Source organism: Oryx dammah, unplaced genomic scaffold (assembly GCF_014754425.2).
Source record: "Oryx dammah isolate SB20612 unplaced genomic scaffold, SCBI_Odam_1.1 HiC_scaffold_13, whole genome shotgun sequence".
Classification (NCBI taxonomy): Eukaryota; Metazoa; Chordata; class Mammalia; order Artiodactyla; family Bovidae; genus Oryx; species Oryx dammah.
Window position 1 is genome coordinate 18,735,798 of NW_024070197.1, and position 135,426 is coordinate 18,871,223.

Sequence of the window (135,426 nt, forward strand, 5' to 3'; positions counted from 1 at the left end):
GAAGCCCCTGTGCTCTAGAGCTTGCTCTCAGCAACAAGAGAAGCCCCCACAATGAGAAGACTGCACACCCCAGCTAGAGAGTGGCCCCTACTCGACACAAGTAGAGGAAAGCCTGCACAGCAATGAGGACCCAGCACAGCCATAAATAAGTAAATAAATAATTTTAATTATTTAAAAAACAGGTGGAAATTATATCATCTTTTCTAATCCAATTTAGAAATTTAAAGTAAAATTGCTTCCTTTGCATTCTGTGGAGGCAGTCACAAAGTTCTACCCAGTGTCAAGAAGGAACATGGACCCTATTTTTTGATAGGAAATATGCCAAAGAATTCAAAGACAAAACAATAGGTTTTTCAATAGTCCAGAGAGATGATGATAGTCTAGACTAGGGCCAAGGGAGGGGTTAAATTCTGGAGAGTTTTTTTTTTTTTTTTTTTAAGTGATGGTAACTCTTACAGTTTCTCGTCACAGCTTTTATTTATTTAATTTTTTTGGTTGCGCTGGGTCTACTTTGCTGCACTCTGGCTTTCTCTAGTTATGGCAAGTGGGGGCTAGTTTTTGTTGTAGTGCTCAGGCTTCTTATTGCGGTGACTTCTCTTGTTGCAGAGCACAGGCTGTAAGCACACAGGCTGCAGTAGTTGCAGCAGGCAGGCTAGTAGTTGTGGCACAAAGGCTTATCGCTCTGCTGCCTGTGGAATCTTCCCTAACCAGGGATTGAACCCAAGTCCCCTGCATCTGCAGGTGGATTCCTATCCACTGTACCACCAGGGAAGTCTCTGGAGAGATTTTAAAGGTAGAGATGATATGACTTGCTCGTCAACTGATTGTGAGAATCAACGACAGCTATGAGGCTTCTGACTTGAGCAGGTGGAAGGATGGAGCTGAGAGCCAGGGAGGAGCAGGTTTAGGGCAAGGATTAAGACCTATGGACTTTGAGGTATTTCTTAGAACTTTTTGGGTGGACGATGAGCAAGTCATGGGATATAGGAACCTGAGGTTCTAGGCTGAAGATAGGAATTTGTTGTAGTACTCGGGGTTCACAATTTGTACGACTTTGTACAGTTCAAATTTGTCTGTCAGAACAGAGATGAGGTTCAGAACCATGAAGCCAGATGAGAGCACCTGGGACTGATTGTAGATAGAAAAGTCAAGGCCCGGGACACCACAGTGACAGGTGTGAGGCGCAATGAGGCACAACCAGATTGGTGAGGAGAAGGCTGGGGTTCTGGAAGCTAGGCAAGGAAGTGCTTCAAAGAGTGAGTGGGGATCAGCACACCTAATGCTGCTGCTGGGTCATGCAGGACGCGGAGGCCTGACCATTGTCTAACCCTCTAATGACTACAAGCTTCACACCCAGAGAATAGCTCCTTTGGTCTCATCTGAGACAGGAGGACCCACTTGCCCAGAACCCCTCTCCTGCCCTCAAAGATGAAAGCAGAAGAGACTTGGCTTCAGTGGTCAGAAACAAGAGTTAAGCGGTGCAGGGCAGAGCTAGTGTGGGGGAGGGGAAGGGGGCACAGGGAGCTATTTCCCTAAATTAGCAAGACCCTTGACCTTTTCAAACAACTTATTTTTCAGAGACAACCAATAATCTGAAAAAAAGTTTTTATTAAGAAAAATAGAATCTATACAACTCAAAGTCGTCTGGCCTCAAGACAGGCTCCTTCCCTCCTCGGCCGCAGCCTTGGGGACCCGGGGGGGGCGACTTGGTTGGAGGAGACCGAGACTCTGGGTCTTCAGGGTGGCCCAACAGGTGGGCTATTTGGGCATCCACTTTCCTGGAAAAAGGACAGTGGGTAGAGGCTGAGGTATTTGCTTAGGATTAGGGTCTGGGGCTATCTATGTTCTGGAAAAGGGGTTCAGAAGAGGTGGGCACCACATGGCAATCTCAGAATTCAGGGGCCGGGTGTGTTAAATCCTGGCGATGGTCACCTTTTCTGCTGCCGCAGCGCCATCCTTTGAATCCTTAGCACCTGCAGTATAGGGTCGTCCTGGAACTCGCTCCCATCGGAGTCTAAGGGGGAAAGGAGCAAGATTCAAGGGGCCGGACTCATAGCGTAATGGACTGCCATTCAGAACACAGCAGCCACGCGCGGCGTGCACGCCTGCTCACCTTCCGCAGCCTGCAGAAGTCTGGCAGCCTGGGAGAGCAGGTCTTCTGAGGGGGCGTGGCCAGCAGCGGGTGGGGGCGTGGCTACCACCTCAAGAGACCCCGCCTCGAATGGAGGGGGCGGGGCCTTAACACAAGTGGCCACCACCTCAGCTGGAGGAGGCAGGATCTTGGGCTGCAGACACTTGACTTCAGCCAAGGGAGTGTCTTTGTCTTTCCTAGGCACTGATCCCGCTAGGGGGAGCATGGTCTTGGCATTCTGAGACACCGCCTTAGACCTATCCGGCGATTCAGATAGATGAGCCGTGACCTCTGAGCGAGGGGTCATAGGGTGTGTGGCCTTGGCTTTCCGAGGTTCAGCCTCGTGTGGAGGCGGGCCCTCAAACCGGGGGGGCGTGTCCTCCAGGCTGTCCGGAAACAGCCGAGCCATCACCACCTGGCCCAGCGCGCCTCTGAGCTGTGGGCCAGGGCCCTCGTGCTCATCTGCGGCAATGACTCGCCCTGAAGACTCCCGGCGTTGGGCTCTGCTTCTCCGAGGCTTGGAGCTCTGCTTCTCGAGCTCCTCTGCGCTGCTTGGTGCAGGGGTGGGGGGACCCTGGGGGGCTGCAGGGGTCATGGGTGTGGAGGCAGGGGGCGCGGGGGTTGAGGCTGGAGGGGCAGGAGTGGAGGCCAGGGGCGCTGGGGCGGAGGCCGGGGGCGCTGCGGTGGAGGCCGGGAGTGTTGGAGGGATGACTCCAAGAGATATCCAGGGACTGGGCTGTGGGGCCCAGAAGAATCCAGGGGGACTGGGACCCCAAAAGATGTGTGGAGAGAATCCTGGGGGAATAGGAGGCCTTTCCATGCGGAAAGCTTCCTGGGGTCCAGGTGGAACCACACTGCCCCAAAGTGGGATGGAGTTAGACTGGGTTCCCAGGGAACCAAGGGTCTCCACAGTGGGAGGAGATGGCTGTGGACAGATGGGGGAAGGGACCTGAGAGGGAGAGAAAAGGTAGAGAGTCCTCAGTCCCTCTCAGCCTCCCCCTTCCTCCAACTTCCCTTAGGATCCTCCCTCCACCCCCCCCTCAGGCTCCTCCCTCCTCCATCTCACCGAGGTGGTGAGGGCAGTAGTCTGCGGCAGCACCCAGGTTCCGTCACCCTGGCTTCTTCGAGCCTGTTCAAGTTTCCGCCGCTGCCGCCACTGGTACAGAATGTCATCCTCTGGCCGCAGGGGTGCCTGGGAGGAGGCTGGGGCAGGAGTAGGGATGGGGGCAGGTGCTGGGGTTGCTGTGGAGGAAGTAGAGGGAAGAGGGGTAAGGCAGGGCCTGGGGTGATGAGCAAGGATAGGCTAGCACACACCTTTTGAGTACCAGGTTATTCAGACAGGCTCTCCAGATATTGTCCCAAGTCCCCTGCAGATTGGGAAATGGGGAAAGGGGCAGAGTCAGAGAAGAGAGCCCTCATGGGCTTCAACCTGTCATCATTTGATTCTTCATCATCAACAAATATTACTGAGCCTTTACTACATGCCAGGCACTGTTCTGGACACGGTGGTCACAGCAGGGACCAGGGCAGATCTTCCAGAATCTGGCCACATCTCCCCACTTTACCACCTTCACTTGCCAACCCCATAACAACTTTCTCCGTGGCTTCCCTTCTCTCCCATCCTCTGAAACGGCCTCCATCCGCAGTCCAGGGAGCCTGTGAACACCTCAGTCAGGTCAAGGCCCTCCTGATTTAGAATTTCCTTGGGCTGTACCTCTCTCCTGGTAAAAAGCACGTCTTTGCACTTGTGGTTCCCTTTGCCTGGAAGGCTCTTCACTTATGCATCCACGGGGTTAACTCCAAGTCCTTCAGGTATTTGCCCAAGTACCACCTTCTTCATGAGGCCATCCCTGGCTGCCCTATTCAAAATTGCAATAGCCCAGCCCTACCACCCTCCATCCTCTTTCCTGTTCCATTTTTCTCCTTAGCACCTATCACCTTCTAACTACTAAAGATCACACTTCTTTGCTTATTCATTGTTCATCTCTCCCTCCACAATGCCGGCTACACAAGGACAGCAGTTTTTATCTGCCAGGCTGTTACCAGATCCCCAGTGTCAAGAATAGGGCCTGGTGTCAGTATATGTGGCATAAGGGCAAAACAGAAAATAAATATATGCAAAATTGTGCTCCATCCCAGTGTCCAGCACTGTACTGGGGATACAGGAGTGACTAAGGGCAGGGTCACCACCTATCCTCAGGCCTGTGGAACAAAGGGACATCATTTCCCATCACCCAGGTTATCATTTCATGAGTCATGATTAGTATGGCTATCACTATCTTTCAGAAGCCCTACCTATTAATGCTGCACAGAGAAGGGGAAGCGGGGTAAGGGGCAGCATCCGGGACCTCTCCTCCCCTCCCCTCTATATCCTGTGATTCTATTTCCAGACCTGGTCACTTCCCTCTACTCTGCTCCTAGCAGAGTAGCAGCCACAGGGAGTTTGCTAACACCCGGTAAAGATCTTGTCCCTGCCTTGCCACCGTCCTGTGGCTCCCCAGTAGATCATGACCAAATGCCTCACATGGCTACACAGTCCCATGTAATCTGACCCCTCCCAATATCTTCCACCTTATCTCACACTACCCTTACCCCTGGTTCTTGCCTTTTCTTGTTCATTATCTGCTTTGTGCTCCCTCCCATCTCAGGTCCTTTGTACAGGCTACAGGGCTATAGTCCTCACCTTCATCATTCGGGTTTCCACCTCTTCCAGGAAGGCCTTCTCTGACATCCCAGTATCACAAGTCTCCCCTGCATGACCCTCATTTCTGCTTATATTTGTTTGTGGAGTTATGCAGCTATTCCATGCCCCACACTCACTATTCTGTGAGCACCATGAAGGTGAAACCATGTATGGTTGGTTCACTAAGGAATCCCCAATCTCGAACACAGGCTTCACAGGCAACATGTATTCAATGTGTGTTGCATAAAGAATACATATATTTACTCTGCAAAAAACTTATGAAGTAGTAGGTTTATCCCTATTTTACAGATGAGGAAACAGGATCAGGAAGGAGAAGTGAATAAAAAGAGAAGCTTGGAAGGATCAAAGAATCAGGGGATGGCTTGGGCAAGATCACTCAACATGCACAAACAGCACTCTGTACTCTCTGCTTGCCTGTCCCCACTCATGGGAGTCCCATGAGATATGGAGAGAATCTTTCCTGGCTACCACTGCATCCCAGGAACTGGGGCACAGAGTAATAGTAACAACAGTGATGACAAAATAGTAAGCCACCTCTTTAACCCAACCTCTGAAATCTTGGGGGCAGAAATTTGAGAGTTCAACACTTTGCATGTTTTAGTCAAGTTGCTAGGTATGTACAGGATTGACAGGGATCTGGGTCAGAACATCAGACTCAAACACACTGCTATATAGTTGAACGTGTGAAATTGCCATTATTCAACCATTTTTTTACTTACAAAGACAAAAATTTCATAAGATTCATAGTAGTATGAATATTTACTCCCTGACTTCAGACTATACTACAAAGCCACAGTAATCAAAACAGTATGGTACTGGCACAAAAACAGGCACAGATGAATAGAATAGATCAAAGCACCCAGAAATGAACCTGTTGGGAGCCAGCGTGAGGAACTCCACCCATGGCAAAGGTCATGAGGAAGGAAGCTTGGCATACACAAAGGCGTTATCAAGCCTCAAGAAACCCCCTGTTCCCGAGCATCTACCCCCAAAACCAGAGTACCTTATGGGGAGCTCTCCCCCATAACCATTTCTCTCAGAGAAGGAGTTAACTTGCAGCTCCAGTTAATAAAAATTCCTGGGCGTGACAAGAGTGTTTCAACTTACGAACTCTGAAGGTTCTCTGGCCTGCCTGATCAGGCTCATCCGGCCACATGTGATTGTTTACAGCCTCCCAACTGTGAGAGGCACGGGATGTTTTAAAACTTTCTAAATACAGACTCTTTTGAGAAGTTAGAAGATCATTAGTATAGTATAGTGGGTTGATTAGAAATTATATTGGTGAAGGGTTTTTTTCATTTGTCGTGGCAATAATCACTGCTAATTCCCTGCCCTGGGTGTGACAAGGATGTCTCAGGTCAAACCTCTCTGCTGACAGACTAGCTCCTGTGACAACCTCTCAACCATAAACAGCACAGAGAGTTTGGAGTATTAGCATAGGGCTTTTTTCATTGATAAGTCAATGATTGCCATCAGGCCTCCATATCCTTAGGCACCTGGGAATATATTAATCAATGTATTTGGAATATAGAAAAGGAAATATAGTTTTTTGATGTTAGCAATACTAGACTTTTTGAGTTAATGAATTTTCTCTTTTGTTATAGATCACTGTACTTTGTTATAAATCACTATAAATCACTATGCTATGTAAAAATGTAACTTTATCACTATCTTAAGACAAAATAGATCTTAAGGGGAACATTGGTGAAGGGTTTACATTTGTTGAGCCAATATTTGCTGCTAAATCTCCATATTCCTGCCCTTATAATGAATATAACTAGCATATAGGAGAAATAAGTATTAACCTTTAAGATTAATCATGTTAAACCTTAGGTTAAGTAAATTCCTTTCTTGACTGTAACTCACTACACTCTCACCCTATAGGAATGCAACTTTATTTGGAGGGTGGCGCCTGATTTAAGAAAAAATCACCCCTGGAAAAATAAGTTTTCTGGTTAACTGACCAGTATCAGAAAGGGCCATAAAATGTCAGCAGACCTCATGGCCAGAAGATGATGAAACTCATAAGACCTTTGTATAATTTTATATGAAGCACCTGATTGTGACTTAGGGTCAGGTCTGCTGACCCCCACGTGACTCTGTATTCATCCCTACGTATAACAAAAAGGTATATAAACAAACCTGAAAAATAAAGAAATCAGATCAGTTTCTGGAAAGACTGACTCCCCCGTGTCGTTTCTTTCTTGCTCCCCGCTTTCCTGGCTGAATTCCCATCTGAAATGTGGGGACTCACCAAGCCTGCTAATTCTGCCTGGGCTTCTGAGGGGAGGCCTCAGTGCCTCCTCTCCTTTGGGAGAATGGAAAGACTCCTGTGGCCTACGTAGGTGGTGATTGGTATTCCATGTAAACCAGTTATTCAGCCTCTTTTCTCCACTAATTCTCCTACTACACTATCTGTTTCTAATCTCCCTCTATATCTGTAATTAAAAATGTATTTTTCCAAGGACGCCGACTCCGTCCCCACCTTCGAATCACCCTGGATCCACCAGGGCTGGACCCGGCATGAACCCACACACTTATGGTCAATTAATCTACAACAAAGGAGGCAAAATTATACAATGGGGAAAAGACAGTTTCTTCAATAAGTGCTGCTAGGAAAACTGGACTGCTGCTGCTGCTAAGTCCCTTCAGTCGTGTCCGACTCTGTGCGACCCTATAGACAGAAGCCTACCAGATTCCCCCGTCCCTGGGATTCTCCAGGCAAGAACACTGGAGTGGGTTGCCATTTCCTTCTCCAGTGCATGAAAGTGAAAAGTGAAAGGGAAGTCACTCAGTCGTGTCTGACTCTTCACGACCCCATGGACTGCAGCCTACCAGGCTCCTCCGTCTGTGGGGTTTTCCAGGCAAGAGTACTGGAGTGGGGTGCCATTGCCTTCTCCGGGAAAACTGGACAGCTACATGTAAAAGAATATTAGAACATTTTCTCCCACCATATACAAAAATAAACTCAAGATGGATTAAAGACCTAAATGTAAGATCTGAGCCATAAAACTCCTAGAAGAAAACATAGCCATGGCATAGCAATATTTTTGTAGATCTATCTCCTAAGGCAAAGGAAACAAAAACAAAAATAAATGAATGGGACCCAATTAAACTTAAAAGTTTTTGTACAGCAAAGGAAACAATCAACAAAACAAAAAGACAACCTATTGAATGGGAGAAAACATTTGCAAGTGATACGACCAACAAGGGATTAATAGCTCATACAACTTAACATAAAAAAAAAAAACTTAATTAAAAGATGGGTAGAATCTGCCTGAGGACAACTGAGGCCACTTCCTGGGTGCCTGGCCTTGCTGCCCAGCAGCCCCAAGTGGCGGGCGGCCCTGCCCACGGTCCCTTGCTTTCCATGGGGCTTGTGGCGGAGTCGGGGGGGGGGGGGGCGGGGGCGGGTGGAGGCAGGTTCACATCTGGAGAAGCACTAGACAACCCCCACCCCTGCCCCACTTTATATTATTCCTCCTCTTCCTCTGAGCTGTGAGTAATTGTAACCCTGTATATATGGCAGCTCTTCTGATGCAGAGACTATTTTATCAATGTCAGTGCCATCCCCATAGGATGACTCCATGGGTGTTTCCAGACTCAGGCTTTGACAAACGAAATAAAACTATTTTGTTTTTTTTTTAAAAAAAGAGATGGGCAGAAGACCTGAACAGACACTTTTCCAAATAAGACAGATGGCCAACAGACACAGTAAAAGATGCTCAACATTACTACTCATCAGAGAAATGCAAATCAAAACCACAATGAGATAATCACCTCAAATCTTTCAAAATGGTTATCATCCAAAAGACCACAAATAACAAATGTTGGCAAAGATGTGGAGAAAAGGGAACCCTTGTAGTACAGTGTTTATGGGAATGTGTTTAAATTGGTACAGCTACAGTGGAAAACAGCATGGAGATTCCTCAAAAAACTGAAAATAGAACTATCATACATTCCAGCGATTCCACTCCTGGGCATATATCTAAAGAAAATGATAACAGTGATTTGAAAAGATACACGCACCCCAAAAGCAGCATTATTTACAAGAGCCAAATACAGAAGCAACTTTGGTATTCATCAACAGATGAATGGATAAAGAAGATGTGGTGTATATATGCAATGGAAGATTACTCATCCATTAAAAAAGAATGAAATTCTACCATTTGCAACAACACAATGGTTCTTTTCTGGGGCTGGGGGAAGATACTATGCTTAGCGAAATAAGTCAGACAGGGAAAGATGAATACCATATTTTATCACTTATATGTAGAACTGAAAGAATAAAACAAATGAATATAAAAAAACAGAAACTGACTCACAGATATAGGGAACAAACTAGTGGTTAGGATAGAGGGAAGCAGGGGAAGGGTGGGATAGGGACAGGGGATAAGAGGTAAAAACTACTGTGTATAAAATAAATAGGCTACAAAGATAAATTGTGGAGCACAAGAAAGATAGGCAATATTTTAGAATATAGGGTTGGCCAAAAAATTTATTTGGTTTTAAGTGAAAATAAAAGACATATTCTTCATTCTCACCAAGAACTTTACTGAATAATGTATTCACTAACCAAATGAACTTTTTGGCTAACCTAATAATGTTAAGAGCTTCCCTGGTGGCCAAGTGACAAAGAATCTGCCTGCAATGCAGGAGACATGGATTCTATTCCTGAGTCGGGAAGATCCCCTGGAGAAGGAAATAGCAACCCACTCCAGTATTCTTGCCTGGAGAATTCCATGGGCAGAGGAGCCTGGTGGGCTACAGTTGGGACACTAAATCACCATCTCCGCAAATAACTTCAAATGGAGTATAATCTATAAACATTTGAATTACTAGGTCGTCCACCTTAAACTAATAGAATATTGTCAATCAACTATGCCTCAATAAAAAAGGATGACTTCATCCTAAATGAGATGGATATATAAATACTCTTCATACTGTTTAGGTCAAATTTTGCTGCCAAATCAGCTGTGGTGCCAAATTTGCAACAAGCCTTCTGATTTTGGAGCTTCGTGCTCAGAACTGCAGATGGAATGCAGAGAGAGAAATTGCATACTCATGGGAGCTACTATGTATGCTTTCTTAATTTTTTTGGCCCCGGCTCATAGCATGCGGGATCTCAGTTCCCCGATCAGGGATTGAAACTGCACCCCCTGCATTGGCAGTGTGGAGTCTTAACCACTGGACCACCAGGTAAGTCCTCCCATGACAGGTACTGTTAACAGAGCCATGCTGTGTGCTCCATGTATTCACCAGCTCTTTCAATCCTCACGACACCTACAGCAGGGGAATACAGTTATTATCCCTGTTTTACAGCTGGGTAAACAAAGCGCAGAGAAGCCCAAGGTCACAGAGCTATAAGTCGAAAAGTTGGAATTTGCATCCAGACTGCCCTCATCCTCGCCTCCCAGCACTTACCTTGTGCCATCAGGTCAGGGTCCTTGATGGAGTCAGGAGTGAAGGTCATGGAGAAGGGAGAGAGGCCATCAGAGCTGACGGGGAATGAGGAGCTGCCACCATCGCTGGGGCTGAGGGAGGAGGTGGAGGAGACGGAGGCCTTGCTGGAGGGAGAAGGCAGAAGTGAGGCCACCGGGGTCTCAGAGACAGCAGCCTGGGCCCGGAGAGGAAGGACTGGGGAGCGTGATGCGGGCGGGGGAGGCACCTGCGTTTGAGCAGCCTGGCAGCTCTGCTTTGCAAGCTCAGTGTCTCCAAGTCCAGCAGGGATGAGTTCCATGTGTTGAGACTCTGTGAGGTGAGAGGGGGTCAGAGGCCAGCCCTCATCGCAAAGGCTTCTGGGAAAGGGGCTCTGGACAGAGGGCCTGAATGCAGGTCTACATTTCACCTGGCATCCTCACATGCTGGCTGACAATCTGCTCCTCCTCCTTAGGGAAGACAGACCAGGTTTCCCTCTGTGGATCCATAACCCTCAGTGTAGTCATGGTTATAGTAGAAGGGTTGACCCTACCTTCCTGATCAGGCCTGGCTGGTCACAGTGTTCTGTCCTCCAGTTCACAGTGACTGGCTCACAAGGATGAGTGAACGAGAGTAGGTCCTGGGGCTTTGGATGGAGCTATTGGAAAAGCTTTTTCTTTTCACTAGAGTAATCAAGTATATCAGACACCTACAGCTACTGGAGACATCTTAGCTATTTTGAGGGGAAAGCCTACCTGAGATTGAGCCAAACAAGGAGGAACCGAAAGCCATGAGAGTTGAGTTCCTCCCAGTACTGTTCAATCACCTGGATTCAGCTATGCTCAAAAGCATCTAGTTTTGGATTTCTTGATTACACTAGCTAACAAAGCCTCCCTTTTTCGTTTAGGCTTCCCTGAACTGGGGGTTGACTCTAATGCTAACTACATGTTTATTTGGTTTTTTTCCTTCTTCTTTTCTGGCTGAGCCGTGCAGTGGCGTATAGAATCTAATTTCCTGACCAAGGGTCGAACCTGCGCACCCTGCATTGGAAGTGGAGAGTCTTAACCGCTAGATCACCAGGGAATTTCTGACTCTAGTTCTATCTCAGGGCTGGTGCTATCAGTCCAGGCATGGAGGGAAAGAAGTGGGTGGCAGTGTCACCTGCTTTATTTCCTGAAGGGGTGCCATAGCCTTAGCCTTTGATGCACTGGCCATCTTAGTGTGAGTCCGGGCTGCTGTGTAGGGTCTTCCTTCTGGTTCACTGGCTCCTGCTGAGATGCCCCAATTGATTTAGTTGGGGGCAGGTAGAGGAGCTGCTGGGGGTATCGCTCAGGAGGAGATGAGACTGAAGCAGGTACCTGCTGCAAGTTGACTGCCAGGGTCTGAAGATTCAGGCCGCAGCCACCAAAAGTCAGCTGGGGTTGGGCCTGCAGACTGGCGTTCTTCTCGGCTTGTGGGCTGAGCCTGTCGGAACCGGTTTATGTACCTGTGAGCATCAGAGAATTGGGAGGTGGGTGGGATGAGGAGCACCCAATAATAATAACAATAATAATCACCATAGTCAATGTATATATAGCACCATAGCAACACTTGGTAGTTGATCCTCAGCATCTGTTCTTTCTTATACAGTAATGCAATATTATGTAAGACGATATAACTCCGGGGACATAGCCATTCTTCTATAAATACATTTTCTAGATACCCTTGCAGATTTATGGCCATGTATATTCCTGACCACAAGATGCAATTCTGGAAAGTGGATACGGCTGGGAGCCATTATGGGCCATGAAGGAAAGGATAACAGCCTAGGGAAGGGAGAGCAACAAGAGAGAAGGAAACTGTGTCTCTGACACCTCAGTTAGTGGCCGCCATATCAGCCCTGGAGAAGGCAGTGGCACCCCACTCCAGTACTCTTGCCTGGAAAACCCCACAGACAGAGGAGCCTGGTAGGCTGCAGTCCATGGGGTCGTGAAGAGTCAGACACGACTGAGTGACTTCCCTTTCACTTTTCACTTTCATGCACTGGAGAAGGAAATGGCAACCCACTCCAGTGTTCTTGCCTGGAGAATCCCAGGGATGGGGGAGCCTGGTGGGCTGCCCTCTATGGGGTCGCACAGAGTCGGACATGACTGAAGCGACTTAGCAGCAGCAGCAGCTTAGCAGCGTATCAGCCCTGGTTGCTTCTGCCTGGACTGTTACGTGAGGGAGACATATTGATAAACACTCTTGTTTAAGGCACGATTCATTTGGGGCTCCTTCTCATAGCAGCTGAACTTGGATCCTACAAATCCAAGTGCTCACTATGTGGCTCACTATTGTTTGTTACAGATGCAGTACTGATGGTAATTCATTGAAAACTTAAAACAGACCCAGAATATATGTGCTATTAATATCCTCAATTTACAGATGAAGAAACTGAGGCCAGGATTGTACAGTGATAAAGCGTGGATTTGAATCTAGCTCCAGAGCGCTTGGTAACATGAATGAAGCATGATCCTATAAAGTGCAGCTCTGGCTAGGATGATTATTATGGATGTCTGCCCCTTCACACTGATCCAAACCCTTCTTTTCCCTGAGAGCTACTGGAACTTACTTGGCCACCACGGAGTCCCCACTGTCAGTCACGATGGGTAGTGGGGAGGTTCTCATCTGGCCCTCAGCGGTGCTGGGTGGGGAAGGGGTCCCTGAGCTGGATGGCCAGGACTCCTCAAGCAGCTCAGGAGAGCTGAGGCCTGTGGCCAGAGCCTTGGAAGCTTCTGAAAGTCTGGATCTCTGGGATGTGGATGGGCTCAGGGTCTAATACAGAGGAGGTGAAGAGAAGAAAAAGTGAGGGTGAGGAATCATCCCTGTAGGGAAACGAAGACACATATGAAATCTCAGTCCACGGGGGAGGAAACACATCCCACAATGGCAACAACTCAGAGTGATTGGGGAGGTGACGAGGGATTTAGGTGGTGCAGGACAAGGGCAAGGCCATGGGGAAGAGAGGAGAGGCTTTCTTTTAATCTCTCACCCCCATCACTCATCACGTCTTCCTTCCCTCTAGTCGTCACTCCCTTGTTACTGGTTGGCACACAGCACTCTCTGTGGGGTGTCCTCACCTGGGGGTGCCAGGTTTGGCTTCAGGATGGCCAGTAGTGGCTTCAAACCACACTACGGTTCCCACGGAATCCTGGAAGAGACGAACTATAATTTCCATGAAGCACCATGTACATTCATGATAATGACACTGGTGGCACGATTCCCACGTCCTTGGAGCAGTCTCAAAAGAGAACCCGGGAACTGTTGGTTGGTGATTCGTAACCCTGGACCCAGTCTAAGAGGAGTCTTTTAAAAATAGAGAGGCGTGATCCTCACCCAAGATCAAAAGAATCAGAATATCTGGAAGGGGGCTGGGCATCTACATACATTTGTTTCGCAGTGTTTCTGGTGATTCTGAAGTTGGAAGTCAGGAGAAGAGCCAAGGCTACACCCTATCACTGTATATTTCCCATAAGTCCTTGGGACATTAAGGAGACGGGTAGATGGATTACAATTCCTATAGTCACTGGGCTCCGCCTAAGCAAGACACCCGTGGCAGTCTTGGAGCAAATTCAAAATTACTAATCTTAATTCCCAAGGTGCCGCCGGACACTTTTAGAGAAAAAAAAAAAAAAAGCCCTTAGGGCCACTTAGCGGAACGTAAAACGCTTTGGAACCCCCGCAGTGGTAAAGTCCAAGGTCGGAGCCGCTTAAGGCTGTGGAGCATCTTGGGAGTTGTAGTTCCAGTAAGGTTGAGCACCCTTGACTCCGGAACGTAGCAAACCTGATCTTAGGCTGTGTTACTCTCTCCCTTGATCCTCCCCAGGCCTCCTGTAATCCATCACCTGAAGTCCATCCTGCAGCTACCTTGCAGACTCCGCCTGCTCTGCTCGGTCACCGGACTCACCAGGAGCGCGTCTTTGTCGCTTAGCAATACCCTATAACCCCGCCCCTCTATGGGACTGCCGGCGCGGGAAGACAGCGGTCTCTAAGGCGACCAATGATAGAGAGGAAAATAAAAGTAATTGGACAATGGCCAAAGGGAGATGTCTCACAATTGGCTGTAACGGGAATGAGAGGGAATGTTTGATTGGGGAACGGTAGCGAGATGCAGTAATTGGCAAGCCCGTGGACCAATGGAAAGGATCCGAGGCTGGGCTCGCGGTTAGGAGGAGGTCCCAATGTACTCTCTTTGCTGTAGTCGTGTATTCTAACCACTCCCCCTCTTGCTGTCTAAATCTCATCCAGATTCCAGTCTAACTACGGATTTTTCCGTTGCAGGGGCCTTCAGGGAGCCTACCCCCTCTCTAGCCGCCGTCCCTTCATCAGTCCAGAAGTCTACCAGTCCCTCCCGCTCTTCTAACCACTTCCGTCTTGCTCCAGGAGCAGCTGGTTGCTCCAATTGCCAAGCCTGGGCTCCCGGCCGAGGTGGCTGGATCATAACGAGCTATTTCGGGCCCCAGCGTGCGGCCCCCGTGGGGCCAGCCTGAACTGTTCCTGCCCGCGCCCCCTGGCTGCTGCTCACCTGGCAGATCCCGCTGTCCTGCTCACCCGACGCTGAGTCAGACGCACAGAATTAGGCCCGGCTTGCCGGGGGTTGGGTCCAGGGCTCTGCTCAAATGGGAATAGGGTCTGTTCTGTGTCGTCCTGACAGCCTGGCCCAGCTACCGCATTCCCTCTACCCAGGAATCTGCTCCCAAGACCGGCATCTGCGTCATCCTCAGAGCACCTTCGGGGCGGGGGTGGATTAAAGGGACTGGCAATTCTTTGGTGGGTTTCTCAGGCTGTAGGTCTCAAACGCCACGCTTGCACCCCACTTTGGCAAGGCTCCGCCTCCTCAGCCTTAGTTTTTCTTTCGGGAAATTAGGGAATGATACCTTGCTGGCATCCAGCTGGCGCTTAATAAATGGCCAAGTCATTGTTGGGCTGTCTAAATAAGGCTCTATTAATGGCCGGCTCTGGCCGCGGTCCCAATGTCCCCGGGCGGCCCGCCGAGGGGCGGACACAGGGCTACTATAAAGCAGCGGCGGCGCTCGCTGGAGCACTGCGGAGCCTAGGGCGACGGCGGAGCAGGATGGAGATCCCGGTGCCTGTGCAGCCGTCTTGGCTGCGCCGCGCCTCGGCCCCTTTCCCTGGGCTGTCGGCTCCCGGGCGCCTCTTCGACCAGCGCTTCGGCGAGGGGCTGCTGGAGGCCGAGTTGGCTGCGCTCTGCCCTGCCGCGCTGGCCCCCTACTACCTGCGCGCACCCAGCGTGGCGCTGCCTACCGCCCAGGTGCAGACCTGGGGGAGGGGCGGTAACCCGACTACTTCCAAGGCTGGGGTCCTCGGTCACCTTGAGGGGGGTTAAGGAAAGTCCCTTGACTTTGAGCGGGGTGGAGAGTCCGGCCACTCAGAGGGGCTTCCGGAGTTCCCGGAGTATGGATTCTCAAAGGTCGTTTCCCTGAATCGGGTGGGAGGGCCCAGTCGGTGTGAGGAGGGTCTCCCGTCCCAGAGTGTAAGGGCGGGGTCGCTAATAGGGTGGGGATGCTCACTCTGAAGGGGTGTCTTGGTGATTCTGAAGGAGGCTGGGGACCCACGGAATCTGGGGAAAAGGGGGAGCCTAGTCATTCTGAAGGGCGTGGGGCTCCCAGTGACTCCCGGGGCGGGGGGAGGGAATTTTCTGTTATTCTTGAGGAAGAGAGTTTGGAGACTGTGGGTGGTGACTGTGTGTGTCTCATGGAGAGGCAGAGGGGAAGGAGGGTCCTGCAACTCGAGAAAGGGGGGTCTGGACACTCAGAAGTGGGGGAGTAGTACTAATAACTGCTGAGGGCTCAAGCAATCTCGTAACTCGAGCGGGAGGGTAGAAAGAGGATTGTGGAGAATCGGGGAGGAGGCTTCTTGGCGATTTCTGGCGGAGGTGGAGCAGTAAGGGCTCCAAGGGGTTCTGAGGGGAATGGGGCTGAGGAGTCAGTGCCCAGGAGGATACACGGACTACGAGGTTGTTGACTCTGGGGGAGCCGACAGGCCTCACCGCGTGAGGGCAGCGGTCCCTGACCTTGGAGGGCAAGGGATGGACCCTCATCACCCTGGATGAGGGGGAAATCCCCGGTGGCTACAGGGGAGGGATGATGCCAGTTATTCTGGGTAAAGAGGTCCTGGGTGGCTAAGAGCAGGAAAGGGGACGTCCCAGTTCCAGAGGCCTGGATAGGCTGCAGCACCGGAACCAAAGGGGAACCGAGGGGAGGGGCCTTGCTGGGCCCCAGGAGCCGTGCCCCGCCCGATGACCATCAGGTTGTACGTAGGTATCGACCGACCCCGGGCATTTCTCGGTGCTGCTGGATGTGAAACACTTCTCACCCGAGGAAATTGCCGTCAAGGTGGTTGGTGACCACGTGGAAGTTCATGCGCGCCACGAGGAGCGCCCGGTGAGCCCGCTGGCGGGGGCGGGGCCAGAACGAGTAGGCGGGATCCGCAGGCGGGAGGGGCAGGGCACCTACGGGAACCTGGCGGAATCTCTCAAGCCTCTCTCCCTCCAGGATGAGCACGGATACATTGCGCGCGAGTTTCACCGCCGCTACCGCTTGCCGCCTGGCGTGGACCCTGCGGCCGTGACGTCTGCGCTGTCCCCTGAGGGCGTCCTTTCCATCCAGGCCGCACCTGCGCCGGCCCAGGCCCCACCGCAGTCGCCGCCCGGGGCGGCTGCCAAGTAGGGGTCAGGGCACACCTGAACCCTGGGAGCCGCCTCAGCTCCCCCGCCTTTTTAAAGCCGACCTGACTCCGCCCAACCAGATGTCCCCAGCGCGCGCCAAGACTACCCGCCCACCCAGTCTGGGATGTGCCTTGAACCTTCCAACCTACTCATCCCTGATAACTTACTTTCCACTGACACTCCGGCTCTCACACCCTCTCGTGCTTTCAAATCTCCAGACACCTAACTTCCAGACCCTACAACCACAATCCCTCAGCTAGTCTCTCATCTCCACCAACCCCACTTAGCATATAACCCCACTTCAAACTCCCTATTTCCTTTTGACTTTTCTAGAAAAACATCCCCTCACCCCATTTCAATCCGACCCGCCACCAAAGATCATGGTGTAGACAGACCTGCCCCCACCCTAGGCCAGTCAAGCATAATCCCCCCTTCTCAAATGTCCAAGACTCTGCACAGACCTCCCACCCCAGACCATCCTGGCCTGGTCCCCAAGACTCTGGATCCTTCCCCTCATTCCAACCAGGTACACCACTTCTCACCCTCTCCCTCCAACCCATCTTCTAACCTGAAACCTCAGCCAGCCACTCCCAGATCCTTGAACGCCTTTTCTGACCCTACCCTTGTACCCCTATTCTAAGCCAACCAGAACCCTCAACCTCAAACTGTACGGATACCTACCCCTCCTCCCCAGTCTGCACAGATAGCTCACGCTATCCAGAACTCCTCAGTCACTTTGTCTTGACCCCCCAAATCTCCAACCACAACCCTCCCCTTACTCTCCAAGACCTAAGCAGCCACTTTCTTTAATTCCCTACAATCTTTCTCCCTCCTCAAATTCCCTGATGCCCCATCCCCTACCTAGGCCCACTCCCCCAATAAATGTGCTAGAGCTGTGCCAACTGTTTTATGTCTGATCCAGGAAGGATAGGCTGTAGCAAATGGAGACCAGTGTGGAGGAGGGGAATGTTTATTGGGATGGGGGTGGGGACAGGGGAACATCACTGTCGCTCGTACATCTCCCTTAGGATCTTCATGCTCTCTGAGTAACGAAGCTGGTTCCGATGAGATGCCTCCTTCCACCTGCAGTGGGGGTGGGGGGAAAGCAGAGGGAGGACTCAGCAGCTGGAGCAGAGGCCATAGAGAACAAGCTGGCGGGGGGATGCTCACCTCTGGCGGATACGCTTCCAGCGCTGCATGTTACGGTAGATAAGCGTGGAGGGTGAGGGCTCAGGTTCGGAGGGCTGCATGACAGAGAGGCCAGGCTGGGTGACCACACTCATACCCCACAACACCTGCCCCATGGCCCTGAGCCAGCCCAGCATACTCACCTCATCATCAGGGGTACCCTGGGTCTCAGGCTGCAGCGGGGATGGAATTCGGGATCTGCAGGCGTCTCCAGGTGGCCCAGGAGCTGTGGGTGGAGGCAGCTTATACACGTCACGACTCTTGCTGTTGGTGACTTCAGAACCCTGGGGATACAAGGACCCCACACCAGGCCCAAGAGAGTCAGAGAAGAGGGTCAGGGACATCATTTCACACCTTCCCCAGCAACAAAAGACATGAAGGTTTCTCCAGGGACTTGTACTTAGGAGTCATGTGTCTACTCCAAGGACCCCTGTCCAACCCAGGGACCCCTGATCACTCCTGCCCAGCATAGAGACCTCCATCTATGGAGACCTCCATTCCTAGCTCAGGGGGTTGCCATCTGCTCCCCTAGACCAGGTGGCTATACCTGGTTGCCCTAAGGACCCCTGCCTAGTCTCTCAGCTCTTGGTGACTTCTGATCTTGGAGGGCACATCTATTTACCCAGGGACCCTGTCTCCTCTGCCTCTCAGACCAGAAAGCCATGTCTGTCTGCTCTAGGGCACTCCAACCTTTACCCTGGCCTAAGGGTTCCTATCTGTGTGCCTCACCAGATTCAGGAGTCACTGTTGTTCTTGTCTGCCAGGGAGGGTGCCTTGTGACTGCCTACCCATTGCACTCCCGGGCTGCTGGGGGGGAACCCACCACCCATCTCACCTCCTCATCCTCAGGCAGGGGAGGCAGCGGCGAGCTGGGTGAGCGTTCACGCTCACGCACTGTGGGGCTGTTGCGCATCCAGGCTCGGCAGATGGGGTACAGTGGCGTGTTTTCACTGAACTGAGCCAAGTCCACACTCCGGTCAAACAGCTTGATCACATAGGTGTCTAGAGTAGGGCAAGTAGGAAGGGTATAAACATCCTTGCCTAGCCCCCCCAGTCACTGCCTGCCCTCGAGGGCCACCGCCTACTCACTGGATCGCTGTGGCCCTCCCTCAGCCAGCCCCTCATCCATCTCCCTCCTCTTCTTCCTCCGCTGGTGGGGGAATCGGGCAGATGGCCTGTGTGGGGAGGGAGTACATCAGGACCGGGGTGGGGACTACGGACCTCTCATCAGCTGGTGGGGCCCCTGCCACCTTACCGTTTGCCAGTGGCCGTGATGGAGCAATCCCTGTGGGGAGAGACAGGGTGTCATGTCAGCAGGCTTGCTCTTAAACGAATGCCTGCTCACAACCCCTCAAAGAGCACCCTGGGGGTACTGTGAATGAGCTCAGAGATCCCACCAAACCCTGCAGCCCTGGGTCCCACCCCTTGCAAGCTGACGTGCCATCATCAGGGGACCTAAGTTTCTGCTGCTCCATGGCTTTTGTACATGAAGAATGGTTAAGACTGTGATGGAGAAAGCACGGGGCATGGGGGTCAGGGCTCAGATGAGGAAAGAAGTTATCTACCACAAACCCTCAGACACAGATCCCATCAATAAAACTTACTTGTTGTGGGTGTCTGAGGAGGTCTTCCCAGGTTCTTCATCCAGACGCTCCCTGGTAGCAGAAGAGAACTGCATGCTCAGGGTTCCCAGGGCCCAGGGTGGGAAGGTACCCAGTGGCCTCATCCATTGGGCCCCTTCCTTCCTAAGTCAGTCTCTGGGGTCCCACCCACAACCAGAGGGTCTCACCCGCTAGGGCCCCCAACTTCCCGTGACCCTGTTCTGGGTCAGATCCCAACCTGTCCATGTGACTCTTCTCTAGCAGACACTGCAGAACAGCATCCAGTTGGTTCCGGGCCTTGGCCATCTCCAACTCTAGGGAAGAGGGAGGGTACCAAGCAGGAGTCACTTCCCAGGCCCAAGCCAGGTGGGCAGCCACTGGACCAGGAAAGGGCCTGCAGATCCAATCGTTTGGCTGGGCCAGGCGTGCTGGGAGGGTATAGTGGGCAGAGCCTACTAAAGAGCAAGAGCTCTGGCTTCCAGGGCTGACCCATACACTCATGTGTGATCTAAGGTGAATCACCTTACCTCACTGAGCCTGTTTCCTCATCTTGAAAATGGGTCTCCAAATGATATCTATTGCTAGGACTGTTTTGAGGTTTAAATAAACCTATGCTGTATATGAAAGCTTATTATGTGCCAAGCATTGTTCCAGGCACGTCACGTATATCAACCCATTGAGTTTTTTACAACAACCCTGGCAGGTGGATAGGATTTTTATCCCCATTTCAGAGATGATGAAACTGAGGCACAGAGAGGATAGGCTACTTGCCCAAAGTTATACAGCTAGAAAATTGAAAGGCTGAAGATATACACCAGGTCATTTGGCTCCAGACTGGACATTATAAGGCAGGGGCTCAAACTGGGTGCAGAATCTAGCCCCAAGATGCACTTTGTTTGGCTAAGGTAGTGGGGTTATTTCAAATCTGTTAAATCTGAATGAGATGAATAGTTTCATTTGAATAGTTGGGAGATTTCACCTAAAATACCCATTTTGGGCTTTCCCCCCAACCAGGAAATGAGATATCTGGGCCCACCTTCCTGCATGCCACAGACCCAGCCTGGCCCTAAAAACCTATGTGTTTGCCTCTCTTCATCACAGAACTTATGGAGGTGATAATGTTATAAATCTCCTTACATTTCTTGTGCGGTGTTCATTCTTCTCTTCCAACTAATAGGAGCTCTGACCCAGCGCTCAGAGCCCAGGACACTCGGGGACATGACTAGCCAGCGCTGAGACTTCCTGAAGAGGCCAGGAGACATTACTCAGAGCAGACAGGGTGGGGATGTGGGGCTGGGAGCAGCTGAGATTCTCTAGCAAAGAGCCTTGGGTAGGAGCCAAGGTGTGAATAATGCCCAATGTCTTTCCTCAGTCCCTGCTTCTCTCCTGGACCTCAGATCTTGGGATCCCATGGACTCCCGGATGCTTCCCCCTGGACATTCCCCAGACTCCTTCCACAGACTGGGTCCCACACTGGCCTCAGTGTCTCTAAACGTATCCTTTTTTCCTGGACCGCCATCTCAGGGATATCCCTATTGTCACCCAGTCCTTTTCTCAGTCTCAACATGGTCATTGCTCTCCCTTCCCCGCCCACCCCACAACCTGTCTACTTGTCTCCTGAGGTTCTCTCCCCTCTCCCACCTCCCTGGTCTATCTGTCATGTCCCTTCCTTCCCCTGGGCCCCCAGCCTCAGTCTCCCCTTCTGATTCACCCTCCACAAGGTTGCCAGGGGAATCTTCCTAAAGCCAAACCTGATCCTGATCTTTCCCTGCTTAGAATGCTCCAGAACTCTGCAGTGCTCCCTGAGGCAGAGTCCTAGTGGTCACCCTGGTGTTCACAGGCTTCCATGACCCTGCCTACTCCTTCCTCAACACCCTCATTTGTGGTCAGACCCCCTTCACTCTTCCACCCAGGACTTTTGGGGCATTTTTTGGCAGTTGGAGGGGGCATCTTGTAAAGACTTTCTCTGTGGTTCAAAACCCTCCCTTGGCTCCCCATTGCCCTTGGAGCAAAAGCCAAAGTCATAACCTGGGCCCACAAGATCTGCCCCCTTCCTTCACCTCTTTGCTCTCATCTCCTCACCTTTCTACTTCACTTGCTCTGCTCCAGCCACTCTGGCCTCCCTGCAGGCCCTTGAACATGCCAGAGAAATCTTTCACTTCTCTGCCATTTCAAAGCTATTTCCTTTGTCAGATTTGCTGTTCCCTCACTTATCACTCTCTCCCTCACCTTGCCTCACTCCTGATCTCCTTAGCTTCTCTTGTTTTTTTTTTTTTTTCTTTTTGACCACTTATAGAATTTACTACGGAGAAGGCAATGGCACCCCACTCCAGTAGTTTTGCCTGGAAAATCCCATGGATGGAGGAGCCTGGAAGGCTGCAGTCCATGGGGTCACTGAGCGTGGGACACGACTGAGCAACTTCCCTTTCACTTTCCACTTTCATGCATTGGAGAAGGAAATGGCAACCCACTCCAGTATTCTTGCCTGGAGAATCTCAGGGACGGGGGAGCCTGGTGGGCTGCTGTCTATGGGGTCACACAGAGTCGGACACGACTGAAGCGACTTAGCAGCAGCAGCGTTTACCATCTCATGTCATTTTACTTGGTCTGGATTCCAGGTCTCTCCCACCACCCTTAACATGCTAGCCCTGGGTTCCCATCAGCTTGGCCCAAACCCAGAATGACTTCCTCTCTCAGCTTCAGTTTCCCCATCTATATTTCCTACTTCCTAGGAAATAGGAATTATTAATCCCCTAGGATTATTGGGATACAGTGACTGCAAAGATTAAAAGCTTTCCTGTACTTCAGGTGATCAGCATAATGCTTGACTCAAGACCACTGCTAGAAAGGGGGAAATGGAGGCAGAGCCAAGAAAAGAGTCCTTCTTGGAGTCACACGATTCGGGTTCCCCATGTGGGACTACACCCCACTGCCAGGCCACCACCATTCAGCCTCGAAGCTATCCTGAACACAGTTCGGGAGGGTATCAAGGTGGCTGGAATCGCTCGATCGATGCCTGACAGCGGTAGTCATATGGGTTGCAGGGAGAAGTCACGCAGTCCACCTTATCGCGATAATTCTGTTTAATGGGGCTCCCTTACCCTGATCAGTCCGCTGCTCCCTTACCTGCCCCCAACCTCGGGATCCTCACCTGATTTCTCCACTTTCACCTTCACCGGGAACATGGTTGGGGTCTGGGATCTGGGTAGCTGGGCCAGAGGAGCCCAAAAGAGCCTAATGTCACAAGTCAAGGCCGGAGGCAGACGGGGAGAGGTCAAAGGTAAGCTTCATGTGTAGGCAGTCCGCCGCCCTGAGCAGTGTCCGCCCGCGACGGACGCAGATACCGCCACCTCCTCCTGTTCCTTCTGTGGGCGGGCCCTCTCGGCAGTTCCTTGTTCCCATTAGTCAATGCAACCGTCAATCTCATATCGTGGCCAATTAATAGCTGCCGCTGTCGGCTCCCAGCTCTCAGTCCCACCTTCCTAGAGCCTGGTTTCCGGAAACAAACCAACGACATCCCAGGGCTCTTCCTGGGACGTGGTTCTAACTTCCGAGACTCGGTAGAAGTAGCGCACGGTGGGAAACGAAGGATCAGAGCATCGCGAGGCTGCTGCTTAGAACTTGGAGAGTTAGAAGCTTTGAGTAACATCAGTTTAGCTATTGAACAGGAGTTATCTAACCGTGGAAGTCTCTTTATCCCTAAGAGGAAAACAAATTTGGGGTTAGGCGGGGCTCCCTCTTACTGAGCACTCGCTAGGTGCCAGCTGCTGCTGCTGCTAAGTCGCTTCAGTCGTGTCCGACTCTCTGTGACCCCCTAGACGGCAGCCTACCGGGTAGCTCCCTGTTAATCTCTTTTCAAGTTTAGCCTCATTCACCTAGCAAATATTAGCGTGCCAGGTACTTCTCTAGGTACTGGAGACACCGCAGTGAACAAAACGATAAAAATCTTTGCCCAAATAAGCTTATAGAGAATGGAAGATAAACAATAAACAAGTAGAACATTTTAAATGCAATGTAATGGGAAAAAGAATATAACCTGAAAGGGACATGGGGAGTACCCAGGAGGGGGACTGAAACTTTAAATAGGATGGTCAAGGAAGCCTTCTCTAATAAAGCAATTGAATACTTTTCTATAGCTACGGACAGTCTCCTTCAGAAAATGGGGAACTTACATTTACCACATGTGCCTTGGCCCAGATAAATTCTAGGGGGTAGTGTTGTGATCCACATTTCTGATGAGAATAATGAAGCCCAGTGGAAAAGTAAATATTTTCAAATTCATATACTACCAGTACAGGATAACAGCCCCTACTAATGGAAGTACTATTCCTTTCTGGTTCCAAATCTGTAAAACAGTGTTCCCAAGCAAGTTTTCTATTTTTGAGAGTTATGAGTAGTATACAGTAAACTAAGGCACATCATGTTTGAAGCACTAAGCCTAATACAAAGTAAGCAACCAATAAATGTTCCTGAATATTAATAATTATTTTATGGAATTCCCTGGCCAGTCCAGTGGTTGGGACTCCATGCTCTCACTGTCAAGGGCCCAGAGGGCCTGGGTTCAATCTCTAGTTGGAAAAATAAAACTTCACAAGGTGTGTGCATGGCAGGCGAAAAAAAAAAAAACACAACCCCAAATCATCTTATCTTTCAATCTCCAAAAGATCCCAGGAAGTCAATATTGAGAATTAGGGTCCTTTATTGGGGGATGTCGGCAGAGAACATAGGAGACAGGAACAAGTCTTAAGGGCTTGAGAGTGGGCTTGGAGTAGAGAAGCCCATCCTGGTCCTCAGGCCTGTACAGAAGCTGTCAGGGGGTACCCAGGGGTATGGTGAAGGAGAGGTAGTCCCCAAGGGCGCCCCAACGTGGCCGGTAGATCTGGAAGATAGAGATCCAGGTGGAGAGTACAATCACCCATAAGAAGAAGCCCACAGCTGAGCGCCAGACATCTGTAAGAGGGAACAGGAAGGGAAAGGTTGTCCTCCACCTGCTCTGTGGTCTCCCTGAGACCGGCCCTCTCTTCTCTTCCAGAGGTCCAGGATTCTTGACTCTCCGTCATCCCCTCCCACCAAGGCTTCTTGAGTCCCCCTCCTTACACTTGATGGCCTCCCTTCATCTGTGCCCTGGACTCACAGCCTTTGATTTGGCTCTGCTCCGTGTATGCCGGGACAATGAAGGCCTCTCGGAAGAACCAGAAAATGTTGACCAACCAGAGAAAAGGCAGGAAGGCAAACCCACCTAAAGAGAAGAAAAAAGACTGGGACATGAAGAAATGAGGATCCTCCCAAAACCCACCTGTTGAAAGGTCCAGTAGGAAGATCCTCTCCCACAACCTAAGTGAAATGGATATCTCTGCTATCAGGGACTCAGAAATCCTGGCTCCTCCCTAGGAGTCAAGAATCCTAGTCCTCAACCACGTCTTTGTCAGAACCAGGAGTCCAGCCCCCGCAACATTTCTCTTTTGGGACCCAGAAATTGAGGTCCCAGTCTCCTCCTTCAGCAAGACTCAGGCCCTTCCTCTCTTGGGACCAAAGAATCGGCGTCCCCAACCACTTCATCCTCTGGACCCAAGAACCCAGGCCCCCAGACCCTCTTCCATCAGGCGCTCTAGTCCCGCCCCGTCTCTTCGGGTACTCTAGGATACCGGCCCTTACCCAGGTAGTACTTCCGGCAGAGGTTCAACTTCTCCTCGTTGGACACCCGCTCCAAGTTCATAGTTGCGCTGGGGCCGGGTCTTCGAGGGTCTGGGGCAAGATCCAAGTCCTGACCCTAAGTGACAGATCCAAGGATCACAAACAACCACGCCCCTATTAGGACAAAAGGGAGAGAAACTGAAGGGTGGATTTTCTGGAAGAAGGGCACCCCTGCCCCCACCAGCAAGCTGACTGGGGTGAGACGCTCTTACGTTTATTTGGGTGCGGAAACGACCCCCGACTCACCAGTGGAGTCTTAACTTCCTCCGGTCTGGGCCCCTTTGCCACTTTCAACCACGGACTTTTGCGCGAGATGCCCCAAGTTTCTCTGGAGATTGTAGTTTTTTCGATGAGGCAACGCCGCGCGCATGCCCCTTCAGGCAACTCCACTGGGTGAACCTGTGCGGAGAGTGCGAGCCTGCATCACGCAAGCGCACTAGGGAGTTTCCAGTGCGGAGGCAGCGAACTACACTTCCCAATGCTTTTAAGCAACGGAAATGACGTAAATAGCAGACAGAGTTGGAGGGTTTGGGTAAAAATGGCTGAATATTTAGCATCGATATTCGGGACTGAGAAGGACAAGTGAGAATGGGTGCAGGGAGTGGCCCCTTCGGGGGGCCGGGGACGGGGCACTTGGCCACCTGGTGGCTGGGCGGCGTGGATCGGTGTTTCTGGGGTGTCCAGCTCCCTGGCCCTCGGTTCACCTCTGTCTTTGCACCTCTTCCAGGGTTAACTGCTCTTTTTACTTTAAGATCGGGGCCTGCCGGCACGGGGACCGGTGCTCCCGGCTTCACAATAAACCGACTTTCAGCCAGGTGAGACCGGGCGCGGATCCTGGGGGGTTAACGCCTCCTGGCCATTCCTCTTCTGTTGTCCATCATCACGAGGTCCCGCCTTTTCCGGATTTCTAGGGCCCACCCTATAGCCCGGTTTTTCCCTTGTCGGACCTCTACAGGTTCCTCCCCCAACCTTCAGGCTCTTCTCCCAGGGACTTGGCCACGCCCTCGTACGTACAGACCACACCCCTGGGCTATCCCTCACTGCTAGATACCCTCTCTTCTGGTTCTCTGAGGGGCAAGCGTTGCTGAGACACGCAAGATGTTTATGCTTTTTTCCTCTGTTGCGAGGTCTCACCCGCAACCTTCATATCCCACCCCTTAGCATATAACCCCGCCCTCTGAACTCAGGCCCTGCCCCTTTTAAATTCTGTTCAGACCATAGTGCTGCTCAACCTGTATCGGAATCCACAGAACACCGCCCAAACCGCAGACGGATCGCACTGTGAGTAAGCGGCCAGTGTTGGGGGCAGGGCGGACAGCCCCCAGCAGGCCGCCCCCTGATTCCACCCTGCCCCCTCCTCCAGGTCACGTGAGCGACGTGGAGGTGCAAGAACACTATGATAACTTCTTCGAGGTGAGGGTTGGCGGGGGTGGGTTGAGTTTCCCGTGGGCCGGGAGCTCAGCTGATTTCCTCCTAATCTTCCACAGGAAGTGTTCACCGAACTGCAGGAGAAGTACGGGGAGATTGAAGAGATGAATGTGTGCGACAACCTGGGGGACCACCTCGTGGGCAATGTTTATGTCAAGGTGCCTGCTGTCCCCCCAGAGCCCAGAGGTGAAGGCATTTCAGTGCCTGAAAGTCACCAATGAAGCCTCACAGCTTGAGGTCCATCACTAAAAGCGGTCCAGCCCTTGAGCTGCTAGCTAATCCTCTGAAGATTTCTGAGTTTGATTGTTCACCCTGACTGACTTTTCCTCAGTTTCGGCGTGAGGAAGATGCAGAGCGGGCAGTGGTTGAGCTCAATAACCGCTGGTTCAACGGGCAAGCTGTGCATGCTGAGCTGTCTCCCGTCACCGATTTCCGGGAGTCGTGCTGTCGGCAGTATGAGATGGGGTATGGTAGTACAGCAGTGGGATGGGCACCTGGAGTCCCAGGCTTCTGTTGTGTGTTAACGGGGCTGTCAGTGACAGTGGCCTCATCCATCCATTCATCCATGTATTTATCCTTTACCCAGGGAATGTACCCGCGGTGGTTTCTGCAACTTCATGCACCTGCGACCCATTTCCCGCGACCTCAGGCGGCAGCTCTACGGGCGGGGACCCAGGCGCAGGTATTTCAGGACCAACCTGCCAAGACTTCTCATACCCCAAGCCCCCTGAACCCTGATGAATCTGATCCTATGCCCCAATAAGTGTCTCAGCCTTTTGTGCCCTAAGACTAGCCCTCAGCCCTATCTGAAGGTCAGCATCTAAGTCTCAACCCCTAAACCAGCCTGAACCCCAAACCCAAGTCCATCCTGGCTCTCCAGTCCTGAGATTAGTCCCTATGCACCTATCCTGAGGCCACCCCCAGGAACTATTTACTTCATCAACTGCCATGATTTGTCCCTGAGCAGGGAGGCTGAACTGGAAGATCTGCACATCATTCGCTATGGCTCTAACCCTCCTCTCTATGTCCCCAGGTCACCCCCAAGGTCCCATACTGGCCACCGTCCCCGAGAAAGAAATCGACGACGGTCTCCAGACCACCGGCATGGCCGTTTCTGAGACCCTGACCCCCTTGCCCTCCACCCTTGGCAGGCACAGATGTTCCTGGCCAGGACACCTCCTCAAAGTTCCCATAACTTCCCAGTGACATCTTCTCCAGACTCTGGGTCTCCATGATGTAACACCTTCAACACAGGGAACTTCTATTGCCCCTCCCCTAATAAAATTCTGTACTGAGGGTTTAGAGCTTTGTTGTTAGCTTAAGCCTGGCTGTAGGCTGGTTTCCTTCCACCCCCACATTTGGTGAAAAGGGGAAGTGGGGCTGGGCTCTGGCCACAACCTCAGCCAAGGAACTTCCAACAACAGGTGCAAAAGCAGAACACCCAGGGTCCCAGAAATCCCCAAGTGGGACTGGATAGGTGGGGCTGCCTTTGTGCTGGAAACTTCACATCTGGCTGATGACTCTCGAGGGAGATGCTTGGTTGCAGCAGGTTGGAGGACTCCTAATCTGGAGGAGATTGTGGTTAGGAGCTAAGGTAAGGTTGCTGGGCATTGGGTGGGAGTGTGTAGTGGGTGAGGATTGGGTCCCCCATGCCCACTGCCCAGCGATTGAAGTAGGTATTCTATGCCAGATACTGTTCTAAATGCTTTACTTTCAGTCATAGTTTTACTTCTCCAGTTACCCTATGAGACAGGTTACTATTATTATCCCATTTTACAGATGGGAAAACAGGGCAGGAAGATGGCAGAGACAGGTTATAAATCCAGGCAATCTGGCTGTAGAGTCCTCGCTCTAGTGATCTCAAGGCCTTATGGCTTCTCTGATAACCGGCCAGGAGTTGGACTAGGGGCTGGGGGATAGATTCTTGGCTTCTGAAGGGGACTGAGGATCCTATGCCTCCACATCCACTGCTTCCTTCTTCTGCCCCGGTTTCCTGGCAAGTGCGGCAGAAGCGCTGTGGCAGGAAGTCGTGTGGTCAGGGGCCCCCAGATTGCAGGCTCCGCCCGGATGGGGCCCCTACGCCTCCTCCGGACTGCTGTGCTGCTTCTGGCCCAGGCGGCGCCTTGGGAGGCCTCTCAGCACTGCGGCCGCCTGGAGTACTGGAACCCTGACAACCGGTGCTGCGGCAGCTGCCTGCAGCGCTTCGGGCCGCCCCCTTGCTCGGGTGAGGAGCGGGGAACTGGGCGTTTGTGTATGTTAGGGCGGAGTTAAAGGGTGATGGGGGCAGGGGGAGGGGCGAGGTCTGTGTGCTATGGCCTGTGAGACTTGCTTCGGGGTAGGGGCGGTGGGTTGTGCATAGATGAGTGAGGGAGCTAAGCCCTCGAAGAAAGGAGCCGTGTGGGTTAAGAGGGTCAAGGTGAAGGTGTGTTACCCATTAGGCGGGAACCGAGCAGTGAGGAAGAAGTGGGCGGGACAATTTAAGGGGCGGTGCCTGGGTAGAGAGGGTTGGGAGGCTGCTTGAGATAGTGTGGGGCGGGGTTAGAGGTGATAGGTCCGCTGATAGGTTGGGTGAGTACCATATAAGGGGCGGGGCCTGCAAGGATAGGGCATAGATGAAAGCGGGTAGCTAGCGCAGAGAAGGCCGGCTTGACAACAGCATGTGAGACTCTCTCCCACCAGACCTGGAGTTTTCGGAAAACTGCGGGCTGGATGATGCTGGCAATCACGTAATGCACCCCTTCCAAGAGTGTCCTCCTGGACAGTGCAATAGCAACAGCGCGGAGCTATGTAGCCTTTGTGGTGGCGGAGCAACGGCACCCATTCCCTCGGGGAGCCGCGGCGGAACTGGGCGGCTCTGCCGAGAGGTACTGCTTAGGTTTCAGAGCGCCTGGGCAGGGGTGCAGCTTAAGGGAGCGGGGCGAGAACTGGAGGCCTGACTTGGGATCGGATGGGTGGGGTCTTATTAAGGGAAGGGGAGTAGCTTAACTGAAGAGGGTAGGGGTGGGGCCATGGTATCTGGAGATGACTTGCCTGGGTTAAAGGAGTTGGGGGTTGCGGGGGGCGGGGGCTGGATCAGGCGGGGATGTGGACCCATTGAGGGAGGTAAGGATGAGAGGTTTGTGCTGAGGATTCACAAGTTGGGCATGCCTCGCACTTTATTCCAACCTCTTGTTTTCCAGAAGCCTGTCCCTAACAAGGAGCCCTGCCCACTGACTCCTGGAAAATCGAGCATCCTTAGCTCCCAGGAGCCCAGCTCACCTGCGATTCCCAGTGTTTCGTGGACTTCTGAGCACAAAGCCCCTCAGCAAGCTTGGCCGAGTTTGAGTTTTGCCCTATTCCTAGTGCTGGTTCTGCTCGTGACCTCAGCCGTAATCCTGCTTGCCCTGCAAAGGCACCACCGTCGCCTCAACCAAGGGAAAGCAGTCCAACACCCGTATCCTAGCTTGGTTTGCAGCGACCTTGACACCCACACCTGCTTCTTGCACTCGTCCTCTCCAGCCTCCCTGGAGACTTCAGAGGCAAGGGACTCATGGAAGGAGGTCTCTCTGTCTCCACTCCTAGGCAAGGGTTAGTTGAGGATACACCCAAGGATGGGGAGGTGGACTGGAAGCTTGTACTCCCCCTGCCTCACCCCTCACTTTGTCTCCCAGAGATGCCAAGCCTGGAGTCACAGCCCCTCTCTCGCCTCCTGGATGAGCTGGAGGTGCTGGAGGAGCTGATCCTGTTGCTGGATCCTGAGCCTGGGCCAGGTGGAAGGATGGCCTGTGGCACCACTCGACACCTGGCTGCAAGATACGGACTGCCTGCAGCCTGGTCCACTTTTGCCTACTCACTGCGGCCCAGTCGCTCACCTCTGAGGGCTCTGATTGAGACGGTGGTGGCACGGGAGCCCTCTGCCTCTCTGGGCCAGCTTGGCACACACCTGGCCCAGATAGGGAGGGCAGATGCACTGCAGGTGCTGTCCAAACTTGGCTCATCAGGGGCTTGCCTGGCCTAGTATTCAATAAAGTTTCTATTGAAGTGCTGCTGTCTCTGGGCCTCATTAAGAGCCCTCTTAAAACAGTATGAATTAGGAATTCCTGGCAGCACAGTAGTTCCAACTCTGCATTTCCACTACAAGGGGACTGGGTTTGATTTCCCATCAGGAAACTAGGATCTTGCATGCCGCTCCCCACCCCCAAAGCCTTAATTGGGCAAAATCCCAACAGACATCCTGATTCCCCTTCTAATCCCACCCCCACGGAATGGGCCAATCCCACCTTACAAGACCAGCTGTGGGTTACCTCTGGGCAACCAGGGTCCCCTCAGAAAAGGTCCTGCTCCCCCTGGGAGAGTTCATCTACAAGGACTTAGTTCAATTCTAACCCAGAACAGGTATTATATTTAGCTCTGAGCCTTTAAAGACCCCACAATTCTAGTTCTGAACCATGCCCTCTTACCTACCTGTTCAGGCTGACGGGTTTCCCTGGCTCAGGATAGGTGTGGGGCACAGAGAAACAAGAGGTCCTACCTGTCCCCTGCACCATACAAATGGAAGACCACCTCTCCAAACATTGACAGACTTTATTGTGGGGGGGTTCCCACCTGGATCCCACCCCCTTAAATAAAAAAGTGCATAGAAAAGAAGGGATTTAGAAACTTTTGTACAATATCTACATCCTGGGCCCCCAGGGCAAGAAGGGGGCGATTGCTGGGTGGGCTGGAGGGGTGGAGGCAGGGCCCTCGCCACCTGCATGCCCACATCCACCCTGAACAGGAGGGTGGAGGTGAGATGCTCTGGGAGGGACGAGGGAGCCCCCAAGCTAGGGGCAAGATGGCAGCAGGGGGCGTGGCAGGCAGCCACTGCTTCAGTTAAGGAAGCGACGGCAGCGCTTGGCGCCACAGTTGCAGGGCAGCTTGTTGCTGGCATCCTCGATGGGGAACTTGTAGTCATAGGTGAGCTCCTCACCCCGCAGGATGCGGCGCAGGGCGAAGATGACGATGTGCTTCTGGCCCTCCACGTGGATGACGCGAGAGAAGCAGTTGGGCTCACACGAGTGGTTGATGAAGCGGGCGGCATTGCCGTGCATGGTGGCGTCCACCACGTCAAAGTCATCCATGCGGAACATGTAGCACCCAATGCCCTACAGGGACGGGGGGGCGTCAGAGGCTCTGTTCCCACGGGCCGCCCTGTTTCAGCTGCCTCATTCCCGTGGCCCGGCAGAGCCTACCTTCCCATCATAGAACTTCTCCCGCTTGTCAGTCAGCACAGAGCGAATGACAATACCAGAGTACTCAATGACCATCTCGCCAGCATCGATGTTGCGCTTACAGAACAGGCCCCGCCCGTGGATGGCAGATCTGCAGGGTAAGATGGGCAAGGGGGAGGTCAGGGGGACAGAACCAAAGCAGCCCCTGACCCGGGCACCTGCCTGTCCACCCAACGGGCATCCTCCCCACAACCCCACAAACCTGTAGACACCCACAGCCTCTTTGGATGTCTTCTTGAGGTGGCGAAAACGCATGGCCATGGGCAGCTCCAGACTGGTGGCACGTCTGGTGGGGAATGGCAGTGTCACACAGGCTGGCACCCAGAAATGACTTCTCTTGCCCTGATTACCCTCTTTTGGGCCCTTCCAGACCACTCCCAGCACCCTGGCCTGCCCCCCATACCTGGTTGACCTGAGCTGCACCTCATCCTCTTCCTCATCACAGGTGGCCCCCTCAGGAAGCACCCGGTGCTGGGAGGCCAGGAAGTTGAACATGTCAAAGGTGCACTTGCTGCAGGTGGAAGGGAGGAAAGGAGGGAGGTTCGTAGCCATTCTCTCAGGAAGATGCTACCCATCTATTCTTTGGCCTGGGCCTGCTGCTGGTGGGGCAGGAAGAATACTGCTACTACTGAAGACACAGCAAAAGGGAAGAGACGGGGTTCATTCTTCTGATGTGGTCTCCAGAAACAACTTCTGGAGTAGCCTAGTGTCTTCTCAGACTTCAGTTTCCAATCTGTGCAGACTAAATTTCCACCCTTGAGAACTCCTCTAGGGCTACCCGGACCCAGGCACCACACCCCAGACCTCTCACCGGAGATAGACCTCAGCGCGGGCTGCCCCATGGGGGTTCAGGGGTGGCTCCTCCTGGCCCTCTCCCTGCTGGTGGTAGCGGAACTTGTAGTGCTGGCAGCGCTGAGCCCCGGGCAGCTGCTCTGCCAGGAAGATGACAGCATCGTGGTGGATGCCCAGGAGCCTTGCCCCACTCATTCCTGGGGAAGAGTCGACGGTGAGGACACACTGGTCATGTCGGAGGCCCATCCTGTCTACTGGGAGTCATCCCAGCTCCCAGCATCCCTGTGGACCCCCCTCAGTTACCACTGAAGGAGAGATGTCTGAGCCGGGCATGCCCTCGGGCCTCTTGCACCTTCTCAATCAGAGTTCTCCATGCCCCTGGGGAGAGGGCAGGGCCAGAGCTGTCAGGATAATGTTCTATGGAACATCTCCCCTCCCTGTCAACACTATCCCCAACTCACCTTCCAAGCTCTCTGCCTCCACGCTGAACCCATCCTCACTGCTGATCTCGAAACGCAGGTGTGGGCCAGCCCGTTTAGGGGCCTGGTTCTCTTTGTCCTCTGGGGATGGAGGCTCTTCCTCGGAGCTTGAAGCCTCACCTGGTCCCAGGGAGCAGATGAGAGTTGGGGAGGGTCACCCTTCCTTGACTCAAACGTCCCTGGCTCCCCTCTGCCTTCCCTTCCTCCTCGGGTACAAGCACAGTTACTAGATTTAATGGCCTTCCTCTTGCAATATTTGCCCAATAATCCTACAGAATGGACATTATTTCTTCTAAAGGGCCTACAGTCCCTTTTCTGTAGAATGTGTTCACAGCTCACTCAAACTCAGTCTATCACAAATGCCCATCTACTCCTCATTCTTCTGAATCTTACACAAAACTTAAAATACTGGAGAACTATTTTTGCACGTGTGTTTTTTAAAGTGGGCCTCCCTGGTGGCTGTGGTAAAGAACTGCCTGCCAAGCAGGAGACACGTGTTCGATCCCTGGGTTGGGATGATCCTCTGGAGAAGAAAACGGCAACCCACTCCAGTATTCTTGTCTGGAAAATCCCATGGACACAGGAGCCTGCTGGAGTACAGTCCATGGGGTCACAAAAGAGGTAGACATGACTTATTGACTAAACAACAATTTTTTTACGTGCACCGCATTTCTGTAAAGATTACCAATATAGTATTATAAAAAGCCCATACTCACAGAATCAAGTATATGTACACTATGAGGGACTTCTCAAGGGCTAAAGAATTTAAAGCTAGAACAGAGAGGCCTAGCTAACATAGGTGATGTGGATGTGAGAAAGAGGAGAGTCAAGGACAACTCCAGGTGTGGAGTCTAAACAACTGGAAGGATACAATGGCCACTGACTGAGGCAGTAAAGGTAAGGGAGAAACAAGTTTGTAGTGAAAGTCAAGAACTCAGTTTAGGACACACTGAGTCAGAGATCCCTCTTTGAAAACCTCCCCTTTCAACTTGTGGCAGAGATGGCAGGCGGGCAGCAGGACACAGGAGCCTGGCTAGCGATTTGGGAGCTATCAGAATTAGAGATGGGATTTAGAGCCAGGAAGATAGACAAGAGCACTCAGGAGTAAGTGGAGATAGAGAAGTCAAGGCCAGGGTGCTGGGACACACCAAAGTTGACAGGCTAGAACAAAGAGGCACAACCAGAGGTGAGGAGAGGGCTGGAAGCCAGGAAAGGACACACTTCAAGGAGGGAGGGATCCATGCACCAAATGATGCTATTGGCTGCAGGATGTGAACTGAGGCCCGACCACTGTACCTAAGATGAGTGGGATGGGGGCGAATGTTTTGAATGGAGCACGTTATAGGAGAGGCAGGACTCACACGGCCAAGCTTTCTTCCCACATAACTTCTTTGGGCCAACCTGCCCATATGCCCACCCTCTGGCCCTAAGCAAGATTAAACCTAACTCCTGCTGTGTGACCCACATCATCTCCAAGCCTCCAAGTGCTCCAGGGTCCTCCTCTGACTTCCGCCTTTCTCCACTCTCACTTCCATTCTGTTCCCTGAACATAACTACACAGACCAGTCTATAGACAGAGGCCTCGCCCAGGCACTCTCTCACTGGCTTTTCTCTCACAGCGCTCATTCTAAGCTGAAGTGCACTTGCTAATTACATGTCGGTTTCCTCTAGCAAAATGTGTCTGGTCCCTATGGGCAGGGACCTGTCTGTCACGGTCACTACCACCTCCTTACGCCGTCTCTGACCCCTGTAAGTAGTCTTTCAGCTAAACAGTCTCAGTCTACTTCATTCCACTTCCCTACTCAGCAGCTGAGCTCTACGTAATGGAGAAAATCCACACATCCCAACAGGACTGGGGCCACAAGAAATTCTGAGCCTCGGGCTGCTCAATTACCAGCTTACTTGGCTGAAGCCCACTCCCTCTCCCCCTGCCCTCCATGACCAGCAGAGCACTGCCCTTCCAGCTTCACTGAGTCCATCAGCCAGAACTGCTCCAAGTGCCCCATCCTGCATCCTGATGTCTCATTATCTCTGCAAGTACAGGCATAACTCGGAGATATTGCGGGTTCGGTTCCGGACCACCGCATTAGGGTAAATACTGAAATAAAGCAAGTCAACAAATCTTTTGGGTTTCCCAGGGCATATAAAAGTTATGTTTACACTACATTGTAGTCTCTTAAATGTGCAACAGCATTATGGCTAAAAAAACAATGTACATACCTTAATTATCGCTAAAATATGCTAACCATCATCTGAGCTTTCAGCAAGTTGTAATCTTCTTGCAATAGTAACAGCAAAGATCACTGATCACAGATCACCGTAACAGACAATGAAAAAGTTTGAAGTATTATGAAAATTACCAAAGTGTGATACAGAGACACAAAGTGAGCAAATACTGTTGGAAAAATGACGCTGATAAGACTTGCTCCATGCAGGGTTTCCACAAACCTTCAATTTGTAAAAAATGTGATAACTGAAGGGCAATAAAACGAGATATGCCTGTACACCTTTCTCGTGTCCTCCTGTCTCAGGGGTCTCCAATTCAAATCTGACTGCCACAGCTCCTCCCACCTCCTTTTCCATCCACGAGTCCCATTCAACTTCCTTCTTGCCTTTGCTTTCACAGCCCTCACACAAAACCCCCGTAAGTCTGTCCCACCCTCCTCCACCACCCAAGACTCTCAGCTGAGCTTTTTGGTGAGGTGCCTGGGCTTTATTCTGGCTTCCTCATCACCACTGTCTTCAGTTTTGGACTCTGACACATCATCTTCCCCACCCTGTGCTACCTGCACAGATAGTACACCTTTCCCAGACCCCATGTGCATGGTGGCCTCTGCGGCAGCTGGGATGGCTGACTACTGCCTTCCCTGAGCCTCTGGACACCACTCTCCTCTGACTTCCCTACTGCTCTTGCCCTTCCTCTGGGTCTCAAGTGGGCTGAACCCTTTCTGAATGATCCCCAGAACCCCATCTTTGGCTTTAGTAGGTACCTAACCTGGCACACAAAGTTCTGAAGCCCTTCCTTGGCCTTTTGGGGACACTGGACAGGCATGTGTTTATTTCTGCCACAGGCCACAAGCACCCCGCCTCAGGCTTGTATCCACCTTGAGTGTGCAATGTGCAACACCCAGGGAGCGTTTAAAGTGGACCAGTTGTGTATGTCAGTTACTCAGCTGAGACCAGAATGGGGGACGGAGGCAGTGAGAGGGAGAGGCTGGTCCCTACCTGAGTAGTGGTGCCACTGGGAATCAAGCAGCAGGTCAGGGGGACCATCAGGGGCCCGGGGAGGGCCACCTTCGGGAAGTGGCAGCAGAGGGGACCGGTCCTGGAGGGGCCTGTGAGAAGAGACCTGTCAGAAGGAGGAAAGGACAGCGGTACCAGAGCCCCCAGGGAAAGGAGGCTGGCCACTCACCTCGGGCTTTCCCCCGCAGTGGGCTCCCCAGGATCACCCACGTCAAGAACTCCACGCACGGTGGGCGTTTTCATCCTCACTCGGCTGAACCTGGGGTAGGGGCACCGTAAGAAGGCTGAGTGCCTTCCTCTGCCCACCTCTCTCCCACTCCACAGCCTGGCCACACTCACTTACCCACTGCCACAAGGCCCTGGACCCTGGGGGGGGTCCTCCAAGAACTCTCCATCTTCCTCCAGCCGGGGAGTCTTGCTTGGTGGAGGCGCTGGTGGAGAACGGCCAGAGAAGGTGGACACCCTTTTGACACGGATGGCCTGGCGGGGCGGGCTGGGGGGCCCACTGCTCAACACCAGCGTCAATGGAGGGGGAGGTGGGGGCGGGGCAGGGCGGACCACCCCCACCACTGGCAACACACCCAGCAGGGGTCCTGGGGGCAGAGTCCAGGAAGTGGGGGCTGTGGGGGGCATAGGAGGGGGCAGAGGCGGTGGCTTCACTGGGGGTGAGACAGGTTCACCCTCCCCTGCCATCTTTACAAACACCTGCCCCAGCTTGTTGACAAGGATGATCTTGGATGCGGCAGGTTTCGGGGGCTCAGGGGCAGGGCCCAGGCTCAATACCCGGACCCCCGGGGGTCCAGGGAGCCAGGCAAACGTCCGGGTGGGATCAGCTGGGTTAGGGGGCAGGCCCTGAGGGGGCTGGCTGCCGTTGGCCAGAGGAGGTGCTGGGGGGAGGGGCTCCTCTCTGGGTCCAGCACCCCCCTCCCCAGGACCCCCTAGGTTCTTCAACACAAAATCCACGATTTCTGACGGCAAGTCCTCGGGAGGTCGGGCCCTGTCCCCTGCAGCCCCGATGATCCCTGCCCGGCCTGCTCCTGGCCCTGAAGGAGGAGTCCCCTGGCCCCGAGGCTGCTGGACTGCCTCGGCCTCGCTGTCGGTGCCATCATCCACTCCGTCCAGCTGTTCAATGCGGGGGGTTCCGGGAAGGGCACCGGGGACCAGGGCAGGGCCGGACACCACAGTCACAGGGAAGTGGACGTAGCGGGGGGTGGGGCCGGCCTCCTCCTCTGAGCTGTCCCCCGGGCCCCCATGGCTGCTCCCCCCGGCCCCCGCAGCCACGATCTCTTCCTGGAAGGGCTCAGTCCCCAGCAGGCTGGCCGCAAAGTCCAGGTCAGCAGCACTCAGTCCTGACACCACCTCCATGTCCTCAAAGTCTGGGCCCAGGTCTTCAGGGGGTGGTGGAGGAGACGGGGCCCGGCTTGGGGGAGCCAGCTCCCCTGAGGTAGGTGTGAGGGCTCTAACGACTGAGGTAGGAGGGGGCACCCTGAGCTGAGGAGAGGTTCTGAGAGGGGGAGAGGCCCGCCGTGAAGGTGGCAGCCTGGAAGCCAGAGGGCTGGGGCGACGGGAACGTCTCGGGGGAGCTGGGAAGTCCGGGTCTCCCACTGTAGGGATGTGGTGGGTCAGAGAAGATGGACTTCCTGTAGGGGGAAGGGTCAGTGTCAGCCAGGAGTTCCTGCCTCACCCTGCCCCACCCCTCCCCAGGACTTCCAGGTACACACCAGGGGAGGGCAGGGGTCCAAAGGACACACCCCCCAAGGGCCTCCGGGATGGTGAGTAGTTGGGCACTTTGATTCGAGCCCCCGAGAAGGAGCGGGGGGCTGGAGGAGGGGCACTGCTTGGATCCAGCCGAGGTGGGGGGTCCGGGTTCTGAACGGGTGGGTGGTGCTCAGGAGCTCTAGGGATAAGGGCATCTGTATCTGGCGGGGGGTCCACATGATCTGGGGGATCTAGAGAGGCAAGAGAATGGGATCATGGGTGGCGGGGGCTCCTTGTGAAAGCCTCTGCTCACACATCTTTCATTCTTTTGAGGCACCCACACCTCCATCTGGCCCCTGACCTGGGCACAAGGTGCTTGCATTCCCAGTCATGACCCAGGTCTCAAACCTCTCTGACTTCTGCAAAACCTCCCCATACACCTGGCTCAGAGTCCCTTTGTGATCCCCCCCCCCACCCATCCTCTGCCATTTCCTCACTTCCTGGGTGCCTGCTGTTCCCTCCCAGATTCAGGCCCCACGCAGGGTACGGCCCTCCCTCCAGCACGGCCAGTCCTACCACTCTCTTCCTTGCGCTGCACACCCAGCCACATCAAAGGCACCCACCCCATCCTGGCACTTGTGGCGCCGCATGGCCTGGCTCCACCCAGTCTGTGCCCGCTGATCTCTGCTGCCTCCTTCCAATGCTCCCATGCTTCCAGCCAGGGTGGCTGTACCCTCTTTCCCCTCTCTCCATGTTGTGCTCCAACCCAGAACACACACCTTGCCCACAAGCATGATCCACGTCTCTCCCTCCCCCCACGGGGCCCACCAGGACCCCTCTCTCTAACAGTCCTTGAGCCCATTCTGTGCTTCCTGCCAACTGGCCCTAAGCGCTGGCGTGGAGGAGAGGGTATCAGTTTGGGAAATGAGCAGATCTAGGGTTAAATCCTGGCTTCACCACTATGCCCTTTCTAGGATGTACAAAGGAGCTTATCCTTTTTTTAAGGGGCTGCAGGGAGCATAACACAAGCACGGAGCCCCAAGTCAGGTGGCCATAAACGCTCCTTACATTTGTCCAGAAACTGCCACCCTCACAAGCAGTTAGTGTGCACCTGCCTCTCTTCTCACTTCCTGGCACGAAGTTAATCTTAAGCCACCACCACTTCCACACACAGAACAATGGCAAACATCCTGGGATTTCATTAGGGCACAGGAGAACAACGCTTGATGGGTAGCTGTTTGCGGAGGGCAGCACTCAGGGAAAAAATGCGTGAGCTCCAAGGCCATACCTGAGGAAGGGGCAGGACTGTGCACAATGGTCTGGTTCTCTTCTGCTGCCTCCAGGTGAACCGGCTCTTCCCTTGGCCCCCACGGCCGATACTCCAGGATCCGGCACCGATACCAGCAGCGCCGCCGAGCATCTACCGTGCTCCAGTACAGACGGGAGCACCTGGGGCAGGGGGAGGTGGGGGTGGGTGGCGCGTAGGACAAAAGGGTCAGGACAACTTGGGAAACAAGATCCAGCCTTGGAAGCCCCCAGCCCCACCAACGCCCCTTGGGTTGCTCACTGGTAGCCAATGGGGAAGAGCCGTCCCTCACAGTCTGAGAGGTCAGACAGAGTGCCCAAGGAGTCAATCCGGATGGAGCCTATGGTACAGGTGGGTGGGAGAGGTCAGGAGAGCGGGCCTAGGCAGGGTCAGGAAGATGAGGGGAGAGAGCAAGCTGCTTACCAATGAGTACATTGATGGCATCAGGTTCAAGCCCCGTCAAGAACTTTCGCTTGAAATTGATGCCCTCAAAGTCCACGTAGACTCGGCGGAGAACATCAAAACCGTCAGGGTTCACGATCTCCTGGGAGGTGGGTGGCAAATGGGGTTGCTGGATTGGTGAGGGGGTGAGGGGGATGTGAGGGAAGGCTTGCTCCAGAGACTGGTCAGTCAAGGGGCTTGACTAAAGGACTGGGGGCGGAGAGCAAGGGAACAAGGAAGAGACACTAAGAGGCAGCTGGGTGAGGCCCGAGGGGCTACGGGGCTCCCTGAGAGGAAGAGAGACAGCAGTGGGGCACTGTGTCCCCAAGGTGAGGGCCCACCTTGCCATCCAGCAGGTCTGTGTGCTTCTGGCAGAACACTTTCTTGTCATCCTGGAAGATGCAGTAGCTGGCCCGGGCGCACATGAAGTGGAAGTTGCTGAGGCAGGAGGAAAGGCAGCAGCCCACCGTGGCACCAGGCTTCAGGCAGAGTTCACAGCGCTATGGGCAGAAGGGGCTGCTAGGCGAGGAAGCAGGGCCTGACACCCAGCATCGCTGTCCTCAAAGACGCCCTTGGGCCCCTGCTGAGCCTAGCACCTCACAGAACAACAGCACGTTACTCCCCACCAGTGGCATCCAGGCCCAGGCACACGTCAAAACAAGCGCAGACTCCTTAAGAAAAATAACAGGAGCTGAGGTTTCCTCAAGCTGTTCTAACGTGGAGCCCGTATTACTTCACTGAACCCTCACACCTGCCCGCTGTGGCAGGTCTCTCTCATTCTACTTCCTGAGGGTGAGCTGGCAGCACCCCACAGAGGGGGGTTCCCACGCAGTACCTCACCTCACAGGGATGGAGTAAGAGGTCAATGCCACACAAGCCTAGTAACAGGAGATTATCTAACTTTTAGTCTCCGAGGCTTCAGGCCCACGTTAAGCGAGAGAGCACAAATAGGAAAAGACTTGCTTTCACTGCAGCACTAGAGTCCTGGACAGCCAAAAGAGGCACCAAGGACAAGCTGTGGCAGAGACCGCGAAACCAGAGCTGTCTCTACTGGAGTTGGGCCCCACCCCAGCCCCCGAGAACTGCCCCCTCTCCAGGCCCGCGCCCTCACCATCTGCCTCCCTCGAGCCACAGCAGCATGCACGTTCTTGAGGGAGCCGTCATTTTCTTCAAACACTTCAGCTGACCAAATGGCACAGTTGACATGTGTCCACTCATTCTGCCCAATGTACAGGAGCCGTCCCGCCTCCTGGGGGCAGAGTCATGGTGTGAGGGGAAGAGTCAGAGACCAGACTCTACAACCTGGGTCTTCATGCAGTAGCCCTCACCTTAGAGTCTGCATCCCCGTATTTGAGGCAGAGCGCACATTGACGGGGGTCCTCCAGGTGTGAGAAAGCAGCTGAATCCTTGCCCTGGAAAGCTGGTAGGGGTGTGGGAAGGACGGTCTAAGAATGAGGACCTGGAGCCTGGCCCACCGAGTGATCAGGCTTCTAGCCCCAACTGCCCAGTACCTGTTGAGGGATCGCCTGGAGGCTGCCCTGATTCTGGGGTCTCTGGTTCCTGCTGCCTCCACTGAGCGTAGACGTGGTCCAGGGATGGGGGCAACACCGCATTGGGAAGGACTCCGCTGTGGACAGGCAGGGTCAGCCTCTGACACATCTATCGAGGGGTGCTGGACTGGGGCCCACCCATAGTATCAACCTGATTATGCCATGACCCCCTCTGTCCTCTCTCTACGTGGAACTTCTCTCAGCCTTCCAAACAAGCCAGACCCTCTTGTGCCACCTTTGCCACATAAAATACTGTTCTCCATGCCCAGAATACCTCTCCTCCACTTTTCAGCTTAGATGTCATTTCTTTGGGAAGCCTCAGACCCGAGGCTCCTATGCAGGCACCTCCTCTGAGCTCCCACAGCCCCTGGGCCTCCCCTTCAAAGCCTTAACTGTCCAGGTTATCAGTGTCTGCCCAACCCCCCAAACATGGCTTGCCCACTGCTGTCCCCAACACCACCTTGCATAATGTACAGCCGAAGTAAGAATTAACCACACAATACGAGTCTCTGCTCATCTAGACCACTGGGGACTCTCATCCTGGTCCCACCGCCCTCCAAGACCCTAACCCTGGCTCCTTGTCTATTCTCAATCCAGCTGGACCCTGGATTCCCAGGCGCCCCTGCCTTTGCCTTCTCTTCCTGGTTCCCCTCCTGCTACCCAGCCTTGCTCACTTGGGCAGCCGGGTACTCCGTCGCCAGTACTTGGGGTCGTGGGCGTCGAACCAGCCGAACGCAGACTCTAGCAGCTGGGGAGCAGGTTGACAAGATGAGAAAAACTGTCTTCCCCAGGAGAGGTGGTGGGGGCAGGAACCCACTCTCTCCTCCCTGCTACCATGCAAGTCACCCTCAGGGTAGCCCCCAAAGAGCTCACCTTCAGTAGGAGCCCCTTGGTCTGGCCTCCAGCCCGGCGCTCCAGCATCTCTCCTTCTTCAGAGTGCCTCATCAGGATGCCCACCACGTCCTCCATGAAGCTGTGCTGTAAGGCGGTTTGTCAGGACCCGAGCCCCCACCCCAATCCTCTCCCCCAGGCATGCAGCGGCTCCTCAGTGTCCCACTCACCACAGACTTGTAGTGGCCCTCCTCGAAGCGCCGGCTCACAGCGTGCAGGTCGCAGGGCCCTGGGTGCAGCTGCTGTCCTTCCTGCCCACACTGCAAAGAGGGGAAGTCAGCAGGGCTCGTGCTGGGCCAGGCCCCTCCCGTCCAGTCATCCGGGCCCGCAGACCTGGGCGCACAGCAGCAGTGGGCCTGCCACCTTGGAGCTCAGCAGGCCCTGAAGCACCTGGCGCAGGCCCCCTTGTAGGGCCCCACTCAGGGCCTCTCGCCAGCGAGGGTGTGTGGCCCCAGCACACGGCCCACAGGTGTACAGCACCGAGTCTGGCAGCCCTGAAAGGATCTCGTAGTCTTCATCTAGAACAGCCAGAGCAGGAAAGGGAAAAATGGTTTCAGTGACGTGGAAGTTCTCAGACCGGCCCAGGTCACTAAGAACATTTCGCTGTCTCCTGAGAGCCTGCAGCAAAGGGCAGGGCAGGGCAAGGCTGAGGCCACGCCCCAGGCTTCCGCCCACTCACCTGAGAGCCCCTCACACTTGGCGTGCACCCAGTGGTCACACTGTGCACACTGCATCATCTTGCTCTCGTAGTCATTGTCTTCATAGCAGCGTGTGCAGATCGGGCAGTAGTTTCCTGGAGCAAGAAGAGAAGTCAGAGGAGTTGGTGCTATGAGCTACCCTCAGCAGCCTGGCATGGAGGCCGGCCAGCCCACGACTGCTGCACAAGCTGCCCTGTCCTGCCCCACCTGGGTCCCTACCACGCCTCAAAGGCTGGCTAAAGATAAGGATGCTCTCCTAACTCTGCAGCCCCAAGGCCTCACAACGCAAAGAGCCTTGCTAAACCTGCTGCTTGAGCCAACGAGGAAGCCCAGGTCTTCAGAGAGCTCAGTGGAGACTTAAAGTTCTAGGAGGTACTTCCGGGACCACCATGAGGGTGGGGTCCAAGCCCTCCACTCCCACTGTCCTCAGAGGGGCCGTGTCCCTCTCTTAAGTACTAGATGGGCTCCTACAAAAGAATACTCTGAATGGAAAGGAAAGCTCCAGAGAAGAGAGTGGAGAAATACTAGCAGAGAGAATCACTTCCAGCTGCTTGTCTAGGAACCTGGCCCACTCCCCGGTGGCCCCCGGGGCCCCGGTCCCCTGCCAGGTCCCCACCTTTCTCAAAGAGCTGGGTGCACCTGGGGCAGAGGCTGTAATCTCCCGACCACTCGACGTCCCAGTTCTTGCCTGGAGTCGCCCCACAGCTCTTACAGCGCACGCAGGCTGAGCAGATCTGGAGGGGCAGGGCAACGTTAGGGGGAGAACAGAGACACCAGGCTGGAGAAGTGTGAGGTGGGGAGGGGCAAAGAGGAGCGGGCAGGAGACAGATGCTGAAGGACGGGTAAGGGGAACAGGTGTGCGGGAGAGGTGAAGAGGAGGATGGAGAGGGAAAGAAGCAGGGCAGGAGAGAGATGAAGTGTGGAGACTGGCCGAGTGAGACGGAAGAGATGAGGCTACAGCAGGGGACTGTGAGCTGGGGACTACGGAATCCATGAGCCTGTAAAACCATTACATACACATTCTGCACAGAAATCTTGTCTGTACAAAATTTTTGAAGAGGACATGTGATGTTTATCAAACTCTTAAGAGGACCCCCACCCTCCCATCCCCAAGAGCCCTGGCCTAGAGCAATCCTGGGGTGGTGGCGGCATTAATTAGAGCTCCAAAGCCAGGGGAGGGGGCCTCATCTCTCACCCAGTGGCGCCGTTTGCGTGTGGCCCGGGTTGGGTAGCTGGGCCCCAGACAGGCTGGGTGGTAAGCATGGCGGCAGCGCTCACACTCCAGGAGGTGCTGCAGGGTATCGGAGAAAGACAGCAATGGCAAAACCTACTGGCTCAGAGACACCCCTCTCCTCCATGCCGCCACTGCCACGGCCCTTGTGCCCAAACCTTGGATCCCCGGCCTTTGCGCCCACAGACGTGGCAAAACTTGCAGCGGCGACAGCACCAAGTGTCATGATGTTGGGGCAGGGGTCGCTCGGCCTCCTCCAGGCAGAATGGGTGAAAAGGGTCACAGCAGACCTGGCAGAACACCAGCTGGGAGTGGGGAGAGTGAAGAGTGGGCAGAGTGAGGGCCCAGGAGGCCAGGGAAGGGGCCCTGTTTAAAGGCCAAACACCAGGCAGTCAGGGCTAATGGAGACTTGAGGGGAGAGGCATCCCACCTCATGCAGGCCTTTGCTGGCACACAGCAAGCACACCATGGGTGGTCCCCCTGGCACAGAGGTGAGTACGCTTAGGCCACCCATTAGCCACACATTCTCCAGGTCACAATCCTCCTGAGGGAAGAGAAGAGGCAGAATCAGAGAGCAGCCAGCAACACAGCAAGATCCAAACTTAAAGCCCAGGGTTCTCATTCGTAACCAACACGTTTCTTCCCACCACAGTCCCCACCACCCTACGCCATACCTTAAAATCCACACGAACCCGGTGCACGCCATCTGGAGACTTTTGTTTTCCAGTCCAGCCATTGGGAAAAGAGGCAAAAGGGCCAGGGGCCAAAGCATCCTGGAGAGGGACAGTGGTGCTAAGAGGGCTGCAGCCCCACCATTTACCAACTTCTCACTGCCCTCTCCCCAGCCTACGCCATCCCGCTTTTTGCCTAGATCCTACTTGGCCTTCCAGAGAGAGATGCCTGCTTCAGTCACTCAGAGCCTGTCCTCTGGCATGGACACGCTACAGCACTCAGGTGAGCCTGTGACCCTGACTTGCCAGGAAGCTCCCTGGATGGAGCCACGCCTCACACAGGGCTCAGGTTCTTGGTGTGGGGACTATGCTGACCTTGTCCAGGCGCCTTCGGGCCTTGAGCTGCAACACAGGCTGCAGGGTGGGTTTGCGGGGCCGACTCTGCTCCTCTGGTTCTGGCACTGGCAGCTCTAGGCAGGACACAGGAGTGGTGAGGTTCCCCCTCTTCTCTGTCCCATCTCCCCTCCTCGACCGCCCCCATGTGATTTCCAGATCCCCAGGCCTTTAACGAGCCCAGGTCCATGAGGATGACTTGAGCCTTGTTCAACAACCTACTGAAAACCTCCCGCACCCGTTCTCCCTGCCCACTAAAACCGCCCTTCTCTTCACTCAGTCACTCTCCTGGAGACTGACAGAGCCTTGGGTTGGTGAGTCCTAACCATTCCACACACAGGACTGATAGTGAAAGCAGCAAACAATTCCTACCATTTTCCCGGGGGGTCCGACGCCGAGGAGCAGGGGGACCCCCGGGCTCTGAGTCATCTGAGTCCTCGAAGATATCATAGGAGGGTCGCTGTTTGACGCAGCGCCGGGCTGACTTTCGCTGCAGTAGGAAGGAGTCCTGCTCCTCGGGCCCCGGGGGGGCCACCACCTCCTCCCGGGGCCCCCCAGCTCCCGCCCCCCGGCGTGGGCCTGGAGGACCAGGGGAGGCCTCAGGAGATTCATCGGAATCCCAGGGCAACAGCGTCTTCACTATCGTCCGGCCTGTGGGAACAGGGGACTCAGTAAGATCTGAGCTCAGCCAAGGACATGGACACTAGGATGGAGAAAAGCCAGAAAAAAGCGGGGCAGAAGAGAACAAGTACAGAAGATACAGAAGTGCACGATGGGAAAAACGACAAAGGCGGTGGACTGCAAAGACAAAGGGAGGAGAGCAGAGAAAGACATGGTTTCCTTTATACCATGCATCTCAGTAAGACTGTGTAAAGAAATGCTTCTCAAGCCTCGTTACCTTTTTTGGCCAGCCGTTCCATCTTCCGAGCCTCTATCTTGTCACACTTCCGGTATCTGGGGAGGGGAGCAGCACGTCACCAGGGTAGGGGACTGGTGGTCTGGGGGAAGAGAGGAAGCTCTCCACAAGGATGCCAATCCCACTGCTCTGCTGGGGCAGGAGGCCTGGGTGACTGACAACCACGGGTGGGAACGGAGCCTGCGCCCCAGCTACTCACACACAGCACTGCTTCTTGGTGTTGGGGCCCCCAAACTTGGGCTTGTCCAGGCAGTTGACACAGGAGCCACAGTCCTGCACACGCAGGCAGCCCCGACAGTGTCCACACCGTGCCATCCGCATCTTCTTGCCGTGATGGGAGGGCAGTGAGCGCCGAGGTGCGTGTGCCAGGGTCCCTCCAGACCCTGCAGGCTCTGAGTCTCCCCCGGGCCCCGCTGACTCCACCTTTCCCGGCTGGGACTGGGATGGGACGCTCTCAGTCTCAGATGCTGACGACGTATCTAGTTCAGTGGAGAGGTGGGAGTGGAGCCACAAAGCACAGGAGTTCTGCCTCGGTCCCCTGGCCTCCCCAAGATCCCATTCAACTTCCCCACCATGCTCAGGCTCCAGGTGCTCCCAAGTCCGCTCTAAGATCTAGCATTCCAACCCACTTGCCACCTGACCCAAAGCACCCTACTCAGTTGCCATTCTCCCAGGCTGATTCCTTCACTCACCCCCCAATGTGGCACAGCTGTCAAAACTTCCCCACAACACACCCGCCCCTACCCTCCGCGTTGAGGTCCTGCCGATCCCGGAGAGGGAGAGCGCTGAGGCGGGGGACGTCTTCGGGCACCATGGCCCGGGCCTGACCCAGGGCCACAGCAGCATGACGGCAGACGTGTTTGATGCGGGGTCCTTGCACAGGGGACTCAGGGCCCTGGGGGAGGAAAAACCAGGAAGAGCTGTGGGGAGCTGCCCCTCATACTCCCTCTGCCAGTCTTACCCAGAGGGCCTTCTTCCCGCTCCATACCGATGGTCTCTCCCTCTTAGCTTCCACTAGCTCATCTTCCGACTTGACAGAGCCTCTGTCTGGGATCTGCTTGACAGTCCCCACAACCTCCTCCATCTGCCCTCCAGGGCTGGGCTGCTGGGGGAATAAACAGGGTCAGAGGCTGGGGAGCGAGGACAAATGGGGCCGAGGAAGGAAGCCAAGAAGCTGGGGGACAGGGCGAAGGCTGGCTTGGAGGTTTCCCTGCAATGCTAGAAGGTGTCCTAAGAGCCAGGAGGTAAAGGGACTGCAGAGAATTGAACCTGAGTGACTGGGCGCAGGGGCCTGGCCAAAGCACCATGCTCACCGGCATCAAAGACGCCACTTTCTGCTGCTGCTGCTGGTCAATCTTGATTAGCTGCACCTTGGCTCTCTTGAGGAGACTGAACATTTTCTCCTCCACACCAGACAGTGGTAAGGACCCCAGGCCTGCAATCCGGGCCTTTTCCAGTGGTGGCGCCTGCTGTGGCGGTGGCTGCAGCTGTACCTGGGGCTGCAGTAGTGACTGCTGTGGTGGTAGTGCTGGGGGCAGCAGCTGGGTTTGCAAGGCCTGGAGGGGCTGCTGCAGCTGAGCGTGAGGCTGCTGCCCACTGCTTGGAGCTGGAGCCCCAGGGGAGGGCATCTCAGCCTTAACAGGAGTGGCGACCACAGGGGCAAATCGAGGCAAGCTGAGGTGGTTCGTGCGGCCCACTGCCCGCGGCTCAGGCTCAGCTGGAGAGTCATCGGCAGGAGGAGGCTCTGGCTCAGGGGCTTCAGGGGCCCCAAGAGGAGGAGTAGTAAGCACCGATTCGTAGATCTTCAGGTGGGCTTCACTTGGGGTAAATTGAGGGGCCCGAAGGAGCAGGGGCCTCCGGGAAGGAATTACAGGGGCAGGAAGTGGCGGTGGGGCCGGTGGAGGAGCAGGGGGAGGAGGGGGCAGTTCCCGGGTCAGTGAGGTCCAGCGAAATGTAGGTTCCCTTAGGATGGACCGTCTCTTCTCAGGGAGTGGGACTGGGGTAGATGGAGGAGTTGGGGCACGGGGTGGAGAGGGGGCTGGTGCTGGTTCCTGGGGGGCCAGTGGGGAGGTGGCCATGGGAGGCCGTAGAGTAGGTGAGACCTCCACCTTTGGGGGCTTGGGGGGGTCTTCATCCATAAATCGCCGGGGTGTCTTGATGACACGGGAAGAGCGGGCACTCACCACAGGCATAATAAACTGTCGGATGTTCTTCAGAAAGGTGGTACTTTTGGGGGCCACAGTGGGGCTGTCTTCCAGAGGGCCTCCTGTGGCGGTGCTGGGGACTGGAGTGGGAGGAGAGGTACCCTCTGGCCCTGCCCGAGCAGCTTCCCGCTCTGCCCGCTGGCTGGGAGTTAGGGGAGGCCGGCCCCTCTTTCGCGAGCATGTAGCTGGGACCACGGGAGGAGGGGACTCTTCCTGCTCCTCAGGGGCACGAGGAGGTGGAGGTGATGGTGGGGGTGGAGGAGAGACAGGTGGGGGTGGAGGGCAAAGTGGGGACGGAGGAGATGCTGAAAGGGGTGGCAGGGATGGAGGAGGTGGAGGGGCTGGAGGAGTCAGGGGTGGTGATGGCAGCTTTGCCTCTTCCTTTTCCTCGGCTAGCACCATTGCTTCCTCAGCTACAGCTCTCTCTTCCTCATCTTCCTCTTCTTTCTCCTCCTCTCCCTCCTCCTCCAGCTTCTGCTCCTTCCTCCAGCAGGGGCCCTCTCCTTGCCCAGATCCAGCTCTTCCCTGGGGGGCATCCTGCCAGCTTTCCTCATGCTGATCTTGACCCTGACCTGATTCAAGTCCCAAGGACAACTGTCCCATCTTCATTTTTTTGGCCTTTGAAACAAACTTGATCACGAGGGGGAGCCGGCCTCGGCCTCGGCCCCTGCCACCACGGCCTCCTCGCCCAGACTGTCCTCCACGCTTGGGGGTCCCAGGGCCTGGGCCGGGCCCCTCCTTGCACTTCCAGCTGCCAGTTCGGTGTTTTACTGGAACAACAGGAGGTGGGGGCTCAGGTTTGGGGATTGTCACAGCTGCTTCTGCCACCACTACTGCTTGTTGCTTCTTCCTGCAGGGGCCTGCTGGCCGTCCTGGGGGCCGTCCCCGAGACCGACGGGGGGTGGAGGACTCACATGCCCGGCTCCGGGGGGCTGGGGGTGCCTGGGCCCGCCGGAGAAGTTCAGTCAGTGCCTGCACCATCCGTTCTGTGCCCTCCTCACCCCGTTTCCGGGCAGGAGTCTTTGGGGGTGTAGGAGCCACATCTGCTAGGCGAGGAGGCGGAAGGGGGGTCGTCTTATGCTTGCGGCCCCGACCTCGGGGGGCTCGACCTAAAAGGAGAATACGTGTGGGGAGATGGGTCAAGCTGGCCCTGCAGACAGAGGAAGACTCCAGGAGTACAGGGACTCTGACTTGTCTGCTTCCCCCACAGCCCAGCCTAGCTGGGGCTTTGACACAGAACACACTCGGTAACTGATGGAGACTCTAGAGCAGGGCAGAGCTGACACGAAAAACAAGAGTAACATTCCTATTAAGCTACAGAGGTAGAGTTTCCCCGTCACTCACCTCGCTGGGACCGGAGCGCAGAGCGCAGGGAACTGGGGGCCACATCTTCATCTGAATGAAAACCCTGAAACTCCTGATTTAGGGGACCAGGGGTGGAGGGGAGAAACAGCAGTCAGTGCCAAAGCCCTTGTTTAGCCTGAGACTCAGGTATTGAGGAATATCCCCAGCTTCCCCCTTAACGTATCTCTATTTACAAATGAACTAAAAAGACTAGAAGGTGAAGGGGGAAAATACACAATCTCTTCCTAGGGATGGAGACAGAACGTATTTTGAAATTGCATCCCCAGTTTCAGGCCACACCAGCACAAGTCATCAGTGGTCCACTGGCTCAAAGGGAACAGAAAAGGGTCTAAGTCAGACAGCAGCCACTACCCTAATATTCTCTCATCCTCCAACTCAGAAAAAAGTAGAAACTCTGTCTATACCCTCTCAAGCTGTTTCTCTCTGAATGAAAAACGGGAATTGGGGCACCCAAGTGGGGTGTGCATGTGTGTGTATTAAGTAGTTTATCATATTATGACCTGCTGTGAGCACTCAGGAGGCTACAAACCGTCCTAAGCAGTACAACCCACACCTTGAGCCCTTTCCGAGAGACTGGTGATAAATCCTGAATTGAACTCAGACCTGCTGGAGTGCCCAGTCTCACCTACGTCCCAGGTCTCTTGCACCTCTGCCCCCAAGAAGAAGCCCTCCACCATTCTCCCCTCTCTCCACTTTAGTCGGAAGAACTGGGGCACTGGTGAAATGTGGTGTGTCGGAGCTTATAAGGCCGGGTGGGGCAGCTTGCAGGTCCACAGCCCAGGTCCACCGGCTAGCCTGCGTCCACTCAAGCCACGCTTCTGCTGTCAACCACCACTGGTTGGGCACGCAGTCCCATAGCCTCCCAGCCCAAATTTCTCCAGTCATGGCTCTGCCAACTACCAAGAAGGATCAGCCCAGGACACTTCTGCAGGACCTGCCTCGAGCCGAAGTGCTCAGCGGCAGCTCAGGCTTCTCTATCCACTTTCAGAGGCCTCTTCTACCGACAGCTCCGCACAGCCTATCTACCTTCTCCCCTGCCTATTTCCAGGGCCCTTTCCCTCCCCCAAAGCCCTGAGGACTCCGCTTCCCCACACCACCCCTCGGGGCCACCCAGACCCCTGGAAGCCCCCTGCCTCCGCCCCGCCCAGGGCTGGGGACGCCTCCGACTGTCTCACCTCATCGTCGGACTCCCCGTCACTGCTCTCCTCCTCCAGCAGGCAGCCCCGGCTCGGGCCCCAGCCCCGGCCCCGACCCCGGCCCCGGCCCCGCTGAATGCGCGGGCCGGCCCACAGGCGGCGGAGCCGGCGCAGGCCCCGGTGGAGTCCCAGCAAACGGAGCAGGGCCGTGTCCTCCCCGGGCTCGGCTCCGCCCGGCCCTGCCGCGCCGCCGCCGCGCCGCAGAGCTACCCGCACTCTTTCGGCCCCGTTGCCCCGTCCGCCGCGGCCCCCGCCCCCGCCGGAGCCCCGCGGCCGGCCCGGGAAACGGCCCCGCGCGGAGCCAGGCCCGGGGCAACTGCCGCCGCCCGCCGCCGCCGCCATCTTGGCACCGTGAGAGGGGCCGGGGAGGCGGGGGGAGGGGCGGCCCGTACGCAGGGCCGGGGGGAGGGGAGCAGAGGAGGGGCGGGGCGGCTTAGGCTCACGACAACAAGCAGCGCCGCCGCGGGGCCGACACGAGCCGAGGGCTGGGCCGGCCGCGCGGGGCACCACGGGAGCGGGAGTCCGAGGCCGGCCGGCTGGTCACCCTTAGACCGCACCTAAAGAGCCTAGATCCCGCGTCGCGGCGGGAGAGGGCGAGGCGCAAGGGTCTCCGGGAAATGTAGTTCGAGCGCCTCGCTCCTTCCGCCGCGAGCTAGGGCCTCGAGAACTGGGACCATGGGAGCCTGACCCGGCCCAGAAAGCCATCTCCTGGGCCGCCGGGAGATGTGGTTCTCGCCCCAGACTCCTCCCATTGTTCTTGTCGAGGCCAGCGGCCCGCGTGAACTACCACTCCCAGAGTGCAGCGAGTCTTGGACCCTCAGGGACACTGGGAGATGAAGTTCGCGACTGCAGGAGGCATGGGCTGGGTAAGGGGCGGCCGCCTCAGTTTGGAGTTTGACCCGGCAGCCGCTGCGTATGGCGTGGAGGGAAGATACTGGAGGGGCTGCGGCCTTTCGGCTCTTGTGCTCCGGAAAGGAGTCGGGTGGCTGAAAGCAGAGCATAACATGCGTTCCTTTCGAGCCCCGGGCTAGACGACCCAGACTCAGACTTGGCGCGCAGCTGCTTGCTGTGAAAGGGACCAGTAACTTGGGTTCTCACAGCCTTTCCACACAGGGCTTGTTGCGAAGTCTGTCTGGACACCACCCTGTCCTCGCGGCCCGCTGCCTCGAGGGGAGGATCAGAAGCCCCAGGAGACGGAGGAGGTGGCCGCCACGTTGAACCACCAGGGGCCGCTACAGGACTAAGGGCAAGGCTGCCCCCGACGCGCAGACGAAAAGCTGGACTCTACTTTCTGGTCCCGAGAGGAGAGCACAGGAAGCTTTATTTTGGTGATGAATCGCCAGTCCTCGCACAGTTAACTGTCACCCGTGCAAACTTCACTGCCCTCACCCCACAGGGGCTCTCTGGCCCAGGTCCGCGGCCCGAGGCCGTCTCGGAGAGGGCTCCTGGCGCCCTTCCCGCGGCGCTTCTTGGAGCCGAGTTTGCTAGGCTGCCGCAGCCGCGGTGCGGAATCAGAAGCCTGCTCGCCGGCCCGTCTTTCACTCTTTAATTGTAAGCTTGGCTGAAACCAAAGAAGTTACTGACGCCCCGTCAGGTGGTGGAGGAAGAGGGCCTACTGGGAGAGGTCGAGGCCCTAGATGGCCTCGAGGAGGAGGAGTAGAGGAAGGTGGAGCGAATGGTCCATCCCGGCGGGAGCTGACTGGGCGAGTGGCCGCGCATGTGCGCCTGCATGGAGGCCAGGCTGGGGCAGCCGGCCTGGCACAGAGGGCAGCGGTAGGGTGCGGCCCCGTGCGTCCGCAGGTGCTTGGTCATGGCTGAGAAGTCCCGGGAGCGCTGGGGACAGAGGCTACAGGAGAAGGGCTTCTCTCCTAGGGAAGGTGGAGGGGAAGGCTCATGAAGGACAAAAAGGGGCGTGAAGGCTCGCCTAGGGGTAGGTAGGGGCAGCTGGGCAAGGTTGTTGCTCGGGAGCACGGCACTCACAGAGGGGCTTAGGAGCGGGCCCGCTGGAGTTTGGAAGGAAGCAGTTTGCACAGGGCAGGGCGCCCATACCTGTGTGGACACGGTAGTGCGTCTCCATCTGATGTTTGAGTGAAAACCTCTTCCCACAGACAGAACAAGAATAGGGCCGAGACCGAGCAGGAGTGGGGGGGGGAGGGTGTGGGTGAGATGGACGGCTTGCGGTGCCGACCTGACCCACACAGGTTGCTAGTTCACCTGTGGGAACAAAAGGCACAGGAGGGCAGGGCTGGGATTCCCAGAGCCGGGTCACTGGAACACTCAGGCTGGGGCCATAGTGGCGCTGAGGCAAAAGCACTCTCACTCTACTCACCTGGGTGCCTCTGATCAGACTCTTCCGGCTCCCCAGGGCTGAGCTGTGTGGGGCCCTGGGGGAGGGAACCTGGAGGGAACAGAGTGAAGCAGGCGCCCTGCTCAAGCTGGACTCCTGGAGCCCTGGCCTCAGTCCCAGCCTCGAGACCACGTTACAGGGTGCATGCCAGGCAGTGAGGGGCTTACCTGGGGTGGGGCTGGAGGAGGCCAACTGGTTCTGGCTCCAAAGGCCTTTGTGGAGGTTTAGGGACAGTGGGATCCTGGGGGTGGGATGGGGAAGAGTTACAGCCTTGGTTACACCTGGGATCCTGCGGATCCCTTTCTGGAGAGGGAGGAGTCATAAGTCCTCTGTGGGGCCTGGGCTTTGACTTGCCCTGTGGTGACTACCTCAACTCAGGAAATGTAGAGTGGAGATAAGAGATGTGGTACCCTTCCACCCATCACTGCTGCCTCTCCTGAACCACTCCCTCCCAGCCAGAGGTCTTCCATAAGCCCTTCGACTCACCTCTGGTCCCGAGGCCAGACCTCTTGCCAGGCTCCAGTCATAGGGATGCTATGGGAGAAGGGAGTGCCATATCTAGGTGGCAACAGAAGGATGCTCCACAGGGCAGGCTGGCCCTCCCCCAGCCAAGGGGCCTCAGCCCACCAAGGGCTGGGAGTGGTGCCAGTTTGGAAGGAACCTGCTGGGGGCAGGGGGCCAGGGAACTCCCGCAGACTTTCCTCAGAGCCCCTTGCACTGTCCCTCAACCACATGATTACTTCTTGCTTCCCACCGACTCTGCCACGGCCAACAAGGGCTTGGTGGAGTTGCTCCTTTGGTCTCATCTCCCCTCGACCCTCCAGAGTTGCCTCTGCCATGTCAGGGCTCTCTCTTGGCGGCCGCGGCCTGTGCAACGTCTCCTGCTCTTTCCCACCAGCTCTAACAAACTTCTCTGGTCTCTGCTTCTCCCCAAAGGCCCCCACGCCTCTCACCGAGTCCCTTGTGGGTTTCTCTAGCTCCTCCTGTTGGTTCTTCAGCCCTGGACCCAGCTCTTCTCTAGCCATGTCCCTTCGAGCCCTAATGCATGCCTCTTCCAGGGACTGCACCCCCAGTGTTCTGGCTGCCTCCTCAAGGGGCCCCAGTTCCCCAGGATGCAGCTCTAGACTCTCCCCATAAACAAAGTGCAGAAGTTGGGCAAAGGTGGAAGGGCTGATGCCTTTCACCACAGCCCAGCGGCCCCTGCGACCCAGTTGCTGGCTTACACCTGCCAGGACCAGGCTGTGGGCAGGGAACTCCTGGCTCCCCACTGTGATCAGGGTATCACATAGTGCTGGCCGGAGCCTGGCTGCTAGCCGTACCAGCCGATCAGAAGCATAGGGACTAGGCAGTCTTGTTGGGGACAGGGGCATTGTGCCTTGCCTTGGTACCAATCTCAGAGGTTCTGAGAGAAAGGCCACAGTATAGGGTCCGTGGTGAAAAGGGGAGGGAGGAACCGCATACTCAAGCCTGTGGAGGTGAGGGAAGAAAGAGTGAGTTGCTGGCTTTGAATCAGCTCTCTGTCCTGAATGGAGCAGAAAAAATGACCCAAGAGAAAACCTGAGGCTGTTCAGAATCATAGCAGGGGTGGAGGTGGTGAGAGAATGGAAATTAGACCAAATTCAGGACTTAAAGAGCAAGGATCGCACATTGAAGAGCTATCTCAAGTAGTGGATAGATGGGTCCTGCCAGTTGGCAATGTCTGACTTAAGGGAGACCAGACACTGATATTTCTGCTTCTCCAAGCTCCTCTGCAGGGAAAGACCCCCGAATAGGCCCCGGCTCTCATTCCAGACAGGATCACCACAAAACCCAGTCAGCCTTGTAAGTTAGGGGTGGAGCCAGACACAGTTTCATGGGAGTTTAGAAAGCTAGTGTGTCCTCCTCCTGCAAGCCTGTCATGTGGGGCTGAGGGTCCTGAGAGGAAAAAAGGGCAGCAAGATGGGGTCATAGCTGCAGAAAGCAGGCTCAAGGCATCAACTGATCATCTCCCTCAGGATGAAACTTCTAGAAACCATCCTCAGAGAAAGAACTGGAAGTGACCAAAAGCTCCCATGCAGTGAGATAAAGAGAGCAGGTTGGAACCCACAGGAGAGAAGGCTCCTCACCCAGGGATGGAGAGATGTCAGAAAAGGCTTTGACCCTAGAGGAAGCAGGCGAAAGGGAAATGGAAACTATGGAGGGAGAGGCTATTTCCTCTCAAGATAAGGATAAGAAGACAGTTCAATTTTGTTTTTCATAAGCCAAAAAATGAAGATTAGAAAGACAGAACCCAAGAAGGCAGAAGTTTGTCACACATCAAAACCACCACATTGGCTTTTAAGACGAGAACTGGGAACCCAGATACAAAGAGACAGACCTAAGTGTCCCAGAGCCCAGCAGGCATATTCCTAAGTGTAGGCTCACCCTGAGTACAGACCCCATAGGAGGGAGGAATTACTATTTGGACACCTCACAGGGAGGGCTACAGGCTGGCAGGAAGTGGACAGAAAGAGGAATGTAATGGGAGGAAAGTCTCAGTTGGGGAGAAGCAACCACTCACCGGTTGTAGCTTCCTCCTGGACACCGCATGCTCTGAACTGCTGCTGGGGCTCCTGGGCCCCCTACTCTGGAGCTAGCCCCGCCCCTGACTTCACAGTCTTCCATTGGGTGTCCCAAGTATCAGTCTGCCACAGTCCCCCAAGGGGTGTGGTCTTATACCCCTGGCTGTGCTTCACCCCTCCAGGAGAAACCACTCCTCTCCTTCCAGAACCCAAGCATTCTCCCTCCTGACCTCTGGTCTTATTTCATTTGTGAATTTCTGGAGTCAAAGAAGTATATCTGAAGCAATAAGAACTTTGGGATAATCAGACCTGCATTTGACTCTCATCTCTGCCATCTGCTAGTTGAGTCACCTTGGGCAAGTCACCTCTTTGAGCCTCAGTTACCTCATCTGTGAAATAGGGATAAGCTCTGCCTACCTCATTATGAGGTGGGGTGAAGATGAAATGACATGATGTATGTGAAAGTGGTTTCTCGGTACATAGCATCATTCAAATAGTATTAGTTCTGTTTCTTAGAGGTGTCAGTAGAGCTCTAGCAGCTGGAAGCTCTTTATGCTACCTCAAAAGTAAAAAGGACTGAAACATCTGGATTCTAAGAAGAGAGTGAAAGAGGGCCAAAAGCATGCCTCCTCCTCCCTCTCTCTGACTTGGTACTGGGAAGCCTCCACTCCTCTGTGGGAATGACCCAGGTCATCTGGGCCATTGCTGGGGACAGGGTATGTGAGTGACTCAGATCCTCCCATCACGCTCTGAAGGGGGCAACCCCAGGAAGGGCCTGCGGTGGTCTCCGAAGAGAAAAACCTTTTCTTGGGCTGATGACAAATGACATTTCTCTGAAATCAGGACTTGCGGGGTTTCTTTGACTTCCTGCCCAGGGGATGAAGGTCCTCGGAGATTTGCCCTCTTTTCACACTTTAGCACTCCTTAACCTGGGGAAAAGATGAGGTCTGAGAGACTCACATTTCTTTTTGTTTATTATTTCTTGCAGATTTTTCATGCATAGAACAGGTATTGCTAGATAGCTTACGATATGTGCCTGACATATGCCTAATAAATAACTAGAAGAGTAACAAGTCAGGCACTGGTAGGCTGGTCTGATAATAAGACCCAGTCTGCTTTCCCCAAGGCTTGTCTCCTAGAGTCTGATTCTCTCCTAGACTCAAATATTATGTCTCTCAAACTCCTGTTTCGCCTTTTGGCTTCAGGACCCCCAAATGTTCAGACCACCCTTCTACTCTCTGTTGAGACCTAACATACCTTTATTCTACCTCTCATTCTAGCTTGGGTCCAAGCAGATGTTATCCCTTCCTAGATCAGACAGGGTGTGCCAATGGGTGGGGCCAGTGGAGGAGCAATAATAGTGTGGGGAGAGGGGAAGATGAGTCAGAGTGAAAGGGAAAATGCAAATGGGGAAGTTGTATTCATTTGCTACTCTGGTCGTTAAATATTTTCCATTTCTAAGCTTTCTAACTCCTCACACCACCACACCCAGGGACCCATGAAATACCCATATAAAAGAGCCTTGACTTGGACACGAGAAACACCAATCCTTGACGTGTATGTATATGGAGGGAAAACATCCTTCCTCCTACACAGAAACACTCTCTGAGGATGTGGAATAAGTGGGAGAAGCCACAAAGGAGGAACCCCAAGTGTAGGTATAGGGGTCTGGAAGATTACGTCATCAGCCAGTGGAGTGGGGTCCCCCTCACTTCCCAGGCCTACAGCATGTGCCCATGACTCAGCTCCCCCACTAGTGGTTTGCCCATTGATGTTCAAAAGAGTTGGAGGCTGTGCTCAAAGAGTAGCATTTTCTCATTCAAATGCAGTTGACAGGGAGTGCCAACGGCCTTTCAGGAAACCTAACACAGAGGGTAAGGGGTGAGGGGACTCTCCGTTCAGTGAACTAAAGCCCCCAAGGTTGGGAAACCCCATCTTTCCCTCCCACTTGGTGTCTACCCTCACCTAAGGCTACCCCTTTAGAGACTGCCTCCTTAGAGCTGTCGGGCCCTCTACACCTCAGCCCTTCTTCCTGCCTACATTCTTGACTGCACAGTCCAAACCATCTTTCACTGAGCAGTGACAGCAAAGCAAGTACCACTTTGACTTGGAAGGTAAGCACACTGCTGACTCTTCCTCTTTTTTTTGCCTTTGGCCACAAGTCATGAGGCACTTCCCCAACGAGGGAAACCTTGCCACCAGCACTGGAAGCACAGTCTCTTTATCACTGGACCACCAGAGGATGTTGTGTTTCTCTTCTCTTCCCCCCACCCCCACCCCCCCCAGTCTCAGAAATCTTGCCCACCCTCCACTTGCCAGGCCGACTCAATAGGAATCTCCTGCAGTTGTCTCTCTGGGGTGGAGCTAGGAAACCACAGGTTTTGCGGACACAAGCCTGCATCTTGGGATAGAGTGGAGTAGGCAGAGTTTACATAGGATATAATTGGAAGAGAAGTAATGTGGGAAAAGGAGGTATGATTTTTGCCTCTCAGTCCTTTATAATACTTATATTACTAAATAAAGTTTGAAATCTGATATCTTTTATTCTTACTGATATACCTGACCATAAGCCCCTCCAAGCACAACTCAGCTTGATGTAAAAAATGTCAAAATAGCAATATAAGTACGGATTCTCTCTAAATATTATAATTAAAACTTAAGCCATCAGGGGACTTCCCTGGTAGCTCAGTAGCTAAGACTCTGTGCTCCCAACACAGAGGGGCCGGGTTCGATCCCTGGTCAGGGATCTAGATCCCTCCCACAAGCTGCAAATAAAGAGTTCGTATTATGCAACTAGAGATCCTGCATGCCACAAGGAAAAGCGAAAGATCCTGTGTGATGCAACTAAAACCTGGTGCAACCAAATAAACTAATTTTTAAAAAGAACCTGCCTCTTAAAAAAAATGGCTAAACCATCAGAATATGCCAATTAGAGGTATGCTTATTTGTTTTATGAAAAATACTCCCTTTGTCTCATGTATTAAATATTAAGTACCTCCAAAGTCAGGTTAAACAAGATTCAATTTAGGAAAGTTCTATGAACTTTCCACTCTTCCCAGAGACACATCACTTTCTGCAAATTAAGGTGATTAAACTTCCCACATTTTATACAGCTTAAAACCAATTACCCAAACCCTACAGAAAACTTGAAGTGTTCATTCTGTGGTTAAGTACATCCAAGACATACCGGAGAAGAGACGCCACAGAGTGAATGCGCTTCTTTCTTCCCTTAAATCTATGTTCTACATAACCCAAGATCTGGATACAGTTATAGGCAGGTGAACTGAATCTAGGTCATAGAGACCCTATTATAGCACACTTTTTGTAGATTAAGTGGCAAAAGAACCAGACTAGAAATAAAAACAATTTAGATTCCACTGCATCTTCACAACAGACAGCTTTCTTCTTCAGCCTTAACTTGGGGCTAACTCTTCTGAGACCTTCAGCTTCCTCACAGGGACTACTTTACACCAGTGTTGACTATCCATATTGCCTCAAACCCAGAGGGCGCCACTCTGACCTCCAGTTGTGTCCCTCCCCTTGGGCTGAGGAGTCCAAGGGTATCTAGGAAGTACCCACTTGTACCTCCCAATTCTAGACCATACTTTGGGAACTCAAAACCCCTGACCTCCTTGTCCAAATGGTCCACTACCCAGGCTCACACGAGCCTCAACCCTAGATCTATACTCTTCAGAATGGTGTGGCCCTGAATGGGTGGGAGGGGCATGGAAACTGAGCTTGGACAGGCAGGCTAGTGTGTGAGATACCTTGAAGTGTGTGCTAACACCATATGTGGGGAGAAGAGGGAAAACCTCCCATTTCTAGTTTTGCCTAATAGATAATAGGGGGGCCTGCTTTAATCTAGTAGTTGTTAACCTCTCAGGGGTTCACTATCCTTTTTAAAATCGTATGTTATGAAATCAAATCTTTACATCAGAAAATTGTAGATTCTCATACCATTTTGCATATGAATGACGAGAGTCACAGACTGCTCTGAGCCATCCTTGGACAGGATCCACTCCTCTTTGTGGCTGCTCCCCTCCCCACCCCTGGCCCCAACAATACACATACGGTTTTTCTGATTACTTCCAGGAGCTCATAGACCCTTGTAATCCACTCATAGACTACCGCCTTGCACCTCACCTTTGGTTTGAGAACTCTGGGTGTACATGAAAGCACCCTGAAAGCTTTAATACTTTGTAGAATTTGAACAGCTGAGTGAAATTATATATCAATTTCCTGCACCATAAGTATAAAAATCTTCAGTAAAGACAGCATGAGTGACTTCCTAAAGAGCAGGATATCTCACACACCTCCTCCTATGTCCAATACAACATCCATCTTCCCCAAGCCCCCACCCCATGCTTATAACCTGATATCTTCTGGAAATGACCAGAAACAGTTTGGGGGAAAAATGGGGACAGGAACTAAAAGGTCCCAAACACAACTCAATCCTGATTCTGTCTAGGGCCACCACAAGTCAATAATACTTCATGGAGGGCAAACAATCTGCTGGAATTCAGAGACACCCTCCTCTCCCTGGAACCTCCAGAAAACCACGGGCCTAACCTCTTGGCCATGTTGTCCAACTTGTACCCAGTACTGGAAAATCTTCCGTGAGCACCCCAACCTGGAATCCAGAGACCTCCCCAACCCCAAGGCCTTGCAGCCACATGTTCCCAGCACAGTCAGGATGCAAAGACTCTTGACAACTTCCTGTTGGGCTTTTGACTTCATCAACACTTACTCTCAGCCCAGGCTGGATCCAGAAACTCCAGAAGGCCTCTCAAGTTCTTACTAGTTTCATTTCTTGGTCAAAGACTCCCACTAACCTCTGGAGAGTCACAGATCTCTCTAGTCACCAGATCCAGGCTCAGTCCAGAACCCAGACAACCTGTGATGGTTCAGAGGCCATACCACATGGCCAGTGACCCCACACAGAGCTCCAAGTGCCTACAACTGCCCCAAAACACATTTCCAAATCAGGCTATCTCAGGGACCACGGACCAATTCATAAGACATGCTGGCCTGGTTTCTGCCCAGCTGGGCCCAACAGTGCCCAAGAGACCCAATTTCCAGCCTCTGCAGGGAAGAAGGAGTCCCTAGAGGCCAAAGCCCTCCTTCCTTCTCAATCTCCCTCCTCAGGACAACCACTCAAGCCCCCATACCTCAGCTTTACCTGGGCCAGGTCCAAGCCCGAAGAAAAGTAAGAAAATCCATGATGCTTACCGACTCGGGCCCTGTTCCTCTCCCCTCTCAGCCTCACATTCACTCAGGGCGGCACAAACCCGAGGGGCCGTTAGAAAGTGGAGCGGCGCGAGGCTCATGGCGCGAAGCCTGACCACCTGCACAGCACCCTGGTCCCGCAGGGAATCCGATGCAGAAGCTGATTGGCCGCAGTACTGGCCACACCCTCTTTCTTGGCTCCACTCCCCTCCCTCCCGTTGCCCTTCAATCCCCGCCTCTGCCTCGCGACCTCCGCTGATTGGCTGCAGAGCCCAAGCTCTTGCCCACCTGGCCAGCGCTGCGGCGAGGAGGCCTTAAGTCTGATTGGTCTGCCGACTTAGACTTCAGGCCTCTAAGGCTGAGATCCCATCCATCAGCTGGTCCTCAAGGCTTTGTAGCTGCGGAGATTGCTCGTCCCATCCTCTAAAAGACTGAACCTCCTTCATCTGCATCACCTTGGAAGCTCCCTCCGTAAGGGCTCAGAGATATCACTTCTTTCTTGGTTCTGTCTTAACATCCTGAGTAACTCTTACTGCAAAGTCTTTCACCTTTCTCTCAACCCCTTACAATCTGTGGAGAAATGAGTGTGATTGGATGGGGGCGTGGGGAGGGGGGCAGGGAAGGCAGCCAGGCTTTGAATGCTTGTGGGTAGCTCCCCTTTCCCGCCTTTTGCCCTGCTGAACGATTAATTGGCTGCAGAACGCACCCTGCCCCATCCGGGAGTATAGGGAAACAGAAGACACAAGCGTGGGCAGTCAATGCTCCATTGACGCCTTAACAGTCAGCTGAGTCGGGATTTAACTGCGTACTTCACGTACCAACCGCTGCTACACCTAAAGAGAATGACCCATTATGCTGCCCTGCCATTAACTTGCCCCGGGTTAGAACCCGGCCAGCGGGCTTTCTGATTAGGCGGCGTTTTGGTGCTGACACACCATGCCACTCTGAAGTGGGTCGACGGCCCACTATCCTTGCTAGCATAGCACGGTGGATAGGTTGGCCCCACTCCTAAGCGGCTTAGCTTGGACACATCCAATCAGGCGTGAGGGCGCTTTAAGGAGGCGGGGCATTGCTCCACCGCTTCCGCTTCTCATTGGTCCCGAGGCTCGTTTCTTCGACTTTGATTGATCAGAGGGCCAGAGGGAGCCAAGCCCAGCGGTTTCGGGCGGCGGGTACAATTCTGTCCCTTATGCTTCTTTGCAGCTTCGGGGTTCTGGCGAGTGTTGTTTGGCGTCTCTTTCCCGCGGCTAGTGAAGAAATGGGGTGGGGTGTGGCATGGGGGAGGAACTGGAAGAGGCCGTGCTGAGGGGGGCGTGACTCAGAGGATCCTGGAGCAGTGGGAACTGAGACCTGCGAAGGCGAGTGCCTGGGCACGCGGGAGCTAATAATCCTTCAGAGAGTAGAGGAAAGACAGGCGCTGTAGCATTATTAACAACAGCTCCGACTTTAAGCCCTTTCTTTGTTTCTCATCTCATTGAATCCGTCTATCGGTAAATAGCTCTGTGAGGGCGTCTATTACTAGCCAGGTTGAACGCGGAGGGCTAGAGGTGGTCACTTGTCTCGGGTTCCACAGTGAACATGGGCATTGCTGGGACTCTGACCTTTTTCTGGTGAGAATTCAACATCCGAGCTACACTACAGTTAATAGGATTGATCTTGTACATGTGGAATCGGGTGTGATGTGGTCACATTGACCTTGGTTTAACTTCATCTATAAATGAGGTTTTGTTTGGGGTTTTTTGTTTGATTGGTTTTTGTTGTCGTTTTTAGACTTGAATCCCATTCCCATCCTGAAGGCCCAGAACATATTTTCAACTCCTCAGGGCAAATGCATTTGCATTCTAGAAAAGGACATTTAAAAAATCCACATCATGATACCTTTGCTGGTTTTTGGTCACTTACATCAAACCAGGCCAGTTTAAAGTGTTTTACGTGCATCATCTGATTGAATCCTCCTAACAAGTTCTATCAGATATTTACTGTTATTTTTCTCACTTCACAGATAAGTAAATCGAGGCTGATTTCCCTAGGATCTCACCAGGAGTAATTGCCAAAGCTGGAATTGAATTCCTGTTGCAATTTGACTCTAGAGCCTAAGCTCCTAACCGCTGGTATATACTGTCTCTCATGCTAACAGCTAGTGTCCAGAGAGAGGGCACACATGGTCCCAGGGAATCCTCACAGCCACCCCAGGAAGAAGAATGACAGCACCCATTAAAGCAGACAACTGAGGCTCATGGAAGTGAAGACACTCAGCTCACACAGCTAGTCCATGGTTGAGCAAGGAGTAGAATGAATGATACCCAGTCTTCTGAATCCAAACCTACAGTCTTAATCTCTCCTCACGCTGCTTCCTTCCCATCTGACTGGTGGAGAAATTGAGGCCCTGAGGAGAAATCAAAGCTGGAACTCAGATCCAGATCCATGAGACCCAGGAGATCACCCCCATACCACATTGCCTCCAAGAATTCGGTGTCTAGTAGATCCTGTGTTTGGACATGACTGAAGCGACTAAGCACACAGCACAGATCCTGTGTTAGGTGAGGTGAAAAGTCTTCTCAGCCAGCCAGCCTTGTCTGCAAGCAGTGAGGTCATCTGGTCCCAAAGTTGGGCCTAAAGCTGGTTGGGAGACTATTTCACAGCCTTGGAATCTTTGGCGGCTTCTCACTGAGAAGCCTGTAATCATAATTGTGACAATTTATTGAACACTTTTTATGAGCCAAGTGAGGTGGAAAGCATTCTGCATGTATCACCTCACTAAATCCTTTTAATTCTAGGGTATAGGGATTGTTATTGTCCCCATTTTACAGGTAAGGAAACTGAGACCCTGGGATGGATGAAACATTTCTATGCTTACAGAGCTAGTGAATCATGGAGCCTGGATTGGAACCCAGCCCTTACTCAAGCCCTCAATTCCAGCTACTCAGCACATGCAAGCATGAGAAGATGGAGCGAGGGACCCTGAGTTCTGGCAAGATGGAATAGGAAGTGTTGTTGGCTTCATTCTGGAAGTCGTATTATAAGATTATAAGAGTCAACTGTATGAGATGAGTAGAGAAATAACTATGGCTTATGGAACAGCGATCCCATGCCAGGTCCTGTGCTAACTAGATTTATGTTGAGAAGCAGAGAACCTTGTGGTTAAGAAGCTGGACACTGGATCCAGTCTGCCTGGATTCATGTTCTTGCCTTGCTACTTGCTAGTTATGAGACCTTTAGCAGCTTACTTAACCTGTCTTGACCTCAATTTCCTCATCTGTAAAGTGGGGTTAATGATACTAAATACCTCTTAGGATTGTCAAGAGGATTAAATGAACTAATAGAACAACAGCATCTCTTCTCTTCCGCAGTGCCCTGACACTGAGTTGTTTCCTTGTAATCAGCATCACCTGCCTTAATTCTGGTGTAGACACTGAAAATTAAGTCCAGATATTTGCAATGGGAAAATATAGGGGAAGTATTCTCCTGTGGCAAGTACAAAGCCCTTGAGAGAGTGAACTTAGTATTTCTGAGGGATAGCATGAAGTCCAGCTGGAGCCAGGCAGATGACTAAGACTCAGGAGTTCAACTCAGCTGCACATGTGCTCATAACAGGCATCAAAACGACCTTGTAATTTTCAAAGCATGATGGACTTTACCTAAGCTGTGACTTCTGGGGAAACTCAAGGCCATGTTTATTTTTGAGGCTCAGTATGCAAGCACAGGTAGGGGAGCAGGAGGAAAAGGGGACGACAGAGGATAAGATGGCTGGATAGCATCACTGACTTGATGGATGTGAGTCTGAGTGAACTCCGGGAGTTGCTGATGGACAGGGAGGCCTAGCATGCTGCGATTCATGGGGTCGCAAAGAGTTGGATACAACTGAGTGACTGAACTTACTGAACTGAACTGATGCAAGCACAGGTAGAGATGAAGCTTAGAACTCAGGTTGTCTTGAACCAGGGCTCATGTTTAGGGGTCAGAAAACTTGCATTTGATCAAATATTTATGAAACTTCAAAAGCAATGCCACTTGTGCCAAACCCTAGGAAGACAGCCCCTTCAAAATCTTTAAAAGACTAAGGTTCTAGAAAGGAATGAGACCTTAAAACATATCTTTCCAGAACCAAATGGAAAGTATAATGAATAAAGCCCCAAAAGGGCAGTCAAACCAGGGCTAGAAGAGGGAAAGGGTGAAGGAAGGTGGTGACACCAAAGTATATATTTTTGGAGGACCTACTATGTGCTAGACATGGTATTTAGTACAAAGCATATAATGGCAAACGAGAAGAGACCAAATGTATTAGTCTGCTTAAGCTGCCATAACAAAATACCACAGCCTGGGTGGCTTAAATGATACAAATTTATTTGTCACAGTTCTGGAGGCTGAACATTCAAAATCAAGGTGCCAGCTGAGTTGACTTCTCCTCAGTCCTTCCATTGACTTGCAGACAGCTGCCGTCTCCCTGTGTCTTCACACGGCCTTGCCTCTGCTCGTGCACACTACTGTTGTCTCTTCTTTTTCTTACAAGGTGCCATAAATCGAATGTTTATTTACTGCCCCCCCCATTCATATGTGAAACGTCATCCCAGTGTGAGGATATTTGGAGATGGGGCCTTTGTGATGGTTAGACCGTAAGGGTAGAGCCCTTATGAATGGGATTAGTGCCCTTATAAAAGAGGGTTCAGAGAGAGCTCCCTTGCCCCTTCTGCCATGTGATTTTACAGTGAGATCACCATCGACAAACCAGAAGGTGGGCCCTCACCAGATACCCAAGATGCCAGTGCTTTGATCTTGGACTTCCCAGCCTCCAGAACTATGAGCAATAAATTTTATAAATGTTTATAATCTATCCAGTCTATGGTGTTCTGTTATAGCAGCCCAAACAGACTAAGACAGAAAGAAGGATATTAGTCCTATTGGTTTAAGTTCCTGCTCTTAGGACCTCATTTAACTTAATTCCCTGTGTAAAGGTCCTATCTTCAAATACAGTTACATTGAGGGTTGGAGCTTCAACACGTGAATTTGAGGCAGGAACAGAATTCAGTCTATGCCACCAAATATCTATAACTGAGGAATTAAATAGTCTGGTAGGGGAGATGCATAATATTTACATCATGTGAAGGGAGCCGAGGAGAACAGTTCAGATGTCAGATCTGGAATCAAACTGACAGGGTCCTGCCTCTGTCCCTTTACCAACCATGTGGACTTGAGCAGGTTTCTTCCACTTTCTGTGCCTTTAGGGAATCAAATGAACAGATATCCTTGAAATCCTTAGGTCAGCCCCTGACACAGAATAAGTGCTCATTAAATGTTGGCTATTGTTATTCATTACAAGTAAAATTAAAACTTGCTAAAATGTTCCGAAGGAAACCCATAAGATAAAATTCTGACCTGGCCAATGTTTTCAAGAAAGACTTCCTAGGGGAAGTGATGTTTGTTTTCAGCTCTGAAGGAGGCGTACGTACTCACAACCAGATTGTGGAAGGAGGAGAGTTTTCCAGGTAGTGGGAAAGTAGGTTCCAGAGCTCTTGGGTCGGAGGAAACTGGCCAAGAGGTCCAGTGTCTCTGGAGCAGAGAGAGTAGAGATAGGAAGCACATGGGAAGCTGGGGAGAGTGAGGCCAGGGTGGTTGTCAGGGCCTCGTCTTGCAGACCATCCATGCTCAGGAGTGCTGGCATTCTCTTAAGAGTCATGCAAACTCACAGAGGGGAGTGTCTTTTTTTTTTTTTTTAACAGAGACTAATAGTTTGATGAACCTTTATGTACTTATCACCCAGATGCAAGAGCTATCAACATTCTGCTTTTTTTTTTTTTGCTATGCTGCATGGCATGTGGGATCTTAGTTCCATGACCAAGGACAGAACCTGCGCCCCCTGCAGTGGAAGTCCTAACCACTGGACCACCAGGGAAGTCCATTCCTGCCTTTCTTATTTCATCAATACTCCCTCAGTCTTTTAAATGTTTTTGTCCTTGAACACATTCTACTTAACAATGAAAGCTATTAGGACAAAAGTCTCTGGAGAAGAGGAAATACACAAACCACTTTATTAGGGGGAAAAGGCACACACATGTTTGGTTTTATCTAGAGATAATGCATGGTTTTAAAAAATTATTTATTTGGCTGCATCAGGTCTTAGTTGCGGCATGCAGGATCTTTGCTACATCATTTGGGATCTTTCAGTGGGGCGCACAGACTCTCTAGTTGTGGTGCTTAGGCTTAGTTTTAGTTGGTCCATGGCATGTGGAATTTTAGTTCCCTCACCAGGGAAGGAACCTGCGTCACCTGCATTGCAAGGCAGATTCTTAACTACTGGACCACCAGGGAAGTTCCAATGTATGTTTTTTTTTTTAAATGATACATTTTTAAAAATGCTTTGAAAAATGCTTTAAAAATTTTTTAGTACCAATCAATAAACTTAACAGTACAGGAATACTTTGTTTTATTATTTTTATTGTGCTTTACAGATATTGTATTTTTGCTTTTTACAAATTGAACGTTTGTGGCAACCCTATGTTGAACAAATATTGGTGCCATTTTTCCAATAGCATTTGTTCATATTTCTGGTCATATTTTAGATAATTCTTAAAATATGTCAACTTTTTCATGATTATTATATTTTATGGTGATTTGTGACCAGTTATATTTGATGTTATTATTATAATTGTTTGGAGGCAAAGACAGGGAAGTCTGGCGTGCTGCAGTCCATGGGGTCGTAGAGTCAGACATGACTTAGTGACTCAACAACAACCACCACCACAGAGCAGGCCCATACAAGACAGCAAACTTAATGTTGTGTGTGGTCTAATTTCTCCACTTATCAGTCATCCTTAATTGTCTCTCCCTTTTGTCAGTTCAGTTCAGTTCAGTCGCTCAGTCATGTCCGACTCTTTGAGACCCCATGAACCGCAGCACACCAGGCCTCCCTGTCCATCACCAACTCCGGAGTTCATTCAAACTCATGTCCATCGAGTCGGTGATGCCATCCAGCCATCTCATCCTCTGTTGTCCCCTTCTCCTTCTGCCCCCAGTCCCTCCCAGCATCACAGTATTTTCCAATGAGTGAACTCTTCACATGAGGTGGCCACAGTATTGGAGTTTCAGCCTCAGCATCAGTCCTTCCAATGAACACCCAGGACTGGTCTCCTTCAGGATGGACTAGTTGGATCTCCTTGCAGTCCAAGGGACTCTCAAGGGACTCTCCAACACGACAGTTCAAAAGCATCAATTCTTCGGTGCTCAGGTTTCTTCACAGTCCAACTCTCACATCCATACATGACCACAGGAAAACCATAGCCTTGACTAGATGAACCTGTGTTGGCAAAGTAATATCTCTGCTTTTCAATATACTATCTAGGTTGGTCATAACTTTCCTTCCAAGGAGTAAGCGTCTTTTAATTTCATGGCTGCAATCACCATCTGCAGTGACTTTGGAGCCCCCCAAAATAAAGTCAGACACTATTTCCACTGTTTCCTCATCTACTTCCCATGAAGTGATGGGACCAGATGCCATGATCTTCGTTTTCTGAATGTTGAGCTTTAAGCCAACTTTTTCACTCTCCACTTTCACTTTCATCAAGAGGCTTTTTAGTTCCTCTTCACTTTCTGCCATCAGGGTGGTGTCATCTGCATATCTGAGGTTATTGATATTTCTCCTGGCAATCTTGATTCCAGTTTGTGCTTCTTGCAGTCCAGCGTTTCTCATGATGTACTCTGTATATAAGTTAAGTATGCAGGGTGACAATATACAGACTTGACATACTCCTTTTCCTATTTGGAACCAGTCTGTTGTTCCATGTCCAATTCTAACTGTTGCTTCCTGACCTTTAGGGCCTCCTTATTTCCTGAAACACAACAATACTGAAATTAAGCCAATTAATAACCCCACAATGGCCTCTAAATGTTCAAGTGAAAGAATTACATGGGAATTCCCTGATGGTCCAGTGTTTAGAATTCCATGTTCTCACTGCCATGAGCCAGGGTTCAATCCCTGGTCGGGAAACTAAGATCCCACAAGCCATGCAGTGTAGCCAAAAAAAGAGAAAGCATCGTACACCTGTCATTTTAAATAAAAAACTAGAAATGATTAAGCTTAGTAAGGCAAGTTGAAAGTCAAGATAGGCCAAATGTTAGGCCTCTTGTACCAAAAAGTTAACCAAGTTGTCAAAGCAAAGGAAAGTTCTGGAAGGAAATTAAAAGTGCTACTCCAGTGTGTGCTAAGAAAATAAAATAGCCTGTTTGTTGCTATGGAGAAAGTTTTAGTGGTCTGGATAGAAGATTAAATCAGCTACAACATTCTCTTCAGCCAAAGTCTAATCCAGAGCAGTGCCCTAATTCTCTTCAATTTTATGATGGCTGAGAGAGGTAAGGAAGCTACAGCAGAAAAGATTAAAAGCTAGCACAGACTGGGGGACTTCCCTCATGGTCCAGTGGTTAAGACTCAGCAATTCCAATGCAGACAGTGCGGGTTCCACCCCTGGTTGAGAAAATAAGATCCCACATGGCACACAGTGGGCATGTGGTAAGGAACTTGCCTGCCAATGGAGGTGATATAAGAGACATGAGTTCCATCCCTGGGTCGGAAAGATCCCCTGGAGGAAAGCATGGCAACCTACTCCAGTATTCTTGCCTGGAGAATCCCCATGGACAGAGGAGCCTGGCAGGCTACAGTCCATTGGGTCACAAAGAATTGGACATGACTAAAGTGAATGAGCACACACTCATACCACGCAGTCAGTCAAAAAATACAAAACAAGAAAAGCTAGCAGAGATTGGTTCATGAGGTTGAAGGAAAGAAGCTGTCTCCATAACAGAAGAGTACAAGGTGAAGAAGCAAGTGTTGATGTAGAAGCTGCAGCAAGTTATCCAGAAGATCTAGCTAAGATAATTAACAAAGGTGGCTATGCTAAACAACAGATTTTCAATATAGATGAAACAGCCTTCTATTGGAAGAAGATGCCATCTAGGACTTGCATAGCTACAGAGAGGAAAATGTCTGGCTTCAAAGGCCAGGCTGTGTTTCTTGTTTGGGCTAATGCAGCTGGTGATTTTACATTGAAGCAGTGCTCATTTGCCATTCTGAAAAGACTAGGTCCCTTAACAATTACGCTGAATCTATGCAGCCTGTGCTCTGTAAATGGAACAAAAATCCTGGATGGCAGCACATCTGTTTACATGGTTTACTGAATATTTTACACCCACTGTTGAGACCTACTCTTTCAGACAAAAAAGATTCCTTTCAAAATATTATTGCTCATTGATAATGCACCTGGTCATCCAAGAGCTCCAATGGAGATGTGAGATTAATGTTGTTTTTCTGCCTGCTAATACAACATCCACTCTGCAGCCCAGAAACCAAGTAACATTTTGATTTTCAAGTCTTATTATTTAAGAAATACATTTTCTAAGGCTATGCTTCCATATATATGATTCTTCTGATAGAGATGGCAAAGTAAATTGAAAACCTGGAAGGGCAATCCACTCCAGCACTCTTGCCTGGAAAATCCCATGGACGGAGGAACCTGATAGGCTACAGTCCATGGGGTGGCAAAGAGTTGGACACGACTGAGCGACTTCATTTCATTTCTGGAAGGGATTCACCATTCTGGATGCCATTAAGAACGGTGTGATTTATGGGATGAGATCAAAATATCAATATTAAAAAAGTTTGGAAGAAGTTGATTCCAACCCCTTGAGGGGTTCAAGACTTCACTGGAGGAAGGAGCTGCAGATGTGGTGGAGATAGTAGGAGTTCTAGAATTAGAAGGGCAGCCTGCAGATGTGACTGCATTGCAGCAATCTCATGATAACCTTTTCACAGATGAGGAATTGCTTCTTATGGATGAACGAAGAAAGTGCTTCTTGAGATGGAATCTGCCCCTGGTGAAGATGCTGTGAAGACTGTTGAAATGACAACAAAAGATTTGGAATGTTACATAAACTTAGTTGATAAAGCAGCAGCAGGGTTTGAGAGGATTGACTCCCATGTTGAAAGAGATAAAATGCTATTAAACAGCACTGTATGCTATATAGAAATTGCTCATGAAAGGAAGAGCCAATTGATATAGCAAATTTCATTATATTTTAATAAATTACCACAATCACTCCAACCTTCAGCAACTATCACTCTGATCAATTAGCAGCCATTAACATCAAGGCAACATCCACCAGCAAAAAGATTACAATTCACTGAAAGTTCAAGTGATGGTTAGCATATTTTTTAGCAATAAAGTATTTTTAAATTAAGTTTTATACATAATACTATTGTACACTTAATAGACGACAGTGTAGTGTAAATGTAACTTTTATAAATACTTGGAAACCAAAATATTCTGGTGACATGCTTTATTATAATATTCACTTTATTGCAGTCATCTGGAAGTGAACCTGCAATATTGCTGAAGCATACTTGTATTTTAGAGGAATATTTTCAGAAGATTAAAATTGATTGGGGTTTTATCACTCACTTGGTTTGATGATTACTAAGGTAATCATTATAAATATAAGTATCTATGATCAAAATAGGGCATTATAAAATATTTTGATAGTTAAATAAAAAGCATATTATGTGTCTCATGGTGTCTGTTAACCTCATTTCTTCCTGATCAGAAAATTTGCCTTTACTGAGTTAAAGATTTGGTTCCATGGCATGGAAATGTACTCATCTGTTTTGACTTGAAGAAAGTCAGGAAAGTCTAATAAGGAACAGAACGTGTGTCTTGCAAGCCTCCAAAAAGTGTCAATGATTGCACCTGTTATTTCTAGACCAGTCCTCTGTAAGTCCTGATGGTATCTCAGTTGACATCAGGCAGGGATGTGATCAGGAGACGTAATGCTTGGACTAGCAAGTAGGTCTTCTGTGTAATAAAACTTTGCTATGATTGCTTATTAGTTCCATGGTTATTTTTTGGTCCATTCTTTTATATTTTTTACGTAGATACTTAATGTCATCTGCACAAAGACAGTTTTACTTCTTTTTCAATCTCTGTATATTTTACTTTTCTTGTCTTACTGCATTAGATAGGACTTCTGGCAGGATTTTGAAAGGGAGCGATGAGATGAGACATCCTTGGCAATTTGACCTTAGGTACCACAAGCAGAATCTGACTACTAGGGACCTTCTTTTAATTATGTGTCCAACAGTACTGAAGTGGAACTCCAAAAAGACCACTTTCTTAACTTTTTACCTTTTATATTTCTTTTCCAATCCAGTGCCCATGGCATCTGAGGAGGCAATCTGAGAAATATATAAGGGGAACTTGATGTCTTTAATAAATCTCCTGCTTGGGTTTGGAAACATGAATTCAGGCAAAAAATTGTCTCCTTAATCTTCTGTGATATCTGAAATTCAGAAAAAGGCACTTATTTATAGAACAACTCTTTGGTTACTGGAAGAATGGCCCAAGGCATAGCCTCCTGTTGGCATTAACTATTTCCCATCTTGCTTCTGTCTGGGAACTGTTGGCTGTTTGAGGAGAACACAGCCGTGAAACACTCTCAACTAAAGGTGTTTGACTGCTTCTGCTGGGGACTGCTGGCATGTGTTTTTCATCCTGGTACATTGTTAAAATAGCCTCCATAACTCCCCTCCCTTCTGCACACCTCCTACACTAAATCTGGCCTTCGCCATTGACTTGTCTTGACCAATGGGGTAATAACACATTTAGCAAAAGCAGAGACTTGAAAACTGAGTTCACATTCTGGGACTTCTCTTTCTGCTCTCGGGAAACCTGCAAATGCTGCCATGTGAATAAGCTTGGGCTGGCCTTCTTTGGACACATGGCCAGCGAGAGCCTCATCCCAGCCACTTATACCAACTTCTAGCCTGCCATACATGTGAGGGAGGCCACTCTAGGCCAGTCAGCCCCCAGCAACCCCATTAGCTGACAAGCTGCGTGGGTAAGCCCAGGGGAGAAAAACGGAAGAACTGCCTGGATGACTATCATTGTTATTCAGTCACTAAGTCATGTCTGATTCTTTGCAACCCCATGGACTGCAGCACACCAGGCTTCCCTGTCCTTCACTATCTCCCAGAGTTTGCTCAGACTCATGTTGAATCGATGATGCCATCCAACCATCTCATCCTTCTCCTGCCCTCAATCTTTCCCAGCATCAGAGTCTTATCCAATGAGTCAACTCTTTGCATCAGGGGAACAAAGTATTGGAGCTTCAGTTCAGCTTCAGCATCAGTCCTTCCAATGAATATTCAGCATTGAGCTCAGCCCAAATGGTCCCACAGAATCAGGAGCTAAAAAAAATAATTATTTTAAGCCACTGTGTTTTGGTGTAAGTTAACAAAAATTAACTTATATACCCTGGATCAGAGTGGTTTCTAGGCAACAAATATCACTTGCCTTGGCTCTGGGTATAGATCTTGAAAGTTGAAAAATCCCTTCAGTTTCTGGACTTGTCTAATCAACTTTCTGAATACATTTTTATGAGATGAATTTTAATGCCAGAGGTTAAATGCCAGGATCTTTTGATCATTTTTTCCAGCAGGAGTGGAATTGGTTCTTCATAATGACCATTTTCTCTATTTTGCATCTTTCTATTTCTATTTGCAGACTATCTGAAAAAGATGAGAAATCATGATTCAATAGGTTTCTTACTTGGGTTAAGTGGTGCATTCCTAGCTGGGTTCAGGAAGCCTTGGAGAAGAGCCACAGGACCTGCTGGTTGGTCACAGCTCAGTAGTAATAAGGAACCACTGGAATCTGGAGAGAAGCTTCTAACTTCTGCAGTGTCCCTCCAGCGCCCTCTACTGATAAGACCTAACCTTGTGCCAAACGATACATTTTAGAATTCAGCAGCATAGCCATGTTTTTCAAAACCAAGAAATTAACATTAGTACGGGACCGACTGACTGCGGGGGGGGGGGGGGGGGGTTAGGGGGCGGGGGAAGACCATTAACTAAACTCCAGACTTTATTTGGACTGCTCTAGTTTTTTCATTAATGTCTTTTTAAGATTCAATCTAGGATGTGTGCTAAATCGCTTCAGTCGTGTCTGACTCCTTGCAACTCCATGGACTGTAGCCCGCCAGGTTCCTCTGTCTATGGGATTCTCCAGGCAAAAATCCTGGAGTGGGTTTCAATGCCCTCCTTATAGACTGTTCATAGAGAAGAATGCAAATTGCAAAACTGAATTAATGCTAAATACAATGCAATCTAGGATACCACATTTCATTTAGCATTAATTCAGCTTTCCACTTCGCATTTTTCTCAATGAACAATCTATCTTGGAGATGATTTAATATGGCAAAAATAAATGGAGCTCCCTTTAAACTTAGCTGCATACTATTCTATGGTGTAAAAAAATGAATTGTATCACTAGTTCTCATCTGTTACTGCTTTTGTTACCCTTGTATGTGGGTTTTTAAACAAACTTGGGAGTGTATATGCAAGATAGTTTCCCAGAGGTGGAATTAGGTGTGTCAAAGGAGTGTGAGTTTTACATTTTAGTGAATAAGTCAACTTGTTCTCATGGAAGGAATGTAAGCTTGAGCGCTATATAACATTAGTTTATCCTTTCCATTCTATGATCTCCAGTGGTGAAAGAGAGGTTGGCTCCATGAGACGGAAGGGAGAGATGAGCTTGGGGAGGAAGCAAGGAGACAAGCCACAAGGGCCCCTCAATGCCAAGCCAAGGAGCTGGACTCTGTGCTGAGGGCACTGGGGAACTATAGCGGGTTAGAGGCCGGATTCAGCTCTAGACAGATGTGGTCCTGCAGAGGTGCAGTAGGAATAGCCATCAAATGGCTGCCTCTCTCTTGGGTGGTCCTGGGAGCCTCATCCCTTTGCTCCTCTCTCACCCTCAGGAGTGGGCCTCTGAGTGGTAGGGCAGGGGCAGACAAACCTGTCCTGCCAGATGAGGCCTACCTTGGCCAGGTTACACTGCTGCCATTCCGGCTGAGCAGAAATGACCCGATGAAGCCAGAAAAAGGAGTAGCCAATGTGGGGCAGAGGTGGAGGTCCACCTACCCATGGCCCAGAGGCCAGCTTGACTCCAAACCCCTGTGTCTGACAAAGCCTGACCTTGTCTTAACTGCTCAGATAAAGTTTGACAATGTTTAGCGAAATAATTCTTTTCGCAATACACATCTCATGTCCAACAGTGAAGTTTTTACTAATATTTCTATTTTTTTCTTAAAAAAATCTATCAATCATTATCTATTCAGCCATCCAGCTGAATGATGAATGATGAATATCATCCATCTATTTTATTTATACAGGTTACTACCAGAAATGAAAGAAAAACAAGAACAGCTTGTTTGCAGTTGTCTGCAGTAGGGGTTAGGGGCGGGAAGGGGCTGATGTCTGGCTTTCCCAGCTCTGGTCTCCCTGGGACTGCCCAGTGGTGAGTTTCCTTTAAGTTTCCTTTGCCAGTCACTTATTTGGATCTTACTGGGAACAGAAAGGCCTGTAGAGTGACCCCCTCCCCCATTGCTTCTACTTCACGAACTGCCTATCAGAAATTGGTTCACATCCCATTTAAGCAGGCAAATTTAAGTGCCACTGTTAAATTGCAATGGCCAATGTGAGACCGATGTCCAGCAGGAGTATTTGTCTTCTGGAAGCTGTGGTAGTGTGATTGGAGCTAGCACTGAGTAGGAGTGTTAAGAAAATTCAACTGAATAAATCTGAAGATCTAATTGGCTGAATTCAACGGGTCATGATTTAGACAGCATCCCATCTAGCAAGTAGAAAGGAACTCTCTTAGTAGTCATTTTTGTGGAGGACAAAAGCAAGAGTTTTCATACAGATTTTTGGAAAATACCAAAATGCCCAAGAAATGAAATAAAATCCCCCCTCGTGTGTCTCCTCTTCCTTGATAACCAAGGTTAAACTTTAGGATTTTACAAAGGTTTTTTTTTTTTACAGTGTTTTACAGTTTTAAGGCAACTGTGCTTTACAACTGTGTTTTACAGTTTTAAGGCAAATACATATTTATTTTTTTATCAGCTTTACCCCGCAGATTATTTCTGTATTTGATTCTGATTATACAGGATTGAGAAAATTCCTGATCCATAATAAAGAGGTCTATGGATTCCTGAGCTCTTAGAGTATAATGAACCCTATGCTATGAGGTAGGGGCGGCAGGAACCCCATTTTTCTTTGTACTTTTCTTTTTTTGGCTACACCCTGCCCACATTCATGATCTTGGTTCCCCGACCAGGTATCAAACCCGCGCCCCCTAGTGGAAGTGCGGAGTCCCAAGCACTGGACCACCAGGGGAGTTCCAAGAACCCCATTTTAGAGAGGTGGATACATGGAGGCTCGGGGCTTCCCTGGTGGCTCAGTAGTGAAGGATCTGCCTTCAATGCAGGAGACCTGGGTTTGATCCCTGGATCAGGGCAGATCCCCTGGGGAAGAAAATGGCAACCCACTCCAGTATTTTTGCCTGGGAAATCCCGCAGACCGAGGAGCCTGGTGGGCTATAGTCCATGGGGTTGCAAAGAGTCGGACACAATTTAGCGACTAAATGGCAACATGGAGGCTCAGAGTGTGGTGGTGGAGGGTGAGAACTCAGTACTGCCTCTTTTCCTTTCTCAGAGAATCTGAGTCACTGATTAGGTCACTGTGAACTTCCACCTAAGAATACATCTGATTTTAAAAGGAGATTGTGACAAAATACCCTCTTTTCCTTGACATGTTTACAAGATGGCTGGTCAAATATGTGCTCAAGGATGGAGGAGAAGTTTCATTCCTGGGCCTGCAGAAAAGCCTGTTAAGCCAGTTAATCTGGAGGTATGCTTATGTGTTAAAATATGGTACATATAACATCTACATCTACATGGTGTTTAAAAAAAATTCTGTCTCGAAAAGCAAAGTTGTACATTGCTGAGTATTTCAGAAATCCCTTTATTAAATTTTGTTTTTGGAAAGTAACACATTATCTTTACAAAGCATTTTTTCCCAAACATCATAAAGATATATATGGTGTGGAAATTCCTCTTCCTCTTGGCCCTCCATCCCAACTGTTTCTCAAAAAAAAAAAACTTTGTGAGAAATATGTATATATCATTTTTATAAAAAAGAAATCACTTATGCATGTGGTTCTGCTCCTTCCCTTGTTTACTTATAGCAGAGTATGATGATCTGTGACATATCTGTATTCTGGAATACACGGCCACAGTTTCAAAAAAAGAAGTGAATTCACATATGCTGACATGAAAAGATGACCAAAATATATACTTAAGTGAAGGAAACAAGTTGTAATACATATTTTGAGCAGGTTTCTATTTTTTTATATTTACTTATTTATTCTTGGTGGCATCAGGTCTTACCTGCAGCATGCGGTATCTTTCATAGTGATGGGCAGGCTTCTTTCTAACTGTGGTATGGGCTTAGTTGCTCTGTGGCATGTGGAATCCTCATTCCCTGACCAGGAATTGAACCCACATCCCCTGCATTGGAAGGCAGATTCTTGACCACTGACCACTAAGGAATCTAATCCAAAGCATGATTCTATCAAACATGTGTATATATGTGCTTATATAAGCATATATCAATACATTGATAAAAACTTTTGAAAGGCCAAAGAGGACATTGATCATGGATTAATAGCATTACCTACAGGGTTGGAGAATATCTGGGGGGATGTTTACTGGGGAATGGAACATGGGACATTTCCCATTTGTAAGTTTTTATAATTTAAATGGAAGCATTATAAATTATTTTTGCTTTCTAAAAAGTATTCCCCATATTCCTTTAAACATTATTTTAAAACCTTGATCTATTTCTTTAAAAGGAAAAGACCTATGCTGCATAGAGAGAGATCTACAGGAATAAAAGCACTGTATGTGCTTTGCCAATATTTCTACTTGCATTCCTTGGAGATTTTTTTCATGTTAAAACATTATTCTTTACTGTTTGTGGTATTCTAGAGTACAGACATAACATAGCTAATTTAACCAGTCCACCACTGATGTTCATTTAGGTTACTATAATGAACACCCTTATATATGCTTTTCAATTATCTATACCATTATGATATCTTTTTATATCAGCTCACATAGATTTATCTTCTTTATGACAGCCACGGAGAATCCCAGTCCAAGGATATAACATGAGTTGTACAACCCACCCTCTGCTGATGGCTATTCTGTTGTTTCCAATTTTTCACTGTAATAGATTTGACCATTAAAGTATGTTTTCAAAAGCTGACATCTGATTCTAGCATTTGCAGGCCATTTGCAGACCAGTGGAGGAAATGAGGACCCTGATAAACCTCATTTAATGGGTAAGGAAGAGTTCTCCCCATACAGCCTAACCACTGTCAAATGGCCAGAGCATGGGCCTGCTTCAGAGAGAACAAAAGAACAATGATGAGATTCTTAAACTATTTGCTCTCACGCACCCCTTAGAGAACTTACTGGAAGCTTTAGTCCCTAGTAGGAGGATGTCGGGGGCTTCCCAGGTGGCTCAGTGGTAAAGAATACTCCTGCCAATGCAGGAGACACAGGTTCAATCTCTGTGTCAGGGAAGATCCCCTGAAGAAGGAAATGGCAACCCACTCCAGTATTCTTGCCTGGGAAATTCCACGGACAGAGGAGCCTGGTGGGCTACAGTCCACGGGGTCGCAAAGAGTTGGACAGGACTTGGCAACCAGATAACGACAATAAAGGAGGACGTCTGTCACCTGTACTGGCCCAGCAGCCCTGCACTTCGATTTTCTTTTGATAACCAGTCCCCTTCCTAACAACACCCCTGGATGCATCCTTAGCAGGAATGTTAATCCACATTGCTCTCCCTTCCCAGACTGAAGAGTGGGGCTAAAACCTAAACCAAAACAGTGAGATTTAATTCCTGACCTTGGTGAAAGCTTTTGGGAAAGAGGCCTTTTCTCACTGCTGTGTTGCTTAGCTATAAGATGTCAGTCTGGTGTTACCAGAGAAATCCTGCCAGAGAATGAAGCAGGTTTCCTGGAAACCTAGATTGAGCCCCTGGATCAGGACACGCCTGAAGCCAGCACTACCGACGTCGTTCCATGAGCCTGTACATCCCATTTTATGTTTCAGTCAGTGCTGGTTGGGTTTCTGCTGCTTTCACTGGGATAGTTATTATCCATTCACCTTGGCCTTAGAAGAAAACAAACGAACTCATTCAAGTAGTGTTTATTGAATGTCCACGCTCAGCCCCATGCCAGGCGATGCGGGGGATGTTAAAGTGATCATAGCAGAACTTGTCCCTCTCCTCATGGCAGCCCCAGCTCTACCAGAATTTAAGCAGACGGTCACAAACTGTTCAGTGATGATGACGGCATCCACCATGGAGGAGGAGCTCTGGAAACTATAAGAAAGGTATCTGCGAATGGGGTGGTGAGATCAGGAAAGGGCCCCCCGAGGACAGGACTTGAAGTTGACCCTGAAAGATGGGCCAAGAATAAGTCTAGTGAAAGGAGGTTAAGGACTAAGGGTCTGTACACACATGCTACACTCCCCTTAGAGAATTTGCTGGAAGCTTAGTCCTTAGTAGGAGGATGTCCAGGGGTTTTCGGGCACCCCTACTCTCAGCAGGGTTCAGAAACCTGGTAAAACATCTTTGGAGTGGAGGGAGGGCTGGGCCAGGGAGGTGGGACAGGGAGAGGCGAGTCAGCCATCTTAGCCGGAGGAAGCCCGAGCAGGAGGAGGAGGAAGCCGGGTGTGCACGTGGCCTTCACTTCTCGTTCTCACAACGTGGTGTAGAAATACATGGCTATCAGCATCACGGGGAGCTGAAGAGGAGGCATCAGGTAAGGGGTACTCCCGCCTCACACCCCCATCCCACCCAGCTCAAAGGCTCCGCCTCTCACCGTCCACATCAGGATGGCAAACCCAAACCATGAGATTCCCCACGTGTAGCTGTCGATGGCGTGGCCAATATGTTCAAAGCAGCCCTGGGCAAGGGGAAAGTGGGAGTGTGAGATAATGCCCAGGGATGGCTGGCTGCTGAAAGCAAGAGTCACTGGGCATCCTTGGAAGAGTCACTTCCTGCTTCCAGTCTTGCTTTTCTTACCTGTGGGATCACCGAGGGTGGGGGTTTCTCACCCTGGGGATCATAGCAGTGTCTCCCTCCCAGGGTGATTTCGAGGAGTCAGGGCTGTGACGATAACCCAGACTGCACAAACAGGTGCTGCCTCTGATGGTGCAGTCTGAGGGTGATTCTGTCTGGAGCCAGCTTTCCATGCTGCCCCCAAGTTCCAAAGGTTTGAAATTTAACTTTAGGGTCAGACCAGTTCTAAAAGCTTCTCGTTTAGAGGTGAGGCTGAGCAGGGCCAGAGCCTCACACCACTTGCCTTCATGTAGATCCCCTGCTCGATCCGACTTGGAAGTGGCCAAGAACAAAGGTTCAGGGTGCCCTGGAGTCATCAGGACAGAGCTGAGGGCCAGCTCTGTTGTTTGTTGGCTATGGGGCCTAGCTACGATTCTGACCCTCTCAGCCTCAGTTTTCCCATTTGGGAAACAGCAATATTGACAGCACTACCCTCCAAAAAGTAGCTGTGATGATTCTGTGAGATGAGGTGTGTAAGTGCTCTGCACAGAGCCAAGGCTCAAGGAACAGCTAGCTGACTCTAGAGAGGTGATGGTTTGCATCAGGCTCTTCTCTCCATGATACTTGATCTAAGACATGCCGCTGAAGGGCCCCCCAGCCCACTGGGACTGGTTCCCCTCCTCTGGCTTCTCTCTTTGCCCCTGCACTCCCCTTGCAGGAGTTAAAGCACCTGGTTGGGGCCTCACTGCCTGAAATCACATCCCAGCTCCATCCCTCACTAGCGAGATTAATCATCTGTAAAATGAAAACATTACAACCTTACCTCATTAGGCTTCCATGAGAATGAAATAAGTGAAAAAGGAAAATGTAAAGCACCTAGAACGATGCCTGCTACAAAGTGAAGGCTCAAGAAATGTTAGTGGTTATTGGTGGTGTGCTGCCGGTATTGTTCTTGTTGCTCTGATCCGCAGACAACCTGAGAAAAGTTTCAGGTGTTGCCAGGTCTGGATCAGACCAAACTTGCGGTTTTCCCGCTGACTTGCACAGGGAGGTGGCGGGGCGGGGAGAGGTGGGGGGCAGACAGATGGAGGGTTGAGAAAGTCAGATGGGGGTTGGGGAGGAGATGACAGACAGACAGACAGGAGGGAGAAAGAGACAGAAGAACCAGAGAGGGCCAGACAAACTGACAGACGCAGCAGGAAGAGACACACCTTGGTGAACAGGTAGTCCAGGTGGCCCAGGCGGCAGCCTTCCTCATTGACTGGGATGAAGTTGCCAGTCCGTCGACAGCACAGCGGGGGCCAGGGGAACACCACCTCTGGGGTGGTGGCCCGGAAAGCAGATGTGAAGTTCACCCAGTCCATGGGGCCTGATGTGCCACAGCACTCTTGCTGGAGGGAGAGGCTGGGGTCAGGTGGGCTCCAACTCAGAGAGGACTGATGCTCCCTTGCAGTCACACAGCGAGGAAGGCCAAGATGGGCCTGCACTCCAGTGTCTGTGTGTGAGCAAGGAGCAGGCAATGCTTGTCCCAGCACCCCGAGGCTGATGGGAGATTTGGATCAAACCCACATTTATAGGGTTTTTTTTAAAAAAAAAAAAAAAAAAATCATTGGAAAAAATTTTCTTTTTTAATTAGCCATCAACAAAAAGAGTTAAATGACACCAAAGGGCCAATTTCTGGCTTCTCCTGGCCCTTCTGGGTGTTTAATTTGTGGCTTCCAAATGATGAAAACATAGGCTCCTTCAAATGTGGGCTCCAGTCCTGGCTAGCTTGAAGTGAATGGGGACCTCAGTTTCTGAGGGGTCCTCAACATTCTCCCTTTGTGCTCCTGTGTCACACTGAGTTTAATTAACATGTGTTTTTTAGAACCTGGCAGCCCGGGCTTGAGTCTGTCTGGTTCTGTGACCGACCAGCCATGTGACCTCAACTTCCTGCTTCCCTTTCCTCATCGCTAAGAGCTGATCTCCATTATGGGCTGGCTGTGAGGATTAAAGAAGCTTGAAAGTGCTTTGAACAGTGCTAAACAAAAGGTAGTGCTGGTGATGTTTGCTGTTATTATTATGACTATTGTTGTTATTAAGACGGTGCGTGAGATGATTCAGAGCAGGGGCTCTGGATCTAGGCTGCCAGGTTTGAGCCCCAGCTCTGTCCCTTACCAACCACATGGGCAAGTGCTGTTCTCTCTTTTGAGGTTTTGCATCTGGAAAATGGCAACAACCAGAGTCCCTCCCTTCTAAGAACCACGTGAGTAGATATCACCCACCAGTGGGCATCATGGAAGCCCTAATTACCTCTGTGGTCAGAGCCCCAGATTCACCCCCAGCCCCCCAACACTGCAGACCCTCGCCCACCTCAATCATGATGCGATCCCAGAGGCGGGTCAGTTCCCGGCCCTGGTCCGAGTTTGCACTGTAGAAGGTCAGCATCTGCTTGGTGATCAGGGACGGGCTGGACACCATCTGCAGAGGGCCAGGAAGAACAGGGTCCAGACAGGCTGGGTGGGGAGAGAGCTCGACCTCCACTTCTGGAGACCCTCACCGAACGCCCCCCACCAGAAGTCACGCCCCTCCCCTGGCCTCCGTTGCACTCACATAGTCTCGGTGGGTGTAGGACGTGATGCAGGAGGCACACTCAAAGATGTAGATGATGAGCATGAGTATCAGGTACTGTGGAGAGATGGAGGGAGGGACAGAGGGCCAGTGCCAGCAGGGCAAAGCCTGTGAGGCCACACCCCTCAAGGGACGGGTCCATGGATACAAATGCAATGTTTTATTTTTTGTGGGTTTTTTTTTTTTTTTTTGGCTGAGCCCTGCAGCTTGCAGGATGTTAGTTCCCGCACCAGGGATCGAACCAGGGGCCGGCAGTGAGGGCACCACTTCCTAACCATTAGACTGCCAGGGAATTCCCAGAAATGCAATTGTTTACAAAAGTATAGGACAATGTGAATGGAGGTCTTCCCTGGTGGCTCAGATGGTAAAGAAAATGCCTGCAATGCGGGAGACCTGCGTTCGATCCCTGGGCTGGGAAGATCCCCTGGAGAAGGGCATGGTAACCCACTTCAGTATTCTCGCCTGGAGAATCCCCATGGACAGAGGAGCCTGGGGGGCTACAGTCCATAGGGGGCCCAGAGTCTGACAAGTCTGAATGACTAAGCAGGCACAATGTGAATGGAAACATCTACACGGTGAATACATATGTGCTGTCTATGCAAATCTTTCACCTTTTCCGTATGTTTGAAAATTTTTCAATAAAATGTTAGGAGGAAATGAAATTTAAAAACATGCAAGGTATTCCCTGAAGTTAACTATTAGCTTGGATGCAGTCAAATGAATGTCTACTATAAAAAAGAAAAAAATAAAGACATTCCTGAGACAACCAGGGACATCTGAACACAGGCTGGGTATTGGAAGATAGATAGGAAGGGAGTGGGGTAAATTTACAGGGTGTGCTCACGGTATAGTGGTTGTGCAAACCCCCCCCAAAAAGAAACCGTTTGGTGTTTAATGAAAATTATTTCTCTGACCCTCAGCTGTCCCCTCCCCTTACCCTTAAAGCAACAGAGGGTGGGGTGTGGATGTGCCAACTTCACTGCCCAGATGAGATGCTGTGGGCCAGCACACCTGCCTGCTTTAAAACCATGTCCTTATTGCTCAGAGAAATGTGCACTCAAGTATTTACAGGGAAGTGACTTGGTGTCTGGAATGCACTTCAAAATACCCCAGGAAAGAAAAATGTGGGCAGGCAGAGGGTGGGGTAGGGGGATGACGTGTGGGTGATACTGTTGAAACCAGGTGATAGGTCCACAAGGCTCATGGCCATTCACTCTAGTCTGTTTGAAATTTCTCATGATAATTGAAGAAAAATTCTGTGTCTCAATTAATGACAAACTCACAGGGGAGACAGACACAGACTTTTTTTCTTTTACTAGTTGGGTGGACTTTTAGGACTGGAAAATTGTTGTGCCGGAGAACTAAATGCAGGAAACAAGAATAAAAGGAAAGACATGGAAAAGAGTGTTTTCCATGGCTCCATCTTACACATAGCGAAGGCAAAGTCCCTACCAAGGCCTGCAGGTCCAGCAGCCAGGCCCACCTCCCCTCGCTCCCCTCATCGCCACGCCCATCCCCCTGTTCTCCTCCCCTGTCTGCCCTCAGTTCCTCTCACTACCTCCCCACAATTGGCTCCAGCCCCCACACACATGGTTCACAGCCCCCTTCACTGCACCCCCACCCCCAACCTCGCCTCTGCTTCACTCTACCTGCAAGTTCTCCACTCTCCCTTCCGCAGCTCCAGCTCTTCCTTCCCTGGTCACTGTCTCCCTCATCACAGTATCCTGCCCCATAGCCAGGGCTTTTGTGGTTTGCTCACTAAATAACCCAGTGCCTAGCACAGGGCTTGGCACATGGTTCTCGCTCAATACACATTTGTGTATTAGGTAAGTAGCTGCTCCTGGGAATCCAAAAAGCCCTCAGATGGGGAGGAAGCCCCATGTTGGCTCTGGGTCAGTAGGGCCGGGATTGGAATTCCTGCTTTCCCTATCATCTGGTCTGTGGGCCTCTTTGAGCCTCAGTTTCTTCATCTGGTAAATGGGTAGAGAAGCACTCATTTCAGAGGGCCGCTGGTTGGCTCGAAGGCATTCACTTTCTAAACTGCTTAGCCTCATGTCAGGCACATGAGAGGTACTGGGGGGAGTGGAGGTTATTGCTGTGGGCAGAGACTAAGAGCCTAGGATCAAGTGCTGATGGACTCAGGTTTAAATCCTGGCTCTGCCACTCACTTGCTGTGCCACCCCAGAGAAGTGGGTTCACTTGTCCGAGCCTCAGTATCAACTCTGTCAAATGCGCTCATGAGGATGAAGATGGAGATGATTATGGTACCTCATGACGGATGGTGAGGCACAAATGAACTAATCTATGTAAAACATGGAGTGCTCATTAAATGGTAGCTGTGCTATTCTTATTGTCATTGTTATCAACAGAGGTCACAAGTGCAGACCCTGGAGACCAACTAGCTGAGGTTCAAGTCCCAGTCCTGCTACTCAAGAGCCATCTTCCTATGCAGTGCCTTTTTCCTTGCCTCCTGTGGGCCCTAGTTTCCCCAGTAAGACGAGAGTAACAGGTGAGCCTAGGTTATTCGTTTATGGACAGATGAGATGACATGATTGCCAGGAGGCCCCAGTGCAGTGCCACTGGGAAGGCACACTCGTGGCTTCTGTGCGGTTGGCATTATGACTCTGTGAGGATGACCTCTATGGCCAGCCTATGCCCATCCCTTCCTCCCGGGGCCTCACCGTGAGGATCATGGAGCGGCGGCGGCAGAGTGCTGCGCCCACACCAAAGCTGGCCACCACGAAGAAGGAGAAGCCGCAGAAGATGGCGATCCAGGCGCCGGCGAAGACATCATCCTTGCCTGAGACGCCCATCAGTGGGTACACGCGGTACTGGTCGGCGGTCACCCATACCGTTTCAGCAAACAGGGCCAGGCCTGACAGCTGGACAGAACAGCCAGTCAGCAGGGGCTGGGCAGGCGCAGTTGGCTCACGGGCAAGCGCCTTCCCCACTCCAAGCCTCTACTGCCCTCCTGGTAAGGTAGTAAGAGTGACAAAGACGTCCGCTTCCACGAGCAGGGATGAAGCTGGGCAGGGGACCGAGAGGGAAGGGAGGACCCAGCCAGACCCCTGAACCCCACCTCCGCCCCAGCTGCTAAAGACTTCAAGGATATGAGGAGACACTACATGCAAAGCCTGGAGCTCATGGAGATGCTGGGTCTCCTGGAGAGAGTTGCTGTTCCCCGAGGAGAGGAGCCTGGCTGTGGCCAGAACAAATGACAAAGGCATTGACCCTTCGGTCCAGCCATTCCACTCACAGGAATCGATCCTCCGGATACACCTGCCCATGCAGGAAAGCCACACACCCACCAGGTTATTCCCTGCTGCAGGGAATAAAGGAGCCAGGATGCCACACAACAGAGGACTCTGCAGTTGTGGGAAGGGGTGGGGAGGCTGGCTGAGGCCTGGTGTGGAGGGGCCTACACACAATGGGAGCAGGAGGATGGGGGAGGCACAGGGCAGGAAGCAGAATGAGCAAGAAAAGGGAGAAAACAGGTACATAGTTTCTATCTGCTTGTATCTGCTTCAAGGAATATTGGAGAAAATAAAAATCTGGTTACCTCTTGGGATGCGGAAACAGGCAAGAGGAAGACTGCTCGGTGGTACCTTTGCCAACAATCAGACCAAGGTTCACAGAGTATTTGCTGTGTGCACTGATCCCCAGAACTGCTTCCCATATGATAATCATCATCGTTACCAGCTGTCCTGTACTACTGTTGTGATGGCCCGTACCAACAGCAACATGTGTGCCAGGCTCCGGCCTAAGCACAGATCCAGTAACTCATTTGATCCTCTCAGCATTCCTATTTTATCTCCATCTTACAGATGAGAACGCTGAGGCCTGGAGAGATTACATCACTGGCCCCAGATCCTAGAGTAGCAGGTGATAAAGTTGAACCCAGGCTGTCTGGCTCCATGTGCAGGTATCAGATAACTAAAAGACATTGCTGTTACTCATTGCTATGGGCCTCCTGCGCACCCAGCAGGCACTTTATGTCCAAAATCATGTTAATGATGACAGCTGGCACTTGTCAAGCACTTTTTCTGATCTGAGGACCATTAATCTGAGGATTAATCGACTCAACAGTGCCCACAGTGAAGACATAATCTATAGATGGGGAAGCAGGCACAGAGAAGTCAAGTTGTTTGCTCAAGTTCACACAGCTGGGGAGAGGCAGAGCTGGGATCCAAATCGGGACCATTCTGACTTAAGAAGCCAGGAGACACGGGCCATTAAGTGGGTGCTGGGCTCTCAGCCACCCCGTGCCCAGGTTCAGGACGATTCCCTCCTCCTCACCTGCCCACTGGGCTCCCAGTGGATGTCTTACCAGAATAATGATGTTGCCCACGACCAGCAGACCCACCACAACTGGAGATCCCTTCTCTGTCGTTGCTGCTGCCGCCAAAGCCATAGTCCTGCCTGGGACACATGAGCAGGGATGAAGCCAAGTAGAGGTGGGGAGAGGAGGGCGGGCCTTGCTGGACAGGACCCACTGCCCCCATTCCACACCTCAGCGCCAGGTTCTGCTCCCACCTCTCTGCTGGGCCCAGGCTGGTATCCAGTGTGCCCATAACCCTGGCTGTGGGCCATTTTACAGAAGAGGAGGGACTTCCTTGGCAGCCCAGTGGTTAGGACTCTGCGCCCCCACTACAGGGGATGTGGGTTCAATCCCTGGTTGGGGATCTAAGATTCTGCAAGCGTGGAGCATGCCATCCCCGCCCCCGCAAAAAAAAAAAAAAAAAAAGAAACCAAGGCTGGGATGGGGCAGTCACTGGTCAGAGCTCAGGGCTGGCCTCCGCATCCAGACCCCCAGGGCCCCGTCCTCACCTTCTCTGCCTGTAGCCTCTCTGGCCAGCCCCTCCACAGTGGCTCCCTATATACGCCCAGGCGCCTCCTTAGGCCAGTTTCCTGGAGGGGGGAGGGTGTCTGGAGGAGGGGATAGAGGTCAAGCGGGCAGACAAGTATGGCAGAACAGCTTTATGAACCCCCTCCCCCACCCGCCCCCTGCCAGTGATTTATAGACCTGAAATTCCAGATTATGCTGGCCACATGGGCAGGGTGACATGCGGCGGCCTCTGGTTCTCAGTCCGTTGTGGGGGTGGGGATGGGGACAAGGTGGAGAGGGCGAGTATACCACCTGACTTCTCTCCGCAGGACTAGAGCCTCCCTGGGAGGGGGAGAGATTCAAATGAAATCCACACGCGAGTGCGGAATCCCAGAACTGCCTCCGCGGCTGGGGGCTCCACCTCTCCAGGGCAGTGACCCCGGCCCGCCAGGGCCGCTGGACGAGACCGGGAGGAGGGAGGAGATGAGGCAAGTGGGAGGGATGCTCCCCTATGGGGCCGAGGGAGAGTTTGGAAGATGTGTGTGTGTGACGGGATTTTGAGATGAGTGTTCAACGAGCAGGCGGGGAGAGGAGTGTGCAAGAAAAAGGGAAGGCATACTGAACGGACTTCGTCCGATCCCCCCCTCCCCCGCCCCCGCGCCCCATCACCACACACTCGCGCTGACAAAGCAAGGAGGGGCCATGGTTGGAAATGTCTTCAGTCTGCGGAATCAAAGACCTAGGCTCTGATCCCAGTTCCGCCTACTCCGTGCCGCGCGACCTGGCGTGTGCATTTGCCCATCTGCAGAATGGGTACCATCATATCGCTTTCCTGGGAGGCGGTGGGAACTGAGGGCTGGGATGTCTGCAAAGGAAATCTTCCCGCCAGGTGTGCAGCAGGCGAAGGCGCCTCACCAGCCGCGTTCCAGAGAGGCCCGCGGTCCCTCCGATGGCGCCCCCCAGTGGCACACAGGCCCATTCCGCAGGCGAAAATAGTGGCCTGGACTCTGTCCTCCAGAACTTCTCAACCCCGAGAGCTGGAGCGTTTGCTGGATTTTCTCTCTGGGTTTTGGCTTCTCCGGTGTGTGAGAAATGGGCAAACAAACGCAACTTAAAATTCCATCGTCAAGATACTGGCTTGGTGGAACTGCCCTGGTGGTTAAGAATCCACGGCTTCCAATGCAGGGGGTTCAGCTTGCATCTCGGGGTGGCGCTAGTGGTAAAGAATCCGCCTGTAAGAACCGCTGGTTCGATTCCTGCGACAGGAAAACCCTCCGCAGGAGGTCATGGCAACCTATTCCAGTATTCTTGCCTGGAAAATGCATGCCATGGACAGAGGGACCTGGCGGCCTACAGTCCGTGGGGTCGCAAAGTCGGAAAGGACTGAAGAGACTTAGCGCGCGTGCACGTGGAACTAAGATCTCACAAGCGCGGCGGCCGGAAAAAAAAAAAAAAAAGATACTAGCTTGGTAATAAGACTCAAGAGATTCAAGAGATGTTTTCCAGCTAAAATGGATAATGTGATTTTTAGTCAATCCACTTCACATTTAAAATAGTTTTTCTCTGATGACTTACATCTATATTAAGGACTAAGGAGAACGTTAAAATAATAATGTATCAGTTCAGTTCAGTTCAGTCGCTCAGTCGGGTCCGACTCTTTGCGACCCCATGAATTGCAGCACGCCAGGCCTCCCTGTCCATCACCAACTCCCGGAGTTCACTCAAACTCACGTCCATCGAGTCGGTGATGCCATCCAGCCATCTCATCCTCTGTTGTCCCCTTCTCCTCCTGCCCCCAATCCCTCCCAGCATCAGAGTCTTTTCCAGTGAGTCAACATGAAGTGGCTAAAGTACTGGAGTTTCAGCTTTAGCATCATTCCTTCCAAAGAACACCCAGGGCTGATCTCCTTTAGAATGGACTGGTTGGACCTCCTTCCAGTCCAAGGGATTCTCAAGAGTCTTCTCCAACATCTGTCAAATACATTTGATAAGTTTCAGCTAAAATAACTTGCAAAATAATAGGGCCATGCTGATAACATGAAATATTTTTATTTTCAAATAGTTCATAACTATAAGTAATTGGATGTTATATAAAAAGTCTAATAAAAGCAAAAAGTTGTCAGTGGGGGCATTAATATGTTACCTGTCATAAAAGGGATCTATTTTCTTCTGAAATAAGAACCCAGTGTATTTTGATGTCAAGGTTGAATTTTCAGTATTCTTTCTTATTATTATATAAGCTAGTCTTCAAAGCAAGAAGATTTGAAGTGCTAATTACTCAGATGTTCAGAATGCTGATGATAAAAACCACAATGCCAAGATCTTCTTAAGATGACATACACCTACATGTGATCCAGCCATTTGTCCGTGGGAATTCCCCCACTTCCATCTACTGGATGCTGTGAATGTATTCCACATTGGAAACCACCCAAATGCCCCTTAATAGAAGGCTGGATAAGTCCATGATGGCACATGCATACACCAGATACTATTCAACAGCAAGAGGGAATGAATTATGCCTCTCAAAAACATTACTCTAAATGAAAAAAGCCACACTTGAAAGACTACCACTATATGATTCCAGATAGGAAGTTCTAGAACAGGCAAAAGCAATTGAGTGATAAAAGTCAGGGAGGGGTTACCCTTGGGATGTGACTGTAGGGGACAGGAAAGGGACTTCTCTTTCTGAATCTGGACACCAGTTATGCAAGTGTGTTCAGACTGAAAATTCATCAAGCAGTACCCTCACGATAAGTGCACTTTTCTGTGTTTTTTTTTTTTTTTAATTCCAATACCTTCAAAAGAGGGTAGATCAAGAATTCCCTAGTGGTCCAGTGGTTAAGAATCTGCCTGCCAAAAATAAAAAGAATCTGCCTGCCAATGCAGGGGACACAGGTTCGATCCCTGTTTTGGGAAGATTCCACATGCCTTTAGGCAACTAAGCTAGTGCTCTAGAGCCTATTAGAGCCTATGCTCTAGAGCCCACAAGACACAACTGCTGAAGCCTGTGTGCCTAGATCCTGAGCTCTGCAGCAAGAGGAGCCACCACAATGAGAAGCCCCTGCACCACAGTGAAGAGTAGCCCCTACTCGAGACAACTAGAGAAAGCCCACTCATAGCAATGAAGACTCAACACAGACAAAAATAAATAGGAGAGGGTAGATTCTTTCAAAAGAAACATATTTGACGTGTTAAAAGTGGTGTTTTCCAAAGAAGGCACACAAGATAATTTTAGGTGCTCCACGAACAGAAAGTGAAATGGCATGAAATGACATAAAAGTTATATGAAAAGGAGCCACTTCTCACCAGTCTTTCTGATGTGTTTTGTTTTCCCTGGTCAGTGGTGAAAGGAAAGTTTTCTCAAATTTCTTACAAAATATTTCAGTGTAGAAGGAAACGGAGAGATCACGTAACTGACACCAACATCCTTACCTCCCAGCTTTGTCAAGTCTATTTTACTGTATTCACTGCAGATGGTTTTCTAAGGTGCACACATCGCAGATGGCATTTGAAGTCACCTCCTGCCCAGAGACCACTTCACTACTAAATTTGGGACTCCTCCTCCTCAACATCCCTTCCCTTGTCTTCCTTTTTAGATTGCAGGTGTCATGGATTGCGTTAATCCCACACCCTCAGTTTATAGTTCATTATCCCCCGCAATATTTAAATCTTTTGATTTAAATTTAATGTATTCTGGCTTTCACCAGTGGCTCAGATGGTAAAGAATCCGCCTGCTCTGCAGGAGATGGGGGTTCCATCCCTGGGTCAGGAAGACCCCTTGGAGGAGGAAAGGTCAACCCACTCCAGTATTCTTGCCTAGAGAATCCCATGGACAGAAGAGCCTGGTGGGCTACAGCCCATGGGTTCACAAAGAGTTGGACATGACTTATTGACTAAACCACCACTACCACTTCAGCTGAAACAAGAACAGGCTACATGAACTGATCACACATGTAACTGACCAATAACAATTTTATGTATTCCCTCAGTCTCCATACCCCAGTCTCTTTTGGTGCCCCACCAGCTACTGACAAACTTTCTAATATGTTCATATAGAATTTTTTGTTGTTGTTGAGTGAGTTCTTGTAAAATGAGTACCATTGTGTCCAGTGCATGTCTATTCTAATTTATCTCCCCATGATCGTGTTAATAGCTTCTCTAGACTTATGTTTCTTGCTGAGCACTAGTTTTATTAAGGGCCATCATTGTTACTCTGGGCTCATTGAGTCCGTGGCTTCTGATGGTTGCTTGGGACACCTCTGGTGCATCCCTCACGGTTTACTGTCTCCTCCCCAGAGAGGACAGTCAGGCTGCTTCCAACTCTGCCGCCTCCACCATTCTCACTGTAAATAATGCTGCAACGAGCACCCTCGTGTGTGGCCCTGTAGACAGATGCTTGTGTCTCTTTCTTAGGGAGCAGAATTTCTGAGTCCTGGGTATGTATGTGGCAGTTTGCTTTCCACAGTGGCTGTCCCCTCTAATACTCAGCCAACAGTTCATGAGGCTTCTTGTATCCTTCCCTCACCATCCACACTTGACATTACTCACCTTCCTAGTTTTTGACAAGAGTAATTTGGTATAAAGTGATACATGCTGTTATTTCCATTCTCACTCCATTTTATGACTGAGGATTTTGAGCATCTTTTCAAATGTTTGTTAGTGTTTGGAGTTTTTACTCCTATGCATGCTTTCATATTTTTAATATATATGCATGTATTCATCAACAATGTATAGAGTAGCTTTATTTTTACTGGAGTATAGTTACTTAACAATGTGTTAGTTTCTGCTGTGGAGCAAAGTGAATCCACTATATGTATACATATATCCCCTCCTTTTTGGATTTCCTTCCCATTTAGGCCACCACAGATCTCTGAGTAGAGTTCTCTGAGCTATACAGTGGTTTCTCATTAGTTCTTTTATACACAGTAGTGTATATGAGTGAGTGAAGTTGCTCAGTCATGTCCAACTCTTTGTGACCCCATGGACTATATAGCCTACCAGGCTCCTTCATCCATGGAATTTTCCAGACAAGAGTACTGGAGTGGGTTGCCATTTCCTTCTCCAAGTAGTGTATATAAGTGTATATACATCAAGCCCAGTCTGCCCATTCATCCCAATCCCCTTGCCCCCTTTGGTGCCCACGCATTTGTTCTCTATGTCTATATATAGAACAGTTTTAGATCTGGGGGCACACTTTACATAAATTGTGTCTTGTGCTACAGGTAATTGATTTTTTTTGCACCTCAGCATTACGCTTTTGAGATTTATACATCACCTAATATGTTGGTGATGGACAGGGAGGCCTGGCGTGCTGCAATTCATGGGGTCGCAAAGAGTCGGACACGACTGAGCTGAACTATGTGGGTCTAGTTCATCCATTCTTTTGCAAGAATATGTCATAGGTTAAAATGTCCTTTCCAAGTGAACTTATCAAAGAGCATATAGGAAAATGGCAGAACAGAGGTACACAGATGTAGCAACATTCTGAAACCTGAAGTTTGGGTGCCAAGGTGATAAAGAGAGGCTGAAATCTCAGGTGCTCCTTTGGGGCAGCTGAGCAAGGGAAGACCTGAAATTCACGGGTAGGGATGTGAAAGGTGGGCGTTATGCCCAAGAAAGTGAAGCTTCAGAGCTGAATGGGGCCAGTGTGAAGGGTGGCTTGATGGGGAGAGAGGAATGGAAGCAGGGCTAGAGAGAGGAGTCAGGGAAGACTAGGACGTGCTGTGAGGTGGTGAAGCAAGGAGGAAAGCAGGAGGGCAGGGTGGTCAAAAGGCCTTTTCTTTTTTTTTTTTTTTTTAAACATTTATCTATTTGGCTGTGCAAAGTCTTAGTTGCAGCATGTGGGGTCTTTAGTTGCAGCATGCAAACTCTTCATTGCAGCATGTGGGATCTAGTTCCTTGACCAGGGATCAAACCCAGGCCCCTTGCATTGGGAGCTCGGAGTCTTAGCCACTGGACTAAGGGAAGACTTTTTTTCTTTCTCAGATTTATTGAGCACCAAGTATGTGATCAGGCCTGAACTAAGCATTAAGAATCTGATGCACATACTGAATTTTCTCCCAGTTCTGTGGGAGGCAAGGCTGGGAACACAGTAGTGATCAAGATGGCTCTGTTCCTGCCCTCACAAGCTCATGGAAGAAGGGGCTGGCGGCAGGGTAGGGGGTGGAGGGAGTTGTGTGGACAGACAGTCACCAGAGAGTGACAGCTCAGCATGGTCAAGGGGATGCTGGAGTGACCAAGAAGCTCAGGCCAAGAGGTCAGGGGGAAAACAAAAGGGAATGTGTAAACCCAAAGGAAGTGTCCAACCCAGCCGAGGGTGTAGAGGAAGGCTTCCTGGAGGAAGGGACATTGGAGGAGGAGACTGGGGCTGGCAGGTAAAAGGCAGAAAAGAACATTCCTGACAGAGGGAGCATGATCTATATATACAGAGGAATATCCTTCAGCCTTAGAAAGGCAGGAAATCCCACAATACACAACATGGATGAACCTAGAGGAACTGGTGCTACATGAAATACCAGTCACAGAACAACAAATAGTGCATAATTCCATTTATCACAGGTAATGAAGGGACTGCCCTGGTGGTCTAACAGCTAAGATTCCATGCTCCCAATGCAGGGGGCCTGGGTTCGATCCCTGGTCAGGGAAGTAGATCCCACATGCTATGACTAAGACCTGGCACCGCCAAATAAATAAAAATATTTTTTTAAAAAAGAGGAAAATAGACTCATTAAAGCAGAGAGTAGAATGGTGGTTGCCAGGGGCTGCGGAGTGATGAGGAAAATGGGGGAATTACTAATCAACAGATATAAAGTTTCAGTTATACAAGATGAGTAAATTCTAAAGGTCTGCTGTTCAACACTGTGCTTACAAGTTAACAATACTGTACTGTGCAAGGCTGTAGTGGTGGAACTGTTCTGCACAGTATCATCCCACAGGTCACCTGCCAGATCTTTCCAGAGGAGACAAATAGTGGGCCCCCCTAACAGGGCAATAAGGGGAAGATGGAATATACATATTCCTTGCCCTTGTGGAAATTATGTTTTAGTGGTGGGGAGATGATTAGCAAGGGATAAAAAGTAGGGAATATTAGTGGTAAGTGCTTAAGAAACGAAAGGGGTGAGGGCTGCAAAGTGTGTGTTTTCTTTTTTTGGCCCTTCTTGTGGGATCCCAATTCTCTTGGCAGTTGGTGTGGAGTCCTAACCACTGGACTGCCAGGGAATTCCCTGTGTGTGGAGGTGAATTGGTAGGTCGAGTGGTCAGGGAAGAGCTCACTTCATGGTACTTGGGGAAGAGCTGAATGCAGGAGGGGGCAAGCTGAGTGGCTAGCTCATGGGAAAGCACTGCAGACAGAGCAAGGGGCAGGTGCACAGACCTTGAGATTGGAACCAGCCTAGTGCGTTGACCTTCTCGTTACCTCACAGTTCCTGTCACAATGAAGAGCAGTGCGGTAGGAACTGCTAGAGCACGAGCAGTGGGAGATCAAAGAGGAAATGGAGAGCTGTGTCAATCCTTATCAAATCAACTATAAACAGAATCAGTATTTATATTTCTAGATGCTTCTCTGGGCAATCTCTGAAACTGCTCATGGTGGCAGCTTCTGGGCAGAACTGGGTGAGTGGGGTCAAGGGAAGTCCTACATCTTGGTTTTTCACTGGACTGTACTCATTTGAAATTTCACTATGTTTACAGTCTTTCCTATTCCCAACACATGCTAGAAGCTTCTAGTTTCTCCGTGTGCACTAGGCCCACTGGTTTATAGCCCCTCTCCTCATGGGTGGCCGCTTCAGGAGCACTCTCACAGGGCCATTGTTGCTCAGTTATGAGAATCACCTCTCTGCTCTTTTGAACATACGTTTGTAAAACAACCATTTACTGTCACCCTGCTTATTTAACTTATATTCAGAGTACATCAAGCAAAATGCTGGGCTGGATGAAGCATAAGCTGGAATCAAGACTGCAGGGAGAAATATCAACAACCTCAGATATGCAGATGACACCACCCTTACGGCAGAAAGTGAAGAACTAAAGAGCCTCTTGATGAAAGAGGAGAGTGAAAAAGCTGGCTTAAAACTCAACATTCAAAAAACTAAGATCATGGCAGTTGGTCCCATCACTTCATAGCAAATACATGGGGAAAACAATGGAAACAGAGACAAACTATTTTCTTGGGCTCCAAAAGCACTGCAGATGGTGACTGCAGCCATGAAATTAAGACTTTGCTCTCTGGAAGAAAAGCTATGACCAACCAACCATATTAAAAAGCAGAGACATTACTTTGCTGACAAACGTCCATCTAGTCAAAGCTATGGTTTTTCCAGGAGTCATTTATGGACGGAGGAGCCTGGTAGGCTGCAGTCCATGGGGTCACGAAGAGTTGGACACGACTGAGCAACTTCACTTTCACTTTTTGCTTTCATGCATTGGAGAAGGAAGTAGCAACCCACTCCAGTGTTCTTGCCTAGAGAATCCCAGGGATGGGGGAGCCTGGTGGGCTGCAGTCCATGGGGTCGTGAAGAGTTGGACACGACTGAACTACTTTACTTTCACTTTTCACTTTCATGCACTGGAGAAGGAAATGGCAACCCACTCCAGTATTCTTGCCTGGAGAATCCCAGGGACGAGGGAGCCTGGTGGGCTGCCGTCTATGGGGTCGCACAGAGTTGGACATGACCGAAGCGACTTAGCAGCAGCAGCAGCAGCATGTATGGATATAAGTTGGGACTATAAAGAAAAGTGAGTGCCAAAGAATTGATGCTTTTGAACTGTGGTATTGGAGAAGACTCTTGAGTCCCTTGGACTGCAGAGATCCAACCAGTCCATCCTAAAGGAAATCAGTCCTGAACTAGAAGTCCTGAATTAGGACTGATGCTGAAGCTGAAACTCCAATACTTTAGCCACCTGATGTGAAGAACTGATTCACTGAAGACCCTGATGCTTGGAAAGACTGAAGACAGAAGGGAACAGAGGATGAGTGGTTGGATGGCATCAACAATTTGATGGACATGAGTTTGAGCAAGCTCCAGAAGTTTGTGATGGACAGGGAAGCCTGGCGTGCTGCAGTCTATGGGGTCGCAAAGAACCGGACACGACTGAGCGACTGAACTGACTGACTGAGAAAGCACCAATCTGACCACAACATGGTACGCTGGCTGTCACGCTGTCTGAGGAATTCCCTATTGACAAGTTTGTAGTGGATGATATTTTGTACTGCTAAGTCACTTCAGTCGTGTCCAACTCTTTGCGACCCCATAGACGGCAGCCCACCAGGCTCCCCTGTCCCTGGGATTCTCCAAGCAACAATACTGGAGTGGGTTGCCATTTCCTTCTTCAATGCATGAAAGTGAAAAGTGAAAGTGAAGTTGCTTAGTCGTGTGTGACTCTTAGTGACCCCATGGACTGCAGCCCACCAGTCTCCTCCATCCATGGGATTTTCCAGGCAAGAGTACTGGAGTGGGGTGCCACTGCCTTCTCCTACTGTTGTGTGACAACTCCTTTGGGGATGTCAAGAAGGGACATTTCTTAACTTGGTCTACTTAAATGACTTCCAATCATCACTATGATCAATACAATACAGGAGGCCTACAAAACTGGGAGAAATTACACATTGCACAATAGATGGCTTATTAGACAATATTAAGAACTTCTTAGTTTTTAGATGTAATTATGATTGTTTAAAATAAATCTGTACCTTACTTATTTCCAGATAAAATATGATCTCCAGTATTTGCTTTAAAATTATCTAGATAGGGAATTCCCTGGTGGTCCAATGGTTAGGACTTGGCACTTGTATTGCCAACGGTCTAGGTTCAATCCCTGGTTGGGGAACTAAGATCCTTCAACCTGGGTGGGGTGGGAATAACTAAATAAAATTACCTAGTGAAGAAGAGCAGCTGAGATGAAACTAATTGGTCATTTGTTGATCACTGTTGAAGCTAGGTGATTATACTATTTTCGTGTGATTCAAAATGTAAGTTTAAAAAAATTGTACAGATAACAAAGCAGGACATATGGATAAATTTTAGCACATACAGGAACTTGAAATTATTTTGTATAATCATTCACTCTATTGTCTGGTAAAGAAGAGGTGGTCAAAGTTTATTCAAAGAAAAACTGAAATAAAAAACAAAAAACCCCACCCTGAATTCAGTCCCCTTTACTGATCATGGTACTAATTCCGCCCCAGTTTCTGGCCCCATTGTCCAGCTCTTTTACACATACACAGCCTTACACGTTTCCAACGAGTATTTATTATTAGTTAAACCATGATTCAGGATCCCAGGGTGGGGATCACCATGTACCCAGGTCCCCCTTCACCACCTGGGGAGAAGGACGGAGGACAGAGGAGGTGGGATGGAGCCAGTTCAGATCTTCCCAGGAAACGTGCCTTCTGCCCGGCGGTCGTCCCAAGTTGACACCTGTAGATAAACAGCCAGTGTTATTCCCTTCCTCCACAGGGAAACCAGATGGGTGGACTTCTTCGCCTTCCTTACTCTGCCCACCTGTTCAGTCAACAAGTTACCCTAGTACCTGCTATGTGCCAATACTGGCAGCTGTTCCAGGAGCCAGGGGACCAATAGTGACTCAGAAGGACAAAAATCAATGCCCTGAATGAACTGACGCACTGAGGGGAGAGGAGGTGGAAGGTGGGTGGAGAGGAATATCAGGCAGACTCAGGAGAGCTGTCCATGGGGAAACGTGTGTACAGAGCTTCAGGAGTGTGACTGTGCCCTGTTTCAGAAACTCAAAGTCAACACTCAATGATGTTTGACAGAACAGAGGAAAGAAGGAATACTGGGCAGCTGTGGGGGTTGGGGGGCGGGGCAGGGAGGCTATCTATACTTCAGCAGGAATGCATCTCCAAGATATACTATCAAGTGTAAAAGGTCCAAACTGGATATACAGCATGATCCCACTCTTGCTCATGTATGTGTGCACACCTATGAGACCTAACAGAAAGGCCCACAGCAAACGGTTAACACTACCTAGAACTAATGCTCTGCAACGTGTGGACCCTCCTACAGGCAATCAGAAGCACATTTTTATACACACGTGCACACTCTCACGCGATATAGTAGAGGCACTGGATAAGTGCATGGACAAGGAAGACAGTCTGAACCCCCACTCCATCACTTCCCAGCTGTGATCTCCTCAGGTAAATCACTCAACCTTTCAGGGCTCCAGTTTCCAATTCTGTAAAATGACGATCCTGATAAAAGGACCTCTCTGTTTTTAGCATGTTTGCCCTTTTATGGGGAGAAGGCAATGGCACCCCACTCCAGTACTCTTGCCTGGAAAATCCCATGGATGGAGGAGCCTGGTAGGCTGTAGTCCATGGGGTCACTAAGAGTCAGGCACGACTGAGCGACTTCACTTTCGCTTTTCACTTTCATGCATTGGAGAAGGAAATGGCAAACCACTCCAGTGTTCTTGCCTGGAGAATCCCAGGGACGGGGAGCCTGGTGGGCTGCCGTCTATGGGGTCGCAGAGTCGGACACGACTGAAGCGACTCAGCAGCAGCAGCAGCAGCAGCCCTTTTATGACATAAAATACTTACAACATTTAAGTGCCTTCAGTAAGTGCCTGTTTTATTTACACACGCATACACCATACATCACAAATACTCTGCACTTAAACTGTCCTGCAACTTGCTTTTTTCATGAGTCTTAGAGCTCTTTCTGTATTGTCATAAAGATCAAGATGAATATCCATTTATTTAACGTGTTTCCGAATGTTCCCCATTACAAACCACTCTGCAGTGGATGTCTTTGTACACATTTTTACAGGATGTGTAGAGATGAAAAGGCCATATCTGCAGTATGATTTTTTTCATTTTGAATGATCCTGCCTCGGGATGGACCTTAAAAGCGACTGGGCCAGTCTAAAGAACCACCAACGCTGAGCACTATCTACCACTGCCCACTTTCTTTTATATTGAAGGACCAGGCTGATCTGATCCTTTGGCAAATTAGTCTTTGCTCAAAAATCTCACTTCATGGAAAGGAGATGTAAACTATTTCCGGTAGTGGAACTGTACACCACAGTATCATTTAAAATACTGAAAAAAGACTAAGTCCAGTTAAAGGAGAAGGAACTATTTTTTAACTATGAAAGACAATGGCTACCCAGTAACTGAGCAGGTTGTACTGACACGAAAATAAAGTAAAAAAGCCAAAGACAGTATCTAAAGTATGATCCACAACTGTATTTTAAAAGCATATAAACACACACCCACACCTATATAAACATTAGCACACAGAAAAGGAAATGGAAGATTTACACCAAATTTCGAAGGGAAGTTAACTTTGAATTCAGAAAGGGGATGACTTAGGAGATTTCTACTTTCTACATCATAAAAGCTTGTTTTGAAACTTTCCAAAAAGCCACTGAATTTTTCATGGAGAAACTACAGATGTTTTAACACTGGAAAATAAAAGGCAGTTAGTTCCCTGGTGGCCTAGTGGTTAGGATTCAGGGCTTTCACTGCTGTGGGGGCTGGGGTTCAATCCCTGATGGGGGAACTAAGATCCTGAAAGCCTCCAGATGTGGCAAAAAAGAAAAAAGAGAAAAGTTGATTAGCAAAAATGTTTTAAATGCTCATACAGGAAAAGTGCTGGACTCTCATCCCCATTCTTCTCCAAATACACATTTTGGGGTTAGAGATTGATTTTTAAAAACGCACAGGAAACACCTGGAAGATGTTACATTATGATCAGCCAGATCAGGAGGATGAGAAACCATTTTTTCTCCTTCCTCTATTTCTTAAGTTTTTATGAAGTGGTTTCATTCTTATAAAAAACAAAAAAAAACCAGCATTAACAAAACAGTTATTTTTGTGTCACCAATTTCTGGAACAAAGTCAGGACTGCTGGGTATAAACAGTGTGTTAAAAAAAAAAAAAATGTGTTCATAGCCAGCCCTAAGAAGGGCTAAGAAGGCAGATACAGTGAGTGCTTGAAGGGAGGGACCACATAATCTGATGATCTCCAGGTAAGGGTAGGCCCTGATGCCAGGGACTGGGGTATGGGGCAGCACTGGGTCCAGAAGCACACTTCCTAGCACCTGGGCCAGTGTGCACCCATCCAATGCAGGCGTAGAGGCTGGAGGGTGGATGGTACCCAAGATCATGTAGGGACAAGGAGAAATCCTGAGAGGGCAGTGGGTATGCAAAGGCACTTGAGAATATGTGGCTGGAGAGGTGTGAGGTACCAAACAAGTTGAGGAAGAGTGCATTAAGGCCCCAAAGATGCACATCAAGGATGTTTAAAATACTGAAAAATGGGAACATAATCAAAGGGGACCAGTTGAATAAAAGCATCTGTATATTAAGAACTTCCTTGGCAGTCAAGTGGTTAAGACTCTGTGCTTCTACTACAGCGGGTGAGGGTTCGATACCTGGTTGGGAAACTAAGATTCCACATGCCATGTAGCATGGCCAAAAAACTTTAAAAAGGCTCAAAACATGTTGATAAGTCAAAGCAAGACATAGGACAGACTATACAATATGACCCATCTTTACACAGAAGTTCCATAGGCTTATGAATGATTAATGTATACAGAGAAAAAGGAATCTGCTAATAAGAGTTACCTAAGGGGAACGAGGGACTGAGGAACGCAAGTAGATCTAATTTTTATTTTACTGTATTGCTCATATTTGTTTTTAAAAATGAGCACTGTTCGTTTTGTAATATCATATTCTGATTTTAAGACACATTTTTTCATTTTAACATCTCTGAAATTAGCATGCTTGTCACATTCATTTCCAGCATAAAAAAAAAAAAGATTTAAACATCTCTAAGTGTTTCCTGTAGTCAATGGGGTCTTTGACTTGATGAAATAAAGTAATATTTTACTTAAAAAAAAAAAGAGGGTAAGGCAGAGTATCAGATAGTAACAACAGGTCAGGTTGGATCAGGCCTAGAAGACTGCCTCACTGCATCCCTAGTCTTTGAGATGCACACTGAAGTAGGCAGGGGTGAAATGACATCATCTGGGATCTGCTTCAGAATACTCCAGCCAAGGAAAGAAACAAAAAGGACAGATGGGACTTCCCTAGTGGTCCCGTGGTTGAGAATCTGCCTTCCAGTGCAGGGGACTCAGGTTTGATCCTTGGTTGGACAACTAACCCTGTGCCCTGTAACTAGAGAAGCCCCCTCACATGTCACAACAAAGAGCCCATGTGCTGCAACACAGACCCAGTGCAGCCAAAGAAAACGGGGTAGGGGTGGGGATAGACGGAGGGGACGTGGAGAAATCTTGAACTAACTACTCAGTTTGGGTGATGGGGATATTTGGGGTCACTACGAAGATCATGGCATCTGGTCCCATCACTTCATGGCAAATAGATGGGCAAACAGTGGAAACAGTGTCAGACTTTATTTTTTGGGCTCCAAAATCACTGCAGATGGTGACTGCAGCCATGAAATTAAAAGACACTTACTCCTTGGAAGGAAAGTTATGACCAACCTAGACAGCATATTAAAAAGCAGAGACATTACTTTGCCAACAAAGGTCTGTCTAGTCAAGGCTATGGTTTTTCCAGCAGTCATGTATGGACATGAGATTTGGACTGTGAAGAAAGCTGAGCACCGAAGAATTGATGCTTTTGAACTGTGGTGTTGGAGAAGACTCTTGAGAGTACCTTGGACTGCAAGGAGATCCAGTCCACCCTAAAGGAGACCAGTTCTGGGTGTTCATTGGAAGGCCTGATGCTGAGGCTGAAACTCCAATACTTTGGCCACCTCATGAGAAGAGCTGACTCGTTGGAAAAGACCCTGATGCTGGCAGGGATTGGGGGCAGGAGAAGGGGATGACAGAGGATGAGATGGCTGGATGGCATCACCAACTTGATGCACATGAGTTTGGGTGAACTCCGGGAATTGGTGATGGACAGGGAGGCCTGGCATGCTGCGATTTATGGGGTTGCAAAGAGTCGGACACGACTGAAAGACTGAACTGACTGAATTATTCTACTTTTATACACACTTGGAAATGTTCATATAAAGAAAGGACAAGACTCCAAAAGCAGATGAGCTCCCTGGGGTAGGGCATGTACTCATAGAGCACCTGGGTGAGATAGATCTGGCTGCCTTAGCTGAGAGCCTGGCTGGTTGAGAGTCCTGGTGAAAGGAGGAAAGGCAGGCAATTTTAGGAAGAAGCAAAGGTGCATCCATGGTCGGTGTGAAGCCTTGTCCTCTCCCTGCCCCTCACAGATAAGCTCGCACCAAGTCACCATACGCCCCTTGGCAAAAACCCCATGCCACCCCAGCATCCCAAGGGCCCCAGGAGGCGGCACCTACCCAGGATATGGGGCAGAGGGACTTGTACACACGCCGGTACCATTCGCACACAGAGACGTCACCCCCTTTAGCAGTCATTGCCTTCTCACAGCGGTGGAAGTCTGTGAAGAAAAGGGATCAGGGTCAGCCCAGACCAAGAGCTGGAACATATTTCTGATCAAAACTCACAGAAATACTTTTTACTTCACAACCAGTTACACGAATCCCCCACACTCCCAAGTTTCACAAAGAAAGTATATCCTTACAAGTGTAGTACTGAAAAGGGCTAGACACACCACACTAACCTTGTTCTGCAATCCATAAAGTACAACTGTCTAGGACTTCCCTGGTGTTAAGAATCCACCTTCCATTCATTACAGGGGACCTGGCTTCGTGCCCTGGTGGAGGAACTGAGATCCCACAGGGTAACGAAGCCTAGCCTGTGCACCACAAAGGAGACCCAGAGTAGCCAAGAAAAAAAAGAAAAAAGAACTACTGTTCAACTTGGAACTTCTGGGTCAGGAAAAACAGGGCAACCTGAGAGGTGTGTGTGGGGATTATGGAAGTCCAGAACCAGGACAAGGGAAGGGGAAGATGGTCTTGATGCTAAGATGCTGGCATCCAGCAGAGGAGAAAGGAGGGGGATAATCTGGTTTTTAATACTAGGAAATTAATTCAAAGATTATTCCAAGTATCACACTCCTGGGCACACTCCCTAAGAGAGAAAGCATTCACAAAGACATCAGATTACATCAATTATAGCAGCATCATTCATATGAGCCCCAAACTGGAAACCACACCAGTGTTCATGAGTAAAATGTTGGAAAATTGTACACAATAAAAATGAGCAAAATATATGCCACAGCATGGAAGAATCTTCGTAACTATTGAATGAAGAAATCCAAGCATAAGACAACACACAGTATTTATAAAGTTCACAAAGAGGCAGACCTGAAAGTGGTGATAAAACCAAAATATGACTGCCCTAGGTCTGTGGGGTTACAACTCTAGTGGGGAGAGCAGAGTGTTGCTTTCAAGAGACGGCATGCGGCAGACAGGGGAGCTCAGAGGACTGGCAGTATCCAATTTTCTATCCAGATTATAATCACATGGAGGATTCAATTTAGAGTTATTGATTTAGCTGTACATTATGGTTTATGTACTTCCTATAAGCATGTTACATTCCATACAGACAGACAGACATATACACATCTTGGGGGGTGGAAATCACTATGGGATCCAAAGTTTGTGACCCTAGGTCAGATCTTGAATACAGGGGGTCATGGGTGGCATGGGCCCCGTGAAGTAGGATGTTCAGAATGAAAGAGAAGAGGCGATGAGGAGGCAAGAGGTAAGTGATATGAGGTGTGGGATCAGGGGAAGGTCAACACTGCCTGCCTCCTCCCCAAGTCCTCCTCACCCAGGTAGTTCTGCCAGCAGTTCCTGGTCTGGTTCTGGTTGGGGAAGCGGCTGTCAAAAGGAGCAGTCTGGTAGTTCTTGATTTTGGTCTTGATGTCTTCTGCCATAGTGTCAGCACTCCTGGAGGGAAAGAGAGTGGATTCTGGCAGAGGTCCTGGGGACCTGGACACTGGGCTGTCAGCCCACCCAGGCCCAGTGGAGGTCTGACAGAGAAGAATGGGCTGGGTGTGAACAAGCCAAAACCCCCTCCCTTTCAACATACAGAGGGGAAGGGCTGGGCAAGAACACATTAGTTATGGAAGTCACAGCAGGATGTGTGAGGGGAGACAGCTGCTTGGTTAAAAAAAAAACCAGGCCAAAATAACACTAGTTAATATTCACTGAGTGCTTACTATAGGCAAGGAAGCTTTACTCCTAAAGCTACTCTAAAAGACAGGAACTATTACTATCACTGCTTCACAGACAAGAGACAGGGTGTTTAAGCAACTTCCCAAGGTCATACAGCACACACGGGGTGGAGGTGCACTCCCATCACTAACAGAACCTACACTGCAAAGGTTCTTAATCTCTATTGGTGCCATGAAGTCCTCAGGAGTCTAATCAACCCTTTCTCCGAATATGTTTCAGGGCATTTAAAAATTGCACAGGATCACAAAGAAAACCAATTACATGTAGCTGAGGATTTATGAAATACCATAATTTCAAAATAATCATGCCTGAATAGGGTTATGCTGTGAAATCTGCAAACATAATGGGATATATGATATGATGACCTGTAATTTTCACTGCTGATAAAGTCACAGATGATGCCAAATACTACTGCTACTGCCTCCATTCCCAAGCGAAGGAAATACTACACATCAATGAGAAACTGGCAAAAATACAGATGTAAATTTCCCTCTATTCACGTACTAGCATCCCATGAGTTCCATCCATTCTGTGGGCCTAGGGTTAAAAACCTGTCCCATAATCTTTTATGAGGTGACACACGGTTTTCATTAGGGAATCTGACACCACCTCTATTCCAGATTATTCGAGAAGTCGTGGTATTACATAGAAGTTAACCAGACCAGTAATAAATTCAAGTGACCCAAGGTAGTGGTAAGGATTTGGGGTACCGGAGTAGTGTCTTTCCGGGAGCAGAGGATGTGGAACACTAGAGGCGGGGACAGACACGGTCGGAAGAGTTGTTTTGAAAGCCATCTCCACCTGATTTCGGGATTAAGGGTGGACTGGGGATGACGCTGCAGCCCCTCGAACGTGCAAGGGGCGGGGGGTGGGGGTGGAGAGTCACCAGGAAGCCAGGCCAGCCAAGCCTCGGGGGTCAGGGGCCAGGGAGAGAAATGCCTGCGGCCTGGTGATTAAGAGCAATGCAGTCCTAATGATTTCAAATCCTGATCGCTAGCTAAACTGCGTAGTATCTAAGCCTCAGTTGCCTCCTAAAAGAGGTAATCACAGGCCCTATCTCATAGAGTTGGAGGGAAGCTTAAATGAATCAATGATATAACTCTATGATATAAATCGCTTTGAAAGTTCTAGACATCCGAGAAGAACCAAATAATCGTCAGACTGAAACGACCCCAGGGCTCCGGAAGGTCGGCCACCGCCGGCTGGAAACCTCATTTCATTTTCCAGTAGGGATCCTCAGTCCTCCAAGATGGGGTTCCAGGGTCCCGAACCCTCAACACTCACCTAAAGATGCCCCCGAAGTCGCTCGAAGCTCAATGTGACCCTCAGCAAAGACGCCAGTACCGGACCGGAAGCGGAAAAAAGGTCGGCCGGAAGCGGGACGGAGCAGCGCCCAGAGGAGTCCTCCGCACGGCCAGAGCGCCGTCCCTGAAGCAGTTCGGGCCACGCCCATACTTGCAAATTCCAACCTCCTATTGGGCCGAATGCCTGTTCATCCTCATTCTCGGCCCAATCGTAAGCTCGCGTGGCACTTGTTAGGTACCTTTCCGACCTGTTCCAAGCTGTGGACTCTGTTCCAAGGAATTGGCCCGACCTGGTCATCTCTCTGTCTTTAATAGGAGATAGGGGTTCTGGGTCCTGGAGTTGGCTGGAGAGTGGTCCTGCGGAAAATATTCCAGCAGAAATGCTCATATTTGTGCAAGAATTATTTATTGAATATTTTACGCAGTGCCACGTGCTTCTATTGGTGGCTCAGAGGTTAAAGCGGCTGCCTCCAATGCGGGAGACCCGGGTTCGATCCCTGGGTCGGGAAGATCCCCTGGAGAAGGAAATGGTAACCCACTCCAGTATTCTTGCCTGGAGAATCCCATGGACGGAGAAGTCTGGTAGGCTACAGTCCACGGGGTTGCAAAGAGTCGGACACGACTGAGCGACTTCACTTCAAGCATAGTTGAACTAAACACGAAAATCTCTATGATTATTATGGGGCCAATTGTTAGTTTGAAAATGAAAGTGGTTCAGTCGTGTCCGACTCTTTGCGACGCCATGGACTTTCCATGGAATTCTCTAGGCCAGAATACTGGAGTGGGTAGCCTTTTCCTTTCTCCAGGGGATCTTCCCGACCCAGGAATCGACCGGGGTCTCCTGCATTGCAGGTGGATTCTTTACCAACTGACCTATCAGGGAATCCCAATTGGTAGATTCAATTCAGTTCAGTCGCTCCGTCGTGTCCGACTCTTTGTGACCCCATGAATTGCAGGATGCCAGGCCTCCCTGTCCATCACCAACACCCGGAATTCACTCAAACTCACGTCCATCGAGTCGGTGATGTGATCCAGCCATCTCATCCTCTGTCGTCCCTTTCTTCTCCTGTCCCCAATCCCTCCAAGCATCAGAGTCTTTTCCAATGAGTCAACTCTTCACATGAGGTGGCCAAAGTACTGGAGTTTCAGCTTTAGCATCATTCCTTCCAAAGAACACCCAGGACCAATCTCCTTTAGAATGGATTGGTTGGATCTCTTTGCAGTCCAAGGGACTCTCAAGAGTCTTCTCCAACACCACAGTTCAAAAGCCTCAATTCTTCGGCGCTCAGTTTTCTTCACAGTCCAACTCTCACATCCATACAAGACTACTGGAAAAACCATAGCCTTGACTAGATGGACTTTTGTTGGCAAAGTAATGTCTCTGCTTTTTAATATGCTATCTAGGTTGGTCATAACCCTCCTTCCAAGGAGTAAGCATCTTTTAATTTCATGGCTGCAATCACCGTCTGCCATGATTTTGGCACTCCGCAAAATAAAGTCTGACACTGTTTCCACTGTTTGCCCATCTATTTGCCATGAAGTGATGGGACTGGATGCCATGATCTTTGTTTTCTGAATGTTGAGCTTTAAGCCAACTTTTTCCCTCTCCTCTTTCACTTTCATCAAGAGGCTTTTTAGTTCCTCTTCACTTTCTGCCATAAGGGTGGTGTCATCTGCATATCTGAGGCTATTGTTATTTCTCCCGGCAATCTTGATTCCAGCTTGTGCTTCTTCCAGCCCCGCGTTTCTCTTGATGTATTCTGCATATAAGTTAAATAAGCAGGGTGACAACATACAGCCTTGACGTACTCCTTTTCCTATTTGGAACCAGTCTGTTGTTCCATGTCCAGTTCTAACTGTTGCTTCCTGACCTGCATATAGGTTTCTCAAGAGGCAGGTCAGGTGGTCTGGTATTCCCATCTCAGAATTTTCCACAGTTTATTGTGATCCACACAGTCAAAGGTTTGACATAGTCAATAAAGCAGAAATAGGTGTTTTTCTGGAACTCTCTTGCTTTTTCCATGATCCAGTGGATGTTGGCAATTTGATCTCTGGTTCCTCTGCCTTTTCTAAAACCAGCTTGAACATTTGGAAGTTCACGGTTCATGTATTGCTGAAGCCTGGCTTGAAGAATTTTTAACATTACTTTACTAGCATGTGAGATGAGTGCAATTGTGTGGTAGTTTGAGCATTCTTTGGTGCCGGGAGCCAGCGTGAGGAACTCCACCCATGGCAAAGGTCATGAGGAAGGAGGCTTGGCATACGCAAAGGTGTGATCAAGCCTCAGGAAACCCCCTGTTCCTGAGCATCTACCCCACAACCAGAGTCTGTTTTATTTTCTCCCCCATAACCATTTCTCTCGGAGAAGGAGTAAACGTGCAGCTCCAAGGCAATAAAAATTCTTGGGCATGACAAGAGTGTTTCAGCTTACGGACTCCTCTGGAGGTTATCTCGCCCGCCTGTATAGGTTCCTCCGGCCACATGTGATTGTTTACAGCCTCCCAATCTGAGAGGCACGAGATGTTGTAGACTTACTAAAGGCAAATTCTTTTGGGGAGTTAGAAATTATTAGTATAGTGGGTTGGTTAGGAATTATATTGGTGAAGGGTTTTTCATTTGTTGTGCCAATAATTGCTGCTAATTCCCTCCCCTGGGTGGGACAAGGATGTCTCAGGTCAAACCTCTCTGCTGACAGACTAGCTTGTGTAACAGGATTATCCATACTCCTGCCACTACACACAGGATTGTTTACTACCTCTCAACCATAAACAGCACAGAGAGTTTTGGAGTATTTTGAGAGTCTTAATTAGCATAGGGCTTTTCTCATTGTTGAGTCAATGATTGCCGCCAGGCCTCCATATCCTTAGGCACCTGGGAATATATTAATCAATGTATTTGGAATATAGAAAAGGAAATATAGTAGTTTTTAAGGTTAGCAATACTAGACCTTTTGAGTTAATGGATTTTCTCTTTTGTAATAGATCACTGTACTTTGTTATAGATCACTGTGTCCTTGCCATGAAAAAAATGTAACTTGATCACTATCTTAAGACTAAATAGATCTTTAGGGGAGCATTGGTGAAAGGATTTTCATTGGGCTGATGTTTGCTGCTAAATCTCCATATTCCCTGCCCTTATAATGAATATAACTAGCATATAGGAGAAATAAGCATTAACCTTTTTAAGATTAATCATGTTAACCTTGAGTTAAATAAATTCCTTTCTTGATTGTAACTCACTACACCCTCACCCTATAGGAATGCAACTTTATTTGGAGGGTGGTGCCTGGTTTAAGAAAAAAACACCCTTGGAAAAAATAAGCTTTTTGGTTATCAGAAAGAAAGGATCATAGAATGTCAGCAGGTCTCACTCATGGCCAGAAGATGATGTAATATCCCTAAGACCTTTTTTTGTTATACATTTATGTGAAGCACCTGATTTTGATAAAGGTCAGGACTGCTGACCCCCACGTGACTCTCTATTCATCCCTATGTGTAACAAAAGGTATAAAAGCAAACCCAAAATAAAGAAATCGGATCAGTTTCCAGAAAGACTGATTCCCCCATGTCGCTTCTTTCTTGCTCCCGTTTCTCTGGCTGAATTCCCATCTGGATTCAGCCTCCTTTTCTCCACTACACTATCTCCTACTACACTATCCGTTTCTAATCTCTCTATATATCTGTAATTAAATATGTATTTTTCCAAAGACGCCGATGCTGTCCCCCAACCTTCGAATCACCCTGGATCCACCGGGGCTGGACCCCGGCACTTTGGCATTGCCTTTCTTTGAGATTGGAATGAAAACTGACCTTTTTCAGTCCTGGGGCCACTGCTGAGTTTTTCAAATTTGTTGGCATGTTGAGTGCAGCACCTTCACAGCATCATCTTTCAGGATTTGAAATAGCTCAACTGAAATTCCATCACCTCCACTAGTTTTGTTCATAGCGATGCTTTCTAAGGCCCACTTGGCCCCAGGTAAATAGCTAGGGGAGAACACAGCTCCACCTATAAACAGAAAATTGGATAAAAGATTTACTGAGCATGGCCACGACCATCAGAACAAGACTCAGTTTCCTGATCAGTCAGTCTCTCCCATCAGGAAGCTTCTACAAGCCTCTTATCCTCCATTAGAGGGTAGACAGACTGAAAACCACAATCACAGAAAACTAACAAATCTGATCACATGGACCACAGTCTTGTCTAACTCAACGAAACTATGAGCCATGCTGTGTAGGGCCACCCAAGACAGATGGGTCATGCTGGAGAGTTCTGACAAAATGTGCTCCACTGGAGAAGGGAATGGCAAACCATTTCAGTATTCTTGCCCTGAGAACCCCATGAACAGTATGAAAAGGCAAACAGGACACTGAAAGATGAACTTCCCAGGTCGGTAGGTGCCCAATATGCTACTGGAGATCAGTAGAGAAATAACTCCAGAAAGAATGAAGGGATGGAGCCAAAGCAAACCCAGCTGTGGATGTGACTGTCCTATGCTGTAAAGAGCAACATTGCCTAGGAACCTGGAATGTTAGGTCCATGAATCAAGGCAAACTGGAGGTGGTCAAATAGGAGATGGCAAGAGTGAATGTCGACATTCTAGGAATCAGCGAACTAAAGGACTGGAATGGGTGAATTTAATTCAGATGACCATTATATCTACTACTGTAGATATAAGGGCAAGAATCCCTTAGAAGAAATGGAGTAGCCATCATAGTCAACAAAAGAGTCTGAAATGCAGTACTTGGATGCAGTCTCAAAAATGACAGAATGATCTCTTTGTTTCCAAGGCAAACCATTCAATATCACAGTAATCCAAGTCTATGCCCCAACCAGTAATGCTGAAGAAGCTGAAGTCTAACGGTTCTATGAAGACCTACAAGACCTTCTAGAACTAACACCCAGAGAAGATGTCCTTTTCATTAGAGGGGACTGGAATGCAAAAGTAGGAAGTCAAGAAATACCTGGAGTAATGGGCAAATTTGGCCTAGGAGTACAGAATGAAGCAGGGCAAAGGCTAATAAAGTTTTGCCAAGGGAACACCCTGGTCATAGCAAACACCCTCTTCCAACAACACAAGAGAAGACTCTACACATGGACATCACCAGATGGTCAATACTGAAATCAGATAGATTATATTCTTTGCAGTCAAAGATGGAGAAGCTCCATACAGTCAGCAAAAACAAGACCCGGAGCTGACTGTGGCTCAGATCATGAACTCTTTATTGCGAAATTCAGACTTAAGTTGAAGAAAGTAGGGAAAACCACTAGACCATTCAGATATGACCTAAATCAAAACCTTACAATTATACAGTGGAAGTGAGAATTAGATTCAAGGGATTAGATATGATAGACAGAATACCTGAAGAACTATGGATGGAGGTTCATGACACTGTACAGGATACAGGGATCAAGATCATCCCCAAGAAAAAGAAATGCAAAAAAGCAAAATGGCTGTCTGAGGAGGCCTTACAAATAGCTGTGAAAAGAAGAGACGCAAAAACCAAAGGAGCAAAGGAAAGATATACCCAATTGAATGCAGAGTTCCAAAGAATAGCAAGGAGAGATAAGAAAGCCTTCCTCAGTGATCAATTCAAAGAAATAGAGGAAAACAATAGAGTGGGAAAGACTAGAGATCTCTTCAAGAAAATCAGAGATACCAAGGGAACATTTCATGCAAAGATGGACACAATAAAGGACAGAAATAGTATGGACCTAACAGAAGCAGAAGATATTAAGAAGAGGTGGAAAGAATACACAGAAGAACTACACAAAAAGATCTTCACGACTCAGATAACCACGATGGTGTGATCACTCACCTAGAGCCAGACATCCTGGAATGCGAAGTCAAGTGAACCTTAGGAAGCATCGCCACGAACAAAGCTAGTGGAGGTGATGGAATTCCAGTTGAGCTATTTCAAATCCTAAAAGATGATGCTGTGCAAGTGCTGCACTCAATATGCCAGCAAATTTGGAAAACTCAGCAGTGGCCACAGGACTGGAAAAGGTCAGTTTTCATTCCAATCCCAAAGAAAGGCAATACCAAAGAATGCTCAAACTACCACACAATGCACTCATCTCACATGCTAGTAAAGTAATGCTCAAAATTCTCCAAGCCAGGCTTCAACAGTACGTGAACTGAGAAATTCCAGATGTTCAAGCTGGTTTTAGAAAAGGCAGAGGAACCAGAGATCAAATTGCCAACATCCACTGGATCACGGAAAAAGCAAGAGAGTTCCAGAAAAACACCTATTTCTGCTTTATTGACTATGTCAAACCTTTGACTGTGTGGATCACAACAAACTGTGGAAAATTCTTCAAGAAATGGTAATACCAGACCACCTGACCTGCCTCTTGAGAAATCTGTATGCAGGTCAGGAAGCAACAGTTAGAACTGGACATGGAACAACAGACTGGTTCCAAATTGGGAAAGGAGTACATCAAGGCTGTATATTGTCATCCTGCTTATTTAACTTATATGCAGAATACATCAAGAGAAACGCGGGGCTGGAAGAAGCACAAGCTGGAATCAAGATTGCCGGGAGAAATAACAATAGCCTCAGATATGCAGATGACACCACCCTTATGGCAGAAAGTGAAGAGGAACTAAAAAGCCTCTTGATGAAAGTGAAAGAGGAGAGGGAAAAAGTTGGCTTAAAGCTCAACATTCAGAAAACAAAGATCATGGCATCCAGTCCCATCACTTCATGGCAAATAGATGGGCAAACAGTGGAAACAGTGTCAGACTTTATTTTGGGGGCTCCAAAATCACGGCAGATGGTGACTGCAGCCATGAAATTAAAAGATGCTTGCTCCTTGGAAGAAAAGTTATGACCAATCTAGAGAGCATTTTAAAAGCAGAGACATTAACAACAAAGGTCCGTCTAGTCAAGGCTATGGTTTTTCCAGTAGTCTTGTATGGATGTGAGAGTTGGACTATAAAGAAAGCTGAGCGCTGAAGAATTGAGGCTTTTGAACTGTGGTGTTGGAGAAGACTCTTGAGAGTCCCTTGGACTGCAAGGAAATCCAACCAGTCCATCCTAAAGGAAATCAGTCCTGAATATTCATTGGAAGGACTGCTGTTGAAGCTGAAACTCCAATACGTTGGCCACCTGATTCAAAGAAGTGACTCATTTGAAAAGACCCTGATGCTGGGAAAGATTGAAGGCAGGAGGAGAAGGGGAGGACAGAGGATGAGATGGTTGGATGGCATCACCAACTCCATGGACATGAGTTTGAGTAAACTCTGGTAGTTGGTGATGGACAGAGGGGCCTGGTGTGCTGCAGTCCATGGGGTTGCAAAGAGTTTGACATGACTGAGTGACTGAACTGAACTGAATTGCTAGGGGATTGAAAACAAATCATATTTTTTCTCCTAGGGTCGTTTGTCATGCTATGAGGGTGCCCAGACTCCACCTCCCTGTTCATTACCATCTTTCCTCAAACCTTAGAAGGCACAAATTAACAAAGATTTGAGTGACTGAGAGCTCAGAAACCAAATTCCTGCCTCACAGAGAGGAGGGGTTAAGAGTTAAAGCTTGGATCCGTGAAGGGTCTGGCAGAAATTGACCCATCTCTGCAAATGACAACTTCTGGTCACAGACATGTCCTTGACTACTTTCTCTCACACCCCATAGCTTATCAATCAAGAAATGCTGTTGCCTCTGCCTTAAAAATATATCCAGAATCTTCTGATTGAAGTCACAGGCACCTCCAGCCTGGATTATTGCAGTGGCCCACTCCCTGACCCCTAAGCTTCCATACTGCCCTCTGCAATAAGGTCACTTAGCCAGAGGGACCCTGTGAACTTCTCAGTTAGATCACTTCTCTTCCTTGGCCTGGAAACCTCCCTATGTGCCTGGTCTGACTCTTTTAGTCAAAACCCAAAGTCCTTACAAATGACCTACACAGTTTGGCTCCCTTTATACCCTTGTTATTGTTCAGTCTCTAAGTCGTGTCTGACTCTTTGCAACCCCATGGACTGCAGCATGCCAGGCTCCCCTCTCCTTCACTATCTCCAGGAGTATGCTCAGATTCATGTCCATTGAGTCTATGATTCTATCTAACCATCTCATCTTTTGCTGCCCTCTCTTCTTCTCCTTTTGCCTTCAGTCTTTCCCAGCATCAGTCTTCTCCAGTGAGTCAGCTCTTTGCATCAGGTGGCCAAAGTATTGGAGTTTCAGCTTCAGCATCAGTCCTTCCAATGAATATTCAGAGTTGATTTCCTTTAAGATTGACTAGTTTGATCTCCTGCTGTACAAGGGACTCTTAGAGAGTCTCTTCCAGCACCACAATTTGAAAGCATCAATTCTTTGGCACTCAGCCTTCTTTATGGTCCAACTCTCACATCCATCTGGTGACTCAGATGGTAAAGAATCTCCCTCCCATGTGGGAGACCTGGGTTTGATCCCTGGGTCAGGAAGATCCCCTGGAGAAGGGAAAGGTAACCCACTCCAGTATTCTTGCCTGAAGAATCCCATGGACAGAGGAGCCTAGTGGGCTACAGTCCACAGGGTCACAAAGAGTCAGACACGACTGAGCAACTAACACATACACACTCACATTCATACATGACTACTAGAAAAACCATATCTTTGACTATACAGACCTTTGTCTGCCAAGTCTCTGCTTTCTAATATGGTGTCTAGGTTTGTCATACCTTTCCTTCCAAGGAGAAAGTGTCTTTTAATTTCATGGCTGAAGTCACTATCTGCAGTGATTCTGAAGCCTAAGAAAATAAAATCTGTCACTGCTTCCACTTTTCTCTTTCTATTTTCTATGAAGTGATGGGACCAGACCCTTATCTCCTCTTAACTGCTGCTGCTCCAGCCACTCTGGCCTCCTAACAGTTCCTTAAGCCTGCAAGCTGGCTTCCCCCAAGGGTCTTACTGTCTCCTTGGCCTGGAATGCTTTTCCTTCAGCTGGCTCCCTCAATCATGTCCTGCAGGTCTTTGTTAAAATGTCACCTTATCAGTGAGTTCTTCTCAGTCCAAATATTTTAAATTGCTATCTTGTCAGTTTCTTCCCTACTTTATTTCTCCAAAACACTTATCTTCTAACATAGTATATCCTTCCTTTTATTATTTATCTCTCTCTCTTTGTTTCTGTCAATATAATAGAAGCATCATTAAGGAGCAATTTTTGTCTCTTATTCACCACTGTATCTCTACAACTTAATTTCTGGTATGTAGTATTACTCTATAAATATTTGCGGAATGAGTGAATTTTTTGTGTGAATAAAGTGGGCTTCTGGGGACTGGAAGAGGAAGCCATGAAAGACTGTGGCTCGACCTTAAAAAAAAGAGAGAACTGTTATTGCCTCTTCCCTCAGTCTGGCCTCCAAAGCTTCTCATGTGCGTGCGGAGTGTAGTGTCAAAGCCTAACTGGGTTGGCAGCTTCTTATGCTCTGTGTTCATCAGCGCTGTAATTTTTTGTGGAGCTGCCTGTTTATGTGCCTGCATTACCCCTTCGATGAGATCTTCCTGAAGCCCAAATCCCTTCCGTGCTTAAACTCCCTGGCTCCCCTGTGCCCTCAGCACATAGTCCAGGCCCCTTACCTAGGAGGACAGGGACACTTCCTCTTGGAGCTTGTGAACTGACTCATGGTCCCCTCTCCAGCTATGTTGATATTTTAATTCATGGAACAGTGCTGTGAGATCTACCTCCAGGCCTTTGATTTCTTCTGATTGGAATATTCTTTGCCTACCTGACTTTTTTTTTTCCTACCTGACTTCTTAAATCAGCTATTTTTCTCCTCCAGTAAGTTTTCCCTGACCAACCCCCACTTCCCGCCTCAGGCTAGGGCAGGTCCCACTTTGGGGGCCACCTCTACTCCTGCAGAGTTTTCTCATCCCAGTCCTGACCACTCTGGGCTGTCCCTGTCTGGTTGGCGGGGAGTCTGTCTCCTCACTGCACTGTGAACCTCCTATGGGCAAGGTCCAGAGTTGTCTTTGTCACTGCTAAGTCCCCAGCATGGCCCACAGGAGGACCACTTGATAGGCTCTCTTTCAGGCTCAGTAGTTCCCCAGTCCGGGTAGGCTCTCCTTGGAGTATGAGTTCTGTGTCCCGTGGGTTGGAGTAGACGCTTTTAGGGGACAAGCACTAGGTCTAATTCCTTGATGGTCCCTAGCACAGGGAAGGCACACAGTAGGCCCTTTTTTGGAATAGAAACCTTCTCTTCAAGAGGGGAACAGTAGGTAAACTGGAAAGTTAGTGATAGGGTCTGATTCCTGTGCAGGTCCCAGCACAAGGCAGGCGCAGTGGGGGCTGAGTTTGAAACCTCTACATGTCCCATTACACAGCGAGCACACAGTAGTTTCCCTTAGGGTCTTGGGTCTGTTTTGATCATCGTGTTTTCTGGGATCACATGGGGTTTGTTGGGGGCGGGGGACTGGGATGTGGATGTGGTGGTGTGCACAGGCTCCCAAGCAGAAGTAGTTTGTATCAGTGGGAAGGATGTAAGCAGCACAACAAGGCTTGATTGGGTATTTTTATTGGCTCGTTGCTTCTAGCCCGCCTCCCACAAGGTCGGGATAGACTAGACCCGGTACGCGGCCCCCGAAGCGGTACGTGTACTTGCGACCCCCGCTCTTGCGCACGATGTCGCGGCGGTAGTAGTAGCGCAGACCTCGGCTCAGCTTCTCGTAATTCATGCCTGGCTTCCTTTTGCGCTCGCCCCACAGCCGCGCCACCTACGGAGGAGCCCAGGCTTAGTCCGAAAGGGCCGGAGGGGTTTGGGGAGGGCGGGGCTAGACGGTGGATAGGTGGGGCGGGGGCGGGGTTCCGATCTTTCTGCAGAGGGGTTAGGCGGGGCGCAGCAGGCTGGAGATGAAGGCGAGGCTGGGGGCGGGGCCTAGCACTAGGCAAAGTGCTGGTAGGGCTAAGTGCTGGGAGACCTGGGCGGAACTTGGCGGGTCTGGGAAACTGCTTTACCTCTTTGGGGTCGCACAGTTGGAACTCTCGGCTATTGCCGGTCCAGCGGATGCAGCTTCTACGCGCTCCATCGTGGAGCAGCTCCAGGAGGAACTGCCACAGCTGAGTGGGACCTGTGGGGTGGGGCAAGTGTACACTCAGGTTTTCTGGCCCCAGATGATGTCGCTTCGATGACCTAGGAATCCGGATCTGCTCCTCCTCGGAGAGCAGCAAATCCGGATTCCTCCATCTAAGGGACCTAAGAATTGGCCTGGGGACCCAGGCGTCCGGAGCCCTCATGTCGGAGATTTAGGATTTTGGCTGCCCCATCTTGGGGACCCAGGCATTCAGATCCTCATCTCTTTATTCTCACCCAGGAGCCTAGGTCCTCGTCCCTTGCTCCCTAGAAACACTACAAACTACTTGTGTCTTACTCCTCTCCTCCCTAGGTACCCGGCAGTGAGGCCCCCTCCCCCTCCTCTCTGGAGCCCCGCCAATTTCCTGGGTCCCGCCTCCTTAGCGCCTTATTAGACTTCCGCTTCGCTCCCATCGGACAAAGTCTCGCGGACCTCACCTCTGTGGTTAGTTTTGGGGTAACGAGCCAAGGTTGCGCGGTCCGACTGCTGGGTGGGTTCCGAGGAAGTGGTGAGATCTGAGCTCTCGTACTCCTTGGAAGAGGTGGCACAATCCGTATGCAGCCCTGAGTCCCAGGAGGTGGTACAGTCCGAGGCCGCAGGCCCGGCCCAAGGAAGGGTGGAGTCGGCGCGGGGCTCCCCGCCGAGGCTGCTGCCCCAGCAGGTGGCGCCGTCGGGGCCGGTAGAATAGTTCCAGCTGGTGGAGCTGGAGGCCACTTGGGCGCGCGACCACGAGTTGGTACTTCCCGCGGAGGTGGTGTAATTCTGGCCGGCAGCCCCTTCGGAGCCAGTCCAGGGGGCGGGACCCAGGGACTGGGAAACACCGCTGCAAGAGACGGTGCCGGAGCACGGCAGGTCTGTCCAGTCTCCCGGCCACGGAAGAGCTTGAGGGGCGGGCTCTGCGAGGACAAATAGACCCCAAGTGAGAGGAGCCCAGGTGTCCCGATACCTGCTCCCCTCTGGGGTTCTGGGAGGCGAAGCTCTCAGCCATGGCGTCTGGGACTCCAGGCTCCAGGATCTAGGTCATACCACTTTAAGGACACAGTGTCCCAGGTCCTAACCCCCTTCCCCTTCATAGATCGTGGAATCTAAACCTTTAGTCACAGTGGAGGACCCCAGTCCCCTCCTCCCCTCCTCCCCACCGCGCTACTCCGCACACACTCACCCGCCCCCCATGGAGCTTCTGGGTACGGAGTGGAGCTCCAGTCTGGCTGTGGGAGCCCTGCAAGGAATAAGGATGTAGCTGATTTAGGGAAGGGTGTGCACAGTGCCTGGAGACTTCCCTCAGACCCAGTGGACTTTGTCAGGGACTGAGAGTTCTCAACCCCAGCTCCTACTCACTTAGACCTAGGACTCAGGACACTGGCCCCCTCCTCCTCCTCCTTCAACCTCTGCAGTTCAAGCCCACACCCCTCGCAGAGTTCAACCGCAGGACAAGCATGCCCGCTTCCTCAGACCTCGGTGCCCAGCCTCACCTTCTTCCCCAGCACCCAGAGGTCCCAGCCCACAGCCACCTTTCCAGCAGGTGTCCTCTGTCAGCGTGTCCCCTTGGAGTGCCAGTTCAGGGATATAGAAGTTGAGTTCAGCTCCTTCTGCAGGCAGTGAGGTTAGACAGAGCCCCATCAAGTTCAGCGAAGGCCCCCACCTGCGCACCCACCCCACACACATTGTCACACACCCCGGACCTACCCAGCCCTGACATCCTGTGCCCCAGAGGCACTTCCTGTGGTGATACTTCATCCCAGTTCCACAAGTCCATGGATGTCCGTTGTGAACGTACTGGGTCGGAGAAAAAGGGGGGGCCACAGGGTGAGCCGGTGACACCTAGGGACCTTGGAGTCTGAGCCCCATCCCTTGCTTCCCTCACAAGGAGGAGTCCAGGCCTCTGCTCCCTTCTTCCTCAGGGCCCTGAAATCTTGGCCTCCAGTGTCCTTTCCCCTCGGACCCAGGAGTGAGGGCCCCCAGACCCCCAGACCCAGGAAACCAGGCCCCCAGACACCCGGTCTTCCAGCCCCCAGTTCATGGCTCACCTCTGGCAGGTCCTTCTGCCCCTGGCCGGGGGTCTCAGCCCCATTTCATACCATGCACCCCTCCCCTGGGGGCCTGAGCAGGGGGAGCGGATTTTCCAAGACGTCAGAGCTGGGGGTCGCAGTAGGGGTCGAGTTGCAGGGGCTGAGGCGTGGCCAAGCCATGTCACCCCCGCCCCACTCCCCTCTGGCCCCGGGGATGACCGCTTGCCTCTGCAGTAGCTTTGGGAGGCAGCTTTGGTTGTCCTGCTGCATGGCTGGCCTGGACTTGAACGGGAGCTTGGGAAACAGCAGGCTGGGTTGAGACCAGGGTGCAAGGGGTGTTTCCGGGGTGACAAGAGCCTAGCGGGGGGGGGGGGGGGGGGGGGGGGATTGGGGACTTGATCCTGTGACATGGGAGGTGGTGGGGGAAGCGGGCCAGGGGTCAGCTGGGCTGTGCCAGGCTTATCTTCAACAGGAAGGGGGATTTCCGGCCAGACCCCGGGGTCGACAGACGTCACAATCGGCAGGGGCCCTGTGGGGGATAGGTGGGGGTAGATCGACCTGGGATCCTCCACCAGGCCCAGTTCTCCCCTTCCTAGGGCTTTGAGGAGGACATTCTGGATGCTTCCAAGGACAGTAACAATGTAAACAATAACAACAGTGATAGTAATAGCTGACATTTACTGGGGGCTCATTGCATACCACCAAACTGTGGGCCTTTGTTTAATCCCGTTAAGAAGTAGGTATTAGTCTTATCCTGATTTTATGAAAGGGGAAATTGAGGAGGATTATTCCTACTTTTCTTCATCTCCAGAATCTGTGCCCTTTCATGCTATAATAGTTCAGGACAAATGGGGAAAATTTGAGTAGGAACTGAATATGAGATATAGAATGGATCATTTTCTTCGATGTGATAATGCTATTATAATATGAAATGCTATTTCTAAGAAATGCAGGTATTTACAAACAACAAAGGCCCACAGCTATTTAGGGGTGAAATGTTATGTCTGTAACTTTTCCAGTGATTCAGCAAAACCAAACCAAACCGTGTATACTTGCAACATATACATACACACATGCAATATTTGGAACATACAATTAGAAAATTGTTGTTTATCTTAAGTTCAAATTTAGCTAAGTGTCTTGTATTTTTATTTTCTAAATCTGGCAACCCTACACCCTGGTTGCTTGACTTCAGAACCTATGTTGTTTCTATACTGCAATATTGATAAGTAGATATGTATCATTAAAAATAACCCCTTTAAGACTCAGACTTAGAAAACAAACTTATGGTTGCTGTGGGGGTAGGGATAGTTAGGGACTTTGGGAAGGCCATGTATACACTGCTATATTTAAAATGGATAACCAACAAAGACCTATTGTATAGCACATGGAACTCTGCTCAATGTTATGTGCCAACCTGGATGGGAGGGAGGGTTGGGGGAAAATGAATATATGCATATGTATGGCCAAGTCCCTTTGCTGTTCACCTGAAACTACAAATTGCTTATCGACTATACTTCAATACAAAAATTTTGTTAAAAAAATTTTTTTAAAATAACCCCTTTAATATGGACCTTTTTCAGTATTCACCCAGTTTGATTATTAACCACTTGCCATTCTGGAGGGTGTGGGCACTGCCTGTGTTACACAAAGGAAACTGGGCCTCAAGAAGAAGAGCTACTCACTGGGCCTCAAGAAGAAGAGCTACTCACTAGGTCACACAGTGGGTGGCTGGTGCTGGGATTGGACCCAGTGTTGGTTGAACCACAGAGCCCTCAGGAGTCATTGGTCCCTCCATCCATCTAACCCAGGGGTCTGAAAGGAATCTCGTATCTGCTGTGCCCCACGAGGCCTGGGGCCTCCTCTCCTTGAAGCTGGTCTCTCTCCATGTCTTCCTGCCCTGGGTTGGTGTCCTCTGTTGTACCAAGCCTGAGTCTTGGTTGTGGGATCTTAGTTCCCTGACCAGGGATTGAACCCTTGCCCTTGACAGTTAAAATGTGGAATCCTAACCACTGGACCACCAGGGAAGTCCCCCAAGTCTCTTCTGGTGTCTCAGTCCCTCTCCATCTCTAAGCGTTCCTCTCTCTCCCTACCTCCTTATCTGTTTCCATCTCTTCCCCTCTCTGGACTTTTCCCCCAACTCCCTTTCCTGTTGTACTGCCTCTGACCCACCACTGTTTTCTTCTTTTTTCTCCCTCCCACCCCTCAGTCTCTGCTCACTACATTCCCTTCATCTCTGTCCATCTGTCTCTCACCCCCATTGATCTTCTCTCCTTGGGACTTAAATGTATGTTTAAAGCCCTCCTTTCTGGAATCATTCACATCTCCTCCCTTGCTTGCAGTGAATAGAAGGGGTTTAGGAGAAGGGAAGGGCTAGTGATATGGGGATGGGGTTTGAGGGTTCTGGAGCTGGGTGGTCCAGCCAGGTGGCAGGGGGCTGAAGGGCACTTCCTGTCATGAAAGGAGGCCCTCACCCCACTCACCAGACTGGAAAATGTGACGTCAGAGTGGGCAGTAAGGGAGGAAGACCGGAACAGAGGAAATCTGACACCTCTCCTGGGTGACTGGCTTCCTGAGAAGCCTTGGTATTGTTTCTCCCCTCCCAATCTGGGGTTCTGATGGCTATGGCCCTGGGAGACCCCTGTCCCCTCCCCTTGCCATCTCCCTCCTTTGGCTGGTCACTGCTCCAACCTCCTTCCTGAACCTGTTTTCTCTAAAGTGCAAATCTGTGATGCCAGTCCCCTGCTTGAGCTTTGTCTCAGCTTCTCACAGCTGGCTGTTGCCTTCAGGGTAAAGTCTAAGCTTTCAGTCTGGCATTCAAGGTCCTGACACTTAATTCTGACAGGCAGAGACAAGCTTGGAGCTGGGGAACAGGAGCTGGGGAGAGACTTATAGATGGAAAGAGAGGAGAGACTCAGAGACATTTAGAAGAGACAAGAAGCAGAGGGGGGCTCAAGAGAAACAAAAGGAGGCATAAACATTCAAAGAGACAGCAGAGGTCGACTAGGTTTTGGCAGAGTGAAGAAACTGGAAAAGTCTGAGAGACCTAAAGGGTGAGAACGGCAGAGATAAGGAGAGAGAATGATATTAACAGGAAGAGAATGAAATAGTTTCAGAAATGGCCAGTGCCTTCAGGAAGCCTTCTTGGACTCCTAGGGATGGTTCCCCATCCCAACCCTGGTAACTCTGGGCTGTCATTGTCTGGCAATGGCTCTCTCTGCCACTGAACCATTAGCTAGGAACACTGTTACCACTGTATCCACACACTGTCCCAGTCCTTGATGAAAACGGATGAATGAATGAAAGCCTGGAAAGCTCTGAGCTCCAGAAGGGCAGGGCCCAGAAGACCCACTACCTTGGTGCTGAGAACACAGGGTGGAATCAGAAGACCACTGGTGTGAGCCTTCACTTGGCTTTGACCTTGCACTAAGACTCTACTTTCTCCTCTGAGGAATAGGCTGCACTCAGTGTACACTTAAAGAGGTTTCAAGAAGATCTAACGGGCAGGTAGCAGCGTTGAAAACGCCCATCTGCATGTTTATGTAAACTTTCAAGGCTCCCCACTGTCTCCAGGGTGGGGGATGCTAAGCCCGGCTCTCCAAAGAGTGCTTCCAAGCCTAGCCAAGGATGGAAATGAACGTAAATTTATTGAAACTGGTGTTGGGGAGGATGGGTGGGTAGACAGTTGAGGGTTTTCCAAAGAACTGTGGGGAGGAACCAGCGCCCGGCCGGATGGGAGCGGGTGCCTGGCCACAGACCCTATCTCAGGCCCAATTTCTTCTTCTCCTTCTGCTTCTTGCGCACCACGTCCAGGTTCCGGTCCTTCCACATGCTCTTGCGCAGCTTGATGGGGCGTGAGCCCACATACTTCCCTGTGGGAAGAGAGGGTTCAAGGTCAGGCTCAGACCAGATGCCTGCCATGCCCAATGACCCTAGGGAGACCGCACTCACCATTCATCTCACGCATGGCGCGGACATAGTCACTGGGGTCCTTAAAGCTGACGAAGCCATAACCCTTGGTCTTGCCCGTGCGCTTATCACGGATCACCTTAGCCTTAAGGAAGGATGGGAACCGGCTGAAGGCTCGGGCCAAGATGTCATCGTTCACCTCGTTGCCCAGGTCCCCACAGAAGATCCGGAAGTCATCTGGGATTGGGAGAGGGAAGATCAGAGGATACATATGTGTGGCCCAGTGTCTGTCTTACTGAAATGATCCCACCTTCTCTGGGAGCATCCCCCAAGCCCTCTTCCCTCTTTATCCCAGCAGTCTCGACCTGAGGTCCTCTTAGTTATAACAGCCAACACTTGGGTAGTATTTACCCTGTGCTAGACTCTCTGCAATAGCACCCCACTCCAGTACTCTTGCCTGGAAAATCCCATGGGCGGAGGAGCCTGGTAGGCTGCAGTCCCTGGGGTCGCTGAGCGATTTCACTTTCACTTTTCACTTTCATGCATTGGAGAAGGAAATGGTAACCCACTCCAGTGTTCTTGCCTGGAGAATCCCAGGGACGGGGGAGCCTGGTGGGCTGCCGTCTATGGGGTCGCACAGAGTCGGACACGACTGAAGTGGCTTAGCAGCAGACTCTCTGCAAAGCATCCATAAAGTTTTCACATACCTGGCATTCCCAACAGCCCTTTACACCAAGGCACAGAGAGGTCAAGTCACCTGCCCAAAGTTAATCAGCAAGCAGCAGAGCTAGGACAAAACTCAGGCATCTATCTGGCTCCAGAGTCTTCACTTTCAACTAAGGGCACTGCCCTGCCCCACCCCAGGGCCACCTCACCCACTCCGGTGATGAAGCCCCTACCTTTGTCATCACAGCCCTGGCCTGTCCTGAGCCCCCAGCATCCTTTGGTCTCCTGAACACCTCTTCATGGACACTCCCTGGGCCCCTGACACCCACTGGTTCCCATAATGGCACCCTAGGACCGCAGACTTCATCATTCCTCAGCTCTGCCTCCTCTGCAAAGCCCACTCTGATCCCCTTTGAGTCCCTGAAACCTGAACACACTGCCTCATTCTTCTCCAAGGTCAATTTCAGCTGCCATTTTTGGATATACCTCCTGGGCTGAGCCTGGTCTTGACCAAATGTGCTCAAGCTCAAAGAATCTCTTCCCCCACGAGTATATACTATCTCCTTGCTGGAAAACAAGGCTTGAAAGGCAGAGTGACGTGTCCAAGGTCACAGAATTAGGGTCTACTGCCTAGCCACTTCTGGGCCAGTGCTGTATGGGTCTGGCCTGGGGTGGGCAGATGGTCCCAGGAAAAGAGGCAGACGTAAAGGAGTGGGGTGGGATTTAGGCTCCTTTCCTTGGCTACCACTGTGGTTGCCTCATAGCTTTGGTGGTGACTGAGGGCACTCTTGAACAAGTTAGGTCACCCCAGGCAGAAGTAATCTGACAAACTTAAGAGGGTAGGACCGTCCATAAACCAACTGATCTGAACACTTCAAAAAACTATTATACCTGAGACAAAGCAGCGAGAGGGAGACAATTCTCTTTAAAAGATAATCTAGTGACACAAAACTGCATGCCTCCTGGTTTAGGGGAAAAACAGCTATAAGGAAATAGTTTGGAGACAACTGGGAAAATCACAATTAAACAGAATATGAGATAACACAGTTACTGTTAATTTTCTTAGATGTGTTAACCATGTAATAATATGAAAGAAAATATTACTTTCCTTAGGAGATGAATATTAAGGTATTTAGGAGTGAAGTGATAACCTCATTTATAATTTACTTCACATGATTGAGCAAATGATGCTCATGGAGGGTTACAGTGAAGATAGCAAAATGTTAATTGCTGAATCCAGGTGGTTGATATAAAGTTAACTGTGTACAATTTAAAATTTTGTGAGAAATTTTGATTATATTTGATTATATTCTTTGCAGCCAAAGATGGAGAAGCTCTATACAGTCAACAAAAACAAGACCAGGAGCTGACTGTGGCTCAGATCATGAACTCCTTATTACCAAATTCAGACTTAAATTGAAGAAAGTAGGGAAAACCGCTAGACCATTCAGGTATGACCTAAATCAAATCCCTTATGATTATACAGTGGGAGTGAGAAATAGATTTAAGGGACTAGATCTGATAGAGTGCCTGATGAACTATGGAATTTCGTGACATTGTACAGGAGACGGATCAAGACCATCCCCATGGAAAAGAAATGCAAAAAACCAAAATGGCTGTTTGGGGAGGCCTTACAAATAGCTGTGAAAAGAAGAGAAGCAAAAAGCAAAGGAGAATAGGAAAGATATAAGCATCTGAATGCAGAGTTCCAAAGAATAGCAAGAAGAGATAAGAAAGCCTTCTTCAGGGATCAATGCACAAAAAGTTAGGGAAAAAAAAGAATGGTCTTTCTCCTTTAACAAGCCAGGCACTTCATGAATGAAATGGGCCAGAGGTCCTACGCACCAATCCCCTTTACCCAGTTCTTCAGTGGCTCGGTGAGGGCCTGCCCCCTGAGCCATAGTCTGGCTCTCTAGGAGATGGGCTAACAACAGTGCTGCCCTACAGTGAGGTGTGGAGCTACCCGGCTAACCTTCCTTGGCTGAGCAGCACAGACCCTGCACTCGAGCCCACTCACCTGCATCCCACTCTAGCAGGCTGGGGTCCTCCCAGCTGCTCCCAGCTGCTGTGCGAATGCAGCGCTTCAGTTTCTCTGGTTTCCCTTTCTTCTTGTCCTCACTCAGAGGTTCCGGCACCTACAGAGAAAAGGAAGGGTACAAAAGGCTAGATCTGAGTCTCTTGGGCCCATCTGCCCTCTGAGGCTCTTCCATTTGGTCCCCCTAGTTCTCCTGTCTCCATAGTTAAAGCATAGGATATGCTTCTGGGCATCAGGTTTATGTGTGTGTCTGCCTCCCTCTTCCCCATGTTCTCCCAAACCTTCCAATTTCCTGGGTCCCTCCTACCTCCATGGACAGAATATGACCCGTGTTTCTGTGTGGGGAAGCCCACGGGCTGCTGTCTGCCCATCCAGCCCTTTCTGTCCCCCACTACTCTGCTCCCTGCTTACCTCAAGAGCCATGAGGCCAGGGGGTGGCTCAGGCCGAGGTGGCCGGGGTCTCGGACGCAGGGACAGGAGCTCAGGAATGCGCAGTGGGGGCAGTAGGCCTCGCACAACTTCCAGCGGGAGGGGCAGGGGTTCAGGCTCAGGCAGAGGCATGGCCAGGGCCAGTGGCAGGCTGGGCCCAATGACTGCAGGGCCAGCTGGGGCGGCTCCGGCTCCTACTGCCACAGCTGCGCTAGCCTCCTCCAGCCCAGCCGCTGCCGCCACCACAGCCTCTTCCTTCTCTTTCAGGCCCAACCCCAGGCCTAGGCCCAGCTCTCGGGGTGTTGCTGGCTCTTCCTGCAGGCAAAAGGAGGGCATGAGGGGGCCAGATCACAGGCTCAGACCTCCCTCTCATCCTTGTCCTGTACAACAGAGCAAGAGCACCGGGGCCAGAGAGCAGGCAAGAGACACCAGGACAGGGAACAGTGTCTCTGTTCCTGTCAGACCAATACAGGGATAGAGGAATAGGCAGAGAGACAGACAGACACAGGGACCAACAGGGACCAAAAAGTAAACAAAGACAGAAAAAGAGGGACAATCAAAGGAAAAATAGAGATACACAAAGAGAAATGCACCTATAATTTGTGTTTTCTCTCTCAACTTCCCTCAAAAAAAAAAGAAAAAAATAGAATGATATGGCCACAGGAAGAAACAGGGAAAGACAGAGGCAGAGACGTGTAAAGCTGGGGAAAGGCAGACTTGGTAGACACAGCTCATCAGGCCAGGATGAGAGTCTCTGTCCACCGCACCTGACCCTCAGTTCCCTGACCAACTCACCAGAGGAGGCCTCAGAGCAGCCATGGAGCCCAAGGGTGGTCCGGGGGCCCGAGCCATTGGTGGCAACATCATAGGTGGTCCAGGGGGCCCAGGCAGGGGGGGGCCCACGAGGGCCTGGTGAGGGGGCCGCAGGGCCATAGGGCGGGGCCCAGCTGCTGCAGAGGCAAGAGCACAATCTGTCAGGGTGTTAGTGGGGGAGCTGGAGGACTTGGGGAGGAGTTATGTGGCAGGGATGATGACCTTGGCCCCCTCACCTGCTCTCTGCAGCACGTGAGGGACGAAGGCTGGACGCAGAATAGTGGCACTCTGGGGGGCCACAGCTGTGGGAGAGATGAGGGTGTGTGTCAAGGGGGACTGGGGCACTCAGGGCAAGGTATGTGCCTGTGGGTGCTCTGAGCACCCAAGAAATTCTGCCGAAGAGCCTGGGGAACCCTCTGGGAGATGTGGAGTCCTTTTCAATTGTTCATTCAGCAAAACACTTACCACTGATGATCTCCTCTGGGCCCGGCCCTGTCCTGGGCAATGCTAGGGGCACACCTAAAGACCACAGGCCCTAGGGGAGCTCTTGGTCCAGAGCAGGAAAGAACATACTCATCACCAGCGTGACAGCCAGATTGATCAGGGCTGGATGGGGGAAGCCCAGGCAGGGTGACTGAGGCTGGCAGTAGGGAGCTCAGAAGAGGGATACCAGGGGCACTAGAGAAGGCTTCTGGCAGAAAGGGACCTGTGAGCTGAGACCCAAAGGATAATGAAGAGCTGGTAATGCAAAGGCTAAGTTTGGAAATATTACTGGCAAGGAGAATGCTTATAAACAAAACCTTTCCCTCTTTAGTTTAGCCTAATTCCAATAGGGGAAGTCAGGAGCTGGAGAGCATCATAAGAGGATGGTCAAGCGGTCAGTAGGTATCCAAGCATAGTCTTGGTGGCTGAAAGACTGTTTCAGTGGTTGTTCTCCGGAGGGTACTAGGGTGCCACAGCAGGGCTGGAAGCTGGGCAGGGTGACTAGGTCAGATTTGCACTTTCATCAAAACCATACTAAAGCATAGGAGATACTAAACCTCAGATATCAGGTAAAAGAGTCTATCAGGATTTAAGTGACATAATTAACAAGTTTGATCTAATGAGATGACACCAGAACATTACAGAACACATATCCTTTTCCTATAGGTAAGGAAGTTAATGTCACAAAAATTGACTGTGTGTATAAAAGTCATCTCAACACGAAGTAAGAGTGTCCTGTGGAGACAATATATTTTAGTTAGCTAGAGTTTGGTTTAGTTGATAGGTTTGGAAGGTTAAAAGTTGGGTGACAATGAGCAGGAGAGGGAAGGGACCTCAAAAAGAGCCTTACTGGCAAATCCCAGCAATGTCTGGGGCTCCAGGAAAGGAAATGGGGACCTCTCTCCGTAAGGGACCGGCTAATGTAAGGTCTTGAGTGTCAGGTGAGGACCACAGGTGCTTGTTTGATGGTCTGGTTTGTTCATCCTATCAACAGAGACATGTAATGCTTACAAGATGGCAGGCACCCTCACAGACGTTTTATTATAGAGGAAGCAAAAGATGATAATTATAATAAACAAGTAAGTTGTATAACTTGTTATAAGGCTATATAGCTTTATAGCACATGAAGTGCTATGAAGAAACAGCAAAGAATATGGATTAGGAGTCACAATAAAGGGGCTGGTTTGCAATGACCCAGTAACTAAGGCTGAATCAACGAAGTACATGATTAGGTTTATGCTTTCGAAAGACAATGATATCCTGGGGATGAAATGGAGAAGGTGAAGTAGTCAAAACAAGAGTGCTTGGTGAAATGTGGGATTCTCTGGCCTCAGACCTACCTGCTCGCCGCAGGAACATGGCTTCTCGAGCCTCTGGACTGTCCAGGTGACTCCGATCACCAGGGCCAAAGCCAACTGTTGGGAGGGGAGTGATGAGGATGGGGGGGAGGGGAGGAGAGTCCCATGCTTCCCTTTTTACCACCCTGCTTCCCTCGTCCCACCACTCCTTACTTACCTGGACCCACAAAAGGTGGGCCACCCACCATGGGAGGAACCACTGTGGCTGCAGCGGCTGCTCGGGCCTCCAGAGTCTGTTGGACCTGTTGGATGGGGATTGGGGTGAGGGGTCTGACTCAGTGCCCCCAAGCTGCCTGGCAGGCTCACCTGGGAACCAAGGATTTTGTTCTTCGCACTGTGTGGCTATCTCTCAAACTTCAGGTCTCAGCTAAAACGTCACTTTTCAGAAAGGCTTCTGGGATCACACTAGCTCAAGATGTCCTTAGTCCCTCCCTGGTGCAACTTCTTTCATCATTCTGCTTCATCTTCCCCAAAGCACTCAGCACTACCTGAAATTATGTCCAGCTTGTCCTCCTCATCTCCCATGCCATCACCCTGCTCCAAGCCACCATTATCTCTTGCCTAGAGTATGATGGTAGCCTCTTCCCCAGACTGCTTGATTCTGCCCTGGCCCCCTATAATCTGTCTTCTAAACACAGCCAAAGTGACCCTGGTGACATCTAAATTGGACCATATCACCCCACTGCTCAAAATCCTTCAACTGCTTCTCATCCCAGAGTAAAAACCAAGGTCCTTATGGTGATCCACAAGGTCCTACTAGATCTGTCTCTATCACCTCTCTGTCCATATCTCCTCCTACCCTCTCCCTTGCTCACTCCATTCCAGCCACCCTGTTGTCCCTGCTGGTCCTTGAACACATCAGGTATGCACCTACCTCAAGGCCTTTGCAGATCAACAGTTGTCTGGGAATACTCTTTTCCCAGATATCTGCATAGTTCCCTCCATCATGCTCTTTATATCTTTGCTTAGATATCACCTCTTCAGAAAGGTCTTCCCTGACCATGCTGATAAAATTCTGCCTTTCTTAATCTACTTTAATCTGTCTCTCCACAGTAAAATAGAAACTCCAAAAAGGTAGTGAATGTTTCTGTTTCATTCTCTGCTATATGTCTAGGGCCTAGATCAGCACCTGGTGCAGAAGAGGCACCTGAAAATTATTTGTTGAGAGAATGAACAAGTTTCATTTACTTGTTCACTTTTTGGTAATCTCTTTATCCACTAGTCACATATAGTTAAATATGGAGAACTTGAATGTGACTAATGAGACTGAGGAACTATGTAACTCTATTATGAATTTTAAATAAATGCAGGACATTTCCATCATTGCAGAAAGTTCTACTGGCCACCATGATCTAGAATAAAAGCATGCAAAGGGCAGAATTATTGTCTTAGTCGTTACTGAGTCCTCAGTGTCTGACACCTAAAATATTTGTCATGCTAATTAATCAACAAGCCAGCATGTCAAAAGCTCTCTGTATACAAACTAGTGTCTGAGGCACTGTGCTCTCTTCTATGCCTTATTTCAGCCGTACCTGCTGGTATGTGTTGGTCGCGATAATTGGGCGGATCACAGGAGCTGCTGGGACTTGCATCGCTTCAACCGTGGGGACTGTGGGCACCGCAGGCACGGCAGTTGGAATTCCTGTTACGGGAGCCCCCAGAACTTCCTGCTCAAACCTGGGAAGGCAGGACAGACACCACAGCTCAGGACCTTGCACCAATTCTGAAACGGTGGGTATATCGCGACAGCGCCTTCACCCCTGCCAACCTCTCCTCAACTCTCGTCCCCACAATTCCGAAAGTCCTGTTTCCCCAAGACAGAGCTATATATCGAGTCTATCGTGGCCTGGAGGCTCCAGGGCTCGACAACTCTGACTCTAGGACCGCTTTTATCGCTCCCTATCGCGGGCCTTACAGGGCCATCTCCGCCTCCATCTCCTTCAAGCGTTCCTCGCCGCTCTTTCCCGGGATGCCGGCACCAGGGCCCGGAACCACAGGTCCTCCTGCACCCGGGAGGCCCGGGGCTGGCCCCGCTCCGGCCATCGCTGCTGCCGTCGCTGTCTCCGGTACTACCGCCTCAGCTCTGTCGCCTCCGCCGGTTCCGCTGTATACACTCTGGCTACGTCAGGGTGGGCGCCCGAGGATGACGTACCAGCGAAAGCGACGGGCGCCGATACATGACATAATCCGTCAACGGGGCTGGCCTTTGGAGTGAGGGCCAATGAGAACCTGGCCTCACCCAGAGGGCCCGCCCCCAAGGGGAAATAAAGGCCAGTCAGAGTGCCGAAGAAAGGAGTCAACGGAAGAAACTGCGTTTAGGGGCTTGCAACCCAGAGAGGCGGCCACGCCTTCATGGGGGAATACGGCCCGCCCCTAAAGTGAAAACTTGACCTTTGAGAACTCTGGGAAATTCGGAGGTTTCTCCGGTGCCACTGCGAGACCCGTTCCGGAAATTTTAAAACACAGTGACATCCCAGTCACCCCAGGGCAGGATGGGGCTGGAGACAGCTGGAAGCCGTGGTCGCCCACTTTCGGACATGCTACCAGTGAGTTCCAGAAAAACCAGGACCATGATGTGGGAATTTCAGAGGAGGCGCCTGACCCAGGCTTCCTGGAGGAGGAGGTGACACCTGAAGACTTCTGCTAGATAAAATGAGTATAGAGATTCTGGGTAGGAGGAATAGTTCATGCAAAGGCCAAGGGACAGTAGTCAAATATGTCAACTCAGAAGGTCACGTGTATAGTTTTGGTGTTTGTGCTTTCTTGAGACACAGCTCTCTCTCTTTTTAGTCTTCAAGATGTTTTATGAATATTTTCAAAACTACACAATAGTAAAGAGAATAATATAACGAACATCCACGTGCCTCTCAAGTATTTACTAAAATTTTACCCTTCTTGTTTTGTCTATACATTTTTTTCTCTTTACATCATAGCAAACTGAAGACATCTGTCAATTCGCCTGTACTTGCTTCATAATGTGTAACAGATAAGATGTCTGTTAAATAAGGAGTATTTAAAAGAAAAAATACCATCTTCACATCCAGGAAACTGTCCTATTATCTTACACCTAGAATGCGTTCTATTTCCCCTGCCTCAAAATGTCATTATATTACAATAGTATTGTAAAAATCAGGATCCAAGTAAGGCCCACATTTCATTTGGTCAGTGAGTCAGTCTCCTTCACCCCCTATCCTACCCCTTAAAACTCAGTTTTACTGCCTGCCTTGGTTCCTTGAAGTTCCAGTTTGAATCAGCATAAATGAGTGATTTGTTAAAATAGTTTGGTGGCTTCTGTGCTAGAGATATTATAAGAAGAGAATAAGATACCTTAAAAACTATTAACTAGAGTCCATACTTTAGTCAGTTTTCCCAGTGTTTACCTTATCTATTTTCTGTTCAAGCATTCCTTCCAGGATAACACATAACATATAGTTGTCATGTTTCCTTAAGCTCTTCTTGCCAGTGACAATTTCTCTTTCTTTTTTCATGACTTTGATAGTTTTGAGGAGTACTGGTCATATATTTTGTAGAATATTCCACATTTGGGACCTCTCTGATGTTTTTCTCATTATTAGGCTGAGGTTATATTTTTTTGAGGCAGAGGGGGAAGACCACAGAGGTGAAGTGCAGTTCTTATCATATCAAGGGTACATACTGTCAACATGAATTATTAACTTTAATCTCCTGAAGTAGCACTTGTCAGGCCTCTACTATAAAGTTACTTAAAAAAAAAAAGAAACCTCCCTTTTCAACTCTCTTGCAATGTTGATGGCAATGTAAAGTGATACAGCCACTACAGAAGATAGTATGAAGATTCCTTAAAAAAAAAACTAGGAATAAAACTACCATATGACCCAATAATACCACTGCTTGGCATGTATCCTGAGAAAACCATAATTGAAAAAGACACATGTACCCAATGTTCATTGTAGCACTATTTACAATAGCTAGGACATGGAAGCAACAGAGATTTCCATCAACAGATGAATAGATAAAGCAGCTGTGGTACATATATATAATAGAATATTATTCAGCCATTAAAAGGAACACATTTGAGTCAGTTCTATGAGTTGGATGAAGCTAGTGCCTAATTATGCAGAGGGAAGTAAGAAAAGAGGAAAACAAATATATATTAACATATATATATATGAAATCTAAAAAAATGGTACTGATGAATCTATTTGCTGGGCAAGAATAGAGACTTGGACCTAGAGAACAGATTTGGTGTCATGCGGGGGGAGGGGAAGGAGAGAGTGCCACAAATGGAGAAAGTAGCATGGAAACAGAAACACTACCGTATGGGAAACAGCCAGCCAATGGGAATTTGCTGTATGACTCAGGAACTCAAACCGGGGCTCTGTGACAACCTAGAGCAGTGGGATGGGGTGAAAGGAAGGAGGGAAGTTCAAGAGGAAGGGGACATATGTATAACTGTGTATGATTCATGTTGATGTATGGCAGAAACAGTATTGTAAAGCAATTATCCTTCAATTAAAACAAAAAACCAAAAACCTTTTCAAGCTCGTTTTGCATAGGGGATGTCTAGTCTACCCCCTTCATTTAATTATTAAATCATTTGTATCAGTATGGACTCATGGATATCTTTTGGTTATTATTCAATACTTACCCCATTTTGTTGCTCAAATTGTTTCAGCTTTTAAGTCTTTTTTTTTTTTTTGACCTGAAAAATGTCCTCTTTATCTTCCTCATTTTTTCTCTTCTCTTTCTCCCCCAGATCCTCTCTCTCTCTCTTTCCTCCTATTTGTTGGAGAAACTGATCACTTGTCCTGTTGGATTTCTTATATTTTGGATTTAACTGATTACATTGTTTCCCTTGTTCCTCTCCCTTTCTTGACAGAAGCTTGGTTAGATTTAGATTTAATTTTGTAAAAGAATGCTTAAGAGGTAGTGCTGTTATAAAGTAGCCATTGAATCCTACACGTAGCTCAGTCGGGTTAAGGAATCTGCCTGCAATGCAGGAGACCCAGGTTCGATCCCTGGATTGGGAAAATCCCATGGAGAAGGAAATGGCTACCCACTCCAGTATTCTTGCCTGGAGAATCCCATGGAGGAACCTGGCAGGTTACAGTCCATGGGGTTGCAAGAGTTGGACACGACTATAACTAAACCACCACCAGGCCTGTCAGGAGCAGGTGGTGTCTGGTTCTGCTTCAGTGATGCCAAGATTGATTAGCAGCATCATCCTGATCATCCATTTAAAAAAGCTCAATCAGCCCTTCCAGTCCTTCCATTAAGTTTTAGCAGCACTTGATCATCATCACCTGTATCTGTCATTAATGTATTGAAGATAGTGGTTTTCAAATTTTATTATTCTAAAACCATTAGTTACTTTTATAAACTTCCTCTTTTCAGAACTTGGGTTACTTTTTCACAAACAAGAAAGAAGACAGAAAATGCCTGATCCTTTCCCTATTTTATGGGGGTGAGGGAAGAAATGAGTTGGTTACTAGCACCTTTCAAAGGACCAATGAGGTATATGTGTATGAATATCAATATAAACTTACATTTTCAAACATATTTATGTGCTTCAAGTCATTCTAATTGCTGCTCAAAATGTCCCATCTTTAGCCAATATGTATGGATACACAGATGCAACAATTTCAAATGGTTTACTAAAGTATTTGAATCTTCCTAGAGTCAATCCAGAGAAAGCAATGGCACCCCACTCCAGTATTCTTGCCTGGAAAATCCTATGGATGGAAGAGCCTGGTAGGTTGCAGTCCATGGGGTCGTTAAAGAGTCAGACACGACTGAGTGACTTTCCTTTCACTTTTCACTTTCATGCATTGGAGAAGGCGATGGATGGCACCCCACTCCAGTACTCTTGCCTGGAAAATCCCATGGACGGAGGAGCCTGGTGGGCTGCAGTCCATGGGGTCGCTAAGAATTGGACACGACTGAGTGACTTCACTTTCACTTTTCACTTTCATGCATTGGAGAAGGAAATGGCAACCCACTCCAGGGTTCTTGCCTGGAGGATCCCAGGGATGGGGTCGCATAGAGTCGGACACGACTGAAGTGACTTAGCAGCAGCAGCAGAGTCAATCCATGGACCATGGCTGGGGTAAGGACTCCTGCTCTACTATGTATAAACTGAGTTCCTATCCATCAGTCAAGGATGTTTTCATTTAAATGCAAGCCAAATTCCTTTGGGTATGATATATAAAAATAACTATAAAGGTTAGCTGTATACTTTCAAAAGATCTTGACCCTGTGTAGTATTGCATTATATGTTTAGTTCACATATCTGTTTGATTTAATGTGGTTTTTATGAAATTATAATTTTTCTTTTTAATAACTATTTAGTAGCTTTGGCTTATCTTTCATATGCCAAGGAAAAACCATTGAATTTTTTTTAGTACACAAACTGATTAATATGGAACCATGTTGAGTATTGTTTTGGAATACATATATTTAGATACATATCTTTCCAAAATATGACCCCTCCTTTTCTTTCATTCTATTCATTTTCCTACTGATGTAACAAAGATTTACTAAATACACAGGCTGGAAGTGCAATTCATTGACCCCTAAGACACCTACTTTTCCTTGTCCTGGC

General features: G+C 50.0%; 12 protein-coding genes and 1 non-coding gene across 21 annotated transcripts; 4 read left to right on the forward strand and 9 right to left on the reverse strand.

Annotated features, from left to right (window-relative positions):
- Nucleotides 1–1,588: 1,588 nt before the first annotated feature.
- PROSER3 (proline and serine rich 3) lies at nt 1,589–14,498 on the reverse strand. 3 transcript variants are annotated; one of them, XM_040252919.1, is made up of 11 exons: nt 14,120–14,498; nt 13,267–13,425; nt 12,847–13,049; nt 11,612–11,739; nt 11,415–11,524; nt 10,504–10,586; nt 10,260–10,402; nt 3,198–3,373; nt 2,114–3,080; nt 1,933–2,014; nt 1,589–1,778 (listed from the first exon to the last, which is right to left on the reverse strand). In XM_040252919.1, the coding sequence occupies exons 2-11, from the start codon at nt 13,270–13,272 to the stop codon at nt 1,610–1,612; spliced, it is 2,067 nt and encodes a 688-aa protein (XP_040108853.1). In that variant the 5' UTR covers nt 13,273–13,425; nt 14,120–14,498; the 3' UTR covers nt 1,589–1,609. The 3 variants fall into 3 exon arrangements, with proteins under 3 accessions (XP_040108853.1, XP_040108855.1, XP_040108854.1); XM_040252921.1 differs by having other exon boundaries at nt 13,355–14,498; XM_040252920.1 differs by having other exon boundaries at nt 11,415–11,521; nt 13,267–14,498.
- A 74-nt stretch (nt 14,499–14,572) lies between these two features.
- HSPB6 (heat shock protein family B (small) member 6) lies at nt 14,573–17,861 on the forward strand. Its single transcript, XM_040253066.1, has 3 exons — nt 14,573–15,546; nt 16,556–16,678; nt 16,790–17,861. Exons 1-3 carry the CDS (start codon nt 15,181–15,183, stop codon nt 16,961–16,963), a joined length of 663 nt encoding a protein of 220 aa, XP_040109000.1. The 5' UTR covers nt 14,573–15,180; the 3' UTR covers nt 16,964–17,861.
- A 55-nt stretch (nt 17,862–17,916) lies between these two features.
- On the reverse strand, nt 17,917–24,371 carry LIN37 (lin-37 DREAM MuvB core complex component). Its single transcript, XM_040253059.1, has 9 exons — nt 22,903–24,371; nt 19,990–20,065; nt 19,755–19,805; nt 19,406–19,435; nt 19,240–19,325; nt 18,986–19,152; nt 18,294–18,434; nt 18,133–18,206; nt 17,917–18,045 (listed from the first exon to the last, which is right to left on the reverse strand). The coding sequence occupies exons 1-9, from the start codon at nt 22,934–22,936 to the stop codon at nt 17,964–17,966; spliced, it is 741 nt and encodes a 246-aa protein (XP_040108993.1). The 5' UTR covers nt 22,937–24,371; the 3' UTR covers nt 17,917–17,963.
- A 61-nt stretch (nt 24,372–24,432) lies between these two features.
- Nucleotides 24,433–25,869, reverse strand: PSENEN (presenilin enhancer, gamma-secretase subunit). 2 transcript variants are annotated; one of them, XM_040253099.1, is made up of 4 exons: nt 25,692–25,869; nt 25,407–25,559; nt 24,886–24,990; nt 24,433–24,701 (listed from the first exon to the last, which is right to left on the reverse strand). In XM_040253099.1, exons 2-4 carry the CDS (start codon nt 25,465–25,467, stop codon nt 24,562–24,564), a joined length of 306 nt encoding a protein of 101 aa, XP_040109033.1. In that variant the 5' UTR covers nt 25,468–25,559; nt 25,692–25,869; the 3' UTR covers nt 24,433–24,561. The 2 variants fall into 2 exon arrangements, with proteins under 2 accessions (XP_040109033.1, XP_040109034.1); XM_040253100.1 differs by having other exon boundaries at nt 25,407–25,521; nt 25,692–25,841.
- A 6-nt stretch (nt 25,870–25,875) lies between these two features.
- On the forward strand, nt 25,876–28,195 carry U2AF1L4 (U2 small nuclear RNA auxiliary factor 1 like 4). Of its 2 annotated transcripts, XM_040253055.1 has the most exons (9): nt 25,899–26,027; nt 26,173–26,260; nt 26,401–26,451; nt 26,660–26,726; nt 26,809–26,858; nt 26,933–27,031; nt 27,205–27,338; nt 27,460–27,555; nt 27,907–28,195. In XM_040253055.1, exons 1-9 carry the CDS (start codon nt 25,924–25,926, stop codon nt 27,989–27,991), a joined length of 774 nt encoding a protein of 257 aa, XP_040108989.1. In that variant the 5' UTR covers nt 25,899–25,923; the 3' UTR covers nt 27,992–28,195. The 2 variants fall into 2 exon arrangements, with proteins under 2 accessions (XP_040108990.1, XP_040108989.1); XM_040253056.1 differs by lacking the exon at nt 26,401–26,451 and having other exon boundaries at nt 25,876–26,027.
- IGFLR1 (IGF like family receptor 1) lies at nt 26,939–30,895 on the forward strand. Its single transcript, XM_040253021.1, has 8 exons — nt 26,939–27,031; nt 27,205–27,338; nt 27,460–27,555; nt 27,907–28,467; nt 28,875–29,097; nt 29,553–29,737; nt 30,053–30,440; nt 30,524–30,895. Exons 4-8 carry the CDS (start codon nt 28,390–28,392, stop codon nt 30,868–30,870), a joined length of 1,221 nt encoding a protein of 406 aa, XP_040108955.1. The 5' UTR covers nt 26,939–27,031; nt 27,205–27,338; nt 27,460–27,555; nt 27,907–28,389; the 3' UTR covers nt 30,871–30,895.
- Nucleotides 30,896–31,418: 523 nt separating this feature from the next.
- Nucleotides 31,419–51,538, reverse strand: KMT2B (lysine methyltransferase 2B). Of its 2 annotated transcripts, XM_040252899.1 has the most exons (37): nt 51,176–51,538; nt 49,980–50,052; nt 47,745–49,744; nt 47,420–47,533; nt 47,176–47,326; nt 46,631–46,910; nt 46,414–46,469; nt 45,888–46,166; nt 45,498–45,592; nt 45,126–45,224; nt 44,882–44,995; nt 44,610–44,756; nt 44,416–44,511; nt 43,837–43,954; nt 43,202–43,315; nt 42,856–43,040; nt 42,693–42,782; nt 42,505–42,609; nt 42,306–42,379; nt 41,593–41,708; nt 41,410–41,501; nt 41,193–41,330; nt 40,423–40,581; nt 40,064–40,184; nt 39,902–39,980; nt 39,623–39,783; nt 38,358–38,585; nt 36,980–38,276; nt 36,806–36,895; nt 36,619–36,728; nt 33,376–33,513; nt 33,218–33,292; nt 32,934–33,111; nt 32,526–32,633; nt 32,325–32,408; nt 32,084–32,213; nt 31,419–31,996 (listed from the first exon to the last, which is right to left on the reverse strand). In XM_040252899.1, exons 1-37 carry the CDS (start codon nt 51,536–51,538, stop codon nt 31,721–31,723), a joined length of 8,133 nt encoding a protein of 2,710 aa, XP_040108833.1. In that variant the 3' UTR covers nt 31,419–31,720. The 2 variants fall into 2 exon arrangements, with proteins under 2 accessions (XP_040108833.1, XP_040108834.1); XM_040252900.1 differs by lacking the exons at nt 31,419–31,996; nt 32,084–32,213; nt 32,325–32,408; ... (1 more) ...; nt 32,934–33,111; nt 33,218–33,292 and having other exon boundaries at nt 33,420–35,491.
- Nucleotides 51,539–52,086: 548 nt separating this feature from the next.
- Nucleotides 52,087–55,003, reverse strand: ZBTB32 (zinc finger and BTB domain containing 32). Its single transcript, XM_040253115.1, has 5 exons — nt 54,030–55,003; nt 53,711–53,784; nt 53,526–53,594; nt 53,246–53,410; nt 52,087–53,064 (listed from the first exon to the last, which is right to left on the reverse strand). The coding sequence occupies exons 1-5, from the start codon at nt 54,911–54,913 to the stop codon at nt 52,787–52,789; spliced, it is 1,470 nt and encodes a 489-aa protein (XP_040109049.1). The 5' UTR covers nt 54,914–55,003; the 3' UTR covers nt 52,087–52,786.
- Nucleotides 55,004–79,387: 24,384 nt separating this feature from the next.
- On the reverse strand, nt 79,388–87,776 carry UPK1A (uroplakin 1A). Of its 2 annotated transcripts, XM_040253053.1 has the most exons (8): nt 87,696–87,770; nt 87,196–87,287; nt 85,550–85,750; nt 82,851–82,925; nt 82,611–82,718; nt 81,470–81,649; nt 80,080–80,163; nt 79,388–80,001 (listed from the first exon to the last, which is right to left on the reverse strand). In XM_040253053.1, exons 2-8 carry the CDS (start codon nt 87,277–87,279, stop codon nt 79,957–79,959), a joined length of 777 nt encoding a protein of 258 aa, XP_040108987.1. In that variant the 5' UTR covers nt 87,280–87,287; nt 87,696–87,770; the 3' UTR covers nt 79,388–79,956. The 2 variants fall into 2 exon arrangements, with proteins under 2 accessions (XP_040108987.1, XP_040108988.1); XM_040253054.1 differs by lacking the exon at nt 80,080–80,163 and having other exon boundaries at nt 87,696–87,776.
- A 9,669-nt stretch (nt 87,777–97,445) lies between these two features.
- TRNAT-UGU lies at nt 97,446–97,518 on the forward strand. Its single transcript has one exon. It is a non-coding gene; the product is annotated as a tRNA-Thr (tRNA).
- A 249-nt stretch (nt 97,519–97,767) lies between these two features.
- Nucleotides 97,768–106,200, reverse strand: LOC120872601 (cytochrome c oxidase subunit 6B1). The gene is made up of 4 exons (XM_040253110.1): nt 106,080–106,200; nt 104,389–104,507; nt 102,990–103,090; nt 97,768–98,108 (listed from the first exon to the last, which is right to left on the reverse strand). The coding sequence occupies exons 2-4, from the start codon at nt 104,492–104,494 to the stop codon at nt 98,055–98,057; spliced, it is 261 nt and encodes an 86-aa protein (XP_040109044.1). The 5' UTR covers nt 104,495–104,507; nt 106,080–106,200; the 3' UTR covers nt 97,768–98,054.
- A 10,372-nt stretch (nt 106,201–116,572) lies between these two features.
- On the reverse strand, nt 116,573–118,900 carry ETV2 (ETS variant transcription factor 2). The gene is made up of 6 exons (XM_040253117.1): nt 118,831–118,900; nt 118,656–118,733; nt 118,307–118,384; nt 117,582–118,040; nt 117,029–117,141; nt 116,573–116,787 (listed from the first exon to the last, which is right to left on the reverse strand). The coding sequence occupies exons 1-6, from the start codon at nt 118,898–118,900 to the stop codon at nt 116,587–116,589; spliced, it is 999 nt and encodes a 332-aa protein (XP_040109051.1). The 3' UTR covers nt 116,573–116,586.
- A 3,875-nt stretch (nt 118,901–122,775) lies between these two features.
- RBM42 (RNA binding motif protein 42) lies at nt 122,776–131,008 on the reverse strand. Of its 3 annotated transcripts, none has more exons than XM_040252992.1 (10): nt 130,762–130,980; nt 130,379–130,523; nt 129,004–129,088; nt 128,829–128,903; nt 127,242–127,307; nt 126,988–127,142; nt 126,175–126,507; nt 125,746–125,863; nt 123,105–123,299; nt 122,776–123,025 (listed from the first exon to the last, which is right to left on the reverse strand). In XM_040252992.1, exons 1-10 carry the CDS (start codon nt 130,887–130,889, stop codon nt 122,913–122,915), a joined length of 1,413 nt encoding a protein of 470 aa, XP_040108926.1. In that variant the 5' UTR covers nt 130,890–130,980; the 3' UTR covers nt 122,776–122,912. The 3 variants fall into 3 exon arrangements, with proteins under 3 accessions (XP_040108926.1, XP_040108925.1, XP_040108927.1); XM_040252991.1 differs by having other exon boundaries at nt 122,782–123,025; nt 126,988–127,163; nt 130,762–130,991; XM_040252993.1 differs by lacking the exon at nt 127,242–127,307 and having other exon boundaries at nt 122,782–123,025; nt 130,762–131,008.
- Nucleotides 131,009–135,426: the final 4,418 nt, after the last annotated feature.

Bases quoted from the DNA above. Each gene is read 5' to 3' on its own strand.
- U2AF1L4 (XM_040253055.1), top strand. From the start codon at position 25,924: ATGCTTTTAAGCAACGGAAATGACGTAAATAGCAGACAGAGTTGGAGG. The intron at 26,859-26,932 runs GTGAGGGTTGGC...AATCTTCCACAG, and splicing joins ACTATGATAACTTCTTCGAG to GAAGTGTTCACCGAACTGCA. The intron at 27,032-27,204 runs GTGCCTGCTGTC...ACTTTTCCTCAG, and splicing joins TGGGCAATGTTTATGTCAAG to TTTCGGCGTGAGGAAGATGC.
- ETV2 (XM_040253117.1), bottom strand. From the start codon at position 118,900: ATGGACTTGTGGAACTGGGATGAAGTATCACCACAGGAAGTGCCTCTG. The intron at 118,041-118,306 runs GTGAGTGTGTGC...TTGTCCTCGCAG, and splicing joins AGAAGCTCCATGGGGGGCGG to AGCCCGCCCCTCAAGCTCTT. The intron at 116,788-117,028 runs GTAAAGCAGTTT...GCTCCTCCGTAG, and splicing joins AACTGTGCGACCCCAAAGAG to GTGGCGCGGCTGTGGGGCGA.
- HSPB6 (XM_040253066.1), top strand. From the start codon at position 15,181: ATGGCCAAGTCATTGTTGGGCTGTCTAAATAAGGCTCTATTAATGGCC. The intron at 15,547-16,555 runs GTGCAGACCTGG...GGTTGTACGTAG, and splicing joins TGGCGCTGCCTACCGCCCAG to GTATCGACCGACCCCGGGCA. The intron at 16,679-16,789 runs GTGAGCCCGCTG...CTCTCCCTCCAG, and splicing joins CGCGCCACGAGGAGCGCCCG to GATGAGCACGGATACATTGC.
- PROSER3 (XM_040252919.1), bottom strand. The intron at 10,587-11,414 runs GTGACACTGCCA...CTCACCTCACAG, and splicing joins CCCTTCAGGAAATAAAGCAG to AGTCTCAACACATGGAACTC. The intron at 2,015-2,113 runs GTGAGCAGGCGT...TTTCCCCCTTAG, and splicing joins ACTTCTGCAGGCTGCGGAAG to ACTCCGATGGGAGCGAGTTC.
- LIN37 (XM_040253059.1), bottom strand. From the start codon at position 22,936: ATGTTCCCGGTGAAGGTGAAAGTGGAGAAATCAG. The intron at 19,436-19,754 runs GTAAGTTTTATT...CTCTCCCCACAG, and splicing joins TCCTCAGACACCCACAACAA to GGATTGCTCCATCACGGCCA. The intron at 19,153-19,239 runs GTGAGTAGGCGG...GCCCTACTCTAG, and splicing joins GGGAGGGCCACAGCGATCCA to ACACCTATGTGATCAAGCTG.
- PSENEN (XM_040253099.1), bottom strand. From the start codon at position 25,467: ATGAACTTGGAGCGGGTGTCCAACGAGGAGAAGTTGAACCTCTGCCGG. The intron at 24,991-25,406 runs GTAAGGGCCGGT...TCTTCTCTTTAG, and splicing joins CTGCCGGAAGTACTACCTGG to GTGGGTTTGCCTTCCTGCCT. The intron at 24,702-24,885 runs GTGAGTCCAGGG...TCCCTCTTACAG, and splicing joins GCAGAGCCAAATCAAAGGCT to ATGTCTGGCGCTCAGCTGTG.
- ZBTB32 (XM_040253115.1), bottom strand. From the start codon at position 54,913: ATGCCCCTGTCCCCAACAAGACTGCCTAGTCCCTATGCTTCTGATCGG. The intron at 53,411-53,525 runs GTGAGTAGAGTG...TTGTTCCCACAG, and splicing joins GTCTGATCAGAGGCACCCAG to GTGAACTAGCAACCTGTGTG. The intron at 53,065-53,245 runs GTATGGGCGCCC...CACCTTCCCTAG, and splicing joins GCACTACCGTGTCCACACAG to GAGAGAAGCCCTTCTCCTGT.
- LOC120872601 (XM_040253110.1), bottom strand. From the start codon at position 104,494: ATGGCAGAAGACATCAAGACCAAAATCAAGAACTACCAGACTGCTCCT. The intron at 103,091-104,388 runs GTGAGGAGGACT...TTTTCTTCACAG, and splicing joins CTGCTGGCAGAACTACCTGG to ACTTCCACCGCTGTGAGAAG. The intron at 98,109-102,989 runs GTAGGTGCCGCC...GTTTATCTACAG, and splicing joins CCCTCTGCCCCATATCCTGG to GTGTCAACTTGGGACGACCG.
- RBM42 (XM_040252991.1), bottom strand. From the start codon at position 130,889: ATGGCCGGAGCGGGGCCAGCCCCGGGCCTCCCGGGTGCAGGAGGACCT. The intron at 127,308-128,828 runs GTAGGTCTGAGG...TCTCTCCCACAG, and splicing joins CATGTTCCTGCGGCGAGCAG to CTGTGGCCCCCCAGAGTGCC. The intron at 123,026-123,104 runs GTGAGTGCGGTC...CTCTTCCCACAG, and splicing joins CGCCATGCGTGAGATGAATG to GGAAGTATGTGGGCTCACGC.
- IGFLR1 (XM_040253021.1), top strand. From the start codon at position 28,390: ATGACTCTCGAGGGAGATGCTTGGTTGCAGCAGGTTGGAGGACTCCTA. The intron at 29,098-29,552 runs GTGAGGAGCGGG...CTCTCCCACCAG, and splicing joins CGGGCCGCCCCCTTGCTCGG to ACCTGGAGTTTTCGGAAAAC. The intron at 30,441-30,523 runs GTTAGTTGAGGA...TTTGTCTCCCAG, and splicing joins GTCTCCACTCCTAGGCAAGG to AGATGCCAAGCCTGGAGTCA.
- KMT2B (XM_040252899.1), bottom strand. From the start codon at position 51,538: ATGGCGGCGGCGGCGGGCGGCGGCAGTTGCCCCGGGCCTGGCTCCGCG. The intron at 45,225-45,497 runs GTCAGCATAGTC...GTCCCTCTCCAG, and splicing joins CCCGAAGGCGCCTGGACAAG to GATGCTTTGGCCCCTGGCCC. The intron at 44,512-44,609 runs GTTTGGGCACAA...GATACCCTGCAG, and splicing joins GCAAAGGCCGGGGATCCAAG to CACCTCCTGGAGTGTGAGCG.
- UPK1A (XM_040253053.1), bottom strand. From the start codon at position 87,279: ATGGCTTTGGCGGCAGCAGCAACGACAGAGAAGGGATCTCCAGTTGTG. The intron at 82,926-85,549 runs GTGAGGCCCCGG...ATCTCTCCACAG, and splicing joins GCCGCTCCATGATCCTCACG to TACCTGATACTCATGCTCAT. The intron at 80,164-81,469 runs GTGTGTCTCTTC...CCCCTTGCCCAG, and splicing joins TGGACTACCTGTTCACCAAG to GGCTGCTTTGAACATATTGG.